General features: G+C 38.5%; 3 protein-coding genes across 3 annotated transcripts in view; 2 read left to right on the forward strand and 1 right to left on the reverse strand.

The window, feature by feature from the left end:
* The first annotated feature begins 4,617 nt into the window (after positions 1-4,617).
* On the forward strand, positions 4,618-24,839 carry TMEM207 (transmembrane protein 207). Its single transcript, XM_045437108.1, has 5 exons — positions 4,618-4,833; positions 6,728-6,765; positions 13,540-13,584; positions 14,390-14,532; positions 23,813-24,839. The coding sequence occupies exons 1-5, from the start codon at positions 4,759-4,761 to the stop codon at positions 23,947-23,949; spliced, it is 438 nt and encodes a 145-aa protein (XP_045293064.1). The 5' UTR covers positions 4,618-4,758; the 3' UTR covers positions 23,950-24,839.
* A 10,530-nt stretch (positions 24,840-35,369) lies between these two features.
* CLDN16 (claudin 16) lies at positions 35,370-59,631 on the reverse strand. The gene is given in 7 exon segments (XM_045502595.1): positions 35,370-37,320; positions 38,060-38,251; positions 41,628-41,792; positions 45,076-45,178; positions 59,073-59,207; positions 59,209-59,256; positions 59,259-59,631. Coding segments are annotated over 7 exon segments (921 nt in total). The 5' UTR covers positions 59,403-59,631; the 3' UTR covers positions 35,370-37,186.
* Positions 59,632-136,202: 76,571 nt separating this feature from the next.
* The window catches only part of CLDN1 (claudin 1), a 16,683-nt gene continuing 8,706 nt past the window's right edge, over positions 136,203-144,179 (forward strand). The window contains exon 1 of the mRNA XM_045502596.1: positions 136,203-136,666. Coding sequence (XP_045358552.1) covers positions 136,444-136,666 — 223 coding nt within the window. The 5' untranslated portion in view covers positions 136,203-136,443. The remainder of the gene's footprint in view (positions 136,667-144,179) is intronic.

Below are 144,179 nucleotides of genomic sequence, written 5' to 3' on the forward strand. Positions count from 1 at the left end.
TCATGGCATCTCAAACATGTCAAGTCTGGGTACAAGAGGGAAAATCCACAAAGGAGATGGAGAGAAGCAGTCAGTAAAATGGAAGAAAATCAGGAAATGTATTGTTCTGGAAGTCAGGTGAAGAAAGTGTTTAAAGGAAGAAGTGATTGTCTATGTCAAATGCTGCCAATTAGGTCATCATAAGATGAAGACTGAAAATTGACCATTGGTTTAGCAATGTGATCAATTTTTTCTCTCACTGGGGTGGAGCAGCAAATGATGAAATCGAACAACCAGACGTGCTGCCTCATTTGAAGTCCCCCTTACCTACCCCCTGGATCCCATAGTTTTCATGAACTGAACTGATTTTGGAATTTCTTTCTTTTATTATGCTCCAGAAATCACTGCCTTGTGTCTTTGCCTTGTCTGATTTCATGTTGGTATTTTAAGTATTTTTAAAAAAATCATGTGAAGGAGGTAAATTATTATTATCATTATTTTGTAAGAAATACAGTTTTGAGAGAAGATAAGTGTTTTATTGTTACACTTCTGGTTAGTGGCAAAGTGGTAACTTCAGCACAGGAGCACAGACTCCTGAACTTTCTCCTGCTCCATTAGTTTCCATAAAGGGAATGGTTGATGCCTCCTTCCTTTTTCTTTGGACCTTCCTTTATGAATTGCCCACTTCTTTTCATAACTTCTGTTTATTCTTATTTAATCCCTTGAATTTGCGTCCTTAGACTTTTTTTTAACACCTGCATACCATGACCTTTAAGGAAAAATATCGATAGAACTTTAGAGATTCAGGGAATCTGGCCTTCTGCCAGGCTCCAAATCCAGATAATAGCTTCATATCCTCTCCTGTCCATCCTCTGCTGTAGGATTTACTCTCTTCTACTATCCAGCACAAGAGAAAGACTAGGGTAAATGGCCAGCACTGTACCATCGAACATACAGCTGTCCATTCTCTCGTTACAAAAATACTGATATAGAGTTCAACCTCCAACTACTCAGTAAATATTGTGAATATAATCTCATCTATCATCACAGTTACATGTCCTCCTTCTCCTTCTTCCTGATTCTTTCCAAGAGTTTTGTTGTCTTCCACCCTTATATTCAAACATAAGAAGTCCATAGAATCTTTTTTTAAGTTTTTTTAATGTTTATTTATTTATTTTGAGAGAGAGAGAGAGAGAGAGAGGCAGAGAGAGAGAGAGAGAGAGAGAGAGAAAGAGAATCCCAAACAAGCTCCACACTCAGCATGGAGCCCAACGTGGGACTCAATCTCACAACCGTGAGATAATGACTTGAGTTGAAATCAAGAGTCAGATACCTAACCGACTGAGCTACCCAGGTGCCGTAGAAGTCCATAGAATCTTAATGACATAAGAGATCATGTTGTTAAGAGTAGCAGTCATCCATCTTCAACTTGACTTCCTAGGGATGGTAACTCATGACCATTCATGCATGTGAGCATGTATTTGGGAAAAAATACTGGATTAATCACAACTTTTAGATGATAAAACATAAATTACAAAAACCTTACGGACAGTGGACTATATCAGTGTCAATTTCCTGGTTATGATATTGTACAAGGCAAGATGTTACCATTGGAAAAAAGGATATATGAGACCTCTGTGTTTCTTCTTAAAACTGAATGTGAATCTACAATTATCTCAAAATAAAAAGCTTAAAATTTATAGAGGTAAAAGGACATTCATGAGCAGTCTTCTTTTTCCAAGACCTTCAAACTGTCATAACGCTGGGAAGGGAATATCCAAGGGAAACTTCTGTCTTATGCAGAATCTACCATGCTGGCCTTTGGAAGTGGTATAAAAAAGTCACAGAAGCCAACAGATAAATAGCAATCTGGAAATAGAGAGGTGGCAATGAATATGAATTTTTATTTTAACACCAGATATAGTCGTCATGTTTGCAGTATTATTGTTAGTATAGATTCCACCTCCTATCAGCTGCCATACTCCCAGACAGCCACCTGCTGCAAAACTGTGTTTTTTTGTTTTTTGTTTTTTTCACAAGAATTATTTAATCTATGTATCTGGCTGGTCATAGTTCCAGTTCCCAAAGCTAAAGCAAACGTGCTGCCTTTGTTTCCACTCCATCTCTTTTCTAGTCTTCTGGCTTCCCTTTCCTTTCCCAGGATTTAAGACCATTGACTCCGCTGACGGAAGTCAGGCTTCTGACCGCCTAATAAATAAGTTCACCAGTGAAGAGCCTATTTTTCCTTCTGTTTAATTACAGGCTTCAGAGACACTCAAAATGGAGGGTGTCCTAGGGACAAATAATACTGTAGGCTTGGTTTACTTATCTCCCGTTGGTACTGGCACAAAGCCCTTCCTCTGCTTTGAAATTCATGGTCGTGTCTGTGGCTGCATACTAAACAGACTGAGGCCACCACGCAGCCTGCTTAGCCTGTCCAGATGCAGCTCAACTAATGTATATACCTTAATGGCCCGTTCATAACAGGTTAGATAACTAACACTGCTGGTTTGTTTCTTGTGCAATCGAGGTATGTGATCATAAATGAATTCATGTATTACCATTTGAATTGGATGTCGTGAACTATCCTGTTGAACTACAACATGCTTGTTCTGAATTCTATGCTTGGCTTCAAAATTGATCCTTAGAAATGTATGTATGTATAAAATGATTAGATGACAATTAAAAAATAAAATCAAACGTACAAAAAGCTTTAAATGTGAAAATTAAATTTCCCTCCTACTCTTGTTTCCTCACTCTCATTTCCCTTATACAGAGAAACTCGCTGTTAAGTTTTAAGCAGAGATATTCATTCAATGCGTATAGGAGTCTATGAGTGTACGTTTTATATAAAGAGAAAACACTATAGCTATGTTTCCCTAATTACTGCATAAAAACTAGCAGGATGTACACGGTGTTTCACAATTTGTTGCTTTTACTTAATTATAACTCTTAGAGGCCTTTTCCATGTCAGCATCTGCAATCTGCCCTACCTTTCTATTATTTATTTATTTATTTATTTATTTATTTATTTAAAGTAAGCTCTACACTCAGCATGGGTTGTCAACTCACAACCCTGAGACCAAGAGTTGCATGCTCTCCTGATGTCCATATCATACCTTTAAAAAATTTGTTTAATGTTTTTATTTATTTTTGAGAGAGAGAGAGAAAGAGAGAGAGAGATGGAACATGATTGGGGGAGGGGTAGAGAGAGAGAGGGAGACACAGAATCCAGATCAGGCTCCAGGCTCTAAGCTGTCAGCAGAGAGCCTGACGCAGGGCTCTAACTCATGGACCACAAGATCATGACCTGAGCCAAAGTCAGACGCCCAACCGACTGAGCCACCCAGGTGTCCCATCTATCATACCTTTTTAAATATCTGCTTAGTACTTTGTTGAGTGGATATAATCCTTTCGTATTTAAATAGCCACATTTTGATGGATATTTGCTATTTCTAATATTTTGTGACCAACAATGCTTTGGTGAACACTATTGCATGTAATTATTTATGCCACGTGTAGTAGTATCTCTAGGATTTCTTTCTTGGCAGAATTCTTGACCAACAGATGTATTCAGGTTTTAGGTAAATAGGTATTGCCTCTCCCAAAGAGGCTGTACAGTTTTCCCAACCATGTAAGAGAGGACTTGTCTCCCCACAGCTACCTCTCTTTATTCTAGTATCAATTTTTTTCAATGTGCCATTCTGATTATAATTGTAAGCTATATTTATCTAATTATGAATGTGGTTAAGCATCTTAAAAATAATTGGCTATATTCTTTCCACTAGCCACTCAGTTCTTTATCATTTCCTGAATAATGCTTATTCCTCACTGGTTTGAAATAGCAGCTGACATCGTTGTTTATTTTAATAGTTTCTGAAATATATTCTATTTTTAAATGTTTATTTATTTATTTATTGAGAAAGAGAGAGAGAGCAGAGGAGGGGCAGAGAGGGAGAGAATCTTAAGCAGGTTCTATGCTGTCAGCACAGAGCCAGATGTGGGGCTCGATCTCACGAACCATGAGATCATGACTTTAGCCAAAATCAAGAGTCAGACATTTAATGGACTGAACCACCCATGTGCTCCTGTTAAATTTATCTTATTGTTTACAAACATCAGTACCAATTTTTGTAAATTTCTATATTTTTGTAATAAGTCTTAATATAAAGTAACTTTGTGCCTCTTTATTCTTTTTCAGTACTTCCTTAGATATTTTTGCAAAGTTTTATTTTATTTTTTTGTGATTGTGTCATTTCATTAAAATAAACTTTGAAATATACACTGTTTAAAAGTAGGGTGTGGTCATGATGAGAAAAGGAAGGCTTTATGCCCAAGATTGGGTTAGACCTGGGACTGAAAATGACATGTAGAAAAAGAGGAGCAAAAACGATCAACAAAGGGAAGAAAACTAAACAAACATTCCAGGTACCAGATTCTGTATAAAACCCAGAAATGCCCTGGAATAAAACATGCTCTTGAATGACCTGAGTAATTTAAGCAGCCAGCTGGTTTTGCAGGTCAGCATGTATAACCCTGGCTTCTAAGGACTTGACAAACTACCAGGGTTCTGACCTTACATTGAAATTCCTTGAACTCTGTGTACCTGTGCACACGCACCCAACATGCCTGCCCCAGCGTGCATGTTACCAGTCACAAGGAGCACCATTAATGAGTGCTCTGGTAGGAAGCATAACTTAGAGGCTAACAAGTTCTAGGAAAAGAGGGAGATCAACACAGACGGCCAGACACCAGTTTCGAGCAGCTTGTTCTTCAAGTATGGTGAGATCCAGACCTTTTCGTTTTACATCAGTCATCTCAAAAATGGGAACCTCATGTTTGCCACTATTTCAGGTAACCATCTCTCTTTTCCGGAAAAGATTTTTGGAGGTACTCTAAGAATCTGATTGTGATAGTTTGTTCTTTGGGTACCTTAACTACTCTTACATTTAGAAGATTCGGTTTAAGAAAGTGTTACCAGCATCTTATGACTTATTATATTTACTGGTCAGAGATACAGAAAACAAAATGGTCCATGACAGTAGTCTTCTTTCTTCTGTATCTGTATCAGTTCTGTTGCTGTTGAAGTAATATGATGCAATTTAGCCTTTGCTTAACTTTACTAGGCTGTGAATTTTTTTTAAATAAAAAATGTTATTGATATATCAAACTGCTGCGGCAGGATTCATTTTAAGACATGTTTACTGTTGCCTGCAACTGTACTTAAGGCTTGACCATTTTTTCAGTGCTGAGCAATGTAGACAGAACCATCTCAGAGTTTATTTTGGCTCCTCTGCTCTAGCATCTCATTCAGACTAATACCCGCATCTCTGTATCTCTGTTACTTGAACGCAATGTATCTGAAAGATTTAAGTCTGAAATACATTAAGACTTTGCTCACCATTTCACGATAAGCCTGAAGCCTGACAGCTAATGCATTGGCAGCGAGGTGGTAATAATATAAGACTGTGGACTCCTTGCTAGGTAGGGTGCAGCACCCAAGAAGTCTAGGAAGCGACTTGAAATTGAAATGCGGGCTTTATTTGTTTATCTGTTAAGCTGGATCCCAAATGATTTCATCTACTCATAAATAAACTTTCCTTATGAACAAAATTTGAATGTTCATTTTCCTCTCAGTTAGTATGCAAATCTATTTGCAGCATTTCTAGCAAAAGAGAGTGCAACTCATTTTCTGTGCTTATAAATTGTTCATTACCATGCTCTCTGATGGCCAATTCATGGCTCCAACTGCGACTCCACAAATCTCTTTGCCCAGATAAACGTGGTGGTGTAAATATAAGGTGCTGAAGAGGATGCATTCGGGATTAAAGGGAAAAAAGACGTGCCTCACAAAAATTCCCAAGCCTATCATTTTAAATTTTGCAACTTCGTATCTGTTCTGTTATTTGTGTGGTATAGTCCAGAAAAATAAATACTACACTGATCTCCTTAACCCAAGTTTTAGGACTACATATAAATGACTTGTAAAGATTTTCTTGAAAGAGTCTCAGTGCAAGGGAAAAACAAACCTACAAACAAAACCTCTAGGAAGGAGTACTTTCTTTCCTCTGTGATGTGAGTTATTGTAACCTGCAAGGCTCAACACAGAGAACTAAGATAATTATATTGAAATTCCTATGGTTTGGGTTGTTTAAAACAAAGCAATCAAGGTTATTACTTTTTCTCTCTTCTTTGATAAAGAGAGAAAAGTAAATCTCAACTGGAATGTCATGTAATTTTAAATCGACCTTCCCCTTAGAGCTAGTTAAAGTCACTTCTTCATGCATATATTTAACACCCATTAATGCTAATGGAATGGACTTCTGTTTTCAGGTAGGGAACTTGATTTCTTTGTGTGAAAATACTACTCGCAAATAATGAACTTCCTTCCTCTGGCTAAAATGTGAAAACAAAGAAAAAATGCAAGGTGCAGAAAAGGTCTTTAGAGCAAGCCAAATCTGCCTGCAGAACGAACAAAAGGCATTTTCACATCCGTCTGTACTGGTGTGTAGGATAGGAATCTGGCTCACAATGTATATCCCCCGTCACTGCTGAGCTAGAGGATCTATCCAGAGATTTTTATTTTTCAATTAAAATTCTGTGCACCAATAATAGACTCTGCAACAGAGCTTTTAATTAAAAAAACAAACGAAATGATATAAACCCACATTGTCTCTAAGCGCCGTTTGTATTAAAGGATTAGACTAATGAGAAGTTCGGGTTTCATTGTTCTAAACATGTGTTTCAGTTGGTGCTCTCGGACCCACCATGTGAAGAAAAGGAAATGTAAGTAAATAGCAAGAGGCTCCATGTTTTTATTTAGCATTTTCAAAATTCAAAGAATAAATAAGGCTCAAGTCATTTGAGAAGCCCCAAATGAGTTTCACATGATTATAATCATGCAAGCAAAGTAAGAGTAAATTGTTTTTAAATGCAAATGGCTCAATTTTTCTAAACGCAGAAAAAAGATGCACTTTCATTATGATTGGCTTTGTTAAATATATGGGGCCTCATTGATTTCTAGGTATTTTTGCTTACTCCATTCTCCACCACTGAGGTATTGAGGGTTCTTTAGGTTCATGAAGGAATCACAACGTCATCTATGGTTGCATCCACACTCTTAAGTCACAGTGATAGTGGGCTGCAGTTTTCTGCATATTCATTTTCAAATAGAAGCAAACTCACAAAAATTCTAACCTGTATTATATGTATATTTCAAAGTGCTTTTGATGTATACTACGTGAATAATTGCCTCAATTTTCTCACTCTTTGTGCTATAGACTTAATGGTTCCCAGAATTCTATTCGGGAAATGAGGAGAAGGTGCCATTAATAACGCTGCTGCTGATTAATGACAACTGTAATGCACTGTGACTTCGTGCAAGTGTCAGAAAAGCATGTCTGCCAAGCACTGTCTTCTCCTGGGTGTAGCCCTCACTGCCAACTAACTGTTTTCAATTATCGTTGCCAGTTACCCTCAAGGCCACAGTCTCAAGGCCTGGGCATTGCCTCCAAATTAAGAGGCCATGTTATGTGAATGCCTTCCTCCGCCCTGGAACCATTCACTTGGTTTTGGTGGTTCATCTCATTATTGATAAGCTGCATGTTAAGTCTGTGCTGTTCTTCCAGCTTTTCCATTGCTCTCCTTTGTTCTTTCTTTTCACTGATCTTAGACTTGTTTTTTTCTGTCTTCTGGTGTTTGTGGCATAATGGAGGTTTTGATGACTGATGTATTTACTTAACTCTGGACCTCCTGGCTGCCTCATCTTGCCCAATCTCTTCTGCCTTTGACCCAGATTAAGAGAAAAAGAAATTCATAATTGGGAAGGCTCATAAATGTTGAACGTAATTCTCCAATCAACATGATAGGAAACTATACTGTTGAGGAACTTGATAAGCTGCCTTTAGAGTCACTGAGGCCACTGGTCTCCTTTTCACATAAAGAAATGGAGACTCAAAGGGAGACAGCAGCGAATTAACGCAGGGTTTCAATTAGTACTTAAGTACAATTTTTTGGCTACCTCACCTTGCATGTAAATGTCTGTTGTATTTGTCACTATTTAATACCATTTCTTTTGAATGGAAATAAGAAACTACTTCAAATAAAATGCAAGTTAGCAGAAAATAAAAAGAGAAGGCAAGAAAGTACCTGGTATCGCAGGTGGGATTAAGTAACTGTATACATTGAAGATGCTTTCCCAAATCTTTTGTCACCACAGGAAGGTGTTTGAGAGATGATTAGTTCTATTTAAATCTGTTTTCAAACGTATTTTCTCTGATCTAACCTCCTGAATTTATTTTTATAACAGCATTTCTTTAGTATGAACAACGCATTGCTAGGCTGTCTTTGTATAAAATTTAAATACTGTAAGTAAGTTAGTATATGAAAAAAACTTGATAGATCCTCCCCATTACATGCCTAATCCTTTACCCTCCCAGAAATAAGCAAGTACAGTGATGTGTGTGTATGTCCAGAAAAAAGGTAACTTATAAAAGATAAATATGATCATACATATATAGGATTTTGTAAATGAATTGCATTAACAGATTGCATTAATTGATTAATATGTCGCCATCTAACCTGGTTTGAGGAAGTGAAGTGTTTTTCTCAAGAGTAAACAAGTAAAATTCAGAGCTTGGATTTGGACCCAGGACTGACTCCTGAGTCCAGAATTTTATATTACAACTATACACATGTATCATACACATACGTATACTGTATGTACTATTATACTACTGTATACGTGCTATAATTTTGCACTACAAAACTATATTGTATGTCTAATATTAATTTTTTTTAACGTTTATTTATTTTTGAGACAGAGAGAGACAGAGCATGAACGGGGGAGGGTCAGAGAGAGAGGGAGACACAGAATCCGAAACAGGCTCCAGGCTCTGAGCTGTCAGCACAGAGCCCCACGCGGGGCTCGAACTCACAGACCGTGAGATCATGACCCGAGCTGAAGTCGCACGCTTTACCGACTAAGCCACCCAGACCCCCCTTGTATGTCTAATTTTTTTTTCAACGTTTATTTATTTTTGGGACAGAGAGAGACAGAGCATGAACGGGGGAGGGACAGAGAGAGAGGGAGACACAGAATCGGAAACAGGCTCCAGGCTCTGAGCCATCAGCCCAGAGCCTGACGCGGGGCTCGAACTCACGGACCGCGAGATCGTGACCTGGCTGAAGTCGGACGCTTAACCGACTGCGCCACCCAGGCGCCCCGTATGTCTAATATTAAATGAAATGATACACTGGCATAAATACCTGAGGGATATATGATTCGCCTATTCTTCTAGATACTACACAACCTCCCCTCGATTAGTTAAGTCAAGTCACCCGTCTCTGGGTGATATGATATGGCACCTATCTCTCTCCCAGACTATTGTAGTTAAATCTCACTTTTGCCTATGTTAAGGAATGGTTTAAAAAAGAAAGGACCCATGAAATTTGTTACTGCATTTACTCTAAGGGCATATGAAAAACACTGCTCCTATTGCCCACATACCCTCTTCATAAAGCCCCATAGTTTGAGTTCTCCCCTGGTGTCTACTCCAGGAATAGTTGTGCATCTGGTGAGTAATGCTGCATGATTTTGTTAATTTTAGAGGATACCATATAGCCAGTTCTCCCTCTCATCCTCTTCACTGCTAGAAAGGTTAAGCCAGATCTCGAGTTGGGTTCTAATTTTACATACTACATTCAGTTTAAAAAATGATCTCACTCTTGGCTTAGTCTCTCTGTGTGAGACCCTCCACACTCTCATTTCTATTTTTTTCTTTTTTGGGGGGAATTTTTAATATTTTTGAAACATTTCGGAGCACAGGATACTGAATGCATTCAGGCAGGACTCCACATAGTAATGTGAGGCCAGAGCCGGCTTTTACTGTTCCCGGGGCGGCGGCGGCGGCGGGGGGCGGGGGCGGTGCTGCATGGTGGTAGGAGACACCGACTCCACTGCCAACGGTCTGGATGTGAAGCCTGACTCTCCCACTTGTAGCTTTGTTATCTTGGGCAAGCCAGTTAATGTCTCCCCGACTGAATTTTCTGAATTGTAAAATGAGGATTATAATATTGTGACCTTACCTAATAACGTTGTAAATTGGAAAGCGAGTTAATTCCCCTGAAGTTATATAACTGGTTTAGAAGAATGCCTGGCACAGGAAGTTCTGGGCGATTCTAGCAAAGGAGCCAACAGAGTGACTCTGCAATTTTCTTCCTGAGTTTATCAAATTAATGAAATGGTAGTTAATCTTAGGTCCACAGAATCTCAGCACTGAGAAGAATAATAAAGATCAATAAGTCTAATCATCTCTGTAGAGGAAGAATCATCTCCACAACACCCAAGCAGAGAAGGACAATAGCCTTCCAGTAGGGTCAGAAATGATGTCCATCAGCAACCACTTCCAGAGAACTCTGATTATTGGGAACGTCTTTCTTAAGCATCAGAATTGGTTCTCATTTCTCCTGATCGTTTTTTCATTTTTGGCATCTTCCCAGTTTGACCAATCATATATAAATCTCCAAATAGTAACTTCATTTTTTAAAATTGCAACTTTTCCTACACTGACTATCTTGCATCTAAAATTCGAGCAATTAGAACATTATTACAGTTTAGATACTGTTTTAAGAATTAAGAAAAATCTGTTTAAGGGGCACATGGCTGGCTCAGTCAATAGAGTATAAGACCCTTGATCCCAGGGTCATGAGTTTAAGCCCCACGTTGGGCTTGGAACCTACTTAAAATGAAAAAAAAAAAGAAAAATCTTTAAAAATTGACCTTGGGAAAAACATGGAAATAATGGGGGGGGGGGTAGGAGGGAAGCACACAGAGTCAGAAGATCTGTAATCTGGTTTGAATTCTTGAGCCTTGGGGCACCTGGGTGGCTCAGTTGGTTAAGGGTCTGACTTCCCTTCAGGTCATGATCTCACAGTTCATGGGTTTGAGCCCCATGTTAGGCTCTGTGCTGACAGCTCAGAGCCTGGAGCCTGCTTCAGATTCTGTGTTTCCCTCTCTCTTTGCTCTTACTGTGTTCATGCTCTATGTCTCTCTGTCTGTCAAAAATAAACATTTTTTAAAAATTAAAAATAAATAAATAAATAAATAGATCCATTCTTTGGCCAGCTAGTGACTTCCCCACTGACTTTCCTACTCTGGGTTTTCGTTGCAAAGTATGTAAAATTCTGAGAGTGAAAGAAATGATCCCAAAGGTGCCTGCAATTCTGAAATTATATAATCACTTTGCATTTGTCCAGCTAATTGCTTCTTGGCCATTGTATTTAGGGCATATCAGAAACTGCACCTGTGGGTGCACAGGATCAGAAAGAGAAAGTGAAATAAGTCAATTTGGATAATTGCTATCACTGGAAACAAATATTGAGTGGCTCAAAAATTAGATCTGAGAAACAAATTGAGGTGGTTAATCTTTAGAATTGACATTCTGATAAGGATATGGTCTATTTTTACATGTACGGAGGGTAAGCACAGATTTATAATGGAGGAAGATGAAGAAATCCACACTTCTGATCATGCCCTCAGATTTTAAGATTCCAGATAGGAACCTTCTTCTCTTTTATTGGGCTAGGACACAAGAGAATCCCCCCACATCCATCTAAGGCAGGGTACTACATATTTAAGATTTATATATTTTTAAGATAATATTTAAAATTGTATGGCTATAAATGCAATACATCGTATATTCAAACAGTATGGAAATATGGAAAAGATAAAGAGCCTCATGATACCATCTGCCAGAAAAGGAAGCATGGTTAGTAATTTGGTGTATATGAGTGTACTACTATATAATAACTATTTAGTGAAATCATTGTAATTGTATAAAAGAAAATATACAAAGTAGAATTGAGCCCTCTATATCATTTTACTTCACAAAGCTTTTAATTATAAATATGAATCTACATTCTTTTTGATGACTGGATAACATTCTTTTATAAGGATGTGGCATTAATATTTTTAAATGCTTTGTTGGTGATTGCTTGTCTTAGGATGCTTTATTAAAGTTATACTTCAGCTGCCATTTTTTCCCAGCCTTTTGAACCTGTGACTTTAGGTGAACACACACACACACACACACACACACACACACACATGCACACGCACACAATCTAAAACACAAAAAATGAAAGGGAAAAAAAAAACCTGTTCTCTGGGTGATTAAGTTTCCTATTAAATATTTGGGGTAAAATTTTTATGTTGACACTTCACAACTGTTAAAAAGTCACTTCTGACTAGTGTGATGATAAACATGACACACTGCCTCCTTGGAGATGTTGGGAGCAATAAATTAGCTGACAGTTATGAGTGCTTTCAAGCTGAAAAGTACTGGGTGTTATTTTAACAAAGACTGAAGTAGCCATGATTAAGTACAGCTCCAACTCACAAGCTTATCGAGCTGTGATGAACAGGTTTCCACTGTTTAATCCCTGAATACTTTGATAACGGTCCATGTACTGAAGTATGAGAAAATGCTGTCAGCAAACCTACATTCAGCGTACCATGCCTGGCATAGTGGAATATCACAGAGGTATCTACACCTGGGGAGTGAAACCCCCTGAAAATCACACTGCAGATTTTGTTTTCTTTTTTGTTGTTGTTTTTTCTTTTTTTTTAATGTGTATGTTCATTTGTTTTTGTTTTCTTTTGTTTTTTTTTTGTTTTTGTTTTTGTTTTTTGAATTTTGTTTTCGTGTGATCTTTTAAAACTTATCGAAGAAGGGCACCTGGGTGGCTCAATGGGTTGAGCATCTGACTCTTGATTTCAGCTCAGGTCATGATCCCAAGGTCATGGGACCGAGCCCTGTGATGAACCCCACGTCAGGTTTTATGCTGAGAGTAGAGCCTACTTAACATTCTCTCTCTCTCTCTCTCTCTCTCTCTCTCTCTCTCTCCCCCTCTTCCCCTCTTGCACTCTCTCTCTCTTTGAAAACTAAAAATAAGTAAATAAACTTGTCCCAGAATGATTTAATCGTGCCTAGACACACAAATGATTTGTCCATCCTGACTGAAGAAATCAGCTTCTCATTCCTTGATAAACAGCACATGTACCCACATTCATTCATTTTCACTTTTTCCCAATTTCTTCCTCCAAGCTGGTTTCCAGCCTGCTTCTTTTTACCAAAATATTAAAGGTTGACAGATTTTACACCTTCCAGGTGACTGCATTTTAAAAAACTCTAGGTCTCTGGATAAACAGAATGGTGGGAAGATTATCTGCCTAATACCTAATACGTATGACATGTTTGCCCTGGGAAGTTAGTCACTACTTTCTCAATACGCAACCATATACGTAACTCGAGAATCAAACCTATTAAAGTGCAATTATCTATGTATGTTTCGGATAGTTTCACATTTACCTGTATTCTTAGTGTCCTGAATGAAGCGGGCACACTGTATACATTTGCTTAATTGTGCTGGGGCGGGGTGTGATGTGCAGTGAGTATTGTTCCAGGGAAACTGGTAGGGTCAGAACGGATAACATGGTCTAAAAGAATAGGCTTTGACCAGCTAGAGGTCCAGCACTAACTATTGTCCTTCTACCACCAGGTGCATAAACTATAAAGATCAATACACAAATGGCTGGTATATCTGGTAAGGACATCCCAATTTGTGATAAATTTTTGGTGTTATGTATACACTCTGTGTCCTAAATAATTGAGATGGCACATGAAACCATACAGTTAAGGAAATGTTAGGGGTCATGTAATACATGTGGAAACATCATTTTCAGTTTATTGTCCCCTGTTTACTAATGTACTTCCTGTGACAGGGAACTTAACTATTTTTAGGAATAATGTCTTGCTCCCAAATTAGAGACATGTAACAGTAAAATAATTGTTATTTCTCTTGAAATCTCCACCACATGACTCCTCTACTGATTCCAAAAGTCTTGAAAACCCTCAAAATAAAACTGCTGCCTTTTATAAGCTAGTCCTTCAGAAATTATAAGACAGTTGTTATCAATCTCCTCATACATGACTTCCATATTTTCTAAGCAAGTTTATCAGTTCTCTCAATTAGAAGATTAGCTCCTGTCTTGTCCACCTTTAAATCCCCAACCCCAACATTTAGAACCTGTTCAGTTGCTTAAATACTAGTTGAATATATGGCTGGCTGGCTGAAAGAAAGGAATAATGAATGAATGAATTAAGGAACAAAGACCCCGTTCCTTAGAACACCCCTCCAATTTCCAGAGGAAATGATCATTACCCCCTGGCAAGATCCACAACTCTGCGGCAGGGAATATTCCTGATTCAGTGAGGATGGATGAGGTGTGGCAGGGGATTGCTCAAGGAATCCGGCCTCACAGAACCTTGCATCCTAGCTCCTGAAGCTCTTGCCCCTTCTCCAGGAAGTAGCAGCAGTCTTACTCCTCTGCTGCTTCTTCTGGCATCAGGTTCTTGTTGCTGATTTTCCTGGTGGCTCTTCTCTGTGGAGTAGTGTTCTCCTGCCTCCATTGCTGGCTGCGGAGACCTCGAATTGATTCCCCAAGACGCACTATGGCTGTTTTTGCTGTTGGAGACTTGGACCCCGTTTATGGTGAGCTGTCTGCACATTTCTAGACTTCCTGTTAGAAATCTAATGGTTTGTAGTGAATTGAAAAACTAACCTCTGGAAAGCAGATTGGTGAACTGAGAACAAAACATAGTTTATTAGAGACTCAAAGGAATTCAGTGGGGAGAAAGTCTACATGAGATAACTTCAGAAGAAAGGAGGATCCCCCCCGCCAAATGTGACTTAGGGAAATGAGTCGTAGTTTAGTACAAGGATAGACCTAAACATTTTCTCAGTCAATACACAAAAGTGAAGAGAGACACAGGGCTTGTCACTCCAAGTGAGTGGTAGGGTTTAAGGTACAGAATAGTCTCTCTGAGCCCTTGATATAAGTCTAGCCTGCCTTGTGTTCATAGTCTCATTTACTAAGTTCTCTATGCTTCACTTATCTGCAATGACATTGAACCACACTTTCCAGATTGTCTGCTACCAATGGACAGCCTGAAATACTTGGAATCGGGTAGGCGGATGTCAATATCCATGACCTTTCTCTCCAGACACACAAGTAGCACCCCTGATCCTGCCTGCTTCCAACCCCCACCCCCAAAACCATGCCCTTTCTGCTATTTTCTAGTTTACATAAGAGTAAGGAATGGATCCAAGTTTTCAGAGTTATTTGTAGCCGCAGCCTTAGCTGTAAGTAATAGAACTATCACTTAACTGATCTGGGAGGTCACAGATCATAGTTTATTTATTTGTGTTAAGCATTGTTCTCCACCAGACCATCTGTTGTGAAACTTTCCCTTTAAGATGCTATTTTGTACACCATCCATAGTTGCCTTGGGAGGGTGTGGTGGAGATTAACAGCCACCCTCCAGGAACTTGGACCAGCATAAGATTTTTAATAGATGGAGCAGGGCATGCCCTGAGAAAACTAACAGCTAAATAAAAAGTGGGGTAAAAAAATTAGCTTAAATGTTTTAATATCAAAACTTGGTACTCTAAGATTTAGGGATTATATTTATTATTGACTTTTTAAAAAGTTATATTTAATGGAAGAAACACATGTCAATTTGAGAAATGGTTACTTGGGGAAGGATAATTAAAGTCTCCAATGAAAAAATAATCTTTCTCTTAAAATTGAACACATTCTATTAAGCATAGGAGGAAATCGGGTCACTGACATTCTAATAAATTTTATTAGTCAAAGTGGTCAACATGGCCACATTGGTCTATTTTTCTTTATTTAATTTGAGATATTTAACAAATAAATGCAATTATGATTCTTCCAAACTGACTTGAGTTTCTAAAGAGGAGAATCTTCTCTGGTCTTCTTAGCCTTTACTTACTCAGAAGAAGACTCTTTTCTAGACTGTCTTGAATCTTTAAAAATGTCTCCTCTTAATAAGTAAGCTACCCAGTTATACTGTTATCATTTTTAACGCAGTTTATTTGCCACAGTTATATCCCCATTTATCTGATGTTTTATATTTCCTGTGTGGTGGTTTACACATATGCTTTTGAATTTGCCTGAACTTGCCTCAACAGACAGGTATGACTGGGAGAGAAGGTGTCAAGAATGATCGATTACTGCAATAATCTGAATATAATCATATCAAATGCAGGGCATTAGAATCACATTCTCTGTATTACTATATGACCCTGAAGTCATTAAGGACAGGAAAAGAATATACTTGGGAAGAAATGGTTCTTTAAAAAAATACAGTCACAGTTTATTTCACATCTACCAAGTGCTAGGCACAAGATTAGGGCTTCTTGGATGTTATTTCTAACTGCTAAAAACTAACCTGGAAAAGTGGCTATTATTTCTCCCAAAGGATGTTATATACTTTTCTCACTGTGCTGGATAAATATACCACATAGGCCTTTGCTGCAAGTCAACTAATAGACTTCAAGTTGTCCATAATTGAGGGCAGGGAGCCAGCAGAAATCTGGGCAGGACACTCATGGCTTAGTCACCTCATCCCTTGTGCTAAGTACAGCCTGGTATCTCAAACCTCCAGACATTTCCACTGGGTGATTCCTCAACGGTAGGGATTACTCTCCAGAATCCACATCCCCTTTCTCATTCTCTTGGGTCCTCCTTAATCCCACTGGTAGCTCACTGAATCTTACTTTGCTCAAGAAACACATAAACTCTCCCTCAGCTGAAGTTATTACAAAACTCATTTTTGTCGCTTTCCATCTTAGGACCAGAGGCTCAGTTTCCCATTTCTATTTATTTATTTATTTTCCCCTTGCCTAGTTGGGTGTTAGGTTATCCCACCTCCCACCCATCTATCCTATCTCAGGGATGCTCAGAGTAGCTGTACAGACAGTGAACAGCTATTCACACAGTCTTGGATGTGAATGTGGCTCCCAGAGTTGTGCTTCCTTGCATTCCTGTGTTTCCTCTCTAAAAAAAAAAAAAAAAAAAAAAATAGAACAGGGGCACTTGAGTGGCTCAGTTTTAAGCATCTGATTTTCGATTTCTCTCTCCCTCTGCCACATCTCTGCTTGTGCTCTCTTTCACATTCTCTCTCTCTCTCTCTCTCTCTCTCTGAAAAAAAATTGCAACAGAATAATTTTTGAAGTGGTATTCTCTGTGATCTTTAGTGATATCTTTCTGACTAGCAATTTGTGTATTACACATCCCAGAGAGTCAATTTTTTAAGGCCTTCTGAAACCCAGACCCAGACCCAGACTGGATTTCATTTCCCCACTGGATCCCCATTACACTTTCATTTCCCCTGACAAACGATTCTTTCGATCTACTGTTTCTGGAAAAAGAGGTTTCATCCAAAAGAGAAATAAAGAACCACTACAGGATCTTTTTATGGCTACAGGGGAGGTCAGGACCCAAATCTCCACAGTACCCCATAGAGTATGTGCTCACAGCTTCAAGGTGATCCAGTCACTGCCAGATTCACACACCCACACGGCTGGGTATGGGGCTTCACCTGCGTTTTCCTCACAGTCTCAGGTCAGAGGACAGAGGAAAATGAGAACCCAGTTGAAAGATAATGGTGATGCGAGAATATGAAATAAGATTTCTGGACTCCCTGCCACCCTCTGAGCACAAAGGGGAAGATAGCAAATTCCCTCCTGAATACAAAATGTCGGAAATGGGTCATTTAAAACATTTTAATGGAGAGAACTGGATTTGCTCTATTAAACTTGGGTTTCTTCCTAGATCTTTATTTTATTTCTTCAAAAATTATCTCATTCTATTGCCACTATTTGTTGAATATATTAGTTGAAACAGCTCTGCTCTTCTGATCTGTGGATCCAAGATTTGACTCTCAGGGTCCCATAGAAGCTGCCCTCAACTGAAGAGCCAAGAAGAGAATTTTGACAGAATATGGAAAGGTAGAGTAGACTGAATTTGAGTGCTGTTAAAATGTGTACAATGGGAGATTTCTCTCACTAGCAATTCCAGGCAATATTATTATGGCTCAAGTTGTCAATGACCTTTTTTTTAATGTTTATTTATTTATTTATTTATTTATTTATTTATTTATGACAGAGAGAGAGAGAGAGAGAGAGAGAGAGAAATAGCACAGGGGAGGGGCAGAGAGAGAGAAGAAGACACAGAATCCGAAGCAGGCTCCAGGCTCTGAGCTATCAGCACAGAGCCTGATGCAGGGCTCAAACCCACAAACCACGAGATCATGACCTGAGCTGAAGTCAGACACTTAATCGACTGAGCCACCCAGGCACCCCACCAAGTTGTCAATTATCTCAATTAGAAATATCCGAGAGAGAAAGGCAAATGTGTGGCCTGGGATCCTTGTAAACAGTGTGTAAACATGTTATGTTTCCATGTCCATAACATATCACAATGAAATTATTTGCGCACCATAAAGGGAGAAAAAAATCTCTCTGCTACCCCCTTGGAGGGTAAGGAGGAAGGGTGGTACTGCTAGGGAAAGAAAGAAAGAGGAGGACCAAAAGAAAGCCAGGAGGGTGAAGGGAAAGGGGAAAGATAAGAGCAAAAGGAGAAGGAATCTACAGTTTGAAGCTGGAGATATTTTGAGTACTGAAATTAATACCTACTTATTTCATACAAGCCCTAAAGTCATGTTTGTTTTTTGTTTGTTTTGTTTTGTTTTGTTCTCTTGTGTCAGTCCCACCTCCTTTTCCTGGACTCAGCCCCAGGGGTCTCTTAGACAGTCTGTCCTCCCATTATCACCCTCCCCTGCTACCCCTGACTCATCTCCTGGATCCTTCGTTTTCCCTTAGCATCCCTGCTATTCCCTAGAAAGGACCTGTTCAATGTCCTATGCCTTCCTGAATGGGGTTGTCCATAAAGTGGTCTCTGAGACCTCTCACCCCTTCTTTCAGTCATCAGACCCTAGCAGTTCCAGAATTAACTCAGCGCCTGTGTTAGGGGCAGACATGATTTCTTGTTTCAATGCTGTCTTATGGCCTTACCTCGCCTTACCTATTTTAATGATGCTTTTAGGATCCTTCTTATCTGCAAAGGCCACAGAAAACAAGAGATTTGCAGGTTTTCCCTCCTTCAAATGTATAAGTTGAGAGAACCCACATTGGGCAACAGAAAGTGATTTTTTAAAGGAATGTATGCAAATTTTTAGTAAAGTGGGAAAAGAAAATCATTAAAATTCTCCATAACCATCTGTACCCCAAGATCAAGGACTGTGAGACAGGCTGAACAGAGAGAAAATACAAGTGACTTAAGGAAAAGTTTTGAGTTTGTCAGTTTAATGGTTTTGCTTATTAAATCTGTATTTAAAAAATGGCAAAGAAGTTTTAAATTTGTTTATAAACAGAAATTTTTCTGTTAATTTATTGAAAATAATGAAAATAAGTTTTCACTGAAAGTAAGGTTTTGAAGCTGAATAAAACTCTTATTTATGAGAAAGCAAGACATTTAAGGACAATGAAAAGAAAAACGTTTGGGGTCTGGTAGGTGAGAGAAGGACTAAGGGCTTGAGGGAGAAAAAGCAATGTAGTGTTCATTAGAAAAGAAAATTTGAGAGCATAGAGGAGAGATCCCCACCATTATTGACAGCATAGCAGAGAGATCCTTGCCATTATTTAACTAAAGTAATAAATTACTATAAAATCTATATTGACTGCTTTTCCATCCTATGTGATTCAGAGCTGGGTCCTATTAGCTCTAACAGGGCAGAAAACAGATCCCATGCTATTCCTGAGAAGCCAGCAAGGTGTGCACCCACATTGACACCCTTCCTGAAGACACTCATCTTGGCTTAGCTCCTCTTGGGGGGCTGATCTCTTCAATAATGCTGCCTTTCAGATCTAATCTTCCTGACCCCATTTCTTCTGCAATTTCAGAGATAATCTTCCCCTTTCCTTACTTCAGGGTAAATAGAAGTACTAACCTTTCAGCAACGATTAAATGGGAGGGTTCTGAATTGGGGAGGGGAAGGAGAACTGGACAGGGACAGAGAAGAAGCCTGCCCTTCCATGCCCCTCTTTTCCTCCCCCAATTCTCCCGGATCCTATCTTATATTCAGATGGTTTCTTTTTTTTTTTTTTTTCTTAATGTTTATTTATTTTGAAAGACAGAGGGAGAGAATAGGGAAAGGGCAGAGAGAGAGGGAGACAGAGGATCTAAAGGAGGCTCTGCACCAACAGCACAGATATGGGGCTCAAACTCATGAACCATAAGACCATGATCTGAGTCGAAGCTGGACACATAACTAACAACCACCAGGGTGCCCCTAGGATGGTTTCTCAAGTGTTATTTCTGTATACTTTATGTTCTCCATGTAAATATTCTGTGACTCGTTTTAGGTAAGGAAAGAGGGAGTATTTCATTCACATGCTTTCTTTTCAGGGCATGATAATAGTAACAGCTCACAATTTATTGAACATTTACCATGTGCCATGCTCTGTACTACCATCTCTAGTCACGTTTATTCTTCTCTACAACCTTACGAGGGGTCCACTATCATTCTGAACACTCTAAAGATGAGGGAAGCAAGGCACTTAGAAATCAAGTGACACAGTTAGCCGATAGTAGAACAGTGACTGAAATTCAGGCACTGTCCACCACTCTGATAGAAGAGGAAGGAATGAGATACAGAAATGAAAATAGATGAAAGAGGTGGAAGGGGCAGGTTCAATAAGGCAAGTCAATGGGACTGCTCTTAACGATATGGGAAATCTGAACTCTGGCTATAAAAACTCAGCAGTGAGTATATTGGTTTTACAAAATTCAACAACAAACTCATACTTTCACCAGAAGTTCCATAGAAAATGACAGGATATTTGCAGGCATTTTAACTGAGTTCTTCCAGCTTCTTAATTTGTCAGAATATAAAAATTATGTCTGCTCCCCGCTCCCTTCATACGATACAGATATCCCCCGCTATCTGAAAGCAAGCCTTTCATAAGCCGAAAAGACTTAAAGAAGCGATTACCATTAATTTATATGGAAAAATTTTTGAGTGTTTCCAGACCCCAAAAATAACCTGTCTTTTCTGATTCCTTAGAACACACCTTGCTACTGAATGCACAAAGGAGGTCAAGATAAAGCACAGAGAGATGCTCACAGACACATTTCAAAGCCATGGTGGCTTGATGTTGGGAGGTGGAGTGTAGCTCCAGGGAAGGAGCTGCGTGGGGCCACTCTCCTGCTCAAGTGCACACTGCCTCTACAGTGGCTCACTGCGAAACAAATACTGAACATCATTCGCTTTTCACCCTTTTTTGTAAAAACAAAAACCCTCTTTGAATTTCTTTTGGTTAGCAAAAGCAGTTACTAATGGACGTGTTTCATAAAACAGAAGTGGGGTAATGCGAACATTCGGAAAGTGGAGGGTACCGGTATTGTCTGTAAACCTGCTTTGAAAAAAAATTAAAAACTGATATATGTTTGATTTCACAAAAGCTTTCTGAGCACATGGCCTTAGTTATGTTTATCAAATGAATGCCCTGTGGTTTTCATAACAGGCTTAAGAGCAACGGCCAAATTTGTAGTAAGACGATAACATAAAACTTACCTACCACAGAGAGTAATTGTTAATATCCATCTGCCAGAAGCACAATATTGATAATAGCAGCAGTAGAGATAAATTTGAGCCAATTTTTGAGCCAAAAATTGTCAAGTTAATCTGATCAACCACTCCAGGCAGAATGATAGCTAAATGACCATTGACTTGCTACTAGATATACCAGGAGCAGTTCACCTAGGAAATGGACAATGCTTTGTACCAGTACCCACAATGCAGGGAGGTGCTGGGGCAAATACGCTTTGCCAATGTTAACTGTCTTATCCAGTGCCTCAGACTTAGCTTACATCATCCTAAGTTTCCTAACTGCAAAAGCCTCTAACTCCACAAATTATTCTGTTTAATAATCTCTGTGCTATAATGTTGATAATGATAATGATTAAATATTTAACCATTAAAATAAGATAAATTAGAACATAATATTGTAAATAAAAGAAAATGCATGCATATTCCTGGCATATGGTAGAATTCTTGATATATCTACTACTACTACTAATGATAATTAGTTATTAATGGATAATTATTATGTATCAGGTTTTGTTTTAAGCACTCTAAATTCATTTAGCCTTACTTTTACAGACATAGATACTGACATTATCCTTTTATTGCATAGGAGAAAACTGACATACAGAAATCTCATGTAATAGCCTAGGAGTAGATCATTCAATTAAATAAATAATTCCTCCAGAAAGTGCTGAACCAGGTTTCCATTCAAAATTCTCTACCTTTCATAGATTATATTAATGTTTGAATTATTCTACTATGCTCTCCCAGCCAGTGAATACAAACACAAATATATGAACATTCACGATTCCAAATAAACATTATTCATTCCAAAGTAAAGATTCTGAGCAACCTGCATTTGGATTCCAGTGATACAGCTATTGCCTAACATGTAACTATTCCTTAAGTTGTTTTGATAATTGTGTCATTTTCTTTGGGATCTCCTTGGTGGTATCACATTTTAACCCTTCAAGAAGAGGTCAGCCAACTTTCTCTATTAAGGGCTAGATAAGAAACACATTTGGTTTTGCAGGCCAGTTGTCTCTGTGGGGACTACTCATCTCTGCCATTGTAATGCAAAAAGGGACAATATGTAAATGAATGACATGGCTGTGTTCCAATTAAATTCAATATACAAAAAAACAGTCAAAGAGCTAGATTTATTTCAAGGGCCTATTTTTTCTTTAATGGTGAATTTAGAGCTGTTACTGAAATTTATAGTTGTTATTGTTTTGAAAAGACGGAATCAAATCATTTCAAGACAGCTGAAGACCCTGGTTAATATATATATATATATATATATATATATATATATATGGAGAGGGAGAGATGTCGTTATGAAATATTACTGTTGGTTCCTGTTATAACTCAAAAATACTAACAGTCTTTCAAGGGAATACTAATAGATTTCCAAAAGAGGTACTGAAATAAGTTCGTCTCTCCAGGTGATCAGTTTGAGGAAGAAAATGCTTGTTTTTGATATTTAATGGCGTCTAGTGTGCATAATTTAAAAGTTGAAATTTTGGGGCGCCTGGGTGGCTCAGTCAGTTAAGCGTCCAACTTCTGCTCAGGTCATGATTTCAGGATTCATGAATTTGAGTCCCCCTTCCCCCCACCGCCTCTTGTCAGGCTCTGTGTCCACAGCTAGAGCCTGGAGCCTGCTTTGGATTCCATGTCTCCCTCCCTCTCCCTCTCTGCCCCTCCCCCCACTCATGCTCTGTCCTCTCTAAAATAAACATAAAAAATTTAAAAATAATAATAAAGTCAAAATTTTGATTTTGAAGCATTTTTCAAAACTTTTGTAATGTTTTTTCTTTATTGTGTGTGTGTACTGTAAGTGCAAACTTTGCACAAGTTAACATTTTTATTATTTATTATAGAGAAATGTTTAATTATGTTGTAGTTTGCAGAGCATAAATCTAAAATAATGAAGTTCAGACATTATATTTAAATATTTGTATTGAAATTTGCATTTCCCATGAAGGAAACATTAGCTAAAGTACCATTAGTATTTACAGGAATCTTATCTTCTAACCTACCAAAAAGGGCATCCCTCCTACTTTCAGCTGCTAAAATGTAAATGCTTCTTGATGGGTTAGTCAATGATGATATAATCTGTTCACGAGAGCAAATTTTCTTGCTATAGTGACTAACCTATCACTGTAGAGAGCAAGATAGTTGTCAATTTTTTCTCAAGGGTACAAATAATTTTCTGTTGCTCTAGTGATCCAAGAAATGCCAGATTTTATTAGGCAGTTCCTGTACTTCTGTCTTATGCTGACTAGAAAGATTACAAGTCCCCGTTTTTCTCTTTCCAGGCACAGAAGTGGCTGTGAATTCAACTGTTGGAATTCACCTTCAAACTCAAAACCCTGAACTGTATCCTGCTCCATGTTTTGGCACATTAGGACCCCCACCTCCATATGAAGAAACTCTGAAATCAAGTCGATTTTAGCTCTGGATCATCAACTGGAAACATCAGAAATATTTTTAATTCTAAAAATCAAATTTAGGAACAATTCTTTTATTTAGTGGTAATTCCCAGAAATCAATTAATATAGCCTGAAAAAGGACAAATAGGCAGAAGAATGAATGTGGGGAAAGAATTTTGGTCAGGAAGATATTTCAGTAGTAAATTAGTGGACTCTTAGTGTAACATTGCTGTGTTATATTTTGTGCTGCACAATCAAGTCAATGTTTCTCCATCAGTACTCAAATAGACAGTGATTAATGCATGGAGTGGGTCTTCATTAAGTTTGGGATTTCACTCCAGGTACACATCACAGCTTTCCTGGCCTTATTATCTCTCTTTTAATCTGACCTCCCCCCCCTAGTATGGAATTAATAAGAATTATCATAATTTCACAATGACCCGAGCATGGTGCCAGACCCAGACCAGAAAGAGAATATTTGAATTAAGGTAAAAGGCAACACTAGGGAACAAGGGACACTCAGAATTGAAGGGTGAAGGATGAATGAAGAGGAAGATTAAGAGCCCAGTTCAAACAGTTGCCTGTCTCAGCCTGAGGAGAGAGAAAGTGTAGATAGAAGCTGAAGAACTCTACCTAAGCTGTGGACCATATGTAATAGCACAGTGTGGAGAAAAAGAAAGCTCTCATTTTGTATGAGTAGATATGGACTCTGGAGCCCTCAGCCTTTCTCTGGTGTCTGAAGACTTGGCATTTCTTGGGGAACTATGATAAGAACCTTTGGCATAGATATCAACGTTCTCATTGAGAACCCTGAGTACAGAAGTAGCAATGGGACATTTTCAACTGGCCTTTTTGCGGTGGCCATGAGCAAGGGAGGCAGAAAAAGAAATCCATGGCACATGTCCGGCTGTCATCAGCTTACAAATTTGTCGAACAAAACAACCTGTATCTCCACTTATTCATCTAATATACCTCTTAAATTTAACTTGACCAAATTTATCTCCTGATCTTTTCCCAAATGTGTTTATCCAAACCTCCTTCATCTCAATTGATGGTAACAGCAAATATCCAGTTGCTCAGACCAAAGAACTTGGAGTCATTTTTGAGTCTTCCCTTTGTGTCATTTCCTATATCCATGTTGTCAGAAAATGGCTTGGCTCTTGGGCACCTGGGTGGCTCAGTCATTTAAGTGTCTGACTCTTGACCTCGGCTTATGTCATGATCTCATGGTTCATGAGTTGGAGCCCCATGTTAGAGCCTGCTTGGAATCCTCTCTCCTCTCTCTGCCCCATCGCACTCATGCTCACTCTCTCTCTCTCTCTCAAAATAAATAAATTGATAAAAAAATTAATATTTAAAAAAATAACAAACAAAACAAGAAAATGGACTGGCTTGGCTTTAACTTCAAAATAAGCCTACACTCTATACAGTTTCTACTGCATCTCTGCTGTGAGCCAGTCACTACCAGTTCTTGCCTGGATGGTTGTAATAGCATCTCAACTTATCCTTTTGCTTCTAGCCTGCCTTTCTGTATTCTGTTTCCAACACAGTAGCTGGAGTCATTTTTTCAAAACGTAAAGAGGATCATGTCCCTTAACTAAACTCCAATGACATTCCACCTCACTGAGAGAGAATGCCGAAGTCCTTGACCCATGGTCCTGTAGGATCAATACCCTGTTCAGTCTCCTTTCCTATGAGTCATATCCTTCCTCATTTGCCGCAGGAACACTGTTATCAGACCTATCAGGTGTTAACCTCCCTGCATCTTTCTGTTAGGGACTCTGGTACTCACTCTTTCTTTTGCCTGCGATACTCTTCCCCCAGATATCGATATTATTTCACCCTTTTACTTCCTCTAAGTCTTTGTCCCAATGTCACCTTTTCATGAAACCCACCCTGATTATTCTACTTTTTTTCATAATTTAAGGTTTTTCTTGAGTTTATTTATTTATTTTGACAGAGAGAGAGAGAGAGAGAGAGAGAGAGCAGGGAGGGGGAAGAGAGAGAGAGAGAGAGAGAGAGAGAGAGAATCTGAAGCAGGATCCACTCTGTCAGCACAGAGCCCGATGTGGGGCTTGAACCCAGTAACCACAAACTCATGATCTGAGTCAAAGTCAAGAGTGAGATATTTACCCAACTTAGCCACCCAGGTGCCCCTGATTATTCTAAATTGCAACCTTTCCCAGACCTGATACTTTTTGGAAAAGATATACTTTTTCCAAAGAATTTTTCATCTACTCTACTACATATTTGAATTCTATTTAAAATCTGTATTCATCTTCCCTTGATAGAATGCAAATCTATGTGGGAGGGACTTTTGCATTATTCAATAATTTATATCCAAGGGTATAAAAGAGTCTGTTACTTAGCATGTATTCAAACACATTTTTTAAGCAATGTTACCTAGTTCTGGAAAGTTCCAAAAATAACAGGATGTGATTTGATGGGGACAAGGCTTTATGACAGTGAATGTGGGTAAGAGCCAGGGACAGCTGGCTTAGTGCTGCTAAAATAACCTCATTAGTATCTACTGTTGAAAGAAGACCAGAGAAACTTGTGTTAATGTACTTTAATAATCCCAGGTAGGCATGCAGGGTTTAAGATGCACACACTGCTTTCAGATTTTATTGTCATAATTTTGTGACCAAGCTATTCCTAACTTCAGGGTATCCATGGGTAATTGAACATATCCACTCCCTTCTGAAATCCACTAAGATTACAGTAAAAAAGTAAAAATGTTTTTAATTCACAAGAACAAAGAGAGTGGCAAGAAGAGGACAAAGAGGATGCACAACAAGATTTTAGTACCTGGAAGATGTCTTAGATGTGTATAGATGGAGAAATCATAATTCATTTGGGTTTCAAGTTTATCCACTTTGCTAAGTGTCTCCAGGGAAGAAACTGAGAAGAATGAAGCAAATTCATGCTGTAACAATGTAGAAGGGCCCAAGAATAAGAGGTAAGAGAGGTGAAGGGAATTCTGGAAATTATCATAAACATGATCTACAGGAAGATAGTATTAAGCAACCCATAGAAGAGCCAGTTCCAGTCAGAACATGACAGCAAATGGTGTAGGATGATAAGAGGGATGATAAAGGAAAAGATATAAATGAAAATGTGGTAATAAATTAATGATTGGTAAATGGAAAGTGAAGGAACTGAAAAGACAAGGCAATTATAAATCTATGAAAAACAGAGGTTGGATTAACCCTTCAGCCCCCGAAATGGTTACGCTATGAATAATGTAAATAATTAATATTGAGTTTTACATTGAACATTAGTCATCTCAACAAGCCAGGCAGAGGGGGAAGTGTGATTGAGGAAAGGTGGTAGGATTTAATAAGAAAACTAAATCGTAGTCAGATGGTGGGAAGTCAGTGAATAATATCTAAAAGTAAAAGAAAAAAATAATGGTAAAGTACATCATTTGGAAATTAGGTCATAAGTATCTGAAGCAAAACACTAAATGAGTTGAAAATTATTGCCTCAAGAAATAGGACTTGGAGAAGGACTGGCTTTTATCATGAGTCCACAGTACTATTTGACTTTTAAAACTAAATATGTGTGTTACTTTAATTCTCTCTATATATGTAAATATAAATATAAAAATATATCACTGCCTTCATTTAACAGATTAGAAAATGTGGGTTCTGGAAGGGTAATTGACTTGCCCAAGACGTGTAGCTAATTAGCATGGGAGACTATATTACAGACTAGGCATTTTGATCTTTCAATTCCTATTCCAGGTTTTTTTCCACAATGATCCTCTAACTTCATAAGTGGCTACAAAAATAAACATCAGAGAAAATGGGTTACAGTTAAGTTTATCTCAAATAAGTAATGCTAGGGAGTTTTTGTTCATATCCGATGAGCTTCATATGTTAAAATTCATCCCAGGTATAGAACAGGCAGTGGCTACATTGATACCTAGAAAAGTATAAGCACATCTGGAAACAGGGCTAATGATTGAGCATCTGGAGTTTCCCAAAGACATTAGTGACAATATGGTTGAAGTGATCGGAATTTATTTTTGTGACTTGAATTTATGTGTCAGGACAAGCCTAACCAACACGTATGCTTGGCATGTGGTAGGCTGGTTAATTTAGGGGGGTAGGGAAGAAAGAATGGGGATAGGGTGTGGGCAGGCGAGTAAGGCTGGTAGAAAAAGGGTTTCTTTCCATAAAAACTTTTTTGGCAAAGACCTCATCAGAGATCCCAGGCTACGTTTTTTACTTAATTCTAAAAAACCACATACTAAACAACTATTACATGTTAATTATTGTACGAGGTTCTGGATGTATTTTTTCTACCAAAGTTAGTATGATTTTTAATGATATTAGAGTTTCCACTACTTTGCTCTGATCTCCAGACAGAGACTTAGAAGTTCTAGCAGACGCTCTTTATGGTCCACTGAAAACAACTGAAAGTAATAAAACTAATTTGGATTATATGATTATCATAACCTTTTAAAAAGAAATTTAAAATGATAAACCTGTGTTTTTTTCTGTCATCTCATTTCTGAAAATCTTTACTTGCATCTTAGTTCACCAATAAATTTTTAAAATTCTATTTATTTACATATTTTTTAAATATAATTTATTGTCAAATTGGCTAACCTACAGTGTATACAGTGTGCTCTTGGTTTTGAGGGTTGATTCCCAGGATTCACCACTTACATACAACACCCAGTGCTCATCCCAACAAGTGTCCTCCTCAGTGCCCATTTTAAAATTCTTTTAACCTGTTGTCTCAGATTTTAATTCTAATAGGACTAGAGTGTTTCCGTCTTCTGTTAAAGACCATTCCTTTTTTTTTAAACAAAGCTTTTCTTACTGCTAAAGGGTGTAGCTTTTTCTTTGAACATCCAGCAGAGGGCATGAAAGCCTACCTATGATTCTAGCCCAGTGTTAGATTTGATTTAACGGCTAGATGAAATCATGAAGCTGGGTTACTATTGACATCAGATTTTTGACAGACCCAAGCCGAATGGAATAATCATGACATTCAAATTTTCAAGGAGGAATCTATTACCTCAGCTCATATTGCTCACAGTGAAGCTGAGCATCAGATAAGACACCGGCCAGGTGTAGAAAATCTGAAATGTACCCTTATGAGGATGGGACCTATGAGTTAGCGTTGCCCACAAAGGCGGGCTAACTTATGCACACAATGTTTACGTGACATGTAGCGTCTACAGCACCGACCCTACAGTTCCAGCCTATTTCTTTTTTACCTGACCACAAGTTCCCCTTTCATTTCCGGTTTTGTAGTTCCAGACTTGTTTCATTTGTGTGAGGAACACAACTTTTATAAAAGACAACTTCAAAATTCAATATCTTTCACGGAAATGAAATAGAATTGGGATAGAGCTGAACAGCATTCATGTGAACAATGAAATGAAACTCCAGCACAATATTATATCTAAGGCAAAATGTGAAATACTTCAGGATGGTATAAGAGAAAATGAGACAATGAAAATGTGCTGGCAATGAGACCCCACTTTTGATAGAGGATGATTTTTTTAAAATCAGACCAACAGAAAAAAAAAAAGAAAATATACATTTCAAAGGGATCATTTGCTTTTAAATTCATTTTGCTTTGTGATTTTGTGCAAAATAACTCTATACAGGCTGTTTTTTTGTTTTGTTTTGTTTTGTTTTGTTTTGCCTTTCCTATTTAATACTGGATCCTGGAAAGAGTATAATTTGTGTTGTTATTTTACTAAATGTATTTCTAGGAAAATGAAGTAAAAGTGACATCCCTTTACAAAATGGAATCATTTAGTGATAAACAAAATGTAATTTAAATTTGTGGGGGTGCCTGGATGGTTCAGTTGGTGGAATATCTGACTCTTGGTTTTCAGCTCAGGTCATGATCTCATGGTTCATGAGATTGGGCCCCATGTTGGGTTCCATACTAATAAAGTGGAGCCTGCTTGGGATTCTCTCTCTCCTCTCTCTGCCCCTCCCCTGTGCTCTCTCTCTCTCTCTCTCAAAACAAATAAACTTAAAAACATAAATTTGTGCATTTAGAAAAGTTATTCCTTCCTTCTAAAATTATGTCAGTCTATACCTAACTCATGAAGCAAATAATGTATACCAATCAAGATGGCAGATTTTTACATTAATAAAATGAAAAATGATACTGCTCAGAAGCATTAAAACTATCAATGAATGCAGGTTGAAATTATCAATAAATACAGGTTTCTTATTTTTATTATTATGGATGTTGGGGAAAGACTTCTTTTTTGGAAACATCTGTTTATGGGATCCAACAAGCAAAACTAAGAGAAATTTTTTTCTCCAGCAATTAATATAATTATGTCTGTCTTTATATTTAATAGTTTTTCTTTTTTCCATTGCATATGAAAACTGAAGTGTCAATTCAGATTATTCTCTCTTTTATGTATCTAAATTTGGGTAAATTTATAAACTTAAAGAGTCTTAGTTACCACTAATTAATTGCCTTCTACATTTAGTTATTATTTTTGCTTGAAGAATATTGAGAGACAGAAAATAAGAAAGCCTATGGACATATTTTATATAATCAGTGAATGATTGCAACTTAACCTGATATTGTGTGGAATATTTGTCACCTGAGATATGGCAAAAAAAAAAAAAAAAAAAAAAACAACGCTATATGAGGAGAGTTGGTATGAAGGGATGGGATACCAATCTCTTAAAGATGTTAAAACAGGGGCGCCTGGGTGGCTCAGTCGCTTAAGTGGCCGACTTCAGCTCAGGTCATGATCTCGCGGTCTGTGAGTTCGAGCCCCGCGTCGGGCTCTGTGCTGACAGCTTGGAGCCTGGAGCCTGTTTCAGATTCTGTGTCTCCCTCTCTCTGATCCTCCCCCATTCATGCTCTGTCTCTCTCTGTCTCAAAAATAAATAAACGTTAAAAAAAAAGATGTTAAAACATTACTGGGGAATGTTTTGATAAGCTGTTAAATATAAGAGAAAGCAAAAGAGTGAGGAACCACAGGGCTTTTGCTTTGCTGTTTGAGGTATACATGTTTTTTTCATTACAGAGCTAAACTGTGTAAGGTTTTAAAAGAGAGTTTGTTTAAAAATACATTTTCTGTAGCACCTGGGTGACTCAGTTAAGCTTCTGACTTCAGCTCAAGTCATGATCTCATGGTTCCCCTGTTCGAATCCCAAGTCAGGCTCTGTGCCGACAGCTCAGAGCCTGGAGCCTGCTTCAGATTCTGTGTCTCCCTCTCTCTCTGCCCTTCCCCTGCTCATTCTTTCTCTCTCTCTCAAAAATAAATACAATATTTTTAAAAATATATCTTCTTTTACTGTAATTCTATTAGCATAAGTCAAGAATTCCATTGAGAAAGCAACAAGATTTGACATATACTCAGAACAGCCATTAATGGGACACTAACTTCACATGATGAAGTCTCCATTATGTTTCTAGCTCCCGATTTTTATTCTCCAATAATGCATATTTTTCTGTTTCCCTCATCTTTGTTTTGAAAAGGTTTGCTAAGTGCTTCAGTTTCTGCTGTATTAACCAAATTAGCTTATTTTGTTTTTATTTACTAACCTCAAAGCCTTTCCCATCTCTATTAAATAGATATCCCCTGATATCCTTTTCCAATCAATACTTCCCACTCAATAGCTTTAGAAAAGAAAGGCATAGTGTAATGCGTGTTTTAATTTAGTAAAGGAGAAACTATGGTTTGCAACTAGAGTATATCTCAATTCCTTCCCCAAGTTCTCTGGGCTTAGCTTGGCTTACAATATCATAATTTAAAAAACAGCAGAGAAGTTTAATGATTTCAACAACCCTCCCCAGTTTTCCACTGACATCCAGCCCCTCCTCCAGCAAATTCAGGAAAACAATTCAAGACCGAAGTCTATTGGCTTCATGTCCCTTTATCCTGTATGAAAGCTACATCACAAAATCATCCCCTTTCCTTCTTTCAAACTTTCAATTTCCTTTTCAACTCTGGTTTTTCTCTCCCCCTGCCCCCCAAGTACTATCAAGAAATGTTAAAGCTGTCAGTTTTGTGGAAGGAGTCAAGTTTTTGCAAAGGAAATGTCATAGTATTTTACATTTCGCAAAAGTCTCCTAAACCTGGATTCAAATATAGACTATAGAAATTAAAATCATAGTATATGATTTGAGTCATATCAACAGCAAAGTGTGGACAATTTTGGATTTGGAATTTTGGATCCATTTAAAACATATATTGCAGATAGTAGCCACAAATCAGATATTGGAAAAACTGATATTAAGGAGTCTTTAATTGTTAATGTTGTTGACCGATCATTAATGGTATTGTGCTTATATTATCAAAAAGGTCTTTATTATATAATGAAGTATTTATGAGTGGGAAAATATGATTTCTGGGATGTGTTTTAAGTAACCATATATATAAATAAACAAACATCATTTTCTTATTTTTTTGGCTCTGGAAACATATATAGTGAATTTGAGCGGTTAAAAAATAGAAAACTGCAGGCTCCAAATGGTGTCACTTGAACTGAGTTCCCAAACTGGGGCTTAATACCCAATCTAACTGCAGTTGAGCCTCCCCAGAAATGTGACCTTAACAGGTCAGTCAGGAATTGTTTTCTCCATCAACACCAATAAGTCTGTCACCTGGGTCCTCTTCATCCCACAAAGAAAGATGAGGTCATCAGCATGTTAAGACACTTTGCAAACAGCATCCTCTGGAACAATCTTTTCCTTTTGCTAATAATTTTCTTGCCCCCACCCCCCATCTATAAAAACCTTGCAGTTTTGTACAGCTCCTCAGAGCACCTCTCTGCTTGCTGCTGGATTGGGGTGCTGCTTGATTCATGAAGTGTTCAAGACAACCGATTAGATCTTCACATTTACTTGGTTGAATTTTGTTATTTAACACAGCGTATGTCCATTTTTAATTTGCTAACTCTAATCCTAGCTTGTGCCTTTACTTTGTATGAGCAATGAACTTGGTATGAGCAAAGACATTTAATAAGCTATTGTACCTTTTGCTTACAGTATATTCTATTTTAAGAATAAAATAGAATTAAACCATTGTATACCAAAATCCAGTCCTTCACATATGGACTATCTCATTTTTGATTACCTGAAAAGTGTTTTTACTTATTTTTATATTTCAACTCAGTTTCAAACTTAAATGGATTTTTTAAAAACTTTAAATTGTATTGTAAGTGGAAAATGTGTTTTTTCAAATCCGTATACAAATAAATAGATGGCTATAAAACATAAATATTTAACGTACCACCTAAAAACATGTCAAATAGCATCGTTCGTTTAACACACTTTGAGAAGCTCATCAATATAAGCTTTGAAATTTGGGAAGCACCATAACATGGGATCAAAAACGTGAAAATCTATAATTGCTATCCGCAGAAATGTTCAAACAATTAGTGATTATTTAAAAAGTTGATCAACTGTATGGAGAACACACGGAGGGTTACTGGAGGGGTTGTGGGGGGGGGGTGGGCTAAATGGGTAAGGGGCATTAAGGTATCTACTCCTGAAATCATTGTTGCGCTATAATGCTAAATAACTTGGATGCAAATTAAAAAAAAATTTAAAAAAAGTTGATCAATGGTGCTCAATTTATTTAAATAAATGCAGATCAAAGCAACAATATAATATTCTTTTTTACCCATGATACTGATAGCAATATTAAAGATTGTTAACATCTTGTGTTGATGGCACTGTAGGGAAATAAGCCCTTTTATATGTTACCGGTGAAAGTGTAAATCAGTACATTTTTTGGGGGGTGCAATTTGACTGTAGATATCAAAAGTGTTAATATATTCACATAGATTCAGCATTTCCACTCTTAGACATGGAGAGTAACGCTATAGTTATAATCCTGCATGAAGACAAAGGTGTTTTTGAAAAAATATCCATTGCCACATAGCCTATAATTGCAAAAATGAAGGTATTTAAAGGGACAGATGAGATAAATAACAGTTTATATAAATAATGAACTATGCAGCCATTAAAAAGAATGAGGTGTTATGGAAAAATGCCAATACATATATTTAATTATTGATTTTATTTTAAAAATGAAACTACTGAGTAGCAGCATGGTGAATACATTTTCCAAGGATCTATATATGCCATAAATTTTATTTTTTTTTGTTTGAAAGGATACAAGAAATATGTAAGAGGTACAACTCTTGCGAGAGAGACTGTAAGGGAAGTCCATGGATGCTGGTAAGAGAGATGTTAATATTCACAGTTCTGTATTGTTAATTTTTGAAAAATCTTAAGCATATATAATTTTCTCTTTTTCAATAGATTCTCTAAGTGCTGGAATAATTAGTGTTTTTTTTTTGTTTGTTTGTTTGTTTTCTTCCTTATCTTTTATTGAGATAATAAGATTATCTCAATAAAAATTTTAAGTGACAAACCACCAGCGTTTTTGAATGGAAACATAAGGTAACCAATATCGCATTGTGCATTATGTTGTTTTCAATTAATTACTGAACATCAGGGGCCAACATTATTTACTTGGGAATAATTATTTCTGAGCTCAAAAGCTGCAGAGCCTGCTCCAATAATTCTTTTACTACCTAATTCTCAGTTAATTCCTCTATTTTATTTATTTTAAAAAATTGAATGTTTATTTATTTTTGAGAGAGAGAGAGAGAGACAAAGACAGAGCATGAGCAGGGGAGGGGCAGGGAGAGAGGGAGACACAGAATCTGAAGCCGGCTCCAGGCTCCAAGCTGTCAGCACAGAGCTGGACACAGGGCTTGAACCCACGAACCGTGACATCATGACCTAAGCTGAAGTTGGACACTTAACTGACTGAGTCACCCAGGTGCCCCTGTTCCCCAACTTTCTGTAATGCACACATACAACGTGTATAATAACAAAAGGCTAATTTCCATTAAAAGTGTGATATTAGAAAATAGGATTTATTTTTAAAACTTTTTTTTTTTCAACGTTTATTTATTTTTGAGACAGAGAGAGACAGAGCATGAACGAGGGGCAGAGAGAGAGGGAGACACAGAATCAGAAACAGGCTCCAGGCTCCGAGCCATCAGCCCAGAGCCTGACGCGGGGCTCGAACTCACGGACCGCAAGATCGTGACCTGGCTGAAGTCGGACGCTTAACTGACTGCGCCACCCAGGCGCCCCTAGAAAATAGGATTTAATGGAGAGATAGGTAAATAAAATTGTCCAATTTTATAAATTTTATTTTTTCTTGTTCCAAGTAACAAGATACGACTGAATTTTAGTATCAGATACTGTTTGTATACTTTGGGCTTATCTTAATTTTTCTTTCTGGGCATGTTGAGTTGCTACCATGCCAATTATTACTTCTTCACTATTTAATATTTGTTTTGTTGTCACTGTATTCTTTGTTATGCTTTATTTTGGGAAGATTCATTAAATTATAGTGAATTAGTAATAAACATTCCCAAAGGAATAAAAAAAAAAATGAATATTTCTCCGAGGATATACGAAACATTTTTATTGAGAAAAATTTTAAAACATTCATGAATGTCAATATTCTGAATCCTCTGAAATATTTTCTTATACAAATGAAGTCTTTGAGGAAGGAAAAATTTATCTCTCTAAAATCTAATGAGTTATTTAATTAATTTTACCCTGCCTTTCCCAAGAAGAATTTCAAGAGACTTGTTAGAATATGTAAAACATGACAGACAATGTATCATAAAATAAGGATGGGAATAAAAATTTTAAAAACCAAGGCTGAGAAAGGACAACATGAAATTAATTTTAAACTGCATAGAATGACACCAATATAACAGGTAAACATGATCTACAAATAATTTTTTAAGTGTCAATTACATGGTTAATAATATCCATGAAATAAAAGTGAATCAGTTATTCTTAACCTTAAAATTAGATTAGAATTTCTTCTGAGAATACTAGTAAAGAGATACCATGTGAAGTCATGAACACCACTCTCAATGTAAATATATGTTCTAGGCTTTCATCATCTTATTTTCACATTGTTTTTAGCTTTTATTAACTTAAAATACTTCTTTTGGGGGTCTTCAGAAATTCGCAGCTAAATTTCCATTTTCCAGAGAACTACTATCTAGTTCAGTGGATAGCCTGTTAAGGTACTGCAAAAGCATTAAGCTATTCATGTGACTTATAAGAAATCAGAAAACCTGAGATTAAATTATATAACTTTAAAAACAAACCCTACCATTTAAAAAAAATGTATGACCACAGTGTGAATATGAACAAGATGCTATTAGCAATCATTCACTGATTTCTGTACGTGTATTATTAAATATATAATTCCATTTTTTTTCTCGACAAATAGACATTTTGTGAGAAAAACTGATCTTTATTTCAGTGGAGAGTTGTGAGAATTTATTTCTTCCAATCAACAAATATTTGTTAAATTTTATCATTTGTCAGATATTTTCCTGGGTGCTAAGTATCCAGTTGGTGGGAGAACACCTGAATCAGTGAATTTTAATATGGTGCATTTCTGAAACATTTTTGGATGTCCAATATATAAATGACTGAACTCTCTGGGTTAGCTGTTGCAGCTGTGGTCTAATAATTTGGCAATATATAGGCAAACTTACGGTAGCAATAAAATAATACACAGATCTCTTATGTTGTTTATGAGGAAGACAGTGACCACTGCTCTGGTATTAATCTGACATTTGCTTTTGACATTCCAAGTATGGAGGGGACACTTCTTATCTTTCAGTTCCACCAGCAGCTGGTAGATGAAGCTGTTAATTTCTTTTTTCTATTTTAACAGAGTCAGAGTAACAGTAGGGTTTGATATACTAGTTTAAATGTGGAAAATCATCTTCAAAGTTATCAAATAACTCACTCAGTTGAGAACACAAAGAATGAACCAAAAGCCAGAGAAGGAGCTAAGAGGCTGTCAATACCTTCAAAGATTAGAATCTCTGGCCTCTTTTAAAGGTTGCTTTCTAGTCTTAAAGTATCATTTTACTTGAATATCACCATGTCACAATCTCTAATAGCAATATGAAATCACAAACAAACATTTGTATATCCTAGCAACCTTATCTGCAAATACAGGGCAAGTGTATGTGAGCATGTGCAAAAGGAGGGTAGAAAGGAGGGAGAATATGGGAATAACAGAAAAGGAGCAGTGATAGCAGAATCAAACTTCCTGATTAAGCTGAGCAATTAACTTAGTTGAACATGAGGACTAAGTAAGTGCTCCTAGATCAACCTGCTATTGTATTAACTTAAACATATTGATTGATCATTTCAGGAACATATATACACAGACTGATGTGTGGCACTTTACACTCTCGTGTCCACGGCATACATTTTGGCGGTCTCTGTCCGAGGGGCTACGTATGACTTGGCCATGGAAATAGCTGCATTTGAGTAGGCTTTCCTCATGGAATACGGATAGTTCCTTTCAGGTCCAACATCTGTTGGAAAGAGATAAATGTAGTTGTATAGAAATAATTATGATTCAGTGAACTTTGGGGAAAAATGTCATTTTACACATTCTTCTCATAAAGAGAAAAAAATATAAATATTTTAAGAAGGAATCATCTAAGAAGAACCCTAGAATAAAATCTAAGATTTTCATCTGGAAAGTTATTTTTAGATTTAAAGCTTAGGTACTTTCCTTCTTTTTCTCTCCTCCCTCTCTTCCTTCCTTCCTTCCTTCCTTCCTTCCTTCCTTCCTTCCTTTCTCTTTTCTTCCTTCCTTCCCTCCTTCCTTCTTTCTTGATGAGGAGATGGATTTTCTTGCTTTTTTACAATATTTTTAGAAACCCAATAGCAATACATTATATTTTTTAACAACAAATATTTGACGTGGCTCTTAGTCTACTTCTCTGTTTAACTCTAGATATAAATTTAGTAGATTAGATGAAGTTAGATATATAAGATTATGAACACATTGAAATCATCATTATATATTTAGATATTGGATACAGTTATAGATGTGGTTTTTTCACCCAATATACCACTTATGAGGTATGAGGCTTGAATATTGCAAATCAGTTTTCCTTGAACAACAGAAACTTCTCAAGTGTCATTTTTTATAAGAGGTAGGGATCAAGTAAGCAACATTATTTTGCACTGGTGAGAACTGTTTCTACCAGATTGGGAAGATTGATAATGGAGGCAAGTAAGTGTGCTATTTTATTTTGTTCTTACCTTTGAAGAGGTATAAGCAGCATGTCAGGACAGCACCAGCCAAAAAGCAACCCAGAGACCCAGCCATTCCAAGCCAGCAAGACCAACCAAATTTATATTGGATGCCAAGAAATATATTGTGCAAAACCAGAGAAGAACGTTCTACATAAACATCAACAGCATACCACACTGAACCAATGATTCCTGGGGCACCTGAAAGAAAGAAAAGTTGCTAAAATAATACAGGCTTTCTAAATGTAAGTTCATGGACTGCTACCCAAAATGGATGGCATCATTTAGAGAGGGATAATAATCATTTGGAGGGGCAATAATAATTGCTTTCTATTTTGTGTTTCTTCCAAATTATGTATCAGTTTATACATAAAGAAAAATACAAAAATTTTAAAATGCAGTGTTCATCTGTTTGTGTAAACTTAAAATGATCATTGTGGTTTTCTTTAATTTTCCTCTCTCACATGTTATTTTGAATGCTGTGTAAAAGGAAATATGAAAACAACAGAAAAAAAGAAAGAACACAAAATTGAAGACAAATAATACACAGCATACATTCACTCTATTGATTTTTTTTAATTAAAAGTATATATCTTTAAGAATATTCTATTCTTCTCTGCCCCACCCCCTGGACCCACAATTAAAGCTGTGTCAGCTACATAATCAGCACCCATATGGAAACTATGTTTTTTGAAGTCAATAATTTTAGTCTGTTGGGCTTAAAAACAAATAACTGGAGTAAAAATTGTCTTTATTTTAAAATAAATTCTTACCTACCACCCACACACCATGAGAGAACAAACTAAGAAATTTTGTTCCTTTTAAACAAAATTTAACCCCCCAAATTAGTCTATCTGACAATTTGACTGGCTTGGAATGATGCCAGTAGAGTCCGCTTGCTTTAAAGGTATAAATTGCACATCAGTGCTTAGGTGCAGGGAAAAAAAAGGTGAGGAGCTATAGAACAAAAGGCTATGTGAAAATGGTGTTTCACATTCTTTTCTAGGGGGTCTGTGGTATGTATTTAAGTCACCATTTCATTGCATTATTTTCCCAGTTGTTTAATGCAAGAAGTTTAAGGACAGGTAATGAACACATAACCTTTAGATAACAGGGTATAAATTACCACCTATTTTCTACAATACTTCTAATCTATGGGTTTAAGATGGAAATTCCTTTTTTAAAACTTAGAAAGAGATTATGTAAAATTATACATACATGTAACACACATAGATACATATATATATGAAATATGCATATATTTCATTTTATACCATATGAAAATAGCATGTCATATATATTTATATATATGTATGGTGTTAGTATTTCATGTATTATATATATATTTATTATATGTAATATAATATATAATATATATCTAATTTCTTCTCTTTTTAGGTTTATTTTGAGAGACAGAGTGGGAGGGCAGGGATTGGAGAGAGGGAGAAAGAGAGAGAAGTCCAAGCAGGCTCCACACCACCAGCACGGAGCCCAATGTGGGGCTCAAACTCATGAACCATGAGATTATAACCTGAACCAAAATCAAGAGGCAGAGGCTTAACTGACTGAGCCACCCAGGTACCCTTGGCATAGTAATTTCAAATGATGGTTTCAAGCCTTTGGCAATATCTGGAAATTTAATTTCATCATTTCTTCATCCATTCCTATAGGGAATTTTTCATCAACTCATATTTTAATATTTAGCTGATTTTTATTTTTTTAAATAAAAAGGGGCATATATAATGGTATCTCAGAAAGTATTCTGGAACAAAACTGTATGCATTAAATGGTGTTTAAATTTGTTAAATAAAACACATGGTTACATACAAAAGCTCTATGTTATCACTAGGCCAACCTAGACATGAGAATGAATGTCTTAAAAAGGAAAACTTACTAAGTTCTTATGGTTTTTTAATACAACCTAAGGATCATCAGGCCTTGACTCAATGCTTGTGTGAAAAAATTCAGGGAGGCCCCGGTTTTGACTGTGTGATGGGTTAGGCTCTCTGCTATGGGCTCACTCTGTCCACACTGGATCTTTACAACAGCAATTCAGAATAGATTTTATTGCTGGGACGTGGCCTTATTTTGCAGATCAAGTAAAGAAGACCAGTTAAGAAACTGGCCTAAGGTCAAAAATCACACATATATATCTCCAAGCATTAAAAAAATTAAAAAAAAATTTTTAATGTTTAGTTTTGAGACAGAAAGACAGACATGTGTGGGGGAGGGTCAGAGAGAGAGAGAGAGGGGGAAACACATAATCTGAAGCAGGCTCCAGGCTCTGAGCTGTCAGCACAGAGCCCGATGTGGGGCTCAAACTCAGGAACAGCAAGATCATGACCTGAGCTGAAGTTGGACGCTTAACCGACTGAGCCACCCAGGTGCCCCTAAAAAAAATTTTTTTTAAGTAAACTCTACCCCCAACGTGGAACTCGAGTTCCCAACTCTGAGATCAAGATTGCATGCTCTACTGACTGAGCCAGCCAGACACCTCTGCAAGTATTTTTAATTCCAAAATCCCTATCCATTCATTTTATACTTCTTGGTGAAGTTATCACTTATATTTGCTTTGCTAAATTTTCACTATTACCATTAAAAAAAAGATAGTTTCCTCTCTGGGGGTGTGCCCATTGGTTTTCAATCTTCCTGCACTTTGATCTCTTGAACAGTGTATTTTCTCCCAACTTGCATTAAGGTCTTAAGAAGACATCATATTGTGACAGAGGAAGACTAAAGTGAATTTAATGACAGAATTTAATGATGCTTTTTCATCAATAAACACCATGTAAAGTGCTTCTTGACTTGTTTATAAGTCATGCTTGATTTAGTATCCTTCAGAATTCCATTTATTCATCTGCCTCTTAAGTGGAGATATAATCTGCTTATTGTTACATTTACATTCAGATGGGTTGGCACATAAGAAAACCTGACATAGGACTTGGCACAACTTAGTTGCTAAAGAATTGCTGAAGAATTGCCTACTCCTACAGTGGGTACAGGTAAGGAGATGGGACCTTGGGACTTTAGGATTTAACTTCAAGAATAATAAAAAATAAATTATTTGAAAATTTTAAACCATTATATAATTTTTTAAATGGTTAAAAATAGTTTGAGGACTTCAATAAACTTTGATCTAACATCGTAACAAAAAATTAATTATCTGATTTCACAGCTGAAGAAAGAAGGACTGATGTACTCCTTATTCCTTCAATCTAGAAAAGCTAGTCACATATGATGTTAAAATGAACAGCTTCACGGGGCACCTTTATAGCTTAGTCGGTTCAGTGACTGACTCTTGATTTTGGCTCAGGTCATGATCTCAGGGTCATGAGATAGAGCCCCACATTGGTCTCTGCGCTGATACTGTGGAGCCTGCTTGGGATTCTCTCTCTGCCCCTCTCTCTGCCCCTCCCCTGTTCATTTGCACATGTACACGTGTGCTCTTCCTCCCTCTCTGGAACAAAACTTAATAATAAATAAACTTAAAAAAAATGAACTGCTTCACAACAGCATCCTTCTTCATCTCAAGACTGTAGATGAGCACCTCTATCCCCATCCCTAGTGCAGAGAGTACCTGCTATTAGTAATATGGTTCCAGCAACAAAGCAGATGCGGACTTTGATGTATGGCTCATCAGGGAGGAATTTCACACAGTGGAGACCAAGAAGCAGGGTGATAAATCCAAATCCAGCTAAAATATCTGCAGTAATCATCAACGCTCGAGTTACCACCAGCTTCACTGGAAGATCAGGGCATGTGGTTAAATCATGGTCAGAGGAAGGAAACACGTTAATGTCAAGGTGTGCCAAAAAACAGATAATTACATACATTAACAAATGCCCATTGAATTAGAATTTAAATTTGCATGAACTTGGATTTTTTTTTCATAAAATGCAAAAATATCATGAGATTATCGGTATTATTATTTGTTTAAGCACTGATTATTACTTAGACTTGTCGGTCCCCTAGCAAAATGCTTGGCCTATCGTGTACACTAAATACCTTTTTCCTTGTTTGTTTCTTGTTCTGGAATGAGACTTGTTCACAAGTATTATAGCTGAATACTCAATTGAAAGTAGAGTATCTATTCTGCAGAAGTTTCCCAATGAGTATTTAAGAAATAAACGATCACTACAGTTGTTTGAAGTTCCATTGAAAAATATACTTAAAATAACTGGTTAAAATTTGGTACAGGGGAGCAGGATAAAATGATTCAAGATGTCTCTTGCCCGTTCAAGCTAATGGGAGCCATCTCTTCTAAAGCCATCTCTTTAGAAGGAGGAGGAGCTACAGAGCTTCTGTTATTTAGTCGAAGACTACTTCTAAAGGCCAGATCATATTCTTTTTGATCGGTTCCAGGGGTGACCCTTCTTGGCCAACATTCCATCTTAACCCTTTAATCTTGCACTGTCAACTGAGCAAATTTCAACTATGGCCAATGAGAATATGTGGTAGAAGGTCCAGGGAGGAGGGTATTAGGTAAGTAGAAGTGGAATAGTAGCAATCAATCATCTTCTGCAGTGGAAGCATCCTCAAATGTGAAAACCTCTTGAACTGTGAGTCTCGGTTATGCTAACTTAAAAATGGGAAATTTTGTCAGAAATGGAGGGTTAATTGCCTGATGTCAAAACTACTACTATTTTAGCTCGCTAATGGAAAGGAGGAATACAATTTATTCTTTTCGAGGGTATTGTAATTATGTTTTATTTTCATGGTGATGGGGGCTTCCTTGTATTTTAAATAATTCTTCTGCAATGGTGAGATAAATTTAGGGCTGATTTAGTAATAGATTGCTTGTAAAATGTGGCCAATTTATTTAAAATAAAAAAATACCTTTATAATCCATCTAAGAGAGGAAATCAATGCATAAAATCAGCTTTTACCTGATTAATAGGTGAATATTTAAGATCTTAATATATGGCATTATTTCAAAAAATTTAGATTTATATTTCTAATTTAGGCCAAATCTAAGGCTTATTTTTCTCAAATTTCAAGAAAGAGAAAAATATGTGCCTAACTAGGCTATATATATAGAAGTGGGTCTCCTACTCAGCACCCCAAGCAAGCAGTCCCACACTTTGGAGTGCCTTCCTTAAATATTAAGTCCCTTTTGGACCTGGGACCAATAGGGCCAGGATTGCCTTTGGATGGGACACCTTGAAATTGTGACCCTGGTTTTCCCCTCTCCAAGCCTTGATCCCACATATAGCATGATTTCTGATGCTCTGTAGAACTCCAGGACTCATGTCTATGGTGTTATCCAGCCAGCCTTATGGCCTGTCCAGTTCTAAGAGGGCAGTTCTGCAGACAGACTGCTAATGCTAACGAACCAGGAATTTTTTTCCCAGGTATTGTCTGAGAACTGGCTGCTAGAATAATGTTAAATATTCTGACTGGAGAAAAGGGAACTCAAATTAACTATATCAACAAGAGCCCTGAAAAAAAACTTTTGTATGGGTCTGTATATCCTAGGTCCATAGGACAGTGGGAAAAGTTATCTAATTGTGATTCTATAAAAGATATCAAAGACTAAAAATAAAATTTTATAGGTAATATCCTAACTTAGAGGGTATAGTTGTTATTTTCTTAGAATACATGTTTATATCTGTAGTCTCTAAGCATATGATGGAATTTCTTAAACAAAAGTAATTACTTTTTAAGATATTATTTGAAATTAATAGGTAAGAACATATTTTAAAATGTGAGCTAGTGTAGGCAAAAGATTAAAAAAAGAAATATTTAAAAATACAATCAGCAGTTTTCTCTGGGCAGTAAGCTTATGAGTGATTTTCTGTTATTCTTGTATAAATGTACATAACAACATTTACAAGTTTGAAATATTTTATCTTTATTTTTTTTTTCTCCGCTCCCACCATAGCACCACAGTTCTGGAATAGCCTAGTGTCCACATGAACTTACATTTTTATTGACCAAATCATGCTTTTTCGTGGATAGAAGTAGGTTACCACAAGGAGGGGAAAAGAGAAAGAATTAAGAAGTTTCAAAAAAAAAAAATGAAATATAGGCTTTATGAATTAGGTTAAAAAAAAACCACTCAATCCTAAATAGCAGAAGAAGATATTTTAGAGCACTGCTCCTTTTAAGTGCTTATCCCTGGACTGAAATAGCTGTCCAGGGGAAAAGTCACATTCCAAGCCTTTGCTTTTCATTTATCTTCAGAAAAGAAGTTGCCATGCTCTACCATACCCCGTCTGCTTTGAAGGAGACCAAAACCAATTAGCTTGAACAACAGCACCAGTATTTCTTGGCATGATTCAATGTTCTAAATAAATAAATATCTGCTGTGCAGAAAAACTGAGAGAATCAATGATAACATTTTTTCATCTATGAAACCTCTTTATTCATAGAAATATGGACCTTGTTAACACTTAATTAAAATTTAAAGCTAAAGGTTAGGAAGAAGAAGGAGCTGGCTGTACTATTTCTGTTAATTGTGTGTCATATGTATTGATTCTTTTCATTCCCTGATCCTATAATCTGTGTGTCTCTCTTTGCCTATCTCCATGTCTGTTTTTCTCTTTGTCTCTGTCCCCTCTGTTTCCACATTCTGTCTTTCTCAGCAACTCTCTCAATGAATTACTGTCAACTTCCTATTTGACTTACATCACAGCTAAAAGACATCTCTGAAATGGTTTTCATCTAATGTGTCAATTCTAATCCTCCAGTAACCACAACCTGAAGAATTCATCTCAATTTAAAAAATGTTTACTTTAAGTCTACTGTGCGTAAGACACTCTGCCAGGTATTTGGGGGGAGGGGGGCAGAGATGAAGAAGTTAATATTTTTACCTTAAAAGAATGTATACAACATGGAAAAAGATAAAATATGCCCAATGTGTTTCAATTCACGTTTCTGAACTTTTTATGGAAACATTTAAAATGAGACAGAACTTTACCATAGTTCTGTAGAAACACACACACACACACACACACACACACACACACAATGAAAACCTGTTTGGGATCCCTCCCTGGCAAGGGGGTTGTCTAAGGCATACATACAGGGGTGTTCGGCAAGGATAGAATCATACTCGTCACAGGTGCGAATCCCATCAAAAACGTTCGTGACACACTCCCACCAGAGGCCTCGGCATTTGGTGCTCACCTAGACGTTGGGAGAAGACACTGTGTGAAACAACTCATGCAGGCACACTCTAGTTCCCCTCGATCAAAGGAAGACCTTGGCTGTTGTGCGTTTGATAGTAAAGTACATTGGTTGCAAGCGTGATCAGAATTTCATTTACAACAAACACAATGTGTTTTACAGTATTTTCCCTTAAGCACTAACAACTAAAGGCTTTCTCCACCAGGAAATGAATTCACTTCCTGATGGGGTGGGGAGGGGGGGCAGTGGTACCTAACTAAAGTCTTCATTACATATAGGCAAATATCTATGGCTGGTTCGATCGTGGAGTCATGGTTTCACATGGGGACAATTTATGTCACTTTTCCTCTGCTGACATTTTTCATCAAAAATAAATAAACAAATAAATAAATAAATAAATAAAGTCAATATAGCAATAAATGCTAACTCTTGACGTCCTGAGTCTATTAAGAATGTACATTAATTTTTCACCCCCATAAACACTGAGTCCCATGAAGAAAGGTATTATTGTATATGAAGTTCACAATTTTACAATAATTGCCAAAGAATGCCATACCTCAGGACAGCAACAAATGAAATATAAAGACCCACAGCTTCTTCCTTTTTGCTCCACTGACACATTACAAATGTTCCAGCTATGATATGAATGTGAACGAACTGAGCATTAATGTCGTAGAACCTGACAGCTGGAAACCACTTTTACTTAGAATCATAGTGCAGATGATTCTAAGTGTCCACCTAGAGCTAAAAGACACCAGTGCCCAGAGCCATTCCATGTTTTATCTGTAAGCTGCACGTCACAAAAGATTTCCTAAAATTGTAAACATGCCAATGGGAAATAGTTTCAAATATTCTTGACACAGCTCATGCATATGGAACAGAGCTAATATGATTGTTTGTCCTGATTCAATTACAGATTCACATTACCTTGGGATTCTGGGAATAGTTTAGTAAAATTTAACCAAGAATTATCTTGGAAAATAAAAACTTATTTTTTTTTCCTTAAAGAAAGACTAAATAACAATGTGGGAAGAGAAATGCCAAAGCGGGGAGATTAAAATTGGTGTGAAGAAGAAAGGAAGGGACGTAAAACCCTTTGATCTGCAAAAGGAAACCGCATCAGGGAATATTTGTGCTTTGAAGCTTTGCTTGGTGTTCTACCTTGCAGCTGTATTGTGTGCCAAATAAAACTTTACTGCTTGTTCTTCCACTACAAATGTCAATGTTGTACTTCTATTGTCCTTTTATAGGTAAAATACACATAATCAGTAATAATAAATCTATATTGAGTCCATACTATGAAGCAGTTACTATTTAAGTATATTATTATCCCATTTATTCCTTAACTGCTCCTGTGAGACATCAATTACTATCAGCTATTTTACAAATAAGGAGAATGAGGAATAGAAAAGGTAAGTGATAACCCCAAGCAAGCATAGTTCACAAATACGGCAATCTGTGTGCTTGCTCTTAAGCACCGCAGTATACTTAAAACCCATTTTAAGAAATTCCGAATCCGTTTCAGGCTAGAGTACTCCAGCACTGAAAATGAGAAGATAGCTTGGGGTGAAGGGTTATAAACCCTAACTTTAATCTTGTCCTATGGCTATTATTCTACAAACCTTCACTTTGGCTTGCTCTTCCTAAGGTTAAAACTGAAGGGATGCTTTGGGGATATTATCTGCCTTAGGAACTGCAGTAACCAAAAATTTAACACAGATCTGCCTTGTGAAAGTTAACATACCAATTTTTTAATGATGGATGTGAGCATCTCAAGTTAGATAAGCATGCAATTTAAGCTGCCACTAAAAAAGTATAGACTTTAAATCTAAGTTGATACTTTTTAAATGTGTTGTATCTTTGGGCAAGATCTTACCTTTTTTTGAGCCCCAATCTTCTTATCTGTGTAAAGGAGATAGTGCTAAGATAGTTATAAGAATTAAAAAATTACAAACACACAATATAAATGATTTGCTCATAAGTGATCTTAGTAAAGTACTTAAACATCGTAACAACCTGAGTAGTGACAGTGTTCAACATTGCTAACTAACCACAATCAAAGTGAAGAAGGGTAGGTATGATGGGTTGAATGATGCCCCCTCCCTCACTTCTCCCACCAAAGATCTGTCCAAGTCCTAATCCCCAGAACCTATGGATGTATGGATGTTATCTTTTTTGGAAAAAGGGACTTTGCATATGGCCAACTAATCTTTGACAAAGCAGGAAAGAATATCCAATGGAAAAAAGACAGTCTCTTTAACAAATGGTGCAGGGAGAACTGGACAGCAACATGCAGAAGATTGAAACTAGACCACTTTCTTACACTATTCACAAAAATAAACTCAAAATGGATAAAGGACCTGAATGTGAGACAGGAAACCATCAAAACCCTAGAGGAGAAAGCAGGAAAAAACCTCTCTGACCTCAGTCGCAGCAATTTCTTACCTGACATATCCCCAAAGGCAAGGGAATTAAAAGCAAAAATGAACTATTGGGACCTCATGAAAATAAAAAGCTTCTGCACTGCAAAGGAAACAAAACCAACGGATTAACAAAACCAACGGACTGGGAAATGCCAACTAAAAGGCAACCAATGGAATGGGAAATGATATTTGCAAATGACATATCAGATAAGGGCTAGTATCCAAAATCTGTAAACAACTCACCAAACTCCACACCCGAAAAACAAATAATCCAATGAAGAAATGGGCAGAAAACATGAATAGACACTTCTCTAAAGAAGACATCCAGATGACCAACAGGCACATGAAAAGATGCTCAACGTCGTTCCTCATCAGGGAAATACAAATCAAAACCACACTCCGATACCACCTCACACCAGAGTGGCTAAAATGAACAAATCAGGGGACTATAGATGCTGGCGAGGATGTGGAGAAACGGGAACCCTCTTGCACTGTTGGTGGGAATGCAAACTGCTGCAGCCACTCTGGAAAACAGTGTGGAGGTTCCTCAAAAAATTAAAAATAGACCTACCTTATGACCCAGCAATAGCACTGTTAGGAATTTACCAAAGGGATACAGGAGTGCTGATGCATAGGGCCACTTGTACCCCAATGTTTATAGCAGCACTCTCAACAATAGCCAAATTATGGAAAGAGCCTAAATGTCCATCAATTGATGCATGGATAGAGAAATTGTGGTTTATATACACAATGGAATACTACGTGGCAATGAGAAAGAATGAAATATGGCCTTTTGTAGCAACGTGGATGGAACTGGAGAGTGTTATGCTAAGTGAAATAAGTCATACAGAGAAAGACAGAGGAGTGTTGTCACTCCTATGTGGATCCTGAGGAACTTGACAGAAGACCATGGGGGAGGGGAAGGAAAAAAAAAGAGGTTAGAGAGGGAGGGAGCCAAAACATAAGAGATTCTTAAAAACTGAGAACAAACTGAGGGTTGATGGGGGTGGGGAGGGAGGGGAGGGTGGGTGATGGGTATTGAGGAGGGCACCTGTTGGGATGAGCACTGGGTGTTGTATGGAAACCAATTTGACAATAAATTTCATATTTAAAAAAAAAAAGGAAAAAGGGACTTTGCCTATGTAGTGAAGTTAAGGATCTTGAGGTAATGAGATCATCTTGGATTACCAGGGTGGGCCCCAAATTTAATGACAAGTGCTTTAATGAGAGACACATAGAGAAGAAGGTAATATGACCAGAGAGGCAGAGATTGAAGTGATGTGGCTGTAAATCAAGGAATGGAGTAGTGACCAGAAGCCAGAAGAGGAGAGGAACGATTCTCCCCTAGCTTCAGAGGGAGCACAGCCTTGTCAACACCTTGATTTCAAACTTGTAACCTCCAGAACTGCGAGAGAATAAATTTCTCTTGTGTTAAGCCACCAAATTGTGGTAATTTGTTATGGCAGCCCTAGGAGACAAATACAGTAGAGATGATTGGTACAGAACTGTTATACTGAAATAGAAAACAGGACTTCTCATAGCTTATTCCCGTTCAGTCCCTCAATTAACAAGAACATACTGGATCCAGTTTATACCAACCAGAGCTAGGTTATACGGATTTGAAGCCACTGTTCCATAATTAGACAGTGACTGTCCATAATTCCTGCTGTCTAACATAGCCCCATTAAAACAAACAAACAAACACTCCTACTGTGGTATTTCTTTTTATATATGAGGTTATTTAGAAAGGAACCTGAGAGATATATGTAGGAATACTCATTTTACACTAAAAAAGAGTCTCTTGGCAAAATAATCCAGCAGTGGTATCATTTTCAAGGCTATTGATCATTTACCTGCAATGACCATATTTAGAAAAGCAATGAGCTCATTAGAGGAAACAGGAATCTAATTTCATTAGGTATTAATGCTCAGGGGCACACTATTAGATTGCTTGGTATTCACACTCGGTTAAGGTACGTGAGAATAGTGGCTGTAATTAACTAAACTTCTGTGTTAATATAGCACTTACTGGAGATACCCTTAAAGGTGCCTTTGTGCACAAAGACAAGGTTAAAATTTTTTATGGTATTTATCATATTTAGGGAAGCCCTCCTTGGCTATAATATATAATCTTCACTTACTTATACCTGTGTTATACAGAGGCTTATTAAGAACTCTCTCAAAGGCAAGTAAATCTAAATTCTTAAAAGTTTTAAGACAAGGTTCTGTTTAAAAAGGAGACTGATGCTTCAAATATTATGATTAACCTTTCTTAAAGGGCAAAAATGCAAAATGTTAACTAATAATTCTTATCTTGCAGGGTCATTCAAAATAGAAGATTGTAATTTTAAGCTTACTCTTTTAACATGCAATTTATACATTAATAAATACAGATAATGATACTAGAGGGATTTCTATATTATTTCAATGAATATTTGTCCTGATGTGAGGAGATTATCTCCTAAATGGGGAGAACTCAGTTTATCCAAGATATAACAATAAAAGCACAAGTCACAAACATGAGGCTGGCATAAATCTCTTAATATTATTTAATTACAATAGTAAAACAGAGATCTTATAGAGCAGTCCATATTTCTGCTTTCCTTTGTCAACTTAGTCATGCTGGCCACCTGGACTCCTCAGTCCCGCATAACAATGATTAGCGCCAAGGGACTGGCTGCTTCCTTTAGATGGGGCTGTACTCACAGTTTTCCTCCCCCTCCCTCCTCCCCCAATCTGCCTCTCTCAAGGATGTTGGTTACCTGGTTCCTAACAGCATTTAAGTTTCTCACTCCTCGTGTATAATAATGAGAATGACTCCCTTTGCCTTCAATTTGTCAAATTTCTACCTATCCTTCAAATGGCACTTCAAAGATACTCCTTCTTCCAAGAAGTTCTCCCAGTTTCTCCAGCTAGGGTTAATTTATTCCTAGATCATACCATAATCTGTCCATATTTTCTATAGTATTTACAATATTGCATTACTATTCTTCTGTGCATTTGCAGACATCTGTCTCCCAAGTCTGTCTGTTGTCATCTTTCAAACTATATTCATTGAAGATCTGCCATGTGCCAGTCAACAGACTAACAAAATGCTGGGGATAAAACAAAGCCCAAGAAAGGTATGGCACCTCGCTTCAAGGAGCTTACAGACCCTCCTGCTTGGAACATAATGGATGCTCAAAAGATGTTTATTAAGAAAAAAAAATGGTCACTTTTTCTTTCTTTTTTTTTTTTTTTTTGAATCTTTATTTCCTTTGAGAGACAGACAGAGACAGAGACAGAGTGAGAGCAGGGGAGGGGCAGAGAGAATCCAAAGCAGGTTCCAGGCTCTGAGCTGTCAGCACACAGCCTGACGTGGCTTCAAATCACGAAAGCAAGTTCATGACCTGAGCCAAAGTCAGAAGCCCAACCGACTGAGCCACCCAGGTGCCCTGGTCACTTTTTAAAATTCACATTAACTATCTGTCTTTAGATAATGGTTACTGATACACTCTATGCACAACTGGTGCTTCTGACTTGACTGAATGGATAAAACAGCTGAATCTGGGAGTCAAAGAATTATGATTTAAACTATAGAGTTAATACTGATTTATTGTCAGGCTGGACCCTATCTACTCGACCAGCTCTGGGAAGTAAGTGTTTACCACAGGACTCGGGATGAGCAGGATACCACTCAGGAAATTCTTTAGGACACCATACTGACCACGTCTCTTCCCTGTTGAATTTATAGTGTCCTAAATTAGTTCCTTAATCCTGGGATTTCCTATTCCCATCTCTTTAGCAACTTCCCATTAAGGCTTCTCTACCCTTGTCTTTGCCATTTTTTTTCCTTGTCACTCGGGAAATATTTACAGACAGCAACATACAATTTTGCCTGCCTTGTCTTGTTTCCTGTAGTACTGGATGTGTTTGTCTTGCCTGCATGTATTTTGTATATCTTTTGGGAATTAGAGAAACTTAAAAATACTTTAATTAATCGGCATTTATTTTTCTTCCAGCTGTGTGGGGAGAATATATTTATATACTCAATAGTTTTAATAAATATGTATTGTTGGCTGGCCACTATAAAATAAGATTTTTCTTTGTCAATGCACATTAAGTTATAAGTGCATATGCACTGAGATGTGTGTGTAAATATAATACATAGAGAGAGAAGTATGCATAAACCAAAAGAAAGTAGAATAAGCCATGAAGATGTACTATTTTAAAAACCACCTTGCACACACATATTATAGGAATTTATGCTTTTCACACCACTTTACCATTCTTGTGTTAATGTTCTTTAATATGGAAGATACAACTTAGCTGTTACCAGTATTTACTTAAATATATTCATTAAGATTCAAAACCTTAATAATTCCATAGTAAATAACATACTTTACTACTAATACTTGAGACAATTTCAATTTTAACATGAAATGCATTTGAGTTTTTTTATACCAGGATTCTGAACTTTTCATTTTAATATTTTATATTATTGGGACACCTGGGTGGCTCAGTCACTTGAGTGTATGACTCCTGATTTTGGCTTAGGTCATGATTCCAGGGTCCTGGGATCAAGTTCTATGTAGGGATAAATACTGAGCATGGAGCCTGCTTAACATTCTCTCTCCCTTTCTATCTCTCCCTCTGCCCCTCTTCCCCACTCATGCTCTCTCTCTCTCTCAAATATATATATATATATATATATATATATATATATATATACACATATATTACTATCCCAAGGTCTAAAAGAACTCAAAACAGTCATTTATAAAGATAAAGAAGCAAGATTAAAATAAGCATAATAGATGTTACCTTTCCTTTCCTCTCCATTTATGTGCCACGAGTTATTTGCTGAAATACATTTGGTTTAGTTCTGCCTGTTTATTTGTGGGAGGCTGGCTAAAAGTAAAAATGGCAAGAACGAGATAATACTTACTTAGTAGGTAAAATGGTCTTCATGGTTATATTACCTAATTTACATATTTGAACTAAACATTTCTATTTTTTCAAGTTTATTTATTTATTTTGAGAGAGAGACAGAGTACACGAGTGAGAGAGGGGCAGAGAGAGAGGGAGAGAGAATCCCAAGTAGGCTCTGCTCTGTCAGCTCAGAGCCTGATGTGGGGCTCAGATTCACGAACCATGAGATCATGACCCCAGCCGAAAACAAGAGCCAGACACTTACCCGACTGAAGCATCCAGGCACCCCTAAATGTATCAGTTTTAACATTTATTGTTTATTTAAATCACACCTTTAATCATCTTAGAATGCTTCTGAAAGCATGGCATCCTAACTTTGCAATGACTACTGCATCAGTTGTGACAGATCAGTGTTTGCTGAGTGAATGGTAATAAAATATTAGTTTATTTTTCCTCTCTTCTTTTCTTCATTTCTGTCTTTATTTAAAGCACCAGGCAGGGGGCGCCTGGGTGGCGCAGTCGGTTGGGCGTCCGACTTCAGCCAGGTCACGATCTCACGGTCCATGAGTTCGAGCCCCGCGTCAGGCTCTGGGCTGATGGCTCAGAGCTTGGAGCCTGTTTCCGATTCTGTGTCTCCCTCTCTCTCTGCCCCTCCCCTGTTCATGCTCTGTCTCTCTCTGTCCCAAAAATAAATAAACGTTGAAAAAAAAAATTTAAAGCACCAGGCAGAAAAAGCTATATTCTCTGGACCAGAATACACTCTTCACCAACCTTATTGTACATCCCAGGGAATTAGATTTTTATTCCTACCTTTTTTAAAAAAGGGGCGAAATCCATATCTTCAACAATTTTCAATTGTACTAAGATTAAAAAGCCTTGCCTAGAAAATGGTGTTGGTCTCCCCACAGAGATACTTTTCATTTATGGCTCAATGTGTGATTTCCAAAGATCACATCGCATTATATTCATTCTTTTCATAAACATGCCAAGTATCTTAATAGATGCGCCCTGTCAGTTCATGTGAATCATGAGTTTCCATGATGTGGAAATTGGTGTGAAGAGGAGGAGATCATGAGATGAACAAGAGAATATTTGTAGCCGCCAATGTCTGCTGAATGAGTTTGCAATGAGTCGGGAAAGTAAAACCAGTATATATGTATATATGTATATATAATCAGAGTACATGCAGGTATGATAATTTTAATATTTATTTTATATCCCAAACAACTGCGGCATCATTAATGTAATTAGAAATCCCAGGGAAGAACCTGATCATGGGGATAAAATAAATCCAAATGTGAGAAACCTTCATTTGAGGTAATAAAATTTTAATCATAATAGTGCTTGGTGTATAGCAAATTCTCAGTAAATAATTAACGCAAGATTAACTGAAAACAGATTAATCTTGTGAAAACGTTCTTTCCCTCTGGTAATTGAAAGAACTTTGCCAAGAAACTACTTTTTTTTTTATTTAAATGTGGTATATGAAGAATTTCATAGCTTCTAATATAGTTAACAAACTAATAATAATATTCAGTTTATTTTTCTTTTTTTTTTAAATTATTTTAACATTTATTTATTTTTGAGACAGAGAGAGACAGAGCATGAACAGGGGAGGGTCAGAGAGAGGGAGACACAGAATCTGAAACAGGCTCCAGGCTCTGAACTGTCAGCACAGAGCCCGACGCGGGGCTTGAACTCACTGACCGTGAGATCATGACCTGAGCCGAAGTTGGCCGCTTAACCTACTGAGCCACCCAGGCACCCCTATTTTTCTTTTTAAAATGCATTTAATAGGTAACTTATGCTACTTTGTCTCTATCGTTTGCTCTTATTCCCTGGTTAGATAAAAAGGAAACAGTCATAAGTATAAAAATGGGCAAACCACAGCTCAGAGAAGTGAACAAAATTTCTCCAAGAGAATCGATAGCTAACACAGGGATAGAACTTAAATCTTATATCTCTCCCTTCAGTGAACATTATACAAAACGTCATCTCCTCCTCCAGAACAAAAACAAAACAATAAACTGCAAATAGACAATAATATATCTCTCGTTTATTGACTGATTTGTATTTGCCCGGGACTGTGGTAAATGCTTTAGGTACACAAGTTCATTGAATCCTCACAAGGCACTTATTACATTATTATCCTCCCTTTACAGAAGAAAAAATGTGCTTTATAGCAATTTAAATGTCTGCTATTTAAAAGCATACAGGTATTGCCTGGGAGTGTGGGATTTAATCTAGGGTCCTCTCACATCAAGTCCAACCTGTGAACTTTCCCACTAGAAAGCACTGTACTCCTGGCCCCCTCGAGGTGCTGTATAATAATCTCAGTGAGGAAAAAATAGTGGGATGGTCCAGGGACATTGTTGCTTAATGACTTCTGTACAGAGACTCGTTTTCCTCCATTTGAGCTCTTGGTGAGTGACTCCACCATTCCTCTAATTGCTTAAAAACAGTAAAGTGGATTTCAACCTTGGCTTGTCCCTTGAATCAGCTCCTTTCTCCACATGCACTTATTAATCTTATCCATTCAAGTTCTTTAGAGCTTCCCATATCTTCACGTCTCTCTATGCTTGCTGCTTCACTAGTTCAAGCCATCAATGTTTCCCTCCTGTTCTACGGCAAAGACCTCCCAATTAGTCTCCTACATTTCCTTCTATTCATTCTAACCTTTCCCCATAAGTAGCCACAACAATTGATATTTGTAAAACATGTGCATATTTGTTTACAGTGAAACATCTTTCACTACAGTGTAAGATCTATATTTTACTTGAACACAAAGCCTTTGATGACCAAGCTCCTATAGTCTCCTACCTACATTGGAAATTCTCACCATGCTGACATAGTCCAAAGCCAGATATATTACTCTCATACCTGGATCGCTGCCCATACTATTTCCTGTGCTTGCAATACTCTCTACTTCTTCCTTACTCACCTGTCCTTAGGTCCTACGCTAGGTGTTTCTTCTGGGTTGCCTTATTCATTCTCTAAGATTGGGTGAGCCAGTCACTCAGAATTATTTGTTATCATGGCACTTGTCACACCGTATGGTAACTCTCAGTTCACTTGCCCATAACTCCCAGTAATGTTGGGACAACCCAAGGTAGATCCAGGTCACATATTCCTTCCAAACCTGTTCGCACGGCAACCCCAGGGGACAGAGGTATCAGACAGTATTTGTGGAATGAAAGAAGATAGGAAGAAAATAATAAAGGGAGAGAGAGAGAGAGGGAAGGAAACAGAGATGAGGGGGAAATTATGGGAAGGAAAAAGAATAAGTAAGGAGAGGAAGAGCATAAGGGGTAGAAGAGGGAAGAAAGGAGACAGGGAAAAAAGGAGAATGGAAGTATCGAGAAAAAGAGGGTGGAGGGAAGGACAAGAAGAAATAAGTAATGAGGAATGGAGTAATATGGAAGGAAGAACATAGGAAGTAACAGAAACAGAGAAGGTTTGCATTAGATTCCAGATGGAAGTTTCTGGGGAGACTGTAGACACCATGGGTCCTTCAGTGAGTGGCCATGACTTTGGGATCACAGACAGTCATAGTCAAGGAGTCCATGTGTTAAACAACATGAAGACTGAGGAAGGATCTTAAAACTATGGAGTTTACTTCATCTTCTAATTGAAGAAACTGAGCTAATTGAAGACAGAGCTGGGGCTTGCTCAATGGAAGACAGGTAAGATGCGAACACAGGCTGGAATAATCTCAAAGCCCTAGATCTTTCCACCGCATCAGTCCTCCCAGAGACAGAGGAATCAGTAATGAAGGAGCAGGACCCCTGGTCCCTGGTTTGGAGCTGTGCACTGTGCCATCCGTGTGACATTTCTTTTCTCCTAACATTTTTACTTAATGCAAAGGACTTTCTTCAACGGAGGCATGAGTAAGGCAAAATAATGTTTTATACTATTTTGAGTATGCTGTAGTAAGACAAAAGAGTATTTGAGCTCTTTCTGCCTTGTGCTCCCGGTTAATCATCTTCATCCTCTAACAAGCCTTGAGTTTTTACTCATTCTGTACTTTTGCCATGTATCCTCTCGTCTAGAAGGCCCCTGCTGCCATTTCTACCTTTTGAAGTCCTTTTGGAGGCTTTGCTCAAATGCCTTTTCCTCCCTGAGGCCAGCTTCAATGTCCTCAACAGGAAACAATCATTCTATCTTCTTTGCTTCAATGGTATATTGTTCATTTCTTTCTTAAATATGAACTGGCCTATGCCTTTCATTATAGTTCCATGTGTATCTTTTTTCTCTACTAAATGTCCACTCCTAGAAGGCATGACCCATTCCCGCTTTATCTTTGCCTCCCCTAGGAAGATTAGCCCAGTACTTTTTATATGTCATACATTCCATGTTTGTTACATTGAATTGAACTGTTGAATCCATTTTCCATTTTCCATCTCCATCACTCTAGAAGATTAACAAAGCTAACAAAGCTAAAAATTCATAATACTCCTTTTTGCTTAAATACTGCACAGGTGGGTTTTTTTTTAAAGCACTTTTACTGTGTTAACTTTTGTCCAATAGTTGTTTAAAGTGAGCTGCTCATGTGGACCAAAAATGATACATACATAAGGAAGGAAGCAAGGAGCGAGAGTAACAGACTTGAGTCAGTGGGTATCCGAACACTGAAATCTGTGGATAATTGTATGTCTTCATATATTGGCCAACTGAAGGAGCAATTATTTCAAGAGGTCCCTGTCGCATTGAAAATACTGACAAATAGAGATTGTTGGAGAGCAGAAGCCTCATTTGTTACAGTTTTTCTTTTAATGTGGAAGCGTCTTGGAGAATGTTTGCATAGTATGCTTCAAGTATGGGAAATAAGAAAGAAGCTAAGAAATACTAACTCTTGTCCAAGGTTAGCAAGGATTTACTAGAGGTGAATAACCTGGACTGCTCATACCATTCATTTTAACTAGAAGTGTTCTTGCACAAAGCAGATGGCAAATTGGTTGGATGTACTGAAATACAAGCAAGAAAATGCTTTAAATGCCGGGACTCTCAATCTCCCTCAGCAAGGTCTGACCCTTCCTAAACTTCCATTCTTGCCAAGTGAAGTTAGTATTTCTGTCGGCTTAAGCAGAAAGATTTTCAAATTGTTTCAGAAAATATTTTAACAGTGCTTTTAGATGAGATTTCGCATATTTTTCAAAAATAATTTTGTGTATGCTAGAGTCCAATATATTTCTAAATTAATCTCCTACTACTGGCAGTCTGGATTCTGGGGAGCTAATGGCAGCAGACATTTTTATCTGCACTTTTCTCTGAGCACTGTTCAAAAGGCATTCTTTTTTTCATTCACCACTTACATGCGAGGCCAGATAAAATACATCACTGGACTCACATATAGCACACATCCTTTGCAGTATTTCAATTCTATCACAATTTTCAGGCACATAATTTTCTAGCTCTAAAGAAATATTTATAACTCTGTTGGTTTTGAAATGCCATGTAGAAGTCAGAGGAAAATTAAAAGCTAAATATAAATAAATAAATAAATAAATAAATAAATAAATAAATAAAGCAAGCCAAAATAATACACAGCAGAATAGAAAAGTCATTACTTTCTGTTTCTAACTGTAACATGAGAATCCAATAAATAAAATTAGGAGAAAAAATATATAAACTAGCTCTTGGGTATCTTTCCTAAACTTCATAGAGGTGATATTATAGCATTTGTTAGAACAAATTGTTCCCCTCAGGATATAAGTAAGAGAGTAGAATGGGTTGTTGCATAGTCATTGAGTTCCTGATATATTGTTTCTTTTCTTACCTACTTTTTCTGAAACCTCACTAATGAATAGTAGCTGATTTTGAAGATTTTATTTTTAATCAGTTCTACCTTCCTCACATTCCTATAGCCGCAGGAAATTACTGTAAATTTCAAAATGGTTTCTTTCTGAGCTTCTCCAGTAAGAAAAATAAAATCTGCAAATGTGAACCACTCACTCATTTGTGTTAACAGTTGGCTTCCAAGAGCAACTTAATTTTGAGAGTTTCTTAAATCCATATCTGTCCCCCCTACTTTGGGACCCACTGGAAAGATTTGTTCTTCCTCTCGCTCCTACTTGGAAACACCTTAAAATAACAATTCCTCTTATGTAGGAAATGGGTAGGTTTTTATACACCTTGAGCTTGATTACTCAGTTTCTTAGATTATCACTCTTTAAGAGAGGCCAGTCATAATGCTGTCATCCAAATTAGAAAATGATTATGAGAAAGGCTGTCACTGGAATGTTATTCTAATTTAGTATAAGCAGCAGTGGAAGAGGTGAGTTTCTACTCAGTGGCAGGGATTATGTAATTACACTTATCCTTAAGAAAAAAGAGGGATTATCCAGTTACCTCATCTATATAATGGGATAATAACAATGCCTACCTCATAGATCAGCTGTGAGGATTAAATGAGCTAACATAAGACTCAGTAAGTAGTAAGTAAGGAGTAAGTCCATCCACGTTGGCTATTATTTCTATCCCCAGTAAGCATCCTGAGACAGCGGGGCTGAGAGAAAATTTGGACAGGCTTGGGTCAGAAAAAGAAGGTGCTGACTTCTTACCTCCAGGGAATCGTCAGCATTCACCATCCAACAGTCTGTCCAGGTGGCCACAACCAAGAACCCAGTAGAGAAAAAGGCAAAGAAGCAGGCGGCGTACTGAAGAAGATCCCTCATTTTAGCAAGCAGCCTGTCTGGAAGGGACGCATGGGCAGCTGCGAGCCCTGGGCCCACTCAGGTGGCTGGAACGTTGTCAGTCTTCTGAGCTTCTGGTACCTGGGGATGTGAAAATACCGGTCTTTTACTTTTCCTCACACCCCACCGCAGACGTCTTAAGTTGTGGTAAGAGTAACTCGAACAGGCTGTAACCCACAGAGGGGTCCTGGAGGTCATTATCCAAAGCAACCAGCCTCCAATCAGAAGCCAGGTCAGTGAAAGGGCTGAGTGTGTTTTGGGTGGGGGAGAAAAGGCACTGTGGTAACATTTTCGGGCCAGACTGTGGGCTAATGTGAGGTGATGGTCACCCGAGGCACGTGCCAGCGCCAAGATGGAGAGAAGAAGGGTCACACCCCATGCTGACGCCTGTAAACCGATCTTTCTCAGGCCCTCCAGGGAAAGTGAGCTATTCTCCTCCCCCTCAGTAAGGAGGCTACACGGTTGACTGAGTGCTCTTTTATTATGAGGACTATTTTAATATTCGTTGACTACCTTGGACAGACAGGCCACTGGTGAAACTATGCTAAACAAGTGTTTGCTCAAGGGAGTTTGCATTCCACAGTGTTGGGCAGAACAGCTCCTTGAAGGGTTTCCAGCACCCTCGCCCCAGGTGGAGTCACAGTTCCTAACCTTCTGGCACCACAGAGTGGGAAGGTGTGTGCAGTTTCATCGTCAGTTCTGTGTGTAAATCCTTGCTCTGAAGCTTATAGGTGGAGGGCACTTGGGCTGTGGGTTCTGGAAAACTGGAGGTGCTAATGCCATCTTCATGAGACATTTGTGAGAATTGTCTGATATTGTGTCTGTATATCATTTAGGACAGTATCCAACAAAAGTAGTTAAGTGGCAAATATTAACATGACCAAGAAGTCCTTATATGATTACTTTTCTCCCATATATTCCTGACTGAATGCATGTCAAAAAACAAGCAAACAAACGAACAAAAACACCTGTTTATGTTAGGGAAAAACATTTTTAAAGTTTTTGATATGGCATATACAACTGGAGCTTTACTTTTATCTGAATGGGTAGTTTTATTGGGTAAAAATATTCCATAACCAGTAGTCTTTTTAAAATACCTAGAAGAGGGGCGCCTGGGTGGCGCAGTCGGTTAAGCGTCCGACTTCAGCCAGGTCACGATCTTGCGGTCCGTGAGTTCGAGCCCCGCGTCGGGCTCTGGGCTGATGGCTCAGAGCCTGGAGCCTGTTTCTGATTCTGTGTCTCCCTCTCTCTCTGCCCCTCCCCCGTTCATGCTCTGTCTCTCTCTGTCCCAAAAATAAATACACGTTGAAAAAAAAAAAAATTAAAAAAAAAAATACCTAGAAGAGCATACACACACCCATTTTATCATAATCAGATAGACTTCTCTAAACTAAAACACAACACTTAAGTGTAATAATAAAAACTATATTACGTGGTTCTTAATCCAAGAGAGAGAATACAAAAGGGGTGAGATAGAAAAAGAAGAGGGTGGTGAGGAACAGGAAAAGAATTACAAATAGGTCATTACTTTGGGAAGACTCAGCTGCTAAGATAGTTATTTTAGGAACGGCTCAAGGAAGGATTACTTTTTTTCCAACTTAAAAATGATTGGGTTATACTATTTAGGGTAAAAGGCTAAAATCAGTATTTATACAATATCCTTCAAGAATATATTAAAATAATAACTTTTTATAACTGAAACTTGTTATTTTCTCATTTTAATTCATTTGTGTTCAAATATATAAAAATGTAAATTTAAAGTTAAGAGTAAATGCATAAGTTTATGTAAAACCATGTGTGGAAGATAAACTTAACTGTCACCATAAACGAGGATACATATGTTAGAGGTAGTTACTGTTAGTTTGTAAGTTGCACTTGAGATGCTTTCAATTTTACTAATTTTACTGAGTTATTTTACTTAACAATTGGGAAAAATAATGCTTATTGTTTGAAGTGTTCATTCAAGAATGGAATTATCTATGGTGTAAGGCAGCCACAATGCATACATACTATTTTGCTGAGTCACAATTGAATCTTTCCCTGTGCCCTAAAATCTAAAACGTTCACGCTCTATTGGTCTGGGAGAGGAAACCCATTCCAAAAGCACACAACCCGTTACAGGAAAAATCCCGGACTTAGCAGCTAGCTTTCCACCTAGGGACCTTTCACAATGAACTATTCCCACTAACAGTGCACCCAGGGCAATGGTTCTAAAACTTCAGTGCACACTGGAATTTCCAAAGCCACTTGTTACAAATGCAGAAGTGGGAGCTCCACCCTCAAAGATTTGAATTCAGGAAATTGGGAGTGGAGGCCGCGTGTTCAGATTTTACAAATGTCTTGTTTAAAATTCTGATTCTGAAACAGATGACCACACTGAGAGACTGAGAAGAAGAGAAGAAAATCAGAATTAAAACCAGCATACTATTTTTCATAATCATATATTATAGACTGCAAAGCCATGGGAGGGGAGATGTCAGAATTGCATCTTTGGTACAAACACTTCCCTATTGATAACCAATGGCAGGTCCCAGATCCAGATATAAGAGCTTAACAGAGAAGATCAAGAAAGAGAGAAAACGCTGAGCACATGCATGCATTCTACATGCAAACACAAACATGTACACGTGTATCTTGGGAAATCACAGATTCTTCTACAAGAAAAGTATAGACTATAAATTACTTTCATTCCTCAAGTGGTACTAAACATTGCATATCGTTGAAGGTGAAGGTACTATTCCTATAACTATAGAACTGTTCCTGAATCAAAAGCTTAGTACTTTTAGAGAACAACACAAGGCAATCAGATTTAAATGTTCATTTCTGTGGGTGAGTCCATAATATGAAAGGGGACCCAGGAAAGGAGAGCCATACCAACTAACAGAGGAGGAAGGACTTCATGATGGAATGTGTGTGCATTTCTAAGGAAGATTGAAATGTGTAGGCAGCTGTGAAGATGGAGAGTGTAGAAGGAGAACAAATCACTCTCAAGTCCATACAGACAATCACTTTTGCTTTCTGCCTGTGCTGTCGACTCTGGTAACTAGCTTTATCAACTCATTCACAGTTTAGTTCTGTTCCATGCCCACATTTATGGGCAGCCTACTCTGACTCCAGATTTATGCGAGGTTCTGGGGACACAGAAAAAATAGAAGATGGAAGACGTGGTCCCTGTATTGGAGAAGTTATAGTCAATGACCCAGAGCCAGGCTCATGGTGTGAAATGAAGAACTCCATTTAGGTAACTCTGAATACAACCTTAAGTTATAGTTCCACTCCCCAGAATAATGTCCAGGCATATTAGTTAGAAAAAAGCAGAGTTTCCCAATGTAATAGAAACACAAAGGACAATTGTCACCATGCATGTGGCTCAGCAGTGTTTACAAAATATTTTCAAATGCATTATCTCATGTAAGTGTCATAAAGACAGCTTTGTTTTGTTCACCAATGCACCCCAAGTGCTTAAAATTCCGCCTGGCATGAGGTAGGTCTTACCAAATATATGCTGAATTTAATTGAATCCTCACAGCTCCCACATTTTATAGAAAAGGAAGTAACGTTACACTTGCTCTTTCTGAGCCATCCCGGCTCCCCCAGGATCAATCCCAGGCTGGCAGAAGTGGCACTACCATCTTTGCAGCTCCAGAGCTCTCTGTTCTGCCCAGTCGCTAAGAAATTTTGGCCCATTCATATTCACTGTGTTCCCCTGGGCACACACTGGGCCTGGATGAAGCTTTAAAGCCACCTGGTGATGAAGTGAGTGGCTCCCTCAGCCTAGCAGCTGAGCTCTTGGTCTGTGGAAGGAGCTCATTGAACAACTGGAAAGACTGCAGTTACCCCTTTGGCCTGTAGGTGGAAGCAGCTCAGCACTTTCGTTTGAGAAAAACAGGCGTTTTTTTTGTGTGTCAACTGTTGTTTTTCTTAGTGTCACACACTGTCCCTTCTATCTATATTCTTTATAAGAATACACGTCCTTAGAAGGAATAGCTGATTTATACCACAACTCATGAATGCTCTTCTCACTCATTTTTAATTGCCCAGTGCTCATTGGAAAAACTTACGTGACAAAATCAGTTGCTGTTGTCAGAGACCATACTGACTATAACTAATAGCAAAATAAATCTGTGGTTAAAAGCTTGGACCCCAGAGTCAGGCAAACCTGAGTTCAGGCTAAGCCACTTAACACATGTGCTCTCCTGGGCCGGTCATTTAATTGCTTGCTCAATAAAATGAGAATTATGAAATCTGTCTAAGATGGCTATGAAAGGTAAGTAACATTTTCAAAAGCCTTAATACAGTGCCTGGAAAATAATAAACAATGAATTACGATTTCAGAGTAGATGAGTTGGAACCCCTTTCCCTAGACTTACAGTGAGATTTGAGAACTCTCTCCTTTCTCCATGATGACAAGGAAGTGAGACTCAACACATACTACCGGTTGTCTCCAAAAAATCTTATAATATTTATCTTCTTTGTTGCAGTTCACAGTATATGGCGATGGGGGTGGGATGCTGGGTGGTGCAGGGCTGAGATAGCTGGCCACTAAGAGTTGCAAAACAGGTTCTAAGACACCTCTTTTGCAATTTCTGCCTGGGGTCTCTCATCCCATTGTGGAATGTGATATTTTTTGTCTAGTGACTTCAGTTGAAGCTGGGACTAAATGCCTCCAAATGAAAACGTATTACAGAGACTTATGTGATGTTAGACTGGAACTCTAGTGTTCATCCTGGCTAGACCATGCTTAGATTGGTTGTGCTTAGTTCTGAGTATCACCAGTTAATGAAAATGGAACCCATCTAGAGGAGAAGCTTCCAGGTAGTGAAGTTAATGAGGAGATTGGCAGCCATCTCATATTAGGTATGGCTGGGAAAGTTGGGATCTAGAGGGTATTTGAATCTAAATAAAGGAGACAAACATGATAGTGGGTTTTAAATAATAGGAGAATTGCCATGTAGGAAAGAAATGATGATCTTTCTGGGAGGCTTTGGTGAATGTGACTAAAAAATATTTGAAAGCATAGGAAAACAGAATTGTACTCAGTTAAGGGAGAAATTTCCAACAATTTCCATTCTGGTCTGGTGGGTTTCTTGACATTGAAGATATTCACACAGAGGAAGGCTTACCACTGGTAGAGAGTTCATGAATCAGTTCATGATGGGATACTTGGACTCTCCAATTTGAAAACACATGGGAGAGCATGAGGTCCTGGAAATTTTATGCTGTTAATTTATGTCTTACTTTACATATAATGTGAGTCTTACTTAAGCCAAATCTCAGAGATGACTCAGTGAATCATTCATCAAAAATCACACCTCAATTCAGCAGCAATGCTTACAGCATTACTCATTCTGTAACTTATTTCATCTGGAAAAACAAGACTTTCATCATGTTACAGTACTATTCAGCCTTCAAGGGTGCTTTGGGTGAATATGCTAGAATAAACCTGGTATCAAAGGTTAGCATTTTACTCCCTTTGAGTTAACACGTAACTCATAAAGCCATCCTAACATGAAACTTTTCTCTTGAATGGCCTACACCCCTCTACTGACATCCTTATGTTCAGTATTAAATTGGTATTAAGTGAGTCTGTCAGAATCAGGCTTCTCACACGTGAAACTCTTTTTTCAAATGATTCATGCACAATTTGCCATTACTAAGTTTTTCTCATCATTTTGCTCTTCATTCTTATTTTCTCTCCTCATATGTAGGCATTCACTTATGGAGTTAGTTTCAGCTCTTCTGTTTACATCACAAAGATTTTGGGGCACCTGGGTGGCTCAGTCAGTTAAGTATCTGACTTTGGCTCAGGTCGTGATCTCAAAGTTCATGAGTTCAAGCCCCGCATTGGGCTCTGTGCTAACAGCTCAGAGCCTGAAGCTGCTTTGGATTCTGTCTCAGTCTCTGTCTCTGCCTCTCTCTCTCTTTCTCTCTCTCTCAAAATAAATAATAAGCATTAAAAACAAATCCCAAAGACTCTGTGAATGGTGAATGTTCAGTGTATCCTTCATCCATATTGGGTAAGACTATCAGGGGATTGTAGGACATGCTCTCACAAACTTTCAGGCTGTGTCCTTATCACTGCCCCTCTGTGCCCACCTTTATAATCCAGTGGGATCAATTAATGTATTCTTACCTCAGCTCTCTGGGATGAAAATAGCACAAAGAAAGTTCCCATCAAGACAGTGGATTACTAACTTCCAATTTCACTTACTACACTGGTGCTAAATGACATCAGTGATAAAATCATGTTAGCAAGGGCCTAGAGCTGGGAGGAAAGAGTGAGTACTCTGCTGTATCCATAGTTTAGCATATTTTTGGGACAGTAGAGAAAAATGAAGTTGGAGTGGCAAGTTATGGTCACATTGTAGAAGATCTTCAATTCCAGATTGAGGAGCATGGATTAACTTGATATTTGTTGTGAATCAATGAACATTTTCAACAAGAAAGCACGAGTGATGAAGTAGCAGAGAGACCAGACAGCATCCTTTTCTTCTGCCCCCTGTGAACTTAATTCCTCTCTGTCCTAATCCTTAGCCTTTAAACCAGAGTGAGCTCCACCAACCAGGTATGGGGAAGCAAATGTAAACAAGTCCTGATCAATGAATTATACTTTAGGAAATTACCTTCACTCGTTCCCTTGCTCTTTGCCCCAAATCACCCCATGCCAGTGTCCTGTCTTCCAATAGCTTCCTGGATTCAGAGTCTTTGGAGTCTATCAGTCATTGAAATCCTGGTACTGACCACTTGGACTTGTAAATGGACTGGACTGTCTAGTTTTTACCTTTGGTGGCTCCTAGGACACAGCTTGTACTCCCCCTCCTGGCCAGTCTGACTAACATCCATCCCATCCTGCTCACCTCTAGTCCCTGGGACCTCCTCTTGTGTCAGTCTGTTTAAGAAGACCTGTTTCCTTTTGTCCACCAAGGAGAAGCAACTCCAGTCCTTAACTGACCCTCTGGTTCTTTGGCACGTGACCTAAAATGTACTAATTTAGAAGCAAATTCGTCAGCCTAATTTTTTTTAACCTTCATAACTTGTCTACACTTTACACATCCAGCATTATTTTCACAGTCAGTCTTGAGCTGGAAAAGCAGTAGGGAGCCAAAAGGGAACAGAAATGCAAAGGACGTGACTGCTCGGGGGGAGGAACGTGTGGTGGGGACATCTTGCTATTTCTACTCCATAGCCTACGCTGTGTTCCGTGTAAGTAGCTACTGCTGGAACCACAAACACTCTGACCTTTCCTGACTTATATCTTTGTTCATATTGCTTTGTCTTTAGGAGTGATCTCCACTAATACTCCAAACCCACTTATCCCAAACCAATATATCTTTCCAGATGCCTTCTTCAGAAAGCCTGTTATTAATAACATGAGACAACATTTATCTTTCCTGTTATTTCCTCTGTATATCTTGAGATGGCTAACTATGTTATCAACTTGAGTGGGTCACAGAGCACCCTGATATTTGGTCAAACAGTACTCTAGGTGTTTCTGTGAGGGTGTTTGGGTGAGATTAATATTGAAAGCAGTATACTGAGTAAAGTAGATTGTCCTTCTTAATGTGGGTGGGTCTCATCCAGTCCTCTGAAGGCCCGAATAGAAAAAGGCTAAACTTCCTCCCAGTAAGAGAGAATTCTTCCCATCAGACTGCCTCCAAACTGGAACATTAGTTTTTCTCTTCCCTTCAGACTTGAACTAAAACATTTGACCTTCCTTGGTCTGCAGACTGCCAGCCTTCAGATGAGAACTATAATTGGCTCTCCTGGTTCTCAGACCTGCAGATTGTGGACCAATTCTTCTGGGTCTCCAGCTTAACCATTCATCTTGCAGGTCTTGGGACTTGACTTGCCCACCATCATAACCACAGTAGAGTGATAGATACATGTAGATATAGATATATAGATAACTAGGATATATACAGACACATATCTCCCACATCCTATTAGTTCTGTTTCTTTGTAGAACCTTTCTATACCTCTCATAAGGCAATGATATATTACCCCCTCTTTCTTACTCAGTCCTTATCAATGTAGCTCCCATTCTAGTTATTATGCATTTTTCCCCTTAATCTGTGGTAACCTCTGTCTCTGAACATATGTTGATGATCTTTCTTCTAGCTGGGATGGTTTTTATTTTGCTTGCCATTTATTATAATCCTCATCATCATTAACTTCACGGACCCTGATTTGATATCGTTAGCTCACTCTCCTCTTTGTCGTTTGGATTTGTAATCCACAGCCACATAGTTTAGCACATCATTATTTCCAGTTTTCTATATGTTAGTCTGATGTCTCCAGATAGTGCTTAACAAAACAAAAATCTTCAGTATAAAGTGTGTGTTAGGCATATGATGGGCTTACTATCCTCAAATCAATAAAACACCATTTAAGAAGTTTGCAGTCAAATAGATAGATACATGATAGATAGATAGATAGATAGATAGATCTTGTGTTGAAATATGTGTTTCTGAAAAATGTTTTAGGAGCATAAATGATGGAGTGATTAATATCTCTAGGCAATTATTGCTAAGACTTAATGGAGGAGCTGATGGTTGATCTGGTATTTAAATGCTTAGACGTCACTGAACACAAAAGATGGAAAAAGGGTATTGCTGGCAAAGGAACAAAGGCCCAGGGGTCAATCTCATTGTTGAGGGATGAGTTTGTGATCGCCATCCTCTAGGCAAATGAAACAGGGATATTTATTTATTTATTTATTTATTTGGCCTGTACTAAGTACAGTGATTACATCATTGTAGAATCTCACAGGCTGGGGTTGTTTGTTTGTTTAAGAATAAAGTTTCCTGGAAATAGAAACTGTGCCTAGTTTTACTGAATTCCAGGGTTCAATAACTATATGTTGAGTGAATGAATAAATTAATAAATGAGTTGCATTTCCATTTGTTAGGTGTCATGCTGGAAACTCATCAAAGAACAAAATATGTCAGTGGGGAAAGGACATTCAATAATATTTAGGCTCTTAATAGATATTTGCTATCTCTCAGATAAAGATGTAAGTTTACCTTTCACATTCTACATAGGTCCCTCTACAGTGGTCCAGTAATAGTATAGTTTATCTGGAGTACATTTTACGTTTAAGAGGCAGGACGTTTTAGTAAAAGGCGAAAGATTTATAGGATCTGAAGAGAAACCAGAGTATGAGAGGCAGGACGTTTTACTAGAAAATACTGAGCTGAAATTCCATATACTTGGTTCACTCCCAGGTACACTTTAGATTTTCTTAGCTTTTATGATAATTAAGGAACTTTAACAATTGTCCAGTAAATTTGGTCATTATAGATAGTCAATTTATGTAACAGAGGTTCAAAACAAAACTTCAAGTAAATTTCTGTACCTATGCTTCAAATGAATAAAAGGTCTATATATACGAGTTTTCAAAGAAGTAATGGAAAGAACTCTTTATCAAGTTAGCTATATTTAACTGGAGTTCATGAACATTTTCACTTATATTACTTAATTTTGTATTTAAGACGTAATTAGAAAAGTATCATATCACCATTTTTTAGATGAAGAAAATGAGCACCGTTTGTCAAAAGACTTAACCAAAGTGACAGAACAAGAATGTGGCAGAATCAGAGTTTGGATGCAAGACAAAGCGGAACACAGGCAGGTGTCCAGTAGAAACTATGAAAGCCAACGTGCATGAGTCAGGGAAATGGAAGTCCTTCTGAAATCAAGGCCTCCTCACACCTGGCACGTATTCAGGGACAACCTTCTACTCTACCTGGTAGCTGCCCAAAATCCTGACTCCATAAGATCCTAAGGCAGGATTCAAGTGTATGATCAAGGTAAGACCTAACAAGATAGAATCAGGGCCTGGCACTCGTGACCTTCGGATTGTCATCTTGGTCCTACAAAAGCTTTGTACTGAAACTATGAAGCAAGTCACTTCACTCATCTAAATTTATCAGTGAAATAGTTTCAACCAACCTGCCCTCAGGGAGGCGGTGAAATTGACATTACTCAGGAAAGGTGGAAGGCGCTCTATTGTCCTTTGTATCCTGTTTTATATCCGTGTAGAAACACTGTAAAGTTTTACCCTCCATCAGAAAGACCTTCTGGCATTCTGGCCTCTTCCCTCTCTCCCAAACCTACTCACTGGGATCCTCTTCCATCTTTAAGAAACTTCTCAAATGTTATCTTCTTATGAGTATAGTGTGACGCCCCCGTTTGTATGTAATCTCTCCTTTGAACTAATTTTAACTCTTGGCTTATAATATACATATACATATATATATATATATATATATATATATATATATATTACACATAAGAATAATTATTAGTGTTGCAAACATTTATTGAAGGCTTATTACATGACATGAACTGAGCTAATTCTTTTTTAAATATCGTCTCTTTTCATTCTCCCAACAATTAGAAGAGGTCATTGCTATTATGAACACACATTTTATGGATGAGGAAACAGGTGATATATGTTTTTTCATTATTTAAAAACATTTTTAAAGTTTTTATTTATTTTTGAGAGAGAGAGAGACGGAGTGTGAGCGGGGGAGGGGCAGAAAGAGACGGAGACCCAGAATTTGAAGCAGGCTCTGAGCTGTAAGCACAGAGCCCAACCTATAAACTGTGAGATCATGACCTGAGCTGAAGTTGGACGCTTAACTGACTGAGCCACCCAGGTGCCCCTAGAGTGATGGATATTTTTTTAATGTTTATTTATTTTGAGACAGAGAGATAGAGCACGGATGAGTGGGGGTGGGGCAGAAAGAAAGGGAGAGAATGAATCCCAAGCAGGCTCTGTGCTGTCGGGGCACAGCCCAACAGGTCGCCCAGTCTCTGAGCCGAAATCAAGAGTCAGATGCTTAACTGATTGAGCCTGATTGGAGTGATATTTTATGCTATCCCAGTTTTCACAAGTAGCACATAATGGAGCTGGGATCCTGGGTCAGACTGACTCCAGAGAATATGGTACTAATGCCACTATACAAGGTAGACTTCTACCTTATATTAGCACCACACTTTTTCCTACGAGATCACTAGAAACCCATGGTTAAAACCAGAAGGCTATCTTGGAGGTAATCTTGTTTAGCCACCCCATTTTACAGATGAAGAAAAACAATGAGACTCCAGGAAAACATTGTATCCAAGGTGACTGACACGACTGTGAATGAGATAACATAGGACCAAAGCCCCTCCACTTTTCACTTTCCACAATGCCTGTGAGATTCATCAGGGCATAGAGGGCACCTCCTCACCCTCTTATCACCTGCATGGCCACCTTCTTATAGCAAGTGCTTAAAAACTAAATTTTACTGGATTTTTTTGTAATCAATGGTCAGTAATTAGAACACGTGGAGATACCAGAATATATCATGGTTGTTAATGACATACATCAAATGCAAGCTACTAACTAATGTTCTTACATATGTAAGGAGACTTTAAACAGATAATCAAAACATTGGTAGACACTGTTTTTACGTTTTTTGTTTTGTTTTTGGCAAAGATCGATTAAATTGATCAACTAAGTTCTATTAAGCCAAACTGATTTACAGAGATGAAACGAACTACAAGGGATAAAGCCCCAAAATGGGGTTTAGGCATGAAAATTCTCATGGTAGAAGGAAAGTAATCATGTGACCATCCATTTAAACGAAATTTTCCAACCACAAAAATTCAAAGAGTGGAAAAAAAAAAAAAACTTTCCTGGGTGGTCAGCTGCATTAGCATCAATTCCTCAGTACGTCCTTTACCACATTGGCTTTGCACTACCCTTTTAAAGGTTCCCATTGCTATCAGGAGAAAATACAAAGTATTTAGCTCGGCATGCAAGATCTTTCCCAATCTGACCCTTGTCTGCTTTCCTAGATTCACCCGTTACGACTCCTTAACATGCACGCAGTTCCTTTGAACCAGTAACGCTCTCTAGCATCTGGACAAAGCCTTTTCCTCTATCTGGAAGATCTCTGCTCTTCCCCTCTCCTCAGCACTTAACTCCTCTGCCCCTTTATAGACTCAAGTTTCATTATTTAGTAGGTGATTGACTTTTAAAACTGTTTGATCATCAAAATCACCTGAGGAGTTGTTATCAAAAAGCAGATACCCACAGAGATTGTGGTTTCCGGGCATCATAATTTCTTAACAGAGCTTTGGGAGATTCTGGGAAATCACTGCCTTAGATAACTGCTCAGAACCCACCCTTCTGGGGCGCCTGGGTGGCGCAGTCGGTTAAGCGTCCGACTTCAGCCAGGTCACGATCTCGCGGTCCGTGAGTTCGAGCCCCGCGTCGGGCTCTGGGCTGATGGCTCAGAGCCTGGAGCCTGTTTCTGATTCTGTGTCTCCCTCTCTCTCTGCCCCTCCCCCGTTCATGCTCTGTCTCTCTCTGTCCCAAAAATAAATAAATGTCGAAAAAAAAAATTAAAAAAAAAAAAAAAAAAAAGAACCCACCCTTCTCTATGATATCACTTATCAGACTGTAATTGCATCTCTCCTCCCAACCAGAGACGCTCCTTATTGGCAGAGACGTACCTTTCATTTCTCTAACACCAGCCAGCATTAGGTCATTAAGCAAGGTTGTGTGAATAAATGAAGTTGGCAGATCACCAGCTTCTTTTCTCAAATTGTTCCCTCTGTTTACTTTATTTTCTAATAAGCTTTTCAGATCCTCTTGGTTAAAGTTGATAATACTGTAAGTTATCCTGGTAGATATTTTTATTTTTCTTTTGCAACACTTTACAGTCTGACTTGTATTTATGTATTTGGATATCTCTCCCACTGAGTTCTGAGCTTCTGAAGTCAGAGTAAGTCTTTTTTTTTTTTTTTCAATTCTGTGATTCTTTCAATAATCATGAACATACCACATTCATATTTGTTGAATTAAAATAAAACTTATATTTCTTTAATTTCCTCATCTTTCATATCACTGGGGTTCCCAGAATCAAACACTTTAGGCCCACCTAACGTGTAACATTTCACAGAAATACAGCCAATTAACTTGAGTTTTTCTCATATAAAAAAAACTTTTGATTCTCAAGCAAAAATTTAGGACCATACTCATATATATCCAACAGGAAGAGGGATGAGGTTTCAGAATGTGGGAGTAGGACATAATTAGTACAAGGACACAATATTCTTCATAGTAGATAAATCTGTAATCAGTTTCAGAAAAATATATTCTGAAGTCGGTGATGTAGATTAGTTTGCAAATTGTGTCTCAGTCACTCAACTCCAATGTCCCTTTAGCTCCAAGTTCTCTCCAGTAGGATCTGTCAGTAAAAACAGTACTTGAGAATGGTTCTGATGCTTGGCAAAATGAAGGAGGTGGTTACTGGAATTATTGTTCCCAATGTGATAATCTGAAATCCAGATATTGGGGGAAAAAAGACAAAAATTTAGAGCTGGGTAACTAATCAGGGATTTAAAAAAGAAATGAAAGGGCTAAATCAGGGCAAGGGTGAAGAAATCAAGAAGGATTAGAAAAGGTTGGTGACCAGAGGAAGATAACAATTAAGAAAGCTAAATCTAAAAATTGTCAACATGCTGAGTACTCATTTTGGATTGACCCACAAACACTTTGCTGGGTAGAGGGAAGACTCTTGAAATAAATAAATCAGAATCAACTGTAAATGTTGCACAAATAGATAAATGATGAATGAACAAATGCATGAAAGGATATCCAGATCAGTTTATGTCCGTAATTGCAAGTAAGTTCATCATACTGTGTTCTATCGACACTTTGCCATCCTCTTTGGGCAGAAATGTCTAATTCTCTCAACTATAACTGGGCTTTGCTCTCTCTCTCTCACAGACACAAACTGTTGTTTTTTGCTTTATGAGATATTTTTACGTCTAAAACATTCCCTTTTACTCCAGGCATGTGGGTCTTTCAGCTGAGGCCTGCAAGGGGCAATAGCTTTTTCTAGTAGGACTCAACTCTGATCTATAATGAGGCTACACTCATAGCTCTGACATTCCAAAGAGCCCAGGAGTTGGAGCAAAATTAAATGCCAAGTCTATGAAACAAAATAAAACAGCGTAAATCCCCTTGGTCAGTTAACATTTGCAAAAATGCTGTCAGTAAGTTATTAAGCAAATACTATTTATTTGACCTTCAGGAATTGTATGTGAAAGGAAAAGGTAGGGCTGCTTATCATTTATCCTAAAGTGCATCTCACACGCTAGAGTTTGAACATCCCTTCTGAATATATAAAAGTGACTGGAGTCAGGTGCAAAGAAGGAAAGAAACAGAAACACTGTATTTCACAATAAACACACAAAGTATTGTTGAAAGTTTTGTAAGCATATGCACCTCTTTAAAAAGAAACACACAGGGGCGCCTGGGTGGCTTGGTCGGTTAAGTGTCCGACTTCGGCTGAGGTCATGGTCTCGCGGTCGGTGAGTTCGAGCCCCGCGTTGGGCTCTGTGTTGACAGCTCAGAGCCTGGAGCCTGTTTCTGATTCTGTGTCTCCCTCTCTCTCTGCCCCTCCCCTGTTCATGCTCTGTCTCTCTCTGTCTCAAAAATAAATAAACGTTAAAAAAAATTAAAAAACAAACAAACAAACATACAGTCCACAGACCTGTAAATCTAATGCCATGGAAATTTATTTAGCTATACCCTACCCTGCTACCTTCAGTTTAAAGATGTCAAATACAATGATAGACCTAATTGATCTTTGCTTATATTCTTATTAATGATTCATAAATTAGAGCAAATATAGTAGTAGAACTCAGCATAGAGTATATGTAAAATGAAGTTTGTTTTCTTTTAGGTATTGCCTTTAAGCCAAAAAAGACGCATTTCTGTTTATATTAATAACTGGTATTTTTTAAAACATAAGTATCAACTGAAAACGATGTGCCTGGATCTAGCTAGATGAGCTGGTATCTGAATGTGGGAGTGAATTCACAGATCTCACATTCTGAACTCCATGTGCTACACATATTAGATTCAACCACAAGAGGATTGTTTTCCAAACAGATGGCCAACAACGAGTCCCATCCTGCAGAGTGATGAAGAATGGAGTGTTTGAGGGCGTTAGAAAGGTCAGGAGGAGAAGAAAGTAAACAGTCGGCTTGCCACTCCTTCAGATGGCATCCTCCATAAGCTGTGAACATTTTCTGAGCTAAAGCACTTCCTAAGATTTATTGATAATTTACACATTTAGCCTTGTACACATTAAAGACCTCTAACCCCGCCAAAGTGGAAACTACCAACAACAATAACAAAAAAGAATAAAAAGAAAAAAATCTATTTTCAGTGTTGGAGGGAAAAACAGAGAAAGAACTTCCTAGGGCTGCTTCCAGTGATTCATGGCCCCACCCCTCACATGGTAGACTGGACTTGATTTTTGGTAGCTGGAGTTTTTTACTTGCTTTTTTTATCTCTCTAGAACCTTTCTATGCCTGAATTATATGATTCTATCAGCTATACCCTCACAAGCAGTAATGCTGCTGCCTAAAATCCTTACTTTCACTTTTATCACCCATAAGGGAAGACAAGCATCTGAGACAGCCCCTGAGAAGCTTCTTTTTACAAAAAGAAAAGAAAAGGGGGAGTCATGTATTTCCTAACAAGTAAGGTAAGGTTCTAATTGCAGGGGAAATATATAAGGATCTCTCAGATCCTTTGCCAGATTAACCATTAAAAACTATGCTTGTCTTATATGTTTAAAGTATGGGTACATTTTGGACTGTCATGTGTTTTCCATGTCACTGATTGGTTCTACAGAACCAGTAATATATTTCCTATATCACTGCTTGGTTCTGAAGAATTTATTCATAAAGAAAACATGTTGCCAGAGCACTGTACTAGATATTGGACAATCAAAGATAACTAAGAGTCTTTTCTCTAGGAGTTCACAATCTATCTACAGCACAATTGCTTTAGGGCAATGCAAAGTAGTTAAATGCCACGTATCACAACTATATTTAAGGCATGTCTAGTACTCAGGCTTAAGTTCAGAAAGGAGAGTGTCCCTTAGAACTTAATGTTAAAAAACATAATTAAGTTAACCTTTCTCTCCTTAAACTGGTCAAGCAGATTAGGAATCAGGGACCACATTTCTTGTTCCTAAATAAGTCACTCCTAAAAATGTAATATGTTCTGAGCCTGGATGCTTTGTGGAATCATTCATAAAATATTTCTATTACTGCTAAGTATGAAGTAAGAATTTGCTAGCTGATAGTCTCAGTGACATTCTGGAGATGGAGGTAGATTATGGATGAGGAACAAGAAACAAGGAACAAGAAGAATAAAGACTCTCAAAGACCCGAGTTTTAGCCCCAACTCAGACACATAGTCATTAATTTAGGAAAAAATATTTCACTACTTTTAGTCTTTAAAAAATTTTTTTAATGTCTATTTTTTGAAAGAGAGAGAGAGAGACACACAGAGCGCAAATAGGGAAGGTGCAGAGAGAGAGGGAGACACAGAATCCGAAGCAGGGTCCAGGCTCTGACCTGTCAGCACAGAATTGGATGCGGGGCTCAAACACACAAACCATGATATCATGACCTGAGCCTAAGTGGGACGCTCAACTGACTGAACCACCCAGGTGCCCGGTTCACTACTTTTAGTCTCAACTTCAAAGCCTGAGGAGGAAAGGAAGGGAGCTCTCGGCTGCTTCTTCTTCTTCTTCTTCTTCTTCTTCTTTTAAGTTTATTTATTTATTTTGAGAGAGAAAAAGAGAGCGCGAGAGAATGTGAGCAGGGAAGGGGCAGAGAGAGAGAGAGAGAGAGAGAGAGAGAGAATTTCAAGCAGGCTCCCTGCCACCAGAGCAGAGCCTGAGACAAGGCTCAAACCCATGAACTGTGAGATCATGACCTGAGCCAAAATCAGGAGTCAGATGCTTAGCCAACCCAGGTGCCCCCGGGGCTCTCAGCTTCGTAAAAGTCTTATTCTAAATTGGATTTCCTAAACCCTCCCCATGTCAAACAAAGGACACTGAGCAATAGAAAGAGTTGGGGTGGTAACGTCATGGATGAGAGGGTAGAACAAACCAAGGGTTGCATCTAGAGATTCAGGCAGATATCCACATGCACAGTGAGATCTGAAATGCAGGTAGAAATACCAGAGGTGAGAAGGCTAAAACTAATAATCAGGAAGTAGGATCTGGCAGGATGGAGCAGGAGGCAGGAAGCAGGCCCTGGCAAGCAGATCAGATATAATCTACCAGCGTTAGGTTGACTTTGACACCTAAGCGAGAACTTTGCCAATCCCAGCTCTTACGTTTCTCTTTAAAGAAAGTAATGGAGAAAAGCTAATTTGCTGATAATTGTTAAGTGCCAAGGGCCATATTGTGCACTTCTCAAAAGCTAGCTCTTTAATTCCACTTTGCTTTTGGGGAAACTGAGGTTCAGAGAGTGTTAGTAATTTGCTCTAGATTTAGGGGACATGAAGGAGCGTGGCGTCCATCCTGAAAGGGTCTGATGAGCCCTTTTGCTGACAGTGAGCCCTCTAACTCTTTGCAGTTTCTTGATTCTTTGGGTTGAAAAGGAGAAAATCTCTGAATGCTGTCCAAAGGAAAAATCTTTCATTAACCAGGCTTCAAGTACAGTAAGCATGGTCAGGATGTAAGTTATGTGGGAATTGAGGAGGGCTGAGATGTAGGGCTTAGGGCCTAGAGATGAAATGGATGCATTTCATACTAGAGCAAGTGCTCAAAACTAGAGTAAGCTCTCTGAGGTGTTAGGGCAAACAGCTCAGGAGGTAGAACACAGAGACAAAAGATGATGGTGACCACAGGCAGGCAGCAGCCCATTCAGGCGGATGTTTAACCATCTGGGGCAGCAGGCATGTGGGCTCCAGTGTCAGAGAGTCTGGAAGCTGGCAACTTAGAGAACCAAGGAGAATGGCAGAGGGTTGAGCATAGATGTCTGGGTGCCTGACTTGAAACCAGGGTTTAGGAGTAGACAAAATCCCTGCTGCCAGATCAGCTGGACAGAATAGCACAGTGCTCTATCCATTCATTAACAAATCAACAATTACAGTAAAATCTTGGTTTGCCGGCATCATCTGTTCTGGAAATATGCTTGTAATCCAAAGCACTCATATATTAAAGCAAATTGCAAGAGCCATTGACTCAGTTTTGATCATGTGACGTTCAGTGTCACGTACTACTCATATTGCAAGACATTGCTCGTTTCTCAAGTTAAAACTTACTAGAAATGTTTGCTCATCTTATGGAATACTCGCAGACCAAGTTACTTGCAATACAAGGTTTTACTGTGTTTCTTTTGCACCTACTAGATTTGAGGGTTTGTTCCGGCCTAGGGTTATAGCAGTGACCACAGTAGACAAACAAACATCCCTACCTTCATAGAACTTATTTTCTATTAGAAGGAAACCAGCTAGTAATTCAGGTACCAAGGAACGAGGCAAGAACATAATTTCAAGAACAGATATTAGTTGGCAAATTGAGAACTTCAGAGAGTCTGACTCAATTCTCTCTGCCTGAATTATTAGTTTATGATTTATAAGGTTTCTGCTGAATGGGGACACACTTGGTCTCAAACCCTGGAGTGGCATTGAACTTACAAAATGTCTAGTTTGGAGGTGTAGAACAGCAGAGGAGTCACTAATGATATTAGAGTCTATATTAAGGAAATTATCATGGACAAATGTAACCCTCACATACATCTAGCTTATTCATACCTATCTGATTGTCTATATGAGGATATGCATGGTCACGGCAGACATTTAGGCAGATTATGTATGCTGCACATTACCTAAATCTTGTTTATCATTCAGACCATATTCTTGTGAATTCCATTCCTGTAGATAGTAGCGTGCAACTTGAATGGCAATACCTAGCAGCCTTAACCTTTTACCACGGGGTGTAATGATTGATATTAACTGACTAGTGGTGTTAACCAAGATACTTGACACTAAAATCAGTCACTAATATTAGTTTGCAAAAAAAACTAAGTCAAATGAGTCCATTTAAATTAAGGAGCATGTTCAAAAGTAAAGAGCTCAAGATATAGCATAAATTGAGAAAATTTCCCAGTTCTTCTTTCTCCTAGTTCAAGGAGGAACTTTTGAATTAAATAAAAATCCCTGAAGATGCAAGACTTCCACATGACTTTCTAGGTGTTTGTTTGTTTGTTTGTTTAAGGAAAAAAAACACACATCGGGGCACCTCGGAGACTCAGTCGGTTTAAACGTCCGACTTTGGCTCAGGTCATGATCTCACATTGGTGGGTCCAAGCCCTGCATCCAGCTCTGTGCTGACAGCTCAGAGCCTGGAGGCTGCTTCGGTTTCTGTGTCTCTCTCTTTCTCTGCCCCTTGTCTACTCATGCTCTCTCACTCTCCATAATAAATAAACATTAAAAAAAACCACACATCTTTCAATCTAATCTTAAAAACTTTTAAAATAGCAGAGGTAGAATATCTCTAAGAGAGTTCTAAAAAGGAAAGAGACCCTCCAAAAATTACATAAATACAAGTACAGTCTTATATTTGGAAGCTGGGTTTCCAGGAAGGCGCATTTACAGCTCTGGCCATCTCTTCTACGCTGTCTTGCCTTCCTATAGAGGAATGTCACCTGTGTGGGGTGAAAGGAGGTGTTCTCTGTGAGCCTCTGCTTTTCTCAGAATGTAAAATTTGCTTTGAAACTTTGTGCTAATTCTGACTCAGTTCACAGGACCTTTACAAGTTTCATCTACCCACACCTACTTTTATTTGAGCAAAGGAAAATAACATTTAGCTTTTCCTTCCAGCAAACAAGTCTCAACAAAGCCAAAGCTGCTTTAGTCATTTTTCTAGCCACCCTTTTGTAAGATTTTATTTATCATAATGAGCTCGAGTCACCTTTTCCCTAAAGATAGAAAGAAAGAAATGACAGAATGATTATTAGGTCATAGTACTCGATAAACAAATTAATATATTTATCAATAGGGGAAGACATTCATGATAAATCTTTAAATGGTAAAAAGCTAATGAATAAATAATAAAAATTTATTTTATAAAGTAAATATATACAGTTTTTATTAGAGAAAAAATCTAGGATAATTTACATCAAAATTTAAATAGTCAAGAGTTTCCTCTGAGGAATGTATTTTAGATTATTTTAGTAGAGAGTTGTTTGCTTATCTTCTCTACAATGAATATTAATTGTATAATAAAAATGACCGAATGATCAAATTATAGCAGTTTTTGCTTCCTGTTTCCTTATGAACATTTAGAACTATAGTTAAAGAGCAATTTTATGTATCCAACATACATTTACTGAGCATTGTGACCTATACACAATTTCATCTGAGCCTCATTTATAGCTTCGTGAATCAGTCAGTTGAAAGATATGCTGGCCCTGCGACCTTAGTGGTAATCGCCAGAGAGAAAGGCAAATGCATAGTTGGGTAAAATGGGCCAGTAGAATTGGCCTGACTTGGGGACTGGCTCTTCAAAGGCAATCACTCTCTGGGGATGGGGATCTAAATTAACGAGTGGCATATGCCAGCAGGATTTGCTATTCAGTAGAGACAACCTAAATGAAGACAACAGTGTTATAAAGAAGAGAGTTCATCTGTTAAGAAGCAAGACTCACAACAGTATTAGCCAGAGAAAGGGAAAGGAGAATTAATCAGATTATCAGGATCTATGACCAAGTGCTTGAGATTTAGAGAATCAAGGATTTTTTATTTTTATTTATTTATTAAAATATTTTATTATTTATTTTTGAGAGAAAGAGAGAACATGCTAGCTAGGGAGGGGCAGGAGACAGAGGATCCAAAACAGGCTCTGCACTGAGAACACAGCCTGATGCGGGGTTCAAACTCATGCACTGTGAGATCATGACCTGAGCTGAAGTCCAACGCTTAACAGACTGAGCCACCCAGGTACCCCTCAAGGACATTTTATAAGATTGCTCTTTGTGCTCTAATAATACAATATAAGCTAAAATGCTTATTAAAGGTTTAAAGGCATGATTTCTACCTGTAGATAAACTGCAATTTTTTTTTTTATAGCAAGTGATAGAAAACCCAAATCAAGCTACTTTCAACAACAAAAGGGTTTGGTTGACATGAATAAGTGAAAAGGTATAGAGTTTTCTGGTGCTGTCTCCACAATTCTTTATGTTCTACCCTCTTCAAGAATGGTAGTTTGGTCTTACAGTTGACTTTCCCCATCTTGACAGAATGGTTCCAACATTCACATACACACATTTCACCATCTAGGAAATAGAAGACTGTTGTTACACTAAAATTCCCCATAACAGCCTGAAGCGACTCTGAATGGACTCACTCAGGTCAAATGTCTCACTCTACTACTATTACTGTGGCAAAAAGAGTGAAATGCAGTGAGTGGCTTGGTTTAAATTATTGCATTAGGTATCTACTGCTGTGTAACAAAACTTAATAGCTTCAAGCAACAAATGTTTATTTCTATGGGTCAGGAACAGAGGGTCAGCTTAGCTTGAGTGGTTCTGATTCAGGATCTCTCATGAAGTCAAATGTTGGCCAGAGTGAAGTCTCGTGACAGTACAGCTTGGGAAGGATGTGCTTCCACTCTACTGTTGTTGGCAGGCCCCCATTCTTCACTGGTTATTGGCTGATCACTTCCTCTCTTCATATTAGGAGCCTATATTATTATTAGCTGCCTGAGTGTCCTCATGACATGGCAGCTGGCTTCCCACATGCTGAGTGGTCACAGAGACAGAGTGTGTACCTCCAAGAAAAAAAGCTGCAATCTCTTTAATAACTTAATCTGAAAAATACCATTAATTCTGCCAAATTCGGTTGGTCGCACAGACCAGTGCCAGTAAAATGTGGGATGAGACTACACAAGGTGTGAATGCCAGGTGGAGAGAGATTTTTGAGGGCTATTTTGGAAGCTTCCTACCATAGCCCTGTTCACGACTTTGCAGCCAAGAGCAGTATATGAGAACCCGACATAAATTAGATCCTATTGTGTTCCCACAGAATACTAATTCTAATGAATTATAAAATGTTCCACAATAAAGTGGGTTCTGTGGCCAGTAAAGTTCAGGCAACAAAACAAAACTAACAGGTTTCTTTTTGGATGATAAGATCCTTTCAAAAGAAAGCATTTTGTAGGTCCTGTTTTCTGAGGAATACACTTCGGCCAATATTAATTGGACATGTGGAGAAAATTTTCACCTTGATCCTCCTCTAATCCTAATGTCGACTCCTTGGTTAGTTGACAAGCATGAACTAAATGTTCCCACTGGAGAAATTCACACTGGAGTAGTACATTTGAGTCTCTGGTTCACTGGTCAAATTTCCCTCTTTGATAGGTTTCATCTGCTGTGTGGGTAAATTTCTGAGAGAAGATAACATATACTCTAATTTCAAGTCTTAAGCATCATCAATTTTCCAAAAGGTCACAGGATAGAAATATTGTTTTATGGGAGTAATAATGATATATATTATCTTGCTTTCTATCATACTCTATGATTTCACCATGCACTTTTATATCCATCATCAAATACAAACTTTAGTAGTTATGAGGACAGAAAGTATTATTCTATCATAAAAGGAAAAGGAAAAAAAAATTCTTTCAGAATGGCAAATGAATCTTTCCGCTCAAAAGGAATCAAGATATGAAAGATAGTCTTCACTAAAGTTAAAAGCTTAAAAAATAACCCATGCTTTCAAGTTTTGAGTTCAAATGATAATTTTGAATGTTTCTATTTATCTTTTTCCTTGAACACTCCCACATCCTGTCCTGGAACAATTATAAGGCCTTGGCAACCCTCAGACATTCTTATTTTTGGAGGCTCCAGTTTACGCTATATTGAAGGTAGTGGAAGCTGTGGTAGGTTGTTCAAATCCCCCTGAAGCATAAGTCATTCATTCCCTTAAGCATCTGGGAGGGATCACAGCTGAGACCCTCTCCAAAGTATTGCTCTCAGTTGTAGGGAGCTTCCCATCCAAGCATACACCCCCTACTGGGAACTCATATCTCAGAATATAAAGAAACAAAATTATGGTTTCCTTCCCCAACTTGGGACAACAATGAAAGGTCATCCTAAATCAAAAGCTCTATGTGGGATTGGTCAAATCATTGCTGTCCCTACATCACAGTGCAACTTCTCTCCGTGTCCAATCTTGTCCCCTCACCCTCTTCCAGATGTGTTCCAATGAGCCCTCCTGAGTAAATCTGTTTCTCAGTCTTCATCTCAGAGTCTTTTTCCCAGGGAACTTGACTTAATACCTTTGGTATCCAAAGTTGGGCCTGAGAAACAGGGTTTTTTTTAACGTTTATCTATTTTTGAGACAGAGAGAGACAGAGCATGAACGGGGGAGGGTCAGAGAGAGGGAGACACAGAATCTGAAACAGGCTCCAGGTTCTGAGCTGTCAGCACAGAGCCCGACACGGGGCTCGAACCCACGGACCGAGAGATCATGACCTGAGCCGAAGTCGGCCGCTTAACCGACTGAGCCACCCAGGCTCCCCAAGAAACAGATTTTAAAATGGCATTTTAGAAGTCAGATAATTTGCCAGTGGAGTATTCATAGCTATTGGTGTGCTTTATTAGTGAAATTATTTTAAAAAATCACTGATGATTAACTTGGAAATAATAATGTTGGAATGGAATATTCTGATGGTGCAATATGTCATATATTGGGGGGAAAATGTGAGGCCTATGGTGATAGCTACCTGTTTAAATTACCAATTTAAGATATGGCAGCATATGAAAAGATTCTTATCCCCCATAGCTGGAGAGCCAATAAGAGCAGTCCCAAGACTCAAGAGTTCTATAAAAAGTGTTGAATTGCTATCTGGAAAGTCTGTTCTGACAAGGTCAAAACCCTGATTGGAAAGGAGTAGTATCCTTTGACTTGCAATGAGAATAACTAGGTTGATGCCTTTGAAAACCTCAAACTCCAAACCTAAATTCTCTGGGCCTGTAAAAGTAGCCCACTCCTCCAAGTTAACGACTAGTCTTTCCCCCTACTCAAGAACTATGTAGAAGCCCCTGTCTTGCAAGGTAACATGTATTCTCCCCACCATTAAATATATCTACACTTGTCTTCTAGATCAGTAATTAGAGCTGATCACAATATAGCTTGGCTGGGAAAAACTGGGCCTGATAAGGAAGAAATGAATACTATGTTTAAGAAATTGCTAGACCTAGCCAAAATAACAGTGGCATGAGCTGGGAGAGCATATACAGGACTAGGACCTAAGAGTGCTAAATGAAAGAGGGTAGGCAGGACTCAAATCTATGTAAGGAAAAGTTGATTGATAAGGGATCACCCTTCTGTGATAAAAAGATTTAATACTCAATAATTTAATCCTGGTAGACAGTATTAATATGCTTCTAAGATTAATAAGCTTCTTAGGAACTTAGGGAAAGAGATGGCTCATATTTGATGAAGTGGAAATCCTAGAACTCTCATGGAGGATGGTAGCAGGAGATATTAAAAAACTCAAAGAAGTGAGCATGTCAGAATGGCTACACCACCTAGGGCTGGAAACCCACCAGCCAATTATTTGGTATGGAAGAGCCCCAAAGATGTTTCATTTACCAGTACAACAAAGAATGCACTGGAGAATGTGGTATCAGTATATCAGTATGGTGGAAAGATAAGTCATGGCTATTATCAGTAGACCAAAGCTGATGGCAGGAAAGAATGTTATAGAATAATGGAGATTAAAAAAAAAAAGTAAGGATTGTTTCAGATGGCAATTCACCATCTGAATCAAGGACATGTAATAGCTCTAAAGATCTGAAGATCTGAATGACAGCAAAGGGATATGAGAGATATGCATACCTATGGATATAGTTAATAGATCATAGTGTTCTCAGGCACAAGATAAATGGACAGACAAAAAGAGTATTACCTAATTTACACAATGAAAACAAACCAAGATGGATAAAGAAGAACTGGGGGATGGGCAGCTGTCCTAATAAAAGTCTTAATTTCCAAGACCAGAACCCATGGGTTAAAGGAGAAAAAAATCTAAAAAATATTTGGAGACCTGTTGCATCAGTGAGGTTCTGAAGGAATCTGTGGTGTGTGATATACTAATACTCCTCGCAAACAAACAAACAAACACTGGACAGCCCTCATTGAAAGCATCATATTTAAAATATCATATTTAAGAATACTTTGACTTATTTTCCAAGTGACATGCAAGGCTGCCAACTTTGAGTGGTCCCAGAACAATAAAGTGTTCTGTAGCTATTCTAGGCTATAGCTCAGGAAGCCTTGCCACCTGAGCCATATGACAAGTAAATCCTAATGTTACTAAAAGTATGATTAAGTCCTAGTAAGATCAGCCAAGATTATGTTCACATGGGTGCTTCTTTATATCTGGCTGGATGAAAGAGGAACAAAAAAAGATACACTTGGTTTACAGATAGTTTGGCTCAATGGGTGGTGAAAGCCAAAGATGGACCATATAACCTCACTTAAGGCAACACTGAAAACAGCAGTATGGAGAAATCCTCTGACCAGTGAGAACTTCAGGTGGTACAACTGATCATTCACTGTGTGTGATAAGAAAAAGAACTCTTAGGAAGAATACATAAAACTCAAGAATATACAGAAACTCAAGGCAAACAATTGGCCAGGAGACTGGAAGAAAGATTCACTTTGGGAAAAGGGGGTCTAGGGGAGAGACATATGGGTGTATCTATGGGGCCAGCACAAAGTGTGATCTTTGGATCACATGCTAAGGTCCACCAAAGAGCATCCACTACTAAACAAGCAATAAACAACCAAATAAGTGTTGAAACCAGACGGTAAGTACAACTTATTTGCAGATGTAGCCCCAACTCAAGTCAACTTTTAGAGAAATTTAACTCATTAACACCTTACTTTAATTAACAGACAGGAAAGAAACAAAACAAAAAGATTATACTTTGGTCTTCACAGTCTTTTTAATTCACATCTGAAATATAAATAAAAATAATTTTAAAATATAAAACAGTCAGTGAAGTAAATACTTGTAACCAGTAATCAAAAGGAGACACAGTTTATGGAAGCAGTCCCACAAGTGACCCAGACCTAATCATTGGAATTAGCAAAGACTCTAAAATAATAATTATAAACATGGGAAAGCATTTATAGGTAAAGACAGATATAATGAGAGAAATACAAACTCTAAAAGGAAAAAAAAAAATGGAAAGCTTATAACAGAAAAATACAATATCTGAAATTACAGTATTGACTGGATGATGTCAATAGCAAATTGGGTAGTAAAAGAGAAAAATAATGAACCTGAAGGTAAGCCAATGAAAGCATCTAAACTGAAACAGAGAGAGAAATAGGATTGGAGAGTGAGGATTAGTGACCTGTGGGTTAATATCAAGTGATGTAACATTGTTGTAACTGAAGTTTCAGAAAGAAAGGAGAGAAAAATGCATTTTAAACATTATTGCTGAATTTTTAAAAAATTTGTTTAATTTTTCAATGTACAAATGCAAAAATTTCAATAAACCCAGGCAGGAAACATACAAATAAAAGCACACTTAGACACTTTTTCGATGAAAGCCAAAAATAAAAGTGGGGGGGGGGGGGAATCTTGAAAGAAGCTAGAGGCAAAGAAAAAAAATAAAGACAAAAAGAGAAAGCAACGTATAATGTATAGGGAATCAGAAATACGAGAATGGCTGATTTCTCATGAGAAACAAGGCAAGTTAGAAGACAATAGAAAGATGCTTTAAAGACTCAAAACAAAGGAAAACAAATCAAAACAAAAAGTCAATTTATAATTCTATATCCAATGAAAATATCCTTCAAAACTGAACTTAAAATAAGGACTAAATGAGATGATGTATGTTTAAGTGCTCAATTAATAATAGATATTTCATAAATACTATAAAGACTGTGAGCTCTCATGCTTATCAAGTAACCCATGCATAGTAGGCACTCAGTAAACATTGGCTGAATAAAAGAATGAAGTAGCCTCATATAACTAAATGTTTCATATCTGTGTGATTATAATAATAGATGTTTGCTCTTTAGAAAAAAATAATAATAAGGTGAAACGAAGGCATTTCAGATAAACAAAATTGAGGGAACTAGTTTCCCCCAGAAAACCCACACTAAACATAATTCCTTAATTTCTTTAAAATGATTCATTTAGAAAGCATTTGATTATTTAAAGCAAGAAAATAACAGTGTTACTTGAAAATAGTGCAAAGAAGAAGAGGGCTAAATATTTTTGTAAAGGTCTTGTTTTATTAGTGAAGCAGTATAATATCATTCAAAGATAGGCAATGATAATTTAAGAATGAATATTTTAATCTCTAGAGTAACCACTAAAAATAAATATTAAAACAAAGGAGAGAGAATCAAAATGGCAATAGAGGAAATTAAAATCAACTTTAAGGGAAAAAAATAAGTTTATCTGAAAAAAAGCAGCCAATGTGGAACAAAGGAATGAAAAACAGAATGGGAACAAGAAAACAAACAAACAAACAAACAAACAAGGTAGTAGGCTGAATTCCAACCAAATCAATAATTACATTAAATTTAGTAAATGGACTAAACATTCTAGCTTGTTCTTACCTTACCTGTCTTCCCCACTTCCTCTTTCTTATTATACCAGTTCAGTTTCTTATCATCTCCATTTTAATGACTGGGAAGTCTTTCTTAAATGGTCTTCCTGCTTCAACTTCCTCACATGCCACACCAATACTAGATAAATCTTTGTAAAACCCAAATCAAACCATATCGCATAACTCAGCTCAAGCAATCCTTATTATTGCCTTACTGGTTCCTTTCTTGCCTAGCTGTAAGGTTACGGATCTCTTATCATAAAAGAGGGCCTGAAGCTGAATATTGGAACCTGAGGAAATGTCCCTATTTTCCTCCTGGAAATAGCTTACACCATTTTAAAGAATTTTGCAGACCCTTTCCCTTTGACTAGGTTTCTGACTCCCTGCTCTAGTTCTTTAGGCATCTGTACTTATTTTGCAAGATTTCTTTGTTTCTTGTTTACTTTGTCCTGAATACTGTAGTCAGTTTCTTCTTTGCTTGACAATTTACAGGCCAAAGGTCAGCCAAGCCCCAATCCCAGCTCAGCTTAATCCAACACAGGCCAGCCCAACCCAGTTAAGAATCCCAGCCTTTGTTAGAATCACTGGCTGGGCCAGCAGGAGCATTCAAACACTTTGCACTGTCAAAACTTGAGCATATGGTTTTCTTTTGGTTCTTGGACCCAATTCCAAAATGTGTGTGTGGAGGCTTCCCCAAACCAACAAGCAATTCTCAGACACCAGCAGGTGTCAATTCAACTCAGTTCTCATACTATCTACCTACCTAGATTCCACAGGTAAAAGGTTCAGTCTCACAAGACTGCCCTCTACCTTAGATGCCAATCATAAGCCCAGGTTATTGCCTGTCCTTCTGACCAACTGACTGTAAATCAGAAGTTCCCACAATTCCCTCTTTGGGTTTTATTAATTTGCCAGAAGTCCCCATGGAACTCAAGAAACCAGTTGACTCACTAGATTCCTGATTTATCACACAGGATATTAAAGGCTATGAATCAACAACCAGATGAAGAGATACATAGGGCGAGATCCTGAACAAAGGAGCTTCTGTTCCATGGATTTGGGGCTTAGAATGGTAACACATGGAAGTGTTCTGGTTCCCCAACCTGGAAGCTCTCTGACCCTACTCCTTTTGGGTTTTTATGTAGGCTTCATGATGTAGCCATCAATGAATTAATTGATTAATTCATTGGCATTGGAGATTGATTCAACTCTAGCCCCTCTCCTATCTCTGGAAATCAGAGAGTAGGATTGTAAATTCCAACCCCAACATTGTTTCCCCTGGCAACCAGCCCCCATCCTGAGGTGCTCTCCAGATGTCACCTTGTTAACATAAACCCAATAGTTGTGGAAAGGAGCTTGTTATGAAGGAAAGTCATTATTTCAACATTTCAACATTATGGCTCTGAAGGGTCATCAGGAACTGAGGACAAAAAACCAAACATTATAACCAAAGATGCCCCCATTGCTTCTACAGTTCCAAAAATTCCAGGGGTTTTGGAAGTTGTGATCCAGGAACTGTGGACGAAGACCAAATATATTTAAGAAATATTAGATTGCAGCTACCCCCAAACTTCAGAAATTTCCTGAACATGCCTTTCTCTGTCATTTGTTTATGTCTTTATGAACTCCCATTTTTCTTTCTGAAATACTCTATTTTTTTTCTGCTTTCAGAACTCTTACTTATCCTCTAAGATCTGGCCCAAATCTCACACAAACTGGGAGAAATATTTCCCAAGCAGAATTAGCCTGTCTCCTCTTTCTCAGTGTTCCCACGCTACTTTGAATCAACACAGATCACACTGAATTGTAAATACTGTCTGCCTGCTCCAACCATTAATCTGGGAAGAACAAGATTTTATTATTGGAAGAAAGTAGTCTTACTGAGATGGTGGCATAGTTACTTCTGACTTTATTTCTCTTCACAGGTAGAACAACTAAAATCTATTTAAGAAAAAGACACCACTGAGAATCCTAGAACGTGAGTCTGAGGCTCAAGCACCCCCTGTACCTCAAAGATCAAGACAGACTGCATTAGAAGGGTAAGAGAAGTAGCTACATTTTGGTTGCACTGCCCCTCATATAAATCAGTTCCACACACCTGCCCTAAAACACTAAGTCTCCTTAGTTTTAATAGGAAGGAAAGAGCACTCAGTGAAGAACCAGCTTTGCTGTAGCATTGGGGTTGCTTAGTGGGGCCCCTATTCTGATCTCATATCAGGGGAACTACAGGGGAATCTGTAGACCTCAAACTGTGGGAATCAGACCGTAGTGGAGCAGGTGGGTAGGGTTTGCAACAACCAGCACACAGATCTTGGCAGACTGAGTTCAAACCTGCAGTGCCAAAGTATTGCCAACCAATGGTTTCTCTTATTTGCAAAACCAACTCAGGAGCACACCTGACCAGGAAATTCAGCAGGGTGCAGATCTGCCGGATTTGGATCCTCAAACAATGTGTTATGCTGGCTCTAGAGTTTGGTTTGCTTGTCCATAGCCAAGCAATGAGTTGAATCATAGCCCCACAACAAATCGGCTATCACTGGAATCAGTGTAGCCCAGTGGTGATTAAGCTGAAAGGCAAGCAGGCAAAAAGTAGATTGTTACCAGAGTAAAGCCAGGAGTAGCAGGCATGGAGTGTTTCCCAACTATGCACAGGTAGGGGTGTCAATTTATAGCCAAAGCTGAGGGTAGCTCCCCACACCTCCCAACCAGAGAGGCTCTTTGGAAAATTGAGAGTAGCTTTAGCAATCCTTCCTTATTCTCCTTAGGCAAGAAAACTGAGACATAGCTCCCTGTAACTGAACCAAATGAACGTTCACCCACCCAATGTGCAGTAAGCCAATGAAAAAAATGACATTGAGCTTCTGCCAAGAATAAAAATAGGCTAGTTATTGGTGTGGTGCCATATAGAATGCGGACTTAATGCTCAAAGTCCTGAACTCCCCATTGGATAACAAGTGAGGGTTCTTAAAGGCAAAAATTAATGTTAGGGTTTCTGGGTAGAGAGACATTTAATAGTTGGTAGAGAATGAAGTAATATTCTTAAGATGTTATCTTCTATTATTTGACATCCAGCATGTCTGGTTGTGAGAGAGTCTGTTCCACTTCAAAAACTGTAACTCTGTAAAATATCTCTATTCTTTATTAGTGAGTTAATAAAATACAATGTATTAGAGTAAGACATTTTGTGATTCTTATCAATAGTAATTTATTATGTTTAAGTGATTGTATAAATATTCTCTAAATATTTATGAGTATACTGTATAAGTATACTCAAATAAGTATGAGTATATATTTATGAGTAAATATTTATGAGTATACTGTGTTAAACAGTATATACGTAAACAGTAAACAGTATATATGTAAAATTCTACCAGTGCTCAACGGTGGCCTTCATATAGTTTAACAAATCTGACCTATGTTCCATTCCCCGCTAGCATTTTTTTCCATATGGTTTTATCACCAGTTGTGAAAAGTATCTTTTGTCTCTAATTGATGAGAAAGTCTGGAGACAACCCCTGGAAGCAGTGTGACCCAGCAGCTCAAGGCACAATCCTATAGTAATTACACCAAAGAGTACAGTAAAGAATTAAAAGCATACTGACACCAAAAGACACCAAAATACACACAAAAAAGACAGCAGCATAAGAAACAAAAAACAGCAGATTTACAAAACAACCAGGAAATAATAACAAAGATTGTGGGTTGCAAAGCAGCAAGAGAGCACGCCTAAACTCATGTAACAAAGCTAGCATTATGCTGATACCAAAACCCAAGGATAATACTAGAAAAGAAAACTAAAAGCCAGTATCCCTGATGAATACAGGTGTACAAATTGTCAATAAAATATTAACTAACTGAAATCAGCAGCACACTAAAAAATCATTCACCATGATCAAGTGGGATTTATCTTGGGATGCAAGGATGGTTCAATATATGCAAACAATAGTTGTGATAACATTGCATTAATAAAATGAAAGAAAAGAATCATATAGTAATCTCAATAAATGCAGAGAAATATTTGACAAAATTCAACATCCATTTCTGATAAAAAACTCTTAATAAATCAGAAGAAACATAACTCAACATAATGAAGACCAGATATGACAAGCCCACAGCCCATATAGTCAATGGTGAAAGGTTGAAAGCTTATACTTTGAGATCGGAGATAAGACAAAGGTTCCCACTTTTACCACTCATTTTTATTCAGCATAGTACTAGAAGTCCTAGCAAGAACAATCAGACAAGAAAAAATATGTAAAAAGTATCAGACTTTGATAAGAAAGAAATGCAGTCACCTGAGTGACTCAGTCAGTTGAGCATCTGACTTTGGCTCAGGTCATTATCTTGCGGTTCATGAGTTTGAGCCCCACATCAGGTTCATTGCTGTCAGCTCACAGTCTGCTTCAGATCCTCTGTTCCCATCTCTCTCTGCCCCTCTCTCACTCACACACTCTCTCTCTCAAAAATAAAAACATTAAAAAAAGAAAACAAAAAAGTAAAATTGTCTCTGTGTATAGGTGATATGGTTTTATATATAGAAAATCCTAAAGATCCAACCAAAAGTTTGCTAAATCTAATCAGTGAACTCAGTAAAGTTGCCAGATACAAAATTAACATACACCAATCAGTAGCATTTCTATACTATAACAATGAATTTTCTCAAAAAGAAATAAATAAAGTAACACATTTAAAATAGCATGAATAACAATAAAACACAGGAATAAATTTAACCAAGAAGGTGAAAGATCTCTACTTTGAAAACTAAAAGACATTGGTGAAAAAAAATTGAAGAAGACACAAATAAATGGAAAGGCATTCCATGTTCATGGACTGGAAGAATTAATATTGTTAAAAAATATCCATCATTTTTGACAGTCGTCTGTAGATTCAATGCAATCCTTACAAAGACTCAATTTCACTTTTTACAGAAGTAGAAAAACACTCCTAAACTTTATATGGAAACACAAAGACACTGAATAGCCAAAGAAATCTTGAAAAAGAGGAACAAAGTGGGAGGTATCACTATTACTGGTTTCAGGCTATCTTATAAAGTCATAGTCATCAAAACAGTATGTTACTGGCATAAAAACAGGCAGATGGACCAATAAAACAGAATCAAGAGATCAAAAATAAACCCAGCCACATATGGTCAACTAATGTTTGACAAGGAAGTCATGAATACTAAATGGAGAAAGAAAATCTCTTCAGTAAATGGTGCTGGAATAATTGGATATTCACATGTAAGAAAATGAAACTGGACCTTTATCTTACAGCACTAACAAAATTAACTCCAAATGGATTAAAGACCTAAATATAAGACCTGAAATCATGAAACTCTTAGAAGAAAACATAGGAATAAAGCCCTTTAACATGGGTCATGGTAATGATTTTTTGGATATAACATGTAAAGCACAACCAAAAAAAATAAAATAAAATAAAAAAAAAAACAGGTGGGACAACATCAAACTAAAAAGCTTCTGAACAACAACAAAAAAAACACCAACAAAATGAAAAGACAATCTACAAAATGGGAAAAAAATACTTGCAAGTCACATATCTGATAAGGTGTTAATATTCAAAATATATAAGGAACTCATACAACTCAGTAGCAAAAAACAAATGACCACCTAAAAAATGGGCAAAGGATTTGAACAAACATTTCTCCAAAGGAGATAAATGAAAGGCCAACAGATATATGAAAAGTCGCTCAACATGACCAATCATTAGAGGAGTGCAAATTATTACAAGTTACCTCCTTATGCCTGTTAGAATGGCCATCACCAAAAAGACAAGAGATAACAAATTCTGGCATGGATGTGGAGAAAAGGAAACCCTTGTATAACTGTTGGTGTGAATGTAAATGGGTATAGCCAACATGGAAAACAGTATGGAGGATCCTCAAAAAATTAAAAATAGAACTAGTATATTCTAAAGCAATTCCACTTCCAGGAATACATCCAAAGAAAATAAAAACATCAATTTTAAAAGGTATCTTCACCCTCATATTCATAGCAACATTGTTTACAATAAATAACACATGGAAACAACCTAAGTGTCCACTGATGGATGAATGGATAAAGAAGTTATGCCATATATATATATATATATATATATATATATATATATATAATGGAATGTTATTCAGCCACAAAAAAATGAGTAAATCCTATCATTTGTGACAACATGCATGAACCTTGAAGGCATTATGCTAAATAAAATATGTCAGAGAAAGATAAATACTATATGATCTCATTTATATGTGGAATCTAACAAAACAATCTCATAGAAAAAGGGGTCAGTCTTGTGGTTAACGGAAGCAGAGGGCAGGGGAAGAGAGAGCTGGAGGAAGATGGTTAAAAGGTACAGACTTGCAGTTATAAGATAAACAAGTACTAAGGATACAATATACAGCATAATGACTACAGCTAACAGTGCTCTTTGATTATACAGGAAAATTGTTAAGAGAATAAATCCTAAGAGTTCTCATTGCAAGGAGAACATTTTTTTTTTCCTTTTTTTTTTTTTTTTTTTGTATCCATATGAGAAGACAGATGTTAGCTTAACCTATTGTGGTTATAATGAAACTGGAGCACTTTCTTACACCATACACAAAAATAAATTCAAAATGGATGAAAAACCTAAATGTGAGACAGGAAACCATCAGAATCCTACAGGAGAAAACAGGCAGTGACCTCTTTGACCTCAGCTGCAGCAACTTCTTACTTGACATGCCTCAGGAGGCAAGAGAAACAAAAGCAAAAATGAACTATTGGGACCTTATCAAGATAAAAAGCTTCTGCACAGTGAAGGAAAGAATAAAAAAAAAAAAAAAAAAAACTAAAAGGCAACCAACGGAATGGGAGAAGATATTTGCAAATCACATATTGGATAAATCTATAAAGAACTTACCAACTCAATACCCAATAACAAATGATCCAGTGGGCAGAAGATGTGAAAAGACACTTCTCCAAAGAAGACATCCACGTAGCTAACAGACACATGAAAAGATGGTCAACATCGCTCATCATCAGAGAAATACAAAACAAGACCATAACAATGGCTAAACCTGTCAGAAGGGCTAAAATGAACAACTCAGGAAACAACATATGTTGGCAAGGATACAGAGAAAGGGGAACATTTCTGCACTGTCGGTGGGAATACAAACTGGTGCAGCCAGTCTGAAGAACAATATGAATGTTCCTCAAAAAGTTGAAAATACAGCTACCCTACAATCCAGTAACAGCACTACTAGGTATTTATCCAAAGGATACAAATAATACTGATTCAAAAGGACACATGCACCCCAATATTTATAGCAGCACTACCAACAATAGCTAAATTATGAAGAGCCCAAATGTCCATTGACTGATGAGTGGATAAAGAAGATGTTGTGTGTGTGTATATATATATATATATATATATATATATATATATATATATCTTATATATATCTTGTCATTTGCAACATCATGGATAGAACTAGAGGGTATTATGCTAAGCAAAATAAGTCAGATAGAGAAAGGCAGATATGTGATTCCACTCATATGTGGAATTTGAGAAACACAACAGAGGAACATAGGGGAAGGGAAGGAAAAATAAGATAAAAGCACAGAGGGAGGCAAACCGTAAGAGACTCTTAAACATAGAGAACAGACTGAGGGTTACTGGAGGGGAGGCAGGTGGGGGGATGACTTAAATGGGTGATGAATATTAAGGAAGGCACTTGTTGGGGTGAGCACTGGGAGTTATATGTAAGTGATGAATCACTGGGTTGTACTCCTGAAGCCATGACAACACTGTATGTTAACTAACTTGAGTTTTTTAAAACATAATAATTTCACAATATATGTAAATCACACCATCATATTGTACACCGTATATACAATGATATATATGAATTATTTGTCAATAAAACTGGGAAATTTTTTCAATTAAAAAAGAAAATATCATTATATCCTCTTTGTCCTTGGACAAATGATGATATTTAAAAGATTTTCAAGAAGCAATACATTTAAGGGAACGTATAGTTTATTATAATCTAGAGCAAGAAGCCTATAAAAAATGGAGGGTTCTACCCTTTCACTGGTTAGAATCAAATATAGGATTATAATAAAATTGCACTGGATCTATTCATTTAATCCAGCTGGAATTTACTAAGAACTTATATCGCATCAGAGCTCAAGAGTATGTGGAAAGAACTTATGGTTAATAATACTGAATAAGTAGAGGGAGGGAATCAAATTTAGAAGTCCTTCATGCAAAGTGAGTGAAGTTTGAATTTAATTGAAATGTTAGATCTGTTTGTTCAGGAGCAAAAATTTTTATAATCTTCATTCAGCAAATTTTTTTGCAGAGATAAGACAAATTTCAGTACAAACAAGATGGAGAGGAGTACTTAAAACACTTCAATTACCAAATTCTATCACTTTACGGGTACACAATTATATTCAGAAAATTGAGAACTTGATTACACATCATACTTACTATGTTATAAGAAAAGTTCCAAAAGGCTTCTATCCAACAAGTTTATTAATTAACTTGAATAAATAACATGCATCAAACAGCAGAATATTAGAAAGTTAGCCCAGAGTGAGACCATCTGCAATTTGTAAAATTACACTCTTTAAAAAATAATGATAATAAATTAGGTTTCAGTAATGTCCTGTGTCGTAAATGTTGTTCAAAGGAAGGTCCATAGATTCTCTTATTTAGGCAAATTTACCTACTAAACTGAGCTATAAATTTCAATAACTATTGAAGTCCCTCCAAGAACAGCAACTGGAAAAAGGAAAGATGATCTTCAGCAGAATTGGATTTAATTAAAAGACAATGCCCATTGAATTTCAATATAGGCAGGCCAATACAATAGATCAGTTCATAATCCGTTTTTTAATACAATTTAGCTTGTTGAAACTTGAGCAATGGACTCATGTTTGAATTTTCCAGAAAAATTCACTGTGAGGACTGGTTAGGATATCCTGAGAAAGCAGATAGCTCTCATTCCAAACCCCACAATTTGTAATCATCTTAAAAATGCTACCATTCTTAGAGATGCTCCTCCTTTCCATCTTCTGTATGTTATAGAGAATTTATGGATGAGTTTCTGTGTCTGGTTGATGCATTTGTTTGTACTCAAGAAGGAGTTGTCAAGATTTTTATTATACTTTACATATTCAGTCCTACGGGGCATTTCTATTTTGAAAGTTGCTGAACTGGAGAAATGAGTGCGTTCATGGTTAGATATTCTTTGTACAATGTGAGAGAAACCATGTTTTGTAAATCATGCTTTATTTCTGGTTTATCTTTATACCACCTCTCAGTGACCCTTGTTACGATATAAATTCACAGAGCTACACACTGGGCTTACAAAACAGGAATTTGGCAAGAAGAAAATGATTTTTCCCATATCACAAAAAAATTATATGTAATATAATTTGTGGAGGAAATGGAAAGCTTAAAGAATCCGGGGAACAAATTTCAAAATCTGATTCCCAATCTACAATGATACATTGAACACTTACTGTTTACAGGCCTCTGTGCCGCTTCCTAGAATGTGGAGGAGATGCAAACTTAAAAATAAAATAAACAATCCCCCCACCTCAGGAATGAAAACTTTGTAGCAGAAAGATAAACTAGTGCTAATATGAATTAAAGTTGAATAAGAGTCATGAGACTAGTGTAAAGTTCTGTAGGATCATAGAGAAAGAAATGTGTTGGGAAGATTCAAAGATGACTTAGAATACATGGAAATGTTTGACCTGGATTTTAAAATCAAATCAAGATTTTATATATATATATATGCATATATATATATATATATATGTATATATATATATGCATATATATGTATATATATGCATATATATGTGTATGTATATACATATGTGTGTGTGTAAAATCATATATATAATATTACTATAGTCTGTGTTAATATTATATATTATATAATAGTATTATTTATATATTATACATATTTATAATATGTAAATAAATAAAGTCAACACTTACAAATGGCAAGAAAGAGACAGACTTGCAATCTGGGCTGAGAGAAAACCGTGAGTAAAACACCAAAGTAGGGAAATGAAAAATGTAGTTTGCATACCAGAAAAAGTAAGTTCTGATCATTTCGTGAAGAACTTTGATTGTAAAGTGAAGAAATTGAACTTTAGCCTTTGGGAAATCAGAGGCCCTTAAAGTTCATGCTTGGAACTTTAAAAGATTCCTCTAGAACTGAGTAGTGTGGAAAAATAACTGGAATGAGAAAAGGGGGAAAAAATGAGGGCAAGGAAAATAAGGGCTTGTTGTTTTAGTAGGCAAAGATAAAGAGCACTTGCATAGCATTGGAAGTTCTAGCCAGAGAAATTAGGCAAGAAAAACAAATAATGAAAGCAATGAAATTAGAAGGAAAGAAGTAAAATCATCTGCTTGCAGGTGATATGACCTTATATGTAGAAAGCCTTAATGATTACACACACACACACACACACACACACACACACACACACAATTAAAACTAATAAATAATTTCACTAAAGTAGCAGGACACACAGTCAATACCTAAAAATGAGGTGCATTTCTATACACCCAAAGTGAACAATCTGAAAGAGAAAATTATAAAAATAATTCCATTTACATTAGCATCAAAAAGAATATAATACTTAGAAATTAAGGAGGTGAAAGATTTGTACATTGCAAACATTGTTGAAAGAAATTAAATAAAATATAAATAAATGGAAACAGGCCTTATGTTCATAGATTGGAAAACTTAATATTGTTAAAATGTCAATACTACCCAAAATTACCTACAGATTCAATGCAATCCCTATCAAAATCCCAATGATATATATTTTTAAAATTTTTAACATTTATTTATTTTTGAGACAGAGAGAGAGCATGAATGGGGGAGGGTCAGAGAGAGAGGGAGACACAGAATCTGAAACAGGCTCCAGGCCCTGAGCTGTCAGCACAGAGCCCAACGCGGGGCTCGAACTCATGGATGTCGAGATCATGACCTGAGCCGAAGTCGGACACTGAACCAACTGAGCCACCCAGACGCCCCTGATATTTTTTGTGTAAATAGAAAAAAATCCTAAAATTCATACAGAGTCTCAAGGGACCCCAAATAGTCAAAACAGTCTTGAAAAAGAACAATACTGGAGGACTCACACTTCTGATTTCAAAACTTACTACAAAGCTACAGTAACCAAAACAGTGTGATAGTGGCATAAAGACAGACATACAGACTGATGGAATAGAACAGAGAGCCCATAGATAAACCTTCTTATATACATACAGTCAAATGATTTTTGACAAGGGTGCCAGGACCATTCAATGGGGATAAAGCAGTCTTTTCAACAAATGGTGTGGAAAAACTAGATATCCACTTGGAAAGATGAAGTCAAAACCTTACCTAACACCATATTCAAAAATTAACTCAAAATGGTTATAAGTCATAATTTCAGACCTAAAGCAGTAAATATCTCTGGAACAAACATAAGACAAAAACTTCATACATTGAATTTGGCAATGATTTCTTGGATATGACACTGAAAGCATAGGTAACAAAAGAAAAATCAGTTAAATTGGACCTCATGAATATTTTAAAAATTTGTGCATCAAAAGATACTATCAGAGTAAAAAGGCAAACCACAGAATGGGAGAAAACATTTGTAAATCACATATCTGTTAAGGGATTAACATCCAGAACATATACAGAACTCCTAGAACTCAACAAAACAACCCAATTCAAAAATGGGCAAATGACTTGAATATACATTTCTCCAAAAAAGATACACAAATGACTGATAATCACACAAAAAGACGATTGATGTCCTAATCATTAGGGAAATGCAAATCAAAACTACAATGATATACCACCTCTTACCCATTAGAAGGCTACTATCAAAAAAATAGAAAACAGTGTTGGCAAGGATGTAGAAAAATTGGAACCCTCATGCGCTATTAGTGGGAATGTAAAATGATACATTCACCTGGGAAAATAGTATAGGCATTCCTCAAAACATTAAAAATAGAATTACCATATTATCCTCCAATTTTACTTCTGGGTATATGCCCCAAGTAATTTAAATCAGGGTCTCGAAGAATATTTGTTCACCCATGTTCAGAGCATCATTATTCACAGTATTGGAAACATGGAAGAAATTTAAATGCCCATTGAGGGATGAACAGATAAGTAAAATGTAGTGTATACATCCAATGAAATATTATTCAACCTAAAAAAGGGGGGGAAACATTGACACATGCTACAACATAAATGAACCTTGAGGACATTATGCTGAATGAAACAAGCCAGTCACAAAAGACAGGTACTGTATGTGAGATAACAAAGTATATACACATTGGTCTTTGTTGTTCCTGGCACAGGACCCCTAAAAACCTTTGTAAATTCCTAAGTGATAAGAACACTAAGGGCACCTCTTGTTTTAATACAGTAAAACCCTGGTTTGCAAGCATAATTCGCTCTGGAAACATGCTTGTAATCCAAAGCAATTGTATAACAAAGTGAATTTCCCCATAATAAATAATGGAAACTCAGATGATTCATTCCACAACCCAAAAATATTCATATAAAATGATTACAATACTGTAATACAATGCAAGGTAATAAAGAAAATACAAAATATAAAGAAAAATAAGCAAATTAACCTTCACTTACATTTGAAAACCTTTGTGGCTGGTGTGAGGGAGACAGGAGAGAGGAGGGTTATTGTGTAGAATGAATTTCACTATCACTAATGGAGTCGCTGCTATCTATTGGCTCAATGGAATCTTTTTCTTTTCACACAAGTTTAACAAGGAACCTATCCAGTGATTCTTGTCTTTGCCTCCTTTTGAAGATTTCATGGAAATGTGACATTGCATTGTCATTAAACAGATTTATCGCTCACCCAGCTACAGCTTTTTTCAGGTGATGCTCTTCTATAAAATTTTCCAATGTTTCCCACATTTGTTTTTTTACACATCTCCCTAATCTCATTTGAAGTGAGGGATTCCTCCACGTTTTTCTCCTCCTCTTCTGCAGACGAGATGCATAGACTTCTTATAAAATCTTGCAATTTCAGCCACTTGAATATCTTGTTCTTACTTCATGATGATTTCATTCTTAACTTCCATGATAATCATTCCTTCTTCTTACCACCTTTCTTTTCAACCTTTTTCTGCACAGGGGGCATTGCATATGCTCACGTGGATGTCAACTACAGTACAGTATTAATAAACTCTTGTCATATACTGTATTTAATGTAACTGCCAATAAGGCAGCAGAGGAAAGGGTCTATATCTGCAGCCAGCCTGGCCTATAATGAAGCAAAGCATTCCTAAGCTTACTCTTGGATGGAAAAGCAGGGGACTGTCCATAGGTGCTTTGAAGTGACAAAAAATATACTAGTGTCAGTTGCAGACACCTTTCAACATTCTGAAAAATCAATGATTTTTTCCAAATACCATGGCCTGAGACTAAGCATCCAAGCATGGGAAACCATGACCCACAATCCCATAGCAAGAAAGAAGGAGAGAGGAACCATTGGCTCAGTTGTGATCATGTGACATTCAGCATCACGTACGACTTGTATTGTAAGATACCACTCATTTGTCAAGCTAAAATTTATTAGAAATGTTTGCTCATCTTGTGGAACACTCATAGAACAAGTTACTCACAATTCAAGGTTTTATGATATTTGTCTTTGACCCCATCTTTGACACAGGATTCCTAAGAACCCTGTAAATTCCTTTTATTTTTTAACTTTATTTATTTATTTTGAGATAGAGCAAACCAGTAGGAAAGGGCCAGAGAGATAAGGGGACAAAGGATCTAAAGCAGGCTCAGTGCTGACAACAGGGAGCCTGATGAAGGACTTGAACTCACATTCTGTGAGATCATGACCTGAACTGAAGTTGGATGCTTAACCAACTGAGCCACCCAGGTGCCCCAAGCTTTGTAAATTCTTGAGTGGTAAAAGCATCTAGCAGCATCTTTTGTTTTAATGGGTTGACTCTAGGTGCACTGATGGAGGGTTCCTGAATGGCACTGATCATCACAAAGACCAAGCCATGATTAGATGCATGGAATTTTCAGCTCCATCTTCCATTTTCCAGAGACAGAAGAGGGGCTGAAATTGGAATTAATAATTGATCATGTCTACATGAGAAAGCCTGTAAAATCTCATTAGTGCAGGGTTCAAGGAGTTTCCAGGTGGGTGAACACATTCACCTCCATGTGATGAACACTCAATGAAGCTCAATGCAGACAGAAGCTCTGGTACTGGGCACCCTCCTAAACCTTGCTCTATGTAACACTTCATCTGGATGTTCATCTGTATCCTTTAGCAGAACCTTTAATAAACTGGTACGTATGTGTCCCTTAGTTCTGCAAGGTGCTCTGACAAATCAGTTAAATCCAAGGAGGGGGGTCATTGGAACCTCCAATCTATGTGGTTGGTTAGAAGTACAGTCGACGAGCTGAAGTATGTGCATGTGTTTTTTTTGGGGGGGAGTCCTGTGGGACTGTGCCCTTAACCTGCGAGATCTGATGCTATCTCCAGGTAGGTAGTGTGAGAATTGAGTTAAATTGTAGGGCACTCAGCTGGCATCACAGAGACTTAGTGGATGTGTGGGGAAACCTCCCACCCCCACCCCCAAATTGTAATTCCATCTTAGAACCTTTACATAACATGTCTTCACTTATGTGAGGTACTTAGAGTCGTCAAAATCATAGAGACAGAAAGTAGAATGGTGGCTGCCAGGGACTAGGGGGAAGGGGCCATGGTGAGTTATTGTTTAGTGGGGATAGTTTCAGTTTTACAAGATGAAAAGAGTTCTGGAAACGGACCGTGGTGATGGTTGCACAATATTATGAATGTATTTAATGTGATGGAACTGTACACTTAAAAATGGTTAAGATGGTAAATTTTATGTTACGTGTATTTTATCACAATTAAAATATTTTTAATTTTTTTTAACGTTTATTTATTTTTGAGACAGAGAGAGACAGAGCATGAATGGGGGAGGGTCAGAGAGAGGGAGACACAGAATCTGAAACAGGCTCCAGGCTCTGAGCTGTCAGCACAGAGCCTGACGCGGGGCTCGAACTCACAGACCGCAAGATCATGACCCGAGCTGAAGTCGGCCGCTTAACCAACTGAGCCACCCAGGCCCCCCCACAATTAAAATATTTTTTAAGATAAAGAGCACTTGAAGCAAAGCATTGGTTGTGAGGGTAAAGAAGAGGCAATGAATGTGAAAAATTGTTTATAAACAGAATTCAGAGTTCTCAAGGAAAAACCTGCTTAATGATTAAGTAGAGTCAATGTTATCTTGATTCTAATCCCAGTTCTGATATTTACTAGCTATATAGTCTTGGAAAAGTTTCATGTCTCAGAAGTACATTTCCAGAATTCTGCCAGAATTTGGTGTCGGGACATACTCCATGAAAGGATACTCACTTCATATGAACATCCTCTGTAAAAACAGAAGCAACTGCTTTTCAAATTAAAAAAAAATAATAATGAGGACTATGATTAGGTTGAATCCCTTTAAAATGGGTACATTAAAAATGACTTTGCATATATTTGATAATAGTCAGTAGGCGTTTTCATATGTGAGCCATTTTATCTTTTGAGAATAAAAAATACAAGACTGTGTATAACCTAGCATAGAGAATCATATACTGGCTACAGTAAAATCCTCGTACATTAATCCACATAGGATAAATTCTCAATTTGAACTCTGCTCCATGATTGAATGATAAAATATTTTCAACCTAAATGATGAATGTTATCTGCAATCGTTAAAATTCAAAATTATATAAATGTTTCATAGTTGTAATGATAATTACTGTTTTCTTTTATAGCACTGAATCTTTATTTCAGCAAGACTTTGTGGTGTAAGAGAAAGATATAACTATTTTATTCAAAATAGCCATTTCAATACCACTTATTGAATGTCATATCCCTACTGCTTTCAAATGCCAGCTCTGTTACAGAATAAATTATTTTATATGTTTGAGTATGAATAACGTTGAGTTTAACGAGACTAGGGATAGTCTCACTAAACATGCCGCTGGCTTACCACAGATAGGTAATTTGCTACAATGTTATTTGTGTGTGGCAGTTCAAAAATTTCCATCAACAGGCACATTAGTCTGAAAATTTACAGATTTACAGACATGATGTAGCTCATGCTCTGTGTGTACAAACATTCTGTTACAAATATAGTCATCTAAATTTGAAAGTTATTACACTTTCAAGATCATAGTATGTTTACTATAGCAGTATTTTATCAGCAATTAAAGAAGAAAATTTTGAAAAAAGGAAGAGATACATTCAAGCCTGTTGTTTGTTAATTTCATAAGCTACAGTTATGACAATAACCTAAAGATGTAATTAATATATTGTTTGCACTTGTTGGATACCAGACTTTCTTTAAAAACAATTTCACACGCCTAGCACACTAAGATGATGGTTTTCATTATTTTCTGCAAAAACCTTATTGGTTTTCCTCCTGATTTCTTTTAGACTCAGTTTAATTTAATTTATTTAAATTTTTTTTTATTTTATATTTTAGAGAGAGAGAGAGAGAGCATGAGCAGGGGAGGAACAGAGAGAGAGAGGGAGACACAGAATCCAAAGCAGGATCCAAACTGTCAGCACTGACCCCGACAAGGGGCTTGAACCCATAAGCAATGAGATCATGACCTGAGCTGAAGTCGGATTCTTAACCAACTGAGACACCCAGGCACCCCTAATTTATTTATTTTTAAATGCTTATTTCTTTTTTGAGATAGAGAGTGCCAGAGGGGGAGGGGCAGACAGAGAGGAGGACAGAAGATCTGATGCAGGGCTCAAACTCATGAACCTCGAGATCATGATCTGAGGTGAAGTCAGACACTCAACCCACTGGGTCACCCAGGTGCTCCTAGGCTCAGTTTAATTTTAATGAACCTAAAGGTCTTCATATGAAAGATCCTAAAAAGTAAAAATTGAAAACTTCTGATGTCTCTCAAATACAAAAAGTAAAAAAAAATTCTGAATTGGAAATATAACTATGAATCTGGATATTGTTCCACTCTTTGTTTTCATACCTAAGCAACAGCAATGATTTGTTTTATTGCAATTTTCCCTCTGTGTGAGTGACCTTCCTCATGTGAAATCTTTTTTTTAAACAAGTTCTTATATCCAACACATGCATGCCACTGGAATATTAGTGAGGATGAACGTAGTGAGGATGAACTACGTTGAAATGGTCTATATGGATTCTCACAGGATTGTACAGAAAATTTTCTTTAAAAAATGATAACAGTACACATGCTTACTACTATAGTTACTGGATAATGACATGTAAATTCCACAACTTACACGTTTTTCTAATAACCTGAGATGTGATGCTTTCCTTTAAATGCATATCATCTTAAAATCATCCCAGAAAAAGGGGGTCGCTTTCTATAAAATTATTTCTTGAGTAGCATTTATTAGAAAAATTTCAAAAACAATAATTAAACAGAAACACATCACACATTTCCCCTCTATCACTAAATCAAAAGTTAAAAGAGAAAGAATTAGGACTTGGAAATTTTCAATAAGTCTGTAACTCTTTAAGTATTTGGCTGAAGTGAGGTAAAGACAGATCACAGAAATCAATTTGTTGGTAAGAATAAAAATATCAAAACAACAAAATTAAAGGTATAAACAAGTCAAAAGTAAATGAGTCCAAGTCTAGCCATGGCAATCCCTATTTATCATAGACATGTAATTACCTCTAAACATGTAATGATGGTGTGAGAAAGAGAAGTCAGATTACTAGGGGTCTATTGTGTGGAAGGTTAACACAAAAGAGTTCTAAAAATAACTTCATCATATTTTATATGTGTTTGAGATTCTTTGAGTTTCTTTTCTGCCGGTAAAAATATGAATGTACTCCCCCCAAATCAAAGACATTTAGAATAATGTTTATTTAGCGAACTACTTTGAACACCTTCTGTGAGCCAGTCCGCTTGTGACACTGCAGATATGTTAGGCAGAACTCTGTAAAGTGAATAGAAATCCAATTACCCAAGCCAAAGAGAAGGCTTAATTAGCTGACATGAAAAGATAGGGATATCAGAAGGTGCAGGGATAGATCTAGTCTCAGGGACATCCAAATCCAGGGTATTAAACCCTTGACGATTTCCCTTCTCGTCTCTGTGTTTCTCCCAGCTGTGTTTCAGCTGTCCTGAAAATGGCACTTGGCTGGGAAGGTCAGAAATGGATCTTAAATAATAAAAGGGAACTTAGCAAGTGAAGGGAAATAAGAGCATTCTTAGTGAAGCTGTTGAACTAGAGTTTTAGAAAGTATGGGAAATTCAACTGCACATTTGGAGATCAGGGAGTGTTCTAGCACTGTTTGAATAAATGGGCCACCAACATGGAGGTGGATTGAGGGAGAGAGATCAAGAAATCAATTGAAGGGGCGCCTGGGTGGCGCAGTCGGTTAAGCGTCCGACTTCAGCCAGGTCACGATCTCGCGGTCCGTGAGTTTGAGCCCCGCGTCGGGCTCTGGGCTGATGGCTCAGAGCCTGGAGCCTGTTTCCGATTCTGTGTCTCCCTCTCTCTCTGCCCCTCCCCCGTTCATGCTCTGTCTCTCTCTGTCCCAAAAATAAATAAACGTTGGAAAAAAAAAATTAAAAAAAAAAAAAAAAAAAAAAAAAAAGAAATCAATTGAAATCACATTGCAGAGGTCCTTAAATGTCATGGTGGTGATTTCAGAAACTGTTAGACCTGCCAGATATTCTGGCTTTGGGTCAACTAGTCAGGTGTCAAACATGTGGTAAGAAAAGCACCCTAAGACAAATCAGTTGGAAAGCGTACAGGCTGAGGGGTCACAGTGGCACTTCCTTTCATTTGTTCACAACCAGAATACAGCCACATATTGCAATTTCTTTGTATCTATCAATGGACAATTTTGTGCAGTTTTAGCTACTCTCTCACAAGGTTTTGGTATTGCTATTCTATTAAGAGTTCTTGTTGCCGGCTAACAATGTGCCACCAAGTAGGTGGTTTCATACCACACTTGCTTATTTCTCATTTCCTGACAGTTTTCACAGGTCAGGAGTCTGTGCATGGGGTAGATGGGTCTTTTCCACGGGTCTCAAATGACTGTCAACAAAGTGGTAACTGGGGCTTACATCCTGGGACTGCCTTGCTGTCTTCTTCCCGACTCGTTCAAGTTGTGCGCAGAATTCAGGTCCTTTTGGTTGTAGAACTCTTGGCAGCTTCTGTCTTCCTCAAGACCAGCCAGACAAAAATCTCTCAAGCTTCGAAGTGCTTCCTTCAAAGGACTGCCTGATTAAGTCAGGGTCTCCTGGATAGTCTTCCTTTTGATTAACTCAGAATAATCTGATTTGGGGCTTTAGTTGCAGCTTCAAAATCCATTTGCCACATAACAGAACATCATCACAGGAATGAAATCCATCATGTCAAAATTTCACTCACCCTCGAAGGGAAGGATTTATACAAGACATGCACACCATGGAGTGGGCATTTGGGGACCCATTTCAAAGTTCTTGCCTCCCCGGGCTTATTAAACATTCCTGCAAAGAAACAGTGGTAGACTGAATAATGTGCTCCCTCCCCACCACCAAGATATCTATGTCCCAATCTCTGAAACCTGTGAATGTTACTTTATATGGCGACCAAAAAAAAAAAAAAAAAAAAAAAAAAGGACTTTGCTGCCATGATTGAATTAAGGATTTGAAATAAGTAAATTATCTAAGATTATCAGGTTGAACCCTAAATGCAATCACATGTATTCTAATAAAAAAGAGATGAAAGAAAATTTGATACAGAAGATAAGAGAACATCATTATGAAAGCAGAGACTGGGTTTTGTGATCACAAGCCAAGTATTGCGAGCAGCCAACAGAAGCTAGGAGAGGCTAGGACAGGACTATCCTCCAGAGCACACCCCCAAAGGGAACACAGCAACTTGCCAACACCTTGACTTCTGCCCAGTGAAAATATTCTCAGACATCTGACCTCCAGAACTGTGAGAAATAAATTCCTGTTCTTTTAAAACACCAAATGTGTGCTAGTTTATTGCAGTGGCCATAGGAAACTAACACAGCAAGGCTGTCACATTTACTCTTAGATCCAGCTCTTTGTCACCAACTTTGTAAGTTAAGATGATGATTACAAGCAGGTCTGGTGGAGTCAGATATATATATATATATATATATATATATATATATATATGTATATACATATATATATATGGTATATACATATATATATATATATATCAAGAAGGTATATACATATATCAAGAAGGTGTGTGTGTGTGTGTGTGTATATATATATATATATATATATATATATATATATGTATCAAGAAGGTATGTACATATATCAAGAGGACTATTTGATACATCACTTATTAAAATGGGCCTTTTCCTAAGTCCTGAGTGTATATTGTGGCAAGAATATTAAAAGACACCCAATATATGATTAACAAAACCTTTATTTTATTTCTTTATTTTTTAAAGTCAATTATTTTCAAGAGGGCTTTCTTTCCTTCCTTTTTTAAATTTTTTAAATGTTTATTTTTGACAGAGAGAGACAGAGAGACAGAGCATGAGCAGGGAATGGTCAGAGAGAGGGAGACACAGAATCCAATGCAGGTTCCAGGCTCAGAGCTGTCAGTACAGAACCCAATGCAGGGTTCAAACTCATGAACCATGAGACCATGACCTGAGCCAAAGTCAGAAGCTTAACTGATTGAGCCACCCAGTCTCTCCGTAAAACTTTTTAAAAAATATTTATTTATTTATTTTTAGAAAAAGAGAGAGAAAGTGAGCAGGGAAGGGGGAGAGAGAGGGAGAGAAAGGGAGAGAGAATCTCAAGCAGGCTCCACACTGTCAGCATGGAGACCAATGTGGTGCTGGAACCCACAAACCTGTGAGATCATGAGCTGAGCCAAAATCAAGAGATGCTGAACTGACTGAGCCACCCAGGTGTCCCTGAGTAGCAAAACCTTTAAATTGGTGTTTAACCTTGATCACAACTTTTTTTAAAGGTTTATTATTAGGTGTTTATAATGCAAATAATATAACAACTTAGAGGTCCATGTATATTATAAATAAATAATTAAATATGCATCTTTCTGGGGTACTTTAATTTTTAAATATTTATTTATTTTTGCTGTTAGGAGTTTGAAGGACATATTCATAAAACATGAGAAGCTCCTGGAGATCATTGGCTTGTCGGGGTAAAGTTTATATTTTAGAAAAATAACATGGTACAAGTGTGGAAAATGGGGGTTGAAGATTAAAAGCAGGGAGACTTCCTCTACATCACTCAGAATGTTATGGATAAAGGTAGAACATCCTATGTTTAAGATAGTTAATAATATAATAATCAGCAACATATGGAGTTGCAAGCGTGTGGCGATCTCTATGGCTTTGTATGAATCCTTATAGTACCTCTCTGGGGTCGAAACTGTTGATCTCATTGCATAAAATCATTTACTCAAAAAATATTATTGAGCATTACTATAGGCTTAGTACTTTATTAAAGGTTGAGGATTAAATTAAGTTGGGGGTCACGGAACTTTCCTAGACAACACAACTTGTAGATGCTGAGTTGGGATCACATTCAGGTCTGCCTGACACCTATTTTTGAAGGGCAGAGAGAAAGGTAGAAGAAAGAGGAAGGCAAAACATGAGATAACAGCGTTATCATAACTGCTTAAAACCAGTGATCTACCTATTGCCTGGAGGCAGTTGATATGAGAAAAGCAACAAAGCCCTGATAAACTCTAAAAGTTTCTCACTGGGGGTCCTAAACTATTGTGAAAGCAACAGCAGCATTCCAAGGTCCTTGGGATGTCCTGGAATTATAGCTTTGACTTATACTAATGAGCCACTAAAAAATCAAGATAAAAAAAGAGGAAGAAAAAGAAAGCCATCACATTCAAATACAGCAGTTTTTTGTGCAACTTTTCTCAACCATAGCTAATTTGATTTCTAATTATATGATTAGAAGCGAACCTGATTAGCTCTTTCTGGGATAAGTAATTTAAACTCCACTTTGCTACATAAAGTGGAATTTACTGTTGGATTAAACATTCCAAAATAGTGTCATAAATATTCCTAAAGCTGGAAATGACCTTGAATGTTCATTTATTCATCATTCTACTTTAATCCTTCTACCATAGGTCTGTAGGGCATATCTACATAAAGATGATCCCAACCCTGCACCTTATGTAGGAAATATACCAACATAATTAAATATAATATATTGATTGAGAATTTATGTACTAGGCACAATGTCTAAAAAGAGAAAAATTAAATTCCCTCTGTAATTATTTTTCTTTAAAAATATTTAATTATGTTTGACTTTAGAAAGAAGTGATCCTGAACTCTTTTATTAAGTTTTATTATTTTTCTTAAAAAAAAAAACAAGAAAAACCCCTCACTCCTCCAGTTGCCCTCCATTTTCAGTTTCAGACAAATAATGTTAAGTAAATCATGATCCCAAATTATAATCACTATCAAATGAAGATCATTAATTACCTGTGTGCTCTCAACCTAAGCAAAATATAGAATGTATGTAATTACTGGGATAATTCAAGCCAAGGAAAACATTTTGCTGCATTTGTGAGACCTCTCCCTGACACTCTGATTTATGTTTGGGAAAAGATGGCCCAGTTTAACCTGAATGCTCTTGAATTTTTCCATAATCAAAGAGAACTGTGTCCCCAGTGGCTCTATAACACCAAGGCCAGCTACTTCACCGGGGGATCAAATACCATCTTTCACTTTAGATGGCTAATAGATAAAATAACCTGGACTCTCAGTAATTTTTTTTAGTTCATATTTGCATTACTTGTATATATAGTTTATTTCTTAGTTATTATTTCATTTTTCATTGATTCTACATCTATTTCTTCCTAACAGTCTTCAGCTCAGGATTTGCTAATGTATTGCATGTTTTTGACTCAAACAACAACAACAACAACAACAACAACCTCTTAAGGAGTAATAATAACAACAATTATGAAAGGTTCCATTAATTAATTCAAACTTCATAAATGCCAGTCACTGTACAATTTGGCTTTAAGTTCATTGGTTCATTATAATCCTATGGAATAGGTTGTCTTTTTCACATGAGGAAACTGAAGATTCAGGGAGACTAGGGTATTATTCTAAGTACTCAAGAAGCAGCTGCTGGGGCACCTGGGTTGCTCAGTTGGTTAAGAGTCCAACTTCAGCTCAGGTCATGATCTCGAAGTTTGCAAGTTCAAGCACCATATAGGGCTTTCTGCTGTCAGCTTAGAGACTGCTTTGGATCCTCTGTCTTCCTCTCTCTCTGCCCTTCCCCCTCCTGTTTTCTCTCTCTCTCTCTCTCTCTCTCTCTCTCTCCCTTTCTCAAAAATAAACATTAAGAAAAAAAAAAAAGAAGCAGCTGCCAAGATGGCATTAAATGAGCAAAAAAAAAAAAAATGTATTAGAGGAAACAACTGTGTGGAAGAAAATATGGATGGAGGTGAAGGAGACAAACCACAATACAATTGGGACCCAAAATGAAGGAGGTGAGGGTGTGGGGGGTTGGGTGTAAGCATCCTAGACTGCCTGAAGTCTAAGGAAGTTTTGGTAAAATTGTTGGGAGCCCTTGAGCGAAAGTCATTGACACAAGAGAATGGGTCAGCCAAATATGTTTGCCACTCTCAGTCATTGGCCTGAGCAGCCCATGGAAAGGATGGCTTCAAGCGAAACACAGGAAATGTTTTCAAATCCAGCAGCCAGAGACATCAGTCAGTTACACTCCCTATAGTTCTAGGAGATGGGTTCTCATGGCAGCCACAGCTAAATAAGTAGTGAAGCAGAAATTCAACCCAGTATATCCATGACTCCAGACACCATCCCCTTTGCTGTTAGGTTTATTATTTTCTTCATGACCTTTGCATATTCTCTCAGTTTTGGTACTATTCAATATTTTACAACTGGAATTAACAATTCTTGGCTGCTTTTAAAAATATGCTTTGCCATTTTTCTTTTTTAACATTAAGTAAATCATTTTCAATATCTTTAAGATGATAAGTAATTTGATAATGTAATCCAATATCTAGAATGTAGTTTGTTACCATAAATTGTGATTCTTAAACCCCAAACCCTGCTCTCATGTAGAAAACCTTTATAATTTTACCCTGGGTTTTGGGTCAATTTAGCAGGCTTTATACAGGGAATAAAATGAATCATGTCTCACAAACATATTCCTTTCTAAACCAAATCTGCACATATTTCTATCAGACTCCTAGAACCTTCGTGAAATATTGGCACGTAGATGTGGGAGATGACTAACTGCTTTTTCCATGCCCTTCCTTGATGCACCCATTAGTACCTCATTATCCTATGGCTCGTTCAACCATTATCCTATGGCTTGAAGGTCACCCCCTTTAAATATTGGTGAATTGGGAATCGTGGTGAATCAAACCATGCCAAAACTCAACAGTTTTCACAGCAAACCTTCATTTTCTAACCTCTATGGTTGTGAGGTTGATGGGGCTGATTTAGGCTAATCTGGGCTGGACTCCTTTATACACCTGCAGCTTAGCCAGGGGCCTCTGCTCTACGGTGGGCTCAATGGGGCAGGGGAACAGGGCAGCTGCTCTCTATGCATCTTTCTCTTCTTCCTGGGTCTAGCTGGGACATGTCTTCCTCAGGTGATGGCAGATGTGCAAGAGTCTAAGAAGACTGGCACACTCCCGCTTTACCTCATGCCACTGGCCAAAGCTAGTCACCCAAACAAGCCCTATGAAAGTCAAGGGTTGGAAAATCATACCATATTATTTTCATGGAAACAAAACAGTAAAGTCACATAGCCAAGGATGTGGACTCAGGAAAAAATAAATAAATAAGAACTTGGTGCCATTGGTGAACAATACCACAAATAGGGATCCTACCTTGTCTTTGTTCTACTGTTGTCCTATCTATTTGAAATTAATGTGTTGAATATTTACTGATACAGCTTTGTGCAAGATGCCTTTTTCTGGCAATTGAGTGGACATATTTCAATTTAATAGGGGAAGTAGACACAAAAGCATATTATTTTCTGCTCTATGGTCTGGCCACCACATCTTCATGAGACTTATGTAATGGTAGGCCTTTTTTTGCCTCACTCTGTTCTCTCCCCCTCTCTCCCAAGGTGGTATCTTCCATTCTCATGGCTTAAAACAAAACAAAACAAACAAACAAACAAACAAACAAAAACAAAAGAAAAACTTCATTACTTCCAAACACACACACACACACACACACACACACACACACACACACACATACACACACTTTTAAGGCTTCCTAAGGACCTTGACATACTGGTTTCATCCCCTACTATCCCCACCCACCCCCACTCCCTAGGTTCCCTATGGAACCTGGCCATGCTGGCCTTTTTTCTGTTCCTCATCAACTACAAAAAACTCCGGGTTTTTGTACACTTAGACCCACGAAGTTAGCTACTATGCTATGCAGGTCCTAGTTCAAACATCACCTCCTCAGGGAAACCTATTCTTACCATCTAAACTGAAGAAGGTAATCTGTAACAATCATTCATTTTCACATTACCTGTTTTTATTGTCTACATATCACTTCTCTCTTTGAAATAGTCTTATTTATTTTTGTTGTTTATTGTCTGACCCCCCTTTTTAAGAATGGCGTTTCCAGGAGAGCAGGAACTTTCCCTGTCTTGTTCCTAGCTGTGTCCTTGATGGTTACTACACATGGTAGGCACTCACAAATATTTGGTAAATGATGAATGAATGATTCAAGTTTCTGATGATCTAGCCCAAACCTTTCTCTTAGGTGCTAGTCTATTATATCTGTCTCTAATCAGATGTTCCATGGGTACCACACTCAACATTGATAATGCTGAATCTACCCATTTTGTCTCCAAACCCAGGCTTTGGCCAGTGCTCTCTATGCTAGTAAATGGTAGAACCTCCACCCAGTTGCTCATGTCAGAAAGTCAGATAGTTTTTCTTGACTCCTTCCTCTCAGTTACTCTTCACATCTCAATTGTTAACAAATGTTATTTATTCTGATTTAAAAATATTTATCAGAACCATCCATGTTTCTAGTCTCACTGCCACCGCCATCACTCTGCAATGGTTTTCTCCCTGATCTCTGTCCACAAACCTGGGTCACATATTAGCTGTGTGATATTGTATACATTTCTTAACTTCACAGTGACTCAGTTTCCTCATTTCTCAAATTGGGTTAATCTCTTACAGCTATTGTGGCAGGTTAAATAGTATCCCCCCTCTCTGAAAAAATCATATTGATCCTCAGAATACAATCTTTGGGAAATAGTCTTTGCAAATGCAATCAAGTTAAGATCAGGTCACACTGCATCAGGGTGGGCCTGATAACAAGAGGGAAATCTAGACACAGAGATAGACAGAGGGAAGAATATTGAAGACCCATGAGACAAGGCCATGTGAAGAAGAAGGCAGATATTGAATTGGTGAATTTCCAAGCCAAGGAGCACCAACGACTGTCAACAACCACCAAAAGCCAGGAAGAAGCAGGGAAAGATTCTCCCCTGGAGCCTGCAGAGAGAGCATGGCCATGTCAACGTCTTCCTTTCAGACTTTGAGCCTATAAGAGAGTAAATTTCAGAACTGTAACAGAATAAATTTCTGTTCTTCAAAGCCATTCCTTTTTTGACAATTGGTTGCAGCAGCTGTAGGAAACTAATATGGTTGTTCTGAAGATTAAGCAGGATCATTTATAGCTATGCCCATAGTAAGCAGGCAGTAAAAGTTATTTTCTTTTCATCATCATTATGAACCTAGATTGAAACTCTTAAAATGTAGATATAAGCAAGGAACCTGCCTACTTAAAACTTTTCAGAGGCTTTTCACTGCCTACAGGAAAGAGTCCACAACCTTTGTTCAAAATGCCCTGAACAAAAATCTAACCATGTACCCACCTCTGTTTACTTCTTTCTCCTATATTCTTTCTTCTCCAGCTATACACACTTTCTTCCAAATCCTTGTTCTCTCCCGTCTGCAGGCTTTCTAAGATGCTATTCCCTTCTGGAGTACTCTTCCTTTCCCTTCCCAGGACACTCTTCTTTGGGTCTCTGTCTGAAGTCCTTTAAGGGAGGCTTTCCTGATTAGGAGACACTCCTCTGTCTTGCATCCCTGAGTACACTCTACTTCTATCTTCTGCTACTTTCATCACACTTGTGAATGTTCATTTGTATTCCTAGTTATACAGTAAGCTCTGAAAGGACTGGCTACAATTGTCTTATTCCTTGTGCTTAGCCAATACCTGATGTATAGTCAGCACTACCTTAATAAATATATGTTACACAAATAAGGTTATTTATTTATTAATTTACCTATTTGCCATGAAATTTATCTTTTTTAAATTTTTTAATGTTTTTATTTATTTTTTGAGACACAGAGAGACAGAGCATGAGCAGAGGAGGGGCAGAGAGAGGGGGAGACCCAGAATCTGAAGTGGGCTCCAGGCTTTGAGCTGGGGCTTGAACTCACAGAGTGTGAGGTCATGACCTGAGCTGAAGTCAGACGCTTAACCTACTAAGCCACCGAGGTGCCCCTAAATTTATTTTTTTTAATTTAAGTTAGTTAACATACAGTGTAGTATTGGCTTCAAGAGTAGAACCCAGTGATTCATCACTTACATATAAGACCCGGTGCTCATCCCAACAAGCGTCCTCCTTAATGCCCATCACCCATTTAGCCCATCTCCCCCTCACCTCCCCTCTAGCAACCACCAGTCTGTTCTCTGTATTTAAGAGTCTCTTATGGTTTGCCTCTCTCTGCGTTTTTATCTTATTTTTATACAATGTCACAAATACAATAATAAATACACAATAGTGACCCATAAAGGGAGAACAGACAGGTTAGCTATCAGATCACCTAGAACAAACTAAGAGTCACAGAATTTTACGGATAGGGAAGTTGCTAAAGTGTGCTTATTTCAGTCTCTTCCTATATTGCATAAATGAATAACCAGAAGCCCAGAGAGGTGAAGCATTTGCCCAACAGACACCAATGACAAAACTAGAACCGAAATTCTTTTTCTTCTCCAAAGAGTTCTTCCATAGCATTATGCTGCTTTCACTAAAGAAAGATGGGGCCAGGACAACTGAAAAATAAATGAATGAGAGTTAACACAACTGAAGGAATGGATCTGGGGAAAACACTAGACTTGTTTACAGAGGACAGGAATAGTGATGATATGAGAGTATGTTCAAAAGACTCCAGGATTGCCAAATAGGGTGATTAAAAAATGATAGGAAGTAACTCAAATTCCTTAAGTGCAGTGAGAGAATGTGTAACTAAGGGAGGAGAAATTAAATTCCTGCAGTGCAGTGAGTATGTAATCTGGGGAGGAGGAGGAGAGAAATTCCCTAAATTGAGATGCACCACAGAAAGAACAGAGCATTTATGAAAGACCTATTATCTAGCAGTATCTATCCTGGTTGCCCTCAGAGTCTGTAGGAGAACAAGAGCCAGGAACTAACAAAGGAGTTTCACACAGATAACAGCATTGTGTGTGCCAGGGTAAGGAGGGACATCTTTAGTCAGATTCCTTTACCCACTAAATCCACAAAGTCCTGGGTCAGCACTGGTGTCAGGGTAACTTTTCCTCTGTCCCAGAACTCTGCCTATTTTTCCTATATTCTTCTCTGAGCAAAAGCTGATCTTCCTATGCCCTCTATTTACAATTCTGGGTAAATAGAATTATATCCAATCAGTAAACCAATCTGGAAAACTTCCTTTCCTGATTCTCCTCTGCTACATTCAATCAGTCCCTAAATCCCAACCAAATTTCTGGCATGGAGAAGAAGACCTTTTACAATTTGGGTTAGCTAACTCACTACCCTCTCTGCAGAACTTTATCCTCATACACGCTATACCTTAGCCACACTGTTCTCTGAAATCTTTAGGTAATTTTCACATTTTCACGCTTTTACTTGTTACTCATTTCTAGAGGAGCAAGGGATAACTTTGTCATTCAATTCTGAATGTCTTTCCAAAATAAATATTTGAGCTAAAATGATATACTCATGAAGAATTTCAATGTATTATACAATTTTAATATATTTTCACATATAGAGAATATATGTTATGTTCTAAGTGTATAGCATGTATAATTATGAAGTCTATATACATAACATGTATTCATTACTCCGCTATACTTACATGAAAATTTAGAGTTAGCAATTATATGCACATTAAACTCATCAAATGCCAATGACTGTTTAAATAATATTTAATAGCAACTTCTTTGTAATTCTTTTAACAGCAATAGTGACGATGATTAAGATAATTAAACAGAGCCCCCGGGGAGATGAATGCCTAAAAATCCACATATTCCGGAAACTTTAAGAAGTTACTTAGAGCTGCTTGGGTAATGTAACAATTTCTTTGCAAACATGTATTTAGTTACAGAAATTAGGCAATTCTGGGGGCGCCTGGGTGGCTCAGTCAGTTAAGTGTCCGACTTCGGCTCAGGTCATGATCTCATGGTTCGTGAGTTGGAGCCTCGCGTCGGACTCTGTGCTGACAGCTCAGAGCCTGGAGCCTGCTTCAGATTCTGTGTCTCGCTCTCTCTCTGCCCCTCCCCTGCTCATGCTCTGTCTCTCTCTGTCTCAAAAATAAATAAAACATTAAAAAAAATTTTAATAAGAAAAAGAAATTAGGCAATTCTGTACTTTATAACATTAGAGCGATGGTTACTCCTTGTTATGGGTTTTCATAGTCATTTACTTATAACTCTAGTATAGTATTTAATTTGTTTTTATAATAACTCTCAAAATAGGCATGATTTTCCATTAAGACCATAAGCTCCTAGAGGTAAGAATAAATTTATATATAGGAACACAATTATTGTTAATGAATTCATAAGACAACATATATGGTGTTTCAGTAAGCTAGGACATTTTTATCCTTAACCCAATTTTATGGCCTGCCTATCTCTCAAATTTCCCCCCAAAATGCTATGTCCATAAATATTGAAGTTAAAACCGTTTCCATTATTTTCTGGATTATTACAATAACCTTTAACTTGCCTTTCTTACAATCTCTCTCCTACACTGCTGCCAGATTGATCTTTCCAATGTAAATTTAATCAGATCACACTTCCTGCTTGTCCTTACTTTATTAGTCAGGATTGTGACAAGAAATCAATGTGAAAAAAGTGGGGGGGGTGAGGGTGTTGAGAAGAATTAAATGAAGGGACTGTTTTCAAATTGGTGAGGAAGATTAAAGGAAAGACCCCAGGATTATCAGCAGCAGAAAGCCACTATCATGAGGCATCCTAAAGGAAAGGGGGAAAGAGCGTTTAGTAAAACCCACCAAGAGGCTGCCTCTATAGGAAAAGACAGCCACAGGAAACTGCCAGAGGAAACTGAGGAAACTCAGCCATCAGCACACCCAACTGATTTAGATCTGGCAGCCTAGAAGGAGAGGTAAGACAGGTAGTCTTGTGCAAGTTATTGATGAGGGAGTACTCATCTGAAATCTGCAAGGTAGTAAAGGGAGCCAGAGAAGGCTAAGAACAGAATTAGTCAAAAATATGACTTCAGGACAGGGTTAAGCTTAATTTAATCCCGTAGGAAACTCCAGAACATTGATTGTAGCCAGAGGTTTTCCTCCCCAGAGAAAGGAAGACTGCATTGTCATATGCGTGCATGAGTCAGTCATTAGCTATTGGTTGACCCAAGGGGGAGGAGACTGTTTAACTTCCCAGAAATCTCTGGGGGTATCAGCTTCAATAGGCCTACAGCAATATCCCAGAATAATATGCCAGCTTGAGCAGTTCAGCTGAGATATGCAGCCACTGGGGTGTGGGTGTACCGGCTCGGCAAAGGGCATCTGGAGGGGTCCATTGCTTCTGCTCCAGTCGACCACTTGTACTTCTCAGGTCCATTTGCTTCTCACAATAAACACTTCCCATTTCTTCTCAGCCTTGTCAGGGTTTGTGTGGGTCTCAATTTCCAGGAAAACTTCTAAGAGGAGCATTAGTAGGATGAATTGCTACCTTCTTTGCTGATACTGGTTTCAAGTTTGTAAGCGACACTCATCATCTCCTTCTCCTAACCTTCTAAATTCCTCTTATTCTCACCTAGAGCTTCAGATGGCCTAAGGTAGCTTGTTTGGTGAGATGACTCAGACTCTTATCCCAGAGAGTTGATGCCCTGGTTACCATTCTTTTACCGTGGTTGCTATTCTTTCATTTATAATTCAAGTTGGTCATGGAAGTACTAAGAGATACCCTGTTGTCTGCCTGAGTACCAAACATATTCCTCTTATTAATTGCAGCAACCCTATCTCCATAGGACTATCAGGCTACAAGACCCTAGTGTGTATTAAAATATCCCAGCGAATACAATTGTGCCACTATAGTAACTACTTTCTTTACTTGTTGGTCTACTTGAGGAACTTGGAGTGATCAGGTATCGGCCATGGCTTAAGTTTAGTGGAACTTCTGCATATCTCTGAGTGGAAGCATCCCTCCTTGTGGGAAAAAAAAAAAAATCTCTAGATCCATAGCATGTAAAGTAGAGGAGACAGGAAATACAAATTCTTCCAGGTAAGCCCATGAAGTTGGGTCATGCTTTCCTCCTTCTCTTGATTTCTGAACTCATGTATTCTAGTTATTTGGAATATGGTGTAACAGCCATTGGGTTAAGATAAATAGAGTGCTTTCTGAAGACTCGTGTCCCTATTACAGGGTATCATCTCTCATACTGAAAGCTGTGCCCTAAAATTGGCATTTCCATGCTCTTTCATATCAGCAGCCTCTAAATGATTGAATATATGATAGTAGCAGAGGATCCTTTGCCATGTTCCTCTACCTCCACACCTCTTTTGCAGTACAGGGGATGTCTTGGTCTGAGGTGATATTATGCAGAATCCCAAACAATAGGTCACTGCATGAGCTCGTGCATGTGATGCTGAGATATTGCTGATAGGTAAAGTTAAATACATGCTCAGAATATGTGTCACTCTGTTCATGAAAAATTATTGCCTCTGTCATGGTGAGAAGGATCTAATATTAACTTGCCATCAAGTGTCTGCTTGATTCTCTCAAAGGATGATATCATATCAGGGGCTCAGAATCAGAATTTGTTTCTGGATAGGTTCAGCATTTGACACTAACTGGATCAGCTTCAGTGAGAAAATGGAGTCCATGCTTTTGAGTTCATAGATAGTCTCCGTCTCTGTCCATCATGGCTACTCTATTTATGAGTCCCTTGAACAACAAGAGGTTGATTTATAATGTATCAGACCAGTCATCCTTGATAGCTGGTGGTTTTGTTTCTCTTCAAAAGTGGATGCTTTTTGATGAGTGTTAATATAAGGTGGTAAATTCCTCTTACTTTGTGTTTGTTCCCATATGTTCATCTGCTTTCCTTTTCCCTGGGCCTCCATGTCCCAACTATGCCAATTTCGTTCCTTACATCCCTCCAACCAATGAGCCAAGCCATTCACCACTGTCCATGCATCTGTTTATATGTTTGTTTACTTTGAGGCATGTGTCGCTCAACAAAATCGGATGATGAGTAATACTGAACAAAGCTCCATCTACTTTTTTTCATCACTACTCTTTGTCAAGGCTACCCCTGAGTAGGGCTGTATTGTAACAGCAGCTGATGTGGGGTCCACACTAAAATACAAAGCTGAACCATCTAGGGAACAAGTCTGAGCAGTTTTCTTCTAAGCATTCCCCCAAGAGGGCAAAATTCTGAGCTGCATGACTAGTGTCTGTTGAGACTATGCTAGGTGACATGAAAGTGTGGGACATTTGTTTTTCCAGCTTACTTATGCCCTTTGGACCTGCTGAAGGCTCATCCAAGATGTAATCCTTCCATTTTAAAAGTAATTTTTTTCTGGAGCTGCTAAAATGTGTGTCTTGGTGAGGCCGACAGCTACCAGGTCACAATGAGCAGCTCTGATGCCATGGTTCTTTGATGTCCTTTGGGCAGGTATTTTACCACTGTGATCCCTACCACCAAATGGAAATTGGACTACTACACAATGGGGTAAGGAGAAGTATGCCCAGAATATAGGAGATTCTTTATGGCATCTCTTAGTATTAACATGCCCCATGAATAAGGTCAATGGAAAATTACAAGCCATTTCAGGTAGAACTATTAATAGCCCAGACACCTGAGGAATGAAGGTTTGTGTCACCCTGTCAGGTAAAGAACCATGACCACCTGAAGTGTTTGCTGAAGGAAAGGGAATACAGAATGTGTAGTAGAAGAAGGTAGTCAGAAACAAGGAGTAGAACTGTCATGCGGATTTCCTCCTAATTTTGTTATGAATATATATATATATGTATATATATATATGTATATATATGTATATATACGTATATATATACACGTATATATACATATATATATATATATAGAGAGAGAGAGAGAGATGATAGATAAAGCAAATATCTCTGTTTCTCTTTCCTCTCATATTTCTGTGTCATAAAACATAGATTTATTAACTTTATATTAGTATTTAAGTATTGTTAATTTTGTTTTACAGTATTTAAGTTATGAGATATCAGAAGAAAAGTATATATCACTCAAGGACTTTCCCACCTGTTCTGGAGAGGGGATTAGACATTTTCGGTTGTATGCAGAATAGTTAGTTATATCATGTAAGATTGGAGGTATGACCATGTTAATGTCTTTATTTGGAGATTAAGTATAGTTGAAGAAGATGCATACAAATGCCAAGTTGACAAGGAGTGGACTTGTGATGGTTTATCAACTGGCTTCAATCTACTCCCACCGTCTAGAAAAAAAAGGCGCGAGAAACCCTGGCAGCCTTGAAGCTGCTTCTTTGAATTTGCAATTCAATATGTTAGTCACTACAGAGCTTGGCAAAAAGAGGGCTTGAACCTCTGTCTTTAGATTTACAGTCTAATGCTTAACTTAGCCATTTTACCCATGTTCATAAACCGCTATTTTCAACAAACCACAAAGATATCGGCACTCTTTATCTCCTATTCTTTGCCTGAGCTGGTATGGAGGGGACTGCTCTTAGTCTCCTAATCCGAGCCGAGCTTGGTCAACCCTCTTAATTTATTAGGAATGGATTGAAGGATTGCGTATGCAAATAAGAAATATCATTGGGGTTTAATATGTGGTGGGGAGCTTAGAGGGTGCTTGTGTCAACTTGACTGGGCTAAGGGATGCCCAGATAGCTGATAAAACATTATTTATGGGTACGCCTGCGAGGATGGCTCTGGAAGAATTTAGATTTTGATCGGTAAACTGAGAAATGAAGATCTCCCTCACCAGTGCAAGTGGGCACCATCCAATACACTGAGGGCCTAAATAGAACAAAAAAGCAAAGAAAGGGTGAGTTTCCTTTTTGCACCTAGGACACTGGTCCTTATGATTCTCTGGTCACTGGACTTAGACTGAAGTATAGTACCAGGTATCCTGGGTCTCCAGTTTACCGTTGGCAGATCATAAGACTTCTCTGCTTCCATAATCGTGTGAGCCAAGTCCTATGATAAATATAAATAAAATTAATATATTTTACAAATAAATAAGTTTTATATAGTATTTGTCTGTTTCTCTGAAGAACCCTGACTAATACACCATGCCCAGTAACATTCCAACAGCTGCGTTTTGAATGGTGTTCTCTGCTGCAGATGACATAATCTTGCTCCAGAATCTCAGTCACCTGCTTTGAAATTCTTCCGTTGGGTCTTGCCAGAGACTCCACATACATTTTGTATCCTACAGACAACTCTTGCACCGCTGTAGGATCTTCTGGGTCACATGATCCAAGGGGTAGGACTGCTTGCTTTATACCCTGGATGTGCCCTTTCTTGTCCAGGGCTCTCACTGAAAACTGGCAGCTTTCCACATCAGTTGATGCATCATTCAGTGATGTATTCCCAAGTGTAGTATTTGCTGCACTTTGCTTCTTTTTTAATGTTTATTTATTTTTGAGAGAGAGAGGGAGAGCGAGAGCAAGCGAGAGAGAGAGAACACAAGTGGGGAAGAAGCAGAGAGAGAAGGAAAGAGAGAAGCTTAAGCAGGCTCCGCACTGTCATCACAGAGCCTGACACACACAGGGCTCAAACTCTGGAGCCATGAGATCATGACATGAGCCAAAATCAAGAGTCTGAGCCACCCAGGCACCACCCCCCCCCCAATTTGCTTCTTTTTAAGGGGCAGATGGATAAGGTGCAATGATTTCCCCTTTACCTTGGAGGGGATGTTCCACTGTGCCCTAGACCACTGGATCCCTAAAAGTGTCACAGATGTGACAAGCCACTCAATTTTTGTATGGCTCGTCTGTCCCCCTCTCTGAAGCACACGCGTTTTATCATGGCTTCCAGAGTCTACTCTGGCTGTGAATTCAGCCTTCTCTGAAGTTCTGTTATTCTCACAGTTAAGTCCTGCTTCTGTCCACCAGCTCAGTATATCTTCCAGCTGCAGATGATAAGAATCTCTTTAAAAACTGCCAGAGCACCTGTGACCTTCGCAGTTAGTTTTAAATCGATGATTTGTTGTTTTCTCTTCTGAATGTGCCAGCGGGCAACCACCAATTGACACTTAATTCCACATTCCTTAATTTTATTATTTTGCCCGCATCTCTCAAATGCTAGAGACACTGTAAAAGCTAATGTATCTCTGTCATCTTAGTAATTGTACTGCTACAACGTCCAAGGAACTATCAACACTTCACTTATCACTAGGGCAGGGTCGTCACTGCCATCCAGCTAGTGTATGATCCAACTCCAAATTTAAAAGTTTAGAATTTCGGGGCGCCTGGGTGGCGCAGTTGGTTAAGAGTCCGACTTCAGCCAGGTCACGATCTCGCGGTCCGTGAGTTCGAGCCCCGCGTCAGGCTCTGGGCTGATGGCTCAGAGCCTGGAGCCTGTTTCTGATTCTGTGTCTCCCTCTCTCTCTGCCCCTCCCCCGTTCATGCTCTGTCTCTCTCTGTCCCAAAAATAAATAAACGTTGGAAAAAAAAATTAAAAAAAAAAAAAGTTTAGAATTTCCTTTCCCAGACAATTTCTGGTACTATTCTCTTAATTCATGTGCCCTGGAAACAGAATCTGAGGCAGAGGGTCTTATGCAAATGCTTTTTTTTTTTTTTTGGAAATGCTGTCAGGATAAACTGTAAAGGGGCAGTGGAAACGGGTCAGGGTAAGGGAAGAAGCTGGACAAAGGCATCGTTTCAGGAGAAATTCATCCTCAGCCTGAACCCACAAAGAGCTCTGGAGTGTCAGTTGTTTACAGAGGTTGTACTACCTAGATCCAAGGATGCTGAGCTGTATAATATTCTGACATTAGCCAACCACGGGTTACCGGCCACTGCTAAAGTGGAGGGCTGCATGATTTCCTAGACATCTCTTAGTAAAAGAGCCCTCACGAGCCTAGGACTCTCCTCATGGCTGCTAAAATATGTTGTTGGTGGCCAACACCTGCAGCATCTGGGGGGATGAGTGTACCATGGTAACAAAGAAGAAGAAGCAGGGCACCAATCGCATCTGCCATAGCAGCCCCACTCTCCTCTAGCTCTCTGATTTCCTAAAGCTGCTTCTCACCATCAAAGCCAGAGGGCCAGAGAGACCATTGATGCACCTATAAAGATGCATTTCCTGGTACACAGAGCCAGGTGGAGATGACTGCAGAATGGATGTAGAGGAGTGCACAGAAAAGGTGCTTATCCATAAAATCATTCCGGATGTCCACATAATCTGACAGATAAAGCCCAAAGTCCTCAGCCTGGCGGGATCTTCACGTGTCTCCTTCTCGCCTGCCTTGAGGCTTTATATTTCATGGTTCCCTACCTAATATAATGTATGCTCTGGCCAAAATTTCTCCGACTTTTTTTTTAATATTTATTTATTTCTGAGAGAGAGAGAGAGAGAGAGAGAGAGACAGAGTGTGAGTGGGGGAGGGGCAGAGGGAGAGGGAGACACAGAATCTGAAGCAGGATCCAGGCTCTGAGTTGTCAGCACAGAGCCCGATGTGGGGCTCGAACCCATGAACTGTGAGATCGGGACCTGAGCTGAAGTCGAGTGCTTAATCAACTGAGCCACCTGGGTGCCCCCAAATTTCTCTGACTTCTATTTCTGAAATAATTTTATTCTTGCCTGATAGTCCCCTTCCCAATCTCCGTACACCTCCCTGCCAAGCTACCACTACTGTGCCCCCCCCACACACACATACATAACTTTATCCTAACAACAACCATTTTATAAAATACTTCTTTATAAATCCACTTCTCAGGTAGATTTTAAATTACTTGAAGAAAGGGATGACTTTGTTTTTCCATTGTTTTGGGACAGAGTAGCAATGAGTGAATGAATGGAATAAATAATGATTATTTATTCATAGCCCTCAATATTCAGTTTTAACGAACCTCTTTTTAATGACTCTTTCCTCTCCCTCCTGTATTGAATTTTAGATACCCCTCCACTCTATTTCCATCACCCTTTGCTTAGATATTTTATAGAATTTACATTATGGCATTACAGTGGTTTGGTCAGGTGCCTGTCACCCACACTGGAATATGGGCCTTTCATCAGTATAATTCTAGTGCCTGACAAATAACAGGTCCTTGAAAAACATAAAAGATGAATAAATGATTGAATGAGTATAACAGACAGTGAGGAACCATACAGGCTCCTGGTGAGGCTCCTCTTATTTTTCTTTTTCAGAATCAGAGGAAGAATTACAAGTTATAATGGGATTTTAATGAGTGTGGCATGTTCAGCAGGCTGCACAATATTTGACTGAATATCATAGACAGATGATACATTAGGTAGAAAGAGAGATAGAGATAGAGGTGATGAGGATACTGTAGTTTTATCTAATTAGTTTTCAATGTTTATAAGGGAAATTTTCCAAATGATAGTATATGTAATTTTATCTATAGTCTTTGAGTAAGGATGCATTTCAGTTAAGAGTGTTTTAAGGTACTCAACACTGTGAATTTGTTAGTATATTTAGAGTGTCACTGGCTCAAAAATTTCTAAGAACCTGATTGATCTCTAGAATAAACACCCTTTAGACAAAATGGTTTGAAAATACCTTGATCTGAAAGTTGTGACTCCTTAGAGTTCTCAAACCCAAAATTTCATTCAAAAAGCTTCTCTTTGCAGAATTTTATGGAAAAATTGCCTTTGCAAATCATTCTTTGGGGTGATCTTTCCACGAGCACATGCATAACATACATGTTAATGCCTCCAGCACAGACAGTCTCATTTATGAACTCTGATGAGAACAAAAGTTTCTGTAAAGTCTGACAGCCTTTGACAGAATTGGAGCTCTTCTAATGGCAACAACATCCATCTGCTTTTCTAAACACCTGATGAAAAGAAAGCAAGAAAATGAAACCATGTTTCAACATGTTTCAGACTAATAATTAATGTCAGTCCAACACAACTGGAAATACAACTGTTCCCTTGGTGTCCCCTCTCCTAACCTTGGTTCTTAATAAAGCAAAGTGTATGCAATCACAGTTCCCAGTCTCAGGTTGACTATTTTTACCCCATTTCCTTCCCTCCTAGTCCTAATATACCTTACCAGTAACAAAAACAAAAACATGTTCTGCTATCTCCGAATAAATCACCTGTGTTTCATTTTTTCTGTACCTACTGTTTTATTTTATTTTGAAGTAACATGAAGCAATTCTACATTGCTCAATGCTGTGCTTTCTTACAGTCTTATCTTTCCTTCTATCTTAACTCCTAAGGGAAGAAAATGTTAAGAGTTGGAAGGGACCTCAGAGAGAGTTTTATCTGGTATCCTTCTTCTATCTACCTGAAAAACTTAAATCCAGAGAAATTGCACATGCGGGTCAGGTGGCTATGCTAGGAAGAGAACCCCGGTTTCTTGACTGATATTCCCCAAGTCTTCTTCATGAAGTCCACACTACTTCTCAAGGTGCTATCCATGTCTTTCCTCACTCATTCATTCATGGGTTCATACCTGTAAGCTCTTAGAATCTTATGGTGCCCATAATATTTATCAATATCTTATTTATCCTGTGACCATCGCTTCATTACATTATTTCATTATATGTAATGATAATTTTTGTTAAACCAGAGACATATAAATAAATATCTGTAACATATTTACACAGCTGTCTCTTTAAGGAAAGTCACTGTTACTTTTTTTTTTTTTTTTTAATTTTTTTTTTTCAATGTTTATTTATTTTTGGGACAGAGAGAGACAGAGCATGAACGGGGGAGGGGCAGAGAGAGAGGGAGACACAGAATCGGAAACAGGCTCCAGGCTCTGAGCCATCAGCCCAGAGCCTGACGCGGGGCTCGAACTCACGGACCGCAAGATCGTGACCTGGCTGAAGTCGGACATTTAACCGACTGCGCCACCCAGGCGCCCCTCACTGTTACTTTTTAAAAACATTTACTTATCCAGGTAGGTAGAATAATAGCCTTTTCCAAAGATGTCTGGACCTTAATTCCCCAAACCTAGGAGTATGTCACATTACCTGGCAAAAGGAGGATTAAAGGTGCAGATGGAATTAAGGTTGCTAATCAGCTGACCTGCAGATGTAGAGATGAACTTGCATTGTCCCAGTGGGACCAATGTTATCACTAGGGTCCTTATATGTGGCAGAGGGAGCAAAAGAGAGGGAAGCAGAGAGTTGGCAGTGAGAAAAGAACTTAGCCCGAAGCTGCTGACTCTGAAGAGGGAGGAAGAGAGGCAAGAACCAAAAGGTGTAGGTAGCCTCTAGAATCTGCAAAGGAAAGGAACAGAACTTCCAGAAAGGTACCAAGCCCTGCTGACAACCTAATTTTAGCCCAGTGAGACCCATTTAAGTCTTCTGAACTACAGAACTGTTAAGATAATAAGTTTTTGGGGGCACCTGGGTGGTTCAGTCAGTTGAGCTTCCGACTTCTTCTCAGGTCATGATCTTGAGGTTCGTGAGTTCGAGCCCCACATCAGACTCCCTGCTCCTGTTGGACCTCTGTCCCCCTCTCTCTGCTGATGCCCCACTTGCGTGCTCTCAAAAATAAATAAATGTTTTAAAAAGGATAATAAATTTCTTGTTTTGAGCCATTAATTTAGTGGAAATTTGTTACAGTGTCCATAGAAAAATAATTCACTGTTAGAGGGATACAAAAACATTAAAAAAACAAAAGGTAGAATCTCTGTTTTTGGCCAACTGGATTGCAGAACTGTGACCAGAACACTCCAGCACAGTGCTAAACAGTCAAAGAATCTGAGATGATGGGATGTTCTACATGTGCAAGTGTCCAGTGTGAGGCCGTTCACGATTCTGAGCTCTCAGAATGTGGCAAGACCAAGAGAGAGAATGCATTTTTAATTTTCGTTTTAATTAATTAAAATTTAAAGAACCACATGGAACTATTGGCTATCAAACTGGACAGCACGGCTATTATCTGGATTATAATTAAATGCTTCTCCCCTATATCCTGCCAAGGGATTGAAAGGCAATTCTCACAGAATAATAATGGAGCGAATCGGAAACAAGTCTTTGCCTGTTCTAAGTACTGGAGCCCTGTTTATCAGACAACGTACTCAGTAAATATTTAACAAAGCTTGTGGGAATGTGGTGGCAACCACCATTAACATTAAGGAGGCAGAGAAGACAAAATTCAGACAAATCTGCAGCCACAGTCCATCTGGGTAGGCCCGTGCAGCGGTAAGACGAGGGCCATGCAAACCGTAAACTGCTCACATCTAGTGGTCCTGACCCCACAAGTGTGTGTTACTATGGGTCAAAGTTACAGGAAAGCAGTTTCAAATTCACTCCTAGCTGTGGGACTTTTGCAATACCACATTTTTAGTCCTTTTCCAATTTCTCATGTTTACTCCCTGATTCTGCTTCCACCTGGTTTAACCTCTACCTTGTGCAACTTTCCTAAAATAAGTAATCTTTTCAAAGCCTTTCTCAGGTAGGGGAAAGATGGGATGGGAGAGAGGGCTGACACAATGGTAGATTTCCTTTTGAGAGTCTAGTTTCTAACTTGAACATAACAGTACCTACGTATACATGTGCCTTTGCAAACTAATTTCAGTTAGTTTTGATTTTTTATATGGGTTATGGGATCTTAATTATTTATGTATACTTCATTTTATGGCAGAGTAAAGCAGCTTCTCTCATTGTGAAATCTCTCACCTCCACCCCATTCTCCGTCCTCACTGTTAGGTTCTAGTTCAGATCCTCATCACCTTCCTCCCACACCATTATTATAAGAGATAAGACTCGTTGGAGAGTTAATACGTGCCAGGACATTTTCTACATGTGTTTCATGTAGTATCTCTCTCCTTACTACCACCCAACGATGGCAGTAATATTAGTATCCTTATTTTGCAGACAAAGACAGGATCCAAAAGATAGTAAGTAATTTGCCTTATGCTACACAGCTAGCAACCAAGGAAGCCAGGATTGGAATGGAGGCAATCTGGTGATACAGTCCCTGCTCTTTGTCATTTTTGCCACATTACCTTCAACAACTTGATTATGATACACAGCCAGTTGGCATCAGTTAGAAGATGGATGACAATTAATTTGTTAGTATCATAAAATAGTGTAGTTACTATAATAAGTTAATAGGTAGTTTATTCTTTTTTTATTTTTTTAATGTTTATTTATTCTTGAGAGAGAGAGAGACAGAGACAGAAACAGAGTGAGCAGGGGAGGGGCAGAGAGAGAGGGAGACACAGAATTCGAAGCAGGCTCCAGGCTCTGAGCTGTCAGCACAGAGTCTGACGCAGGGCTCGAACTCACAGACTGCGAGATCATGACCTGAGCCAAAGTCAGACGCTTAACCTACTGAGCCACCCAGGTGCCCCAGTAGTTTATTCTTTAGAGCTATGATTTGTCAGTAAGAGAATAGTTTTTCAGAAGATAGAAGGAAATCAAGTTTATGTTTCTAAAAGTCTCAGGCAGAGGACCTAGAATGGTGAACATATAATCAAGAATCAATAAATGTTAGGTATCATATTCCTGAATTGGGAAACATTTATAGCCCAAGAAACTAGAATTACACATAACCTTGCATTCTGCAACATATGTGTGTGTGTGTGTGTGTGTGTGTGTGTGTGTGTGTATACACGATTGAGGGGGTAAAGATTGAGATCTCTATTAATAATCCCTTAATTAGGTAGTTAACTGGTCTCCAGCAGTATGCTGATCTTATCCCATCGTATTTTTTCAACTGGCTTTTCCCATTTTCCTTTCAATTTGAACCCCACCTCTTTCCTGGCCTCCAGCTCCCCCCAGATTATAGGCACATTCTTCTAACCAGAGTACAGTGTTGTACCCATGCCCAATCCCCTCCACAATCCATTCTTCACTCCTCAGAGCAATATTGTTAAAAACATTATCAAATCAACCTCATCAGCTCTTGTTCTTACTGAAAATTTTTTCGTGCCTCCCTACTGCCCTGAAGAAAAAAATCCGAATATCCCTAGGTAGAACTCATTCTTCACACCTGCATATTAGTTGGAAATAATCTCTAATGCCCATTCTTCCTCACCAACCCTTCTTGTCCTAAGTCTTATTATTCCTCCCTTCCATATAGTAGTGTTGCATTTCACAGACTACAATCATGTATAATGTAATTGTCCTTAAACAGCTCATAGGAAGGAGCCACATTATGTGGCTCATGTGTAAATGTGTAAATCCAAAAGCCCAGCTCCTCCTCCATCTCTGAAATGGTCAAAACAGAGAGGGAGAGTTCTGTTTCTCACCCAACGTTCTCTTTCAAGGGCACACATGCCTCTGCCCGGTACTGGTGGACAAAACCATCCAGCATTTCCAAAAGTTATTATCATCTTGATTCAGTATAAATGTGTAAAATATCATAAAGGCATACAAGCTTCGTCCCCACCCATCTCTGGCAGATGGTCTCACACCCTTCCCATGTGCTGGGGGCAGAGCTCAGCCCTTCGTAGGCATTGTCCCAACTGACTTTGTTTACTTTTTATAACAATCTGAGTTATGTATATTTATTTTATATTACAGACGGGGGAAAAGAGACACAGAGAGATTAACGATGTTGTTTAGTATCATGTCTACGGCAGGGAGAAAGCAGTGACTTACCTTCAATTCTGTCTTATCCTAAAGGCCAAGGTATTAAAAATTATCATCTTTATCACATTGCCATTTCTTTTTGTTTGATCTCCCCCCACCACCATCACCACCGTAAGAACCATCATCTCCTGAAGAGCCCAAACTGTTTTTACTTCCTGTCGGGTTGTAGTGCCTCAGATACCTCAGTATAAAGATTGGAGACTTCATCCATCTGTTCACTCATTCACTTCATTACTGACTCTTACTAAATACCTACTATTCCCTCTGATATGACTCTGATTTGGGGACTTGCGGAGAGCTCAACTTGTGGCTGTCATTGCACTTGCTGGGTGGTGTGGGAAGTCACAAAGGTGGTGGAAGAGAAGCATGTGCTTCAGGTGGGTAGAGTGCACTGCATAAAGTATTTGCCTCAGGAGCCAGACCTATTGAATTTGGATGTCAATTCTGTCCTAGTCCAGCTGTGTTACTTGGGTAAACTACTTTACTTATCTAGCCCTCAGTTTCCTCATCTGTAGCGATCATTACCCAGCTCATTGGCTTTTGTGATTATTAAGTGAGGTCATAGAAATAAAGCCCTTAGAATCTAAATAATCAGTCAGCATTACTTACTGTGATGATTAATTTTACATCTCCATATGACTAGGCTGTAGTGGCCAGTTGTTTAGTCAAGCACCTGTCTAGTACAGCACCTGCTGTAAAGATATTTTACTATATAATTAACATTTAAATTACTAGACTTTGAGTAAAGCAAATTACCTTCCCTAGTGTGGGTGGGCCTCATCCAATCAGTTGAAGGCCTTAAGAACAAAGACTAATAGGGCACCTGGGTGGCTCAGTCTGGTTAAGCATTCAACACTTGGTCTTGGCTCAGGTCATGATCTCATGGTTCATGAAGCTGAACCCCACATCGAGCTCTGTGCTGATAGCGTGGAGCCTGCTTGGGATCTCCCTTTCTCCCTCTCTCTCTGCCCCCCCCCCCCCCGTGCATGTTCTCTCTCTGTCTTGCTCTCTCATATTATCTCTCTGTCAAAACAAATGATGAAATCAACTTTAAAAAGAAAAAAAAAAGACTAATGTTTCTGGGGAGAAAGGAATTTTTCTCAAGACTGCAAGATGTCTGACTCAAGACTACCATAGGCTCCAGCCTGCTGAGTCTCCAGCCTGCTGGCCTGCTCTACCAATTTCAGACTTTGCACTTCACATAATAGTATGCGCCAATTCTTTAAAATTAATCTCTTTACCTCTTTGTCTCTTTCTGTACCTCTCTGTCTCTGTCTCTCTGTAACATGTCTAATATCGCAGGGATGTATATCAAGGGAGATAAAGAGGGAGACAGATAGAGAGATAGATGAGACAGATATAGATATAGATATATACATATCTTCTATTGGTTCTCTTTCTATGGAGAACCCTAATTAACATAGTTAGAATTACATTATTCAGATTAAAAGTAAAATATCATTAGTAATTTGACCTTGATTCTTGATGATGAAATTGGTGGAGGGTTTCTAGTGTCTCTAATGGGTAAAAGTAAACCTTTCCCCCAAAAAATTCAAGCAGAGGGATAAAATAAGGAAACAGTCCTTCACTAACTTGCTTCAAAGTAAATTTTTTATAATTCAAAGTGTAGATTTTATGGCTGAAATTCCACCATCTTTTTTTCCCTTTTCTGAAGAGACAGAACGGCCAGGCTGTGAGCAAGGGGAAGGCGTAAGGAGGAGCTCATCTCCACATGATGCAGCAGAGAGCTAATAACAATCTTAAACCAAGGATTCACCCCCACTCCCCCCACGCCCGTCGCTGCCAAACATCTGATAAGCCACACTGATCTGCAAGATACTTACTTGGTACCAGACCTCCGTCCTCTCTCTGCTCTTGGCCCACCCCTTCTCAGAAAGAGCCCCTCAGCCTTTGGTCCCTGCCATAGAAACTACCAGAAGGGGGACCTGTCCAGGGCCAGGAGAAGGGGCGTGAACATCTCATTCAAAGCCCCCATCCCTCTCGTTGCTGCCTTGTCCATTTCTAAATACAAAATTGCATCTGGCTGCTAGAAACCCTGCATATCCTGTCACCAAGATTTAACTGTGACATTAAATGGGATTCTAATAGAATCCAGGCAAGGAAAAGTGAGTTTCTGAACAAATGTTAGGGTCATTTGTAATTGGCAGCATCAGCAAATTAGATATGTCTGTTCTGTGTGAAATAACAACTATTATTTCAAGTGCTTGCTCTGTACTAACTACTGTTCCAAGTCATGCACACATATAAACTTGCTTAATGATCATAATATGATAAAGTAACGTTTTACTCATTGAAAGAGAAAAAATCTAACGCCCAAGTGTGTTATACAAATGTTCCAAGATTCCTCAATTAGTAAGCAATAGAACCAGCATTCAAAAATTTGTGGTTTAAAAAATGTTTTCAACGTTTTACTTATTTTTGAGAGAGAAAGAGACAGATAGAGCGAGAGTGGGGCAGGGGCAGAGAGAGAGAGGGAGACACAGAATCCTAAGCAGGCTCTAGGCTCAGAACTGTCAGCACAGAGCCCGACGCGGGGCTCGAACCCATGAACGGTGAGATCATGACCTGAGCTGAAGTGGGACTGTTAACCAACTGAGCCACCCAGGTGCTCCAAAAGTTTTTGCTTTTAAACACTTACACCTCGCTACCCTCTAAAAAACTGATAGAAGTTTCAAAGGACTGTTTTCAGCAGTTATGACAGGCATGAACCAATGGTTTTTAGAACCTTCATGTTCTAACACTAAAATTCATGCTAAATTTTCACATTTGTACTCTGGTTCCTCTCTCAAGCCCTGAATAATTACACAGCAGATTGTTTGCCTAGAAATGTATCCATCCATTCTGCTTTCACAACCCGAGAAGTGCAAAAAGTCAGTGTTACCATGCGGTGCCACTAAGGGGAAAATGTCCCTTCTGAAGGCTTTTGTACTCTTATCACTAGTTTCTGAGAGCCTCTCATGCTGCCCTTTGGGACTGTGTTTCTTTGCCTGTGCTCTATGACCCTTCGTCTCACTTTTATTCTCCACTCTTGGTGTATCTCTCGAACTTATTTCCGGTCCTCAGGATTATAGCTGAGCCTAAGCATCAGTACAGACGGACATGGATGGAGTAAGCCAGCAGACTATTTGGTCTTTTCGTCCAGACCTCTGTCTTCAGCAGCAACACCTCTTCCACAGGATCTGATCCCCCAGGTGTGGGTCTTAGTGGACAGAAGAAGAGATGGAGAAAGGACACGAAGGAGTCAGAGGGTAGCCACAGTGTGGAACACCTCACTGGAGGAGAAATACAGGGTAAGGATGGCTAAGCCCTGAAAGCCAATGGTCCTCAATGGATTTCATTCACACAGGGAACTACTGTAGAAGCATGCTTAAAGGCTTGTGCTCCAGACCATGGTGTGTAGTTTGGGATCCCAGAGCTTCCATTTACCAAATACGATCTTGGGTAATAGAGGACAGAGCATATAAAAGTCTAGTAATGATAGCGTATTACCCACAAAGGTCAGCTTTTATTACTTAGGGTCATTGAGCTTTATACTTGGGTGACCTTTTGGAGTCAATTCCTAATTATTATTGGTAGGGAAATTGAGAGGAGAAAAGAAGTAATTTGTCTAAGGGTACAGAGGAGATCTTCCTGTTCAACAGGCCAAGACATTTGCCATGCCATCGCCAACCTTTCTAGAAACTCCTTGGTCACAGTGATGCCTCTTTTGCTTATGCTTCAGATATTAGAGGCCCATGTTTGTGAGTTGTTTTTCCTCTTAAGTGGATGGATTTATGCTGAGCCGTGATCTCACCTCTGTGCACTGAGGGAAGGACAGAAAACTAGACAGGATTAGGGATACCAGAGATGGGCACGGGGCACACTGCAGTAAACAGCATTTACCACAACCCCACAAATAAGGCTGCGGCCAGTGAAGTAATCAGCCTCACACAGCCCCGAAACAAAATGAAAACAAAAACACGGGCCATACTGACCACAGAATTCAAACCTCCGGTTGCCTGCGGACTGTAGGTTGATAGAAACAGGCCCTCCTGCAGGTTAAAAGGACCCAAGCATGAGTGTATTCATTGAACACATATCTTGTCTTCATTAATCCAATCTGAGCAACAAAGAAAAAAAACATTTCCAAGAACAGTTTTAATTCTGAATGGACTGGAACGACAACAAAACAGATCATGATTCACATGGTAGTGGTCTAGACTTACAGCAAATTCTGAGAACCTCCTTTGAGCTGAATACTCCTGGAGGATAGACAAATCACGTGTGATTGATACTTCTGCAGCTACACCCACACGTGCCCGCAGAACATCCACCTGGACCTAGAAAGAATTACTACCTGCAGGCCCAGACTCTGGGGACTCAACATGGATGTGGTCCCGCCCTTCAGAGCTGACTGAGAGCCTTCTTGGGGTCTGGAAGACTTTCACACTCACTTGTTAATCAGGCTTATTCCAAATGAAATCCTTTATCCAGCTCATGTGATACCCTCTTCATGGCTAGTCCCCAAATTTCTGGGAAGACCTGTCCTTTGGACTTAAACCTTCAAAGGTGTCTGGAGATAGCCAGGTAGAAGTGAGGGTGATGGGGTTTCGGTTTGTTGTTGTTGTTGTTGTTGTTGTTTCACTTTCATATAGACTTAAAAAAATATTTTTTTAATGTTTATTTTTGAGAGAGAGACAGAGAGCGAGGGAGAAGGGCAGAGAGAGAGGGAGACACAGAATCCGAAGCAGGCTCCAGGCTCTGAGCTGTTAGCACAGAGCCTGATGCGGGGCTCAAACCCACGAAAACCGTGAGATCCTGACCTGAGCCCAAGTCGGTTGATTAACTGACTGACCCACCCAGGCGCCCCTGTATAAACTTTTTTTAAGGGTAGTTTTACATTCACAGCAAAATTGAGCAGAAGGTACAGAGATTCTCAGGCACCACCTGCCCCCACACATGCACAGCCCCATATCAGCACCTCCCAAGTGTTAGAGTCATTTTCATCCCTCTCATTCACACTCTGAGCCTTTCTTTTCTTTTTTACTCTTCATTCCTTGTGGCAAACCGGCAGCTCCCATGGTAAATACGGAAGTCTACCTTGTTTTCTCCTCTTGCTTTATCCTTGTTTTCTATGTTTACTTCTGCCTCCGATGTGCTTCTGGTTTTACTAAAATCATAGAAGCTTCTCCTCCTACCACACTCAAACCACATACAGAAATCAGTTGGGAAAACATTTTAATTATTCCAAACCACAAGGTCACTTCTGAGTAACTACAAAGAAGGAAGCTTTAGAGACCTGTGGAGGGAAATTGAAGTCTCAGCTAGACTGAAACCTGAGGGGGGTTCTAAAACGGAACCAGGACCTTGACTTCCTGAATGCTAGCCCAGTTCTTTTTCCTCTGGGGAAAGACTTTATTTTTCATGTTTATTTATTTTTGAGAGAGAGAGAGAGCGAGAGAGCATGCACACGCAGGAGAGAGGCAGAGAGAGAGGGGGACAGAAGGTCCGAAACAGAGAACCACACAGGGCTTGAACCCACGGAACCCTGAGGCCACCACCCCAGTCAAACCAAGGCGCTTAACCAACCAGGCCACCCAGGTGCCCCTGGGGGAAGGCTTTTATATACTCTCATCTTTGATGAACAGTTGTCTGATAACTCATTGATGAAACACTCTTTGGGCCATGATGGGGGTGCCCATTGGCAAGGTCCCTCTAAGAAATAATCACTGCTTTAAGACAAACTGCTGTGGGAAAGAGACTGGTGTGTGTGTGTGTGTGTGTGTGTGTGTGTGTGTGTGTGTGTAGGGGTGGGGGAGGGTAGGCAGCACTTTCATAACGGTGATAATAGATTAAAGGGTATATATTCAGGTCGCTATCAGACCACTCTGTAGTGGAAAGTACTGGAAATGCTACTAACTTGCTGTGTGATCGTAGGAAAATCTTGTTTCCTCTCTGGGTCTCAGTTTCCCAACCTATGAGGGAGGAAAGAAGGCGGAGGAAGATGGACAAAAGAGAGACAAGTGTGTGTGAGGGAGGGGAACTGTTGTGGGAATAAACAGAAAATGCTTTTAATGAGATAGTAAAATAAAGTTGAAAATGAAAACGGGGGGTCTCTTGAGGCCTCTGCTTCTCATCTTTTATGCATTTTTAGCATTTCCACATATAGTCATTTTGGGGTAAATGTAGATCGAATGGATGGAAAGCCTGAGAAGTCTCACAAGAGGAAAAAGGGGAGGCGAGAAATGGGAGAGAAGGAGTCAGGAGCACACCGGACCCTGAGCCTGCCCAGTAAGTCCCCACACCGTTCCTGCCCAGGGTGCAGGGCCAGCGAGTAGGGCTCCTGCGCTCCCCGAGGCTTTCTTAGTGAGCCGCCCTGAAACCGCCAGGGGGCGCTGCGCGGCGGCCGGCGGGCCGGGGGCGGAGCCGCTTTAAATCGCGGCGCCCAGCAGGTTGGCGTCTCAGTCCCCAGCCGGGAGCCGCGCAGCTTTTCGCGTTCCAACTCCAGCGCCGCCGACCCGGACCGGACCCTGACCCACAGTTTCGCCAGGGGCAGCACCAGGAGCAAGGCTCCCCGCAATCACTTTCTCTGCGCGGCTCCGTCACCCCGGGGAGTCCCAGGTGCGCACCTGCCAGCTCCGCCTTCTGCACCTGCCACCGGCGAGCCAGCGCGGGCACCGGAGAGAGCCATGGCCAACGCGGGGCTGCAGCTGTTAGGCTTCATCCTGGCCTTCCTGGGCTGGATCGGCTCCATCGTCAGCACGGCACTGCCCCAATGGAAGATTTACTCCTACGCCGGCGACAACATCGTGACTGCCCAGGCCATCTACGAGGGGCTGTGGATGTCCTGCGTGTCACAGAGCACGGGGCAGATACAGTGCAAAGTCTTCGACTCCTTACTGAATCTGAACAGTGAGTGCCTTCCCCACCCCCACGGCCTTGAACCTGAGACCCCAGGCCCCCAGGGGCTCCTTTTTTGGGTAGAGGCTACCAGTTGATTCCGTGATGTAATTACATGATGAAACTTAAGTTGATCAGGTCTTCTGATCATGTGCTTTGTGGTGAGGAAGCAAAAGAACTGTGGTTTGGGAAAAGAGACGCCCTGGGCTCAGCTCTGATTTTCCCTCCAACTCCCTGGGTGACACTTTTCTCCTGTAGGTGTGTTTTTATCTTAAATTCCCTTGAGAGTGAAGTGGAGATTGAGTGGGTGAAGGCCAACCTCCAACTTCAGATCGAAGGCCTTTCCTGGACATTGTAAGATTCTGTGTAAATTGAAGAATGGTTGGGTTTGGGCAAGAAAACCCTGTGCTTTAAAAAGTTCAGAGGCTGGTAGCTTTTCCAGATTCTACAATTACTAGACAATCCCAACGTTTTAGATGAATTGTGAGGGTTTTAAAATCTATCTTTACTATGAGTTTCCATAGTAAAAGTCACATTCCTACATGGACTGTCCCAACCTAGTGAGTACTACCCACACTTGAGCTTGAAGGCTCTGATCCTTTTGAGTTTTGAGATCCACTAAGTGTGGGGAGGCTCTATCGCATTCTCTTCCTTGACTCGGGGTTCGCATTCAAGCTGGACTCTGCAGAGGAGGCAGATTGTGTCATGTCATTTTGGAAAATGTAGGCTGGTGGCAGGTGGAAAAGGGTGACAAGAAGGAAAAGTTCTAAATAAGCTCCCATCATAACAGGGAGGGAAGAGTGAGGGCATGGAGAAAATGTGGCAGAGGAGACACAGTTGAGGAAGGCAGAACTCAGCCGGGGAGGAAGGTAGTAAGAGACACAGTAGGTCTTCTCCAAGCTTCCGTCTTCCTCAAAAGAATGTCTGTGTAACACACGTCCGTTCTTCTGTCAAGTGGGAGAGGGTTATGCAGAGAGAACTATTTTGAGAGATGTATTTGTAAGGATGATGGGGAGAAGGATGATAGAATGGCCTTTTTACTTTTATTTTTCTAGGTAAAAGCTTTTGAGTGCCTTTTCAGAAATGCATTAAATTGCCACTTACTTAGGTCATAACAATTCATGGCTGGAGTACTTTCCTTGAGGTACTCCACTAGTTGTCCTGCACCTGTGTGCCTCGTATGCCCTTGGACTAACTTGAAGAAAAGTTTCCTCTGTCTTTACCTGGACAAACGAGCCTGCCCGTCAGCCCCCTTTGTGTTCTGAGGGTAAGCCTCGCTGTCATCATGCAAACTTACTTCTGTTGACCTGTCCACCTGCTGTGTGTGGTTTTGTCAGAAACCATACAGTTTAGAGTTATTAAATCTGTTCTGAATCTGTTCAAACAGCTTGATCACCTGGTCCATCAATGTGCATGGTGGTTTTGAGTGTTCTCGTTTCAACTTTTCAAAGTTCCCATATTGTTAGGATCCCTTTATACCAAATATAAGAAGTATATTAAGTACGCTCCCTTATGTAATCATTGAATCTCCCCATGAAAAGACGAATGCGTGTAAGGAAATGATGTCAGGCATTTTGCATGTCATGCTAAGGACTTGGCAGATGGAGAAGGTTTTAAGGGCAATTCCAGAGAGCTCTCTGATTCTTCTGATCAAAACAGTTCATTCTCAACACATTTAACTAGGTTTCCTTTTACTTCCTCAAGCCACCAAATAGAATCCATGACTAAATTGATCCATGTTGTAAATACTCCAACAGGTAGGTCATTGCTATACATGATAAAGTGTCAAAATGTTTTACTTCCATTTATTCCCTGCTAATATAGCAGTTGTGGTTTTTTGAAGCTATTGTGGAAGAACTAAATACACTCCCCTGCACATTTTATTTTTTATTTTTTTTTTAATTTTTTTTTTCAACGTTTATTTATTTTTGGGACAGAGAGAGACAGAGCATGAACGGGGGAGGGGCAGAGAAAGAGGGAGACACAGAATCGGAAACAGGCTCCAGGCTCTGAGCCCTCAGCCCAGAGCCTGACGCGGGGCTCAAACTCACGGACCGCGAGATCGTGACCTGGCTGAAGTCGGATGCTTAACTGACTGCGCCATCCAGGCGCCCCCCCCTGCACATTTTAGAGATTGCTTCCTGATGATTTAAGTCCAGATCAGATTCCTCTTTTTGTTTTGGTAGAAACCAGGGTTTATCCAAAGTGGAGGTGAGGCCTTTCTCTCAAAACTGATTCCCAGAAGAGGGAGCCTTGACTCACAGGTACTTTCCCAAGCTGCCAATGACTGACCAGATGCCTTTGAATGAAGCTTAGTGAACCTGTGTCTGTTTCTCTGCCTGGGCTGTGGTCCTCACCCTCACCTAATGTAGAGACCTGGGGTAGTGGTGATTCATTGGCTGGATTGGATACAGTTTTGTAACATCTAGAAGAGAATGATTATCTTATGTGTAAGTAGTGTCCCTTGTAAAGAGTTGCATTCCAGGAAGTGCTTTTAGCTTACAGCTTAACTAGAAGTTTCCTGAAATTGTACCTTGTTCTCTTTGCCAGTCGAGCCCACTTGGCATCTTAGGGTGGAGATAGAGAAATTTATCAAGGTTTGTAACAACAGACATGTTAAAAGCCCTTGATCCCCTGCTCTAGCTAGTGTCAGCTATAAAAAGCATGTGGCATTCATAAAATATCTAAAGGAATATAGGGTATTGGAACCAGTATAGGAAATGGGATACAACAGGGTTTTGTTTTTTTTTTTTAATGTGGTTCTTGCAAAGTAGTTTATTAAAATGTAACTGAGAAACTTCCTGGGGGGGTGGGGGAGGGGAATGTTACACTGTGTATTGTGGTTTTACTATGGCCGAAACCATTTCAGTTCCATCCCAGGTATGAAATGCTTATTGACAAGATGACTCCTGCAGCTGAGAATTGGCATATACAGTGAGGAGTGCCAGATACAGCTGCAGTAGACTTTTCCTGATTAAACTGTACATCTCGCCTTGTGTTGATCCAGTTCTCAAGCTTTTGGCGAGCTTGTGTCTATTTTATGTAGTTAGTTCATTGTTTCTTCTTGCTTGATTTTAGTGGCGAGAGCGGTCCAAAGGATTGGGCTGTCCAAGTAGGCTGCAGTGTGGGAGGTGTGCAAGTAGAGAAGTAAGCATTTTGTAGGAATGTTGTAGGGAAAATCCAAGCACCAGACAAATGGAAGGTTAGGCTAGACTCTGCTAAGTCTCATGTAACTTTGGGATTCTGTAATTTGTTTATAAGCTCCTCTAGCCTGTTCCACTTGCTTTGCATGAACCCACATGTGTGTAGGTGTGCTTAATGAGTATGGGTTGTCAGTGAGGTTTCCCAGCACTCTCCTCATGATGTCAGGCTCAATCGAAGAGACGAAATCACTGACTTGGATTTTAAGTCTTTAAAGCATAGGCAGAGAGGAAGGTACTCACATTTCCCCAGTCTACATAATGCATGCTGCAACCAAGGGGTGTTCAAGGGGCCACTGGTGTTCGACTCTGTTTCATGAATTAGTTTTGACTCTTGGAATGATGAAAGTAAAATAAAAATAAAATAAAAATCTAGGCTTGAAATCAGAAGTTCTCAATGCTTACCCTAGTTTTGTGCTAAGTAGCTATGTATATTATGGTAAGCCACTCCATCTCTCTGGGCTGTAGTTTTCCCACTTATAAAATAGGGCGGAGCGAGGGGGATGGGGAGATGAATCCATGATTCATTCATCAACTCAACAAATGTAAGCCAGGCCCTATTCTTGCTCCCAGGGATGCAGCTGAAATGATTTAGAAGGTGCCAGTGTTGATTCCTGCCTGTGCCAACATTCTTTGTTACTGACTGCCATGATTGAAGGCAAAGAAGCAAGTGGCATAGTTTAGGTTTCTCTGATGGGAGCGATGGGTAATTGGTAATATGGAAGCTTACATTCAATCATGAGGCAGTTTCTCTAAGAAACAAACAAAAAAGATAGCGAGACTACTCAGGACATCCTGAGAAGTGCTAAGTCCTGACTCCTCCCAGACCACTTCAGTGACTGTGGCAGTGTTCTGAGGTCATACGCAGTGGCCACCAGCTTAGGTGTCAATAAAATGGAAATCATAACAATGAGAACTCTTGAGAAACTTTGAACTTGAGTAAAAGTGAAAAAGCCATGGGAGTATATAGTTCTGTGAGTCTGTGATGAGCTCATTTAATTGCAGGGAAGAGAGCGTTTTTGTTTCAGTCACCCAATGGTCAGTTCATTTACTTGCCTAACACTTATTAAGCAACTACTCATGCAAAGGGGGACCACGTGAGGGTGTGGATTTAATGAAAATCGATTTTGTTTGATACGTACTGCGTAAGGTAGTGATATAGCAATATGGCCAGTAAATAGCATACACAATTATACAATGCCAGGTATCTACAGGAGACTTTGCTGCTTGTATAGTAAGACTTTAAAAAAAAAAAAAAAAAAAAGAAACCTTTAGAAAAAAAATGGACATACTTGTCTATACTTGTCTTTCTACACTCATGTTGATTAACCCAACTGTAGTCGATCAGTAACTTCTCACTCATTTCTTGTCTTGTAAGTAGAGGTCTTTGTAAGTACTTTTTCAAATTATACTTTCGGGTCGAAAGTGGTGAGAACCCCTTAGGGGGTCTTTAATCTCAAGATTATCGGTCTAGGTAAGTGTAATTAAAAGACTGCCTCCTCTATTTACTGCTGAATAATGATGAGAAACAATAGTGTAACTTTCTGAATGTTTGCTAACCATTTTCCCCACAGACAACTTTAGTCAGTGATAAGAATATTGTAGAGGTGTCTCCAAACTTAAAGGGCCAGGAAAGGAACAGATTGCTTCCAGAGTTGATCCAATTAGGCCAGCTCAGAGTTAATAGTTCAAGGCTATACTGTATCTATCTGGTCTAAAATGCTGTTTTGTGGCTCTCAAAGATTTCTCAACTTCTTTATCCTGCTCATCATTATTCTACTAGGAAAAGAAAAAAAGAAAGAAAGAAAGAATGAGCTCAGAAGCTCATTCAATGCAGAATTCTAAAATTTTGAAAGCTAAAAAAATAAAGAAGTTAAGCACAAAATATGATTTGTTCCCTCCTTGTATAAGTTTCTGGCTTTTAATGATTGAAACTAAGTCTAGCTTTATATAGGAAATTTTTACTCTACCCAGGCTCACTAAGGAGGCGTTGCTCATGAGTATATCAAAGACTAAGCTAAACACCAGAGTATTTTCTCTATTGTATTAGTGCAAATTTGAAAAAATAAAAACATGTTCTAATTTGAATTCGTTGAACACAGGTTGAATAACCCATGTAGCTTGCCAGGTACTGTTCGTAGTGTTTTGGATGGAACAAATATCTGCCCCAAGACCTCAAGGAGCTCACAATTACATATGTTAGACCTCTGACTTAAAAGGCTTCCATAAGACCTTAATTTGAAGGATTCATCTGGTTCCAGCGTAAAATTGTGCAATTTAGATTCTATCTCCACATAAAATTCTCATAACTTGTAACACAACATAACTTGTAACTTGCTCACTTTGACTTTGTAATCCATTGTTACATATGCCTAACTAGTGAGTTTTCATGTTGTTATGATTCTCAGCCTTTTTTTAACAACCCCCCCACCCCACACATATCAATATAGTTAAGAATTCATCCAAATGTCTCCAACGAAGCAAGATGAGATTTTGTGTTTGATGTGCATCCAGTATTGTAACATAGAAATTGTGCAAGTCAGTGGATGCTGAGACATAAATGAAAAGAGAGAAGGAGAAAAATACTACTTTGCAAAATAACACTATTGCTTTATCAGATCTTTAAAAATGAAACATGATCTCTGTTCCATTCAGCTTATATGATTCCCAAACAATTTCTTTCTATTTTCACCATTATTTTTTGTGCATTGTACAAATAATTCATTATTCTGTGAAGAAATAAAACAGAGGGGGTTTTGTAATGAACAGAAGAAAATGTTTCCTCCCCCTTAGAAGCTTTGTGAAATAAGGGGAAAGAATAAAATGGGTATGGCATGAACCAACTGTGCTTTCCCGGAGGACTTGAAGGGGGAAACCTTAGAGATGAAAACTGTGAATATTCGATCATTCCAGGTGAGTACAGATGGAGACGTGGAGTAGTTTATTTATGTGTGCTCCCTGTCTGGGTGGTTTTATACAAGTGTGACTCATGAGACTGAGGCACAGTAGACTCCCCGTGAAGAATACCTTGTGATTCAAGTGCTCAGACCTGCTGGGCTGGTGGCCTGGTGTTTTTACATGAAGTGCAGATCAGGATGATTATTACATCTCTGAGTCAGGTTGGGGGCCCTACAAGACAAACAAAGTGGAAAACTTGGAGAGACATCATAGTTTAACAATAAAAGTGGTTAATAAAGGTTGGAAAACTGTTTATGAGAGAAAAAGGCAGAAGAGGCTGAGAGATGTGGAAGGCTGCATGTAACTTAAGGGTCGTCATGGTAAGAATATTTGCTAACTGTGCTCTCTATATTGAAGGTAAAAATCCTGCCACCCCTTCTTTTAGCCCCTACAATGACTTCTGATTACACTTAGAATAAACACCGAACCCCGTACTCCAGATTGCAAAGCCCTGCATGATCTATGCCTTCTGACCACCATGCTAAACCCACCTCATTTTATTTGTCACATTCTGTCATCCTCCAGTAGAGTGACCAGTAGTGACCCCCTGTCCCCATTTGCCCAGGATTCAGGTCCTTCTCAGGAGGTAGGATTTGTAGTTTTAACACCAAGACAGTAGGGTGCCTGAGTAGGCTCAGTAGGCTAAGTGTCCAACTCTTGATTTTGGCTCAGGTCGTGATCTCACAGTTTGTGGGTTCGAGGCCCCACATCAGGCTCTGCACTGGCAGCATGGAGCCTGCTTGGGATTCTCTCTCTCTCTCCCTCTCTCTCTCTCTCAAAATAAATAAATAAACTTGGGAAAAAAAAAAAGACAGCGCCAGGCAAACAGACAGGAGTCATCCTATCCTCCTGGCATATGGATTATCTTTGTGAGTTTCAGTATTTCCTCTTCCGGTATTCTTTTGCTCTCAGTGGCATTTGGAACCAAATCTGAAATTTGTGTTATGTATAAGAACTTAGTTATTTTGCTTTTCATTTCCCTATTACATAATGATTGTCCTTGCAAAAACTGTTGGGAAATGAGAAGGAAGGACACACTGTAACAGTGGATTCCTTGGTACTTTCCTCCTCTTACCTCAGGATTGTTTGTGATTCCAAGGAAGAAGGTTTACGTTAATCTTATAAGCAGCTTCAGTTCCTGGGAAATGCATACGGAACATGTGTTTTCATTCAGCAGTTCTTATACTACCCTGGAATCTTAAGCGAAGTGTGTGGGTAGGGTACACGTGTGCCCACACACGCTTATAAGGACGTGGATATGTAAGGGGGAGAAGGTGTTTCCATTTTGGCATGTAATTAAATCATGGGGCGCCTGTGTGGCTCAGTCGGTTGAGCATCTGACTTCAGCTCAGATTATGATCTCATGG

Source organism: Leopardus geoffroyi, chromosome C2 (genome assembly GCF_018350155.1).
Source record: "Leopardus geoffroyi isolate Oge1 chromosome C2, O.geoffroyi_Oge1_pat1.0, whole genome shotgun sequence".
NCBI classification, from domain to species: domain Eukaryota; kingdom Metazoa; phylum Chordata; class Mammalia; order Carnivora; family Felidae; genus Leopardus; species Leopardus geoffroyi.

What these genes read in the sequence shown, in the direction of transcription:
- TMEM207 (XM_045437108.1), top strand. Translation starts at nt 4,759, where the DNA reads ATGGTGAGATCCAGACCTTTTCGTTTTACATCAGTCATCTCAAAAATG. An exon ending in CATGTTTGCCACTATTTCAG is followed by an intron (nt 4,834 to 6,727) that starts GTAACCATCTCT and finishes CATGTGTTTCAG; the next exon opens with TTGGTGCTCTCGGACCCACC. An exon ending in AGACTTGGACCCCGTTTATG is followed by an intron (nt 14,533 to 23,812) that starts GTGAGCTGTCTG and finishes TTCTCTTTCCAG; the next exon opens with GCACAGAAGTGGCTGTGAAT.